At 39.7% G+C, this 144179-nt stretch overlaps 1 protein-coding gene and 1 long non-coding RNA gene across 5 annotated transcripts; one reads left to right on the top strand and one right to left on the bottom strand.

The window, feature by feature from the left end:
• Positions 1-12771: 12771 nt before the first annotated feature.
• Positions 12772-21291, top strand: LOC128101813 (uncharacterized). The gene is made up of 4 exons (XR_008215195.1): positions 12772-13248; positions 17301-17362; positions 19072-19169; positions 19285-21291. It is a non-coding gene; the product is annotated as an uncharacterized LOC128101813 (long non-coding RNA).
• A 7448-nt stretch (positions 21292-28739) lies between these two features.
• On the bottom strand, positions 28740-97496 carry Tank (TRAF family member associated NFKB activator). Of its 4 annotated transcripts, XM_052723914.1 has the most exons (9): positions 97363-97495; positions 96386-96601; positions 73694-73841; positions 57719-57827; positions 55938-56050; positions 39069-39139; positions 38386-38501; positions 32635-33185; positions 28740-29595 (listed from the first exon to the last, which is right to left on the bottom strand). In XM_052723914.1, exons 3-9 carry the CDS (start codon positions 73790-73792, stop codon positions 29419-29421), a joined length of 1236 nt encoding a protein of 411 aa, XP_052579874.1. In that variant the 5' UTR covers positions 73793-73841; positions 96386-96601; positions 97363-97495; the 3' UTR covers positions 28740-29418. The 4 variants fall into 4 exon arrangements, with proteins under 4 accessions (XP_052579874.1, XP_052579872.1, XP_052579875.1 ...); XM_052723912.1 differs by lacking the exon at positions 96386-96601 and having other exon boundaries at positions 97363-97496; XM_052723915.1 differs by lacking the exon at positions 96386-96601 and having other exon boundaries at positions 55968-56050; positions 97363-97496.
• Between the last annotated feature and the right edge of the window lie 46683 nt (positions 97497-144179).

Here is a 144179-nt window from a genome sequence, read left to right as displayed (position 1 = left end):
CTCCAGCCCCAAGAAATTCGATGCTTGCTTCTGCTTACACACACACACACACACACACACACACACACACACACACACACACACACGAGAGAGAGAGCGAGAGAGAGAGAGAGAGAGAGAGAGAGAGAGAGAAATTTAAAAACATCTTTAAAAAAAAAGAATATTTGAGCCTGGTGTGGTGGTGTGTACCTTTAATCCCAGCACTTGGGAGGCAGATGAGGCCAGCCTGGTCTACATAGTGAGTTGCAGGACAGCCAGGGCTGTGTAGAGAGACCCTTTGAGATCAGAGAGAGGAAAGGAGAGGGAAGGGGAGGAGAGGGAAGGGGAGGGAAGGGGAGGGGAGAGGAGAAGAGAGGAGAGGAGAGCAGGTGCTTGTGAAGACCAGATGGGGGTGCACGAGCTACAGGCAGTTGTGAGCCACCTGATGCGGGTGGTGGGACATGAACTAGGGTCCTCTGCATTATCAAGAAGTACTCTCAACCACTGGACCATTTCTCCATCCCCACAGATGGGGACAATGAATGGCTATTTCCAAATTTGAATTATTAGAGCTGTCATTAGGTCCACATTACTGGCTACACTTTTTAATTTAGAACATAGAAATTTGCATTATGAATTGATTAATTGCACTTCTGTTGAGAACATCAGATTGGGTGGCAGCTATACGGTAGAGGCGGTGCCTCGCTCCTCTTCTTTGTGGTCTTCATTAGAAGTCAGCTAAGGGAGTTGGAGATTGAGCTCAGTGGAAGGGCGGAGCTCAGTGCCCTGGGTTCCGTCCTCAGATCTCCCCCCGAAACAAAACAAAAAAGTAGGAGTCAGCATAAAATGGTCTTTAGAACATATACTAAATTTATTACATATCTATGTGTATGTGTGTGTGTGTGTGTATATATATATATATATATATATATATATATATATATATATATATATATATATATATATATATATATATGGAGGGTTGTGCCACATGCGCATGCCCATGCATGCAAGAGTCAGGGCACAAGTATGGTTATCTGAGGATGACTTGCCAGTTCTTTCCTTCCCCAATGTGGCTTCCACAGGTCCTCATGTTTGGTAGCAATCACTTTTACTCTCAGCCACTTTGCTGGCCTCAAAAAGTGTACATTATTTGTACAGAAGATACATTACTTTGTACAAGTGCACAGTATACTCCAATCACACTCAACCACCCATGGATCACTCTAGTTCCCCAACTAGTGATCCCCCAAGGGCCAAATTGTCTTCCCCCCACCCCTGTTTTCAAATCTTTTAAAACAGCCTTAAATAAAGGCCCTCACTCAGTCATATAAAATACTTACCAAGAACAGAATATCCCTCTTTTCAAGGAAGAGCTCTGTGAAGAGTAAGTTGAACTGAAGAGAAAACCATAGTGGACTTTGTCTTAGGCCTTCAGAATGGCTGTAATGGAGACCAAAACCGTCCCTGAAATCCAGTGAGGGTTTACAAGGAACAAGCAAGTTTAAGGCTGTACAACAGTTTTCTTTGTTTGGAAGGCAATTTCTCTTGACATACTGTTATTTCTTCTTCATAATTTAAAGTATTTCTCATGATAAAATACAGGTAAGAAATAATATAGCTAAGTTGTATTTTGTAGACAAGTACACATGAAAGAAGAGCGTGGGAAGAGGTAAGCGATGCCACTTGTAGTTCTCATACTTGAATTAAAAGTATGAACGCGATATAGTCTCAGTAATAAATATCTTCTGTGAAGTAAGCAGATAACAAATGAGAACTAGGGCCAGATATGGTGGTGCATCCTCTGATTTCGGCAATCAGGAGGCAGAAGTAGGTGGATCTCCGTGAGTTCAAGGCCAGTCTGGTTTATATACTGAGCTTCAGTTCAGCTGGATCTACATGGTGAGAATCTGGAGGGGGTGTGATAGGGCTGAGTGTGTAGTTTAATGATAGAGTGCTCACCCAGCATGCACGAGGCCCTGGTTATGATCCCCAATATTGAGTGGGGAAGAAAAGGAGGAGGAAGGAAAAGGAGACTAGGAGGAGTCTGAACCTACATTTATTAATATCTCCTGAGATTTGTATGTACATAAAGAAAAATATTAATTCAGTCGAATATTTTTCAATATGAAACAATTAGACAAAATACTAACATGAGATGCAGCTATTAGTTCAAAAGCATTCAAGAACTACTTTTTTGTTATTGTGTTGTTGTTTTGAGACAAGATGTCTCTGTGTAGCCCTAGCTGTCCTAGAACTATTTCTGTAAATCATGCTGGCCTCAAACTCAAGAGATCCGCCTGCCTCTGCCTCCTGAGTGCTGGGACTAAAGGCATACGCTACCACTGCCTGGCTGAGAACTACTCCAGCTTATCTTTTTGGCAGACCTGATCAGGAAGCTTAGTAATTATAATATTCTTGTGATAATGAAATTTCCAGTAGTTACAATAACACAATAAAAATTCAAATGTGGAACCCACTGAAGTCTTTAAAGCCATGAAGGCCACTTAGTCAGGTAGAGATGGGTAGAGCAGAGGAAAGCCACAGCTGGCTTTCTCTTGAGCAGATATGGAACCAGAGCAAATAGCATGTGGGGCTTAGGAAAGTTACTTTAAAAAAATCCTGACAGGATTAATTGATCTGTTACTAATCTACAAATACACCACTTTCTTACACAGACGTTAGCTGGTAGACTAGGGGTTGGGGAAAGGCTAATTTTGGTGAGCTAGACACATATATACATACATTTTACTGAACCAGAGGCGGGTGAATAAATAAAAACAAAGCTGCATTACATCATTCTTTGTTTCTACCAAAACAGTACAAAGTAGTCAATTTTATTGACACCTTACATCTTTGAAAATAGACATTATATCTTAACCCAACCACCCCCCAACACACCTTAGTTTTTAAAATTGAATAATGCCAAATTTGATTAACTTGCTGCAGGGGTCTAAATTAGATATTTTTAGTGACTTTTTTTTTTTTATTCTTTGAACTATCACCAATTTTCCCCATCCTTTAAAAGTGTAAACAAGAAATAATTTTCAAATGATATGTAAATGAAACACAGAAAAAGAAGAAACCACTCTTTGCCTACTTAAGGTTACTCACAAAATAATAAAAATTATTTGTTTTAAGAATACATTGACTGCTTGATAGACCCTCAAGTGCCCCTGCCCCCAGTTCCTCTCCTCCTCCTTCTAGGTCTTTCTGGACTTGAACTCATATTCCTGCTCCGTCACTGAGAAGACAGGCACTTGCCATTCTGCCTACCTTCCTCAAGCCATCTGCTGTTGGGTTTGGTTTGTTTTTGTTTTTCAAGACAGGGTTTTCCGTGTGTAGCCCAGGCTGTCCTGCCTCAAACTCACAGAGCTCCACCCGCATCTGCCTCCCGAGTGAGTGCTGGGGTTAAAGGCCACTATGCCCGCCCGCGCCCGCTGCCCGCCGGACTGCCCGCCGGACTGCCCGCCGGACTGCCCACCGGACTGCCCGCCCCGCCTCAAGGCGTTTTCTTTTGTTCGTTTGACTTCCCCGTTCTCTTGCGACCCACCCAGATGTTCCCTAGGTTACAATGGGGTTATGTCTCAGTTCACCCACTGCGAGATGATGATACAGTGAGCTGGAAGTACATTAATGCATCTGGCCTTCCAGACACAGCACACAGGAATGTCAGTTCTCTCTCTTCGTGATCATGTGACTGACAGGCACTGCCCCTTGCCGCTGCTGGCCAACACTGTAAGCAGCAATTATGCTATATATTGTTAGCCAGAAAAAGCATTAAAATTCAAAATTCAAAGTAGTTTCTACTGAATGTGTAAATCAAAAATGCAGGTGAAGCCACTATGAACTGGGGGTCATCGTATTTCATTGGGTAACTTCACATGCAACTTCCACTCTGGCAAACGTTGTTTTTATGTAATATTAGTATATTTCTAGGACATTAACCATGGCAACTAAGTTTATACAATTTGAAAATTAATATACTATAGCTTTAACTGTTGTGAATTCTCAGAATACACGTTGATTGTTTATTACGGTTTCTAAGATCCACTCTTCAGCCTTCCAACAGAAGGCTGTGGACCAAGTTACTCACCAGTCTGAAAGTATGACTAGATGGTATTTTCCTCAGTAAATAAAGAGGTGTACATGTGTTATATAATAAAACCAGATTTATTACATATTCAAAAGTCATCTAGAGAGAAATGGTAGCTAATACTTAGGGAAGTTGTTTATACAGGAATGGGGCAGGAGTAAATCTGCCTTTTCACATAGCAATATCTCGAAAAGTATAGTATTGTGGCTTTGTTAGGAAGCAGAAATACACTTTTCAACTACTAAAGGCCAAGTGCAATGCATTTGACATTTGTTATCTGTAGTACTGAAATTCCACAGTCATCTCATTTTGAGACATAGGATGCTGAGGTTTGGAAAACAAGTAGCTCGGTGTGGTAGGTAGGCATCTGTTTAGTTCTGTGTTCTAATTCCTTGACATGTCTTCTGTGGTGTGTGTGTGTGTGTGTGTGTGTGTGTGTGTGTGTGTGTGTGTGTGTGTGTGTGTTAGGGTTTCGATTGCTGCAATGAAACACCATGACCAAAAATGAAGTTGGGAGGAAGGGTTTATTTGGCTCACACTTCCAGATCATAGTCCATTATTGGAGGGAGTCAGGACAGGAACTCAAGCATGGCTGCAACCTGGAGGCAGGAGCTAATGCAGAGGCATGGAGGGGTGATTGGCTTCCCATGGCTTGCTCAGCCTGCTTTCTTATAGAACCCAAGACTACCAGCCCAGGGGTGGCCCAATTCACAATGGGCTGGGCCCTCCCCCCACCAACACCTAATTAAGAAAATGCCTTACAGCTGGATCTTATGGAGGCATTTTCTCAATTAAGGTTCCTGCTTTTCAGATAACTCTAGCTTATGTCAAGTTGACACAAAACCCAGCCAGCATAGGGGGAAATAAATTTTCCATTCTCATTCATTTAGGGTTGGTCACTTGATTTTCTCAGACCAATAATGGAAGCAGGGAGTATGTGTTCAGTTGAGGCTTAAGTGCACTTAAGGAAGGGAGGAAGGGTGATGAAGAATTTTGATGAAAATACTTTGGGGCAGTAGGAAGATTGCCATGAGTTCCTGACTAGTCTGGGCTACAGTGTGAGACCTTATGTCAAAAAACTAAAAGAAGAGAAAGAGGGAGGGAAAAAAGGAGGAGGGGGAGAGGGAGGGGAGGAGAGGGGAAGGGTATAGAAAGATTCATCAAGTCTCTCCCATCCTTCTAGTCTACGGACATCCAACAGAAGATATTGGGAGTGGCTGTCAGCCTAAGAGGCGCAGTAGTCCTAAGACTGACTGGAGCTGAGAGGGAAGTTGAGTTTTTCTACCAGAACACTGCCATCTCCCCGATGACCCGGAAATGCATACCACAGGAATACATGTTTGCTGCTTCGGGCTGATGCAATCTTGGGAGTCTCTGTTTAGCAGTATCATTGCAGTGAGACTTGAGCAAAGCACCAGTCACGTGACTGAAAAAAGATACGAGACAGGAGCTAAAAACCAGGAACTCGAGTGTAATACAGCCAAGAACTTAGTAGAAAAATAGAGTGTTCAGAAATGGTGGGGGAATATTAACCAGCAAATTGGAGGAGGGGGTAATATGGTTGAATCTCTAACTTACACTTTAAAAGAGAAATCTAAATAGATTAAAGGTATGATGAAAACGTGACAGCATAAATATACTTAGAATAAAAGAAAGGATTTTTTTCTGACTAATCTCCCTTTAGAAATGCCTTTCTGGCCGGGCAGTGGTGGCGCACGCCTTTAATCCCAGCACTCGGGAGGCAGAGGCAGGCGATCTTTGTGAGTTCGAGGCCAGCCTGGTCTACAGAGGGAGATCCAGGAAAGGCGCAAAGCTACACAGAGAAACCTTGTCTCGAGAAAAAAAATAAAAATTAAAAAAAAGCCTTTCTGAAGATGGTATAAAGGGCATTAAACATAGATATCTCTTATAAATTTGATTACATTAAAAACTTTGTTTGACCAAACGGGCATACCAAGGCATAAAGGCTAAAGACATACTGAAAGGTGCACTCACAAACAAAACTGACTTTTTTCCCCTTTTAAGGAGCACTTGTAGGCTAATAAAAAATATATATACTCCAAAGGAATCAGTAGAGTAGGAAAGAATAGCTACTTCCCAAATGTAGAAAGCCATGGTGGGTCTCAATATGAAGACTTTGTAAACTTTACTAGTCATCAACTTCTAGAAATTAAAAGAGTAATGAAATATCATGTCTCACTTAGAATGTAGAAGACTTTTAAAATATGTTACCAACTATAGGAAACAATTGAGAGTAAAATTACTACATCTTCAAAAATCCTATTACATTTACTTGTTTTAGGGTGTGTGTTGACGGGTGGGGGCAGTGGGTACATGTGTGCCATGGCATGTGTGAGGAGAGTGAAGACAACTGTGGTGACTGGTTCTCTTCTTCCCCCAAACTCAGGTCTCAAGGCTTGGTGGCAGGGACCTTTAACTCACCTGCTGAGTCATTTCACTGGTCCTGTGATCTTTTTTGATAAAAGTTTGGAAATAATACATATTTTAATTTTATTAAGACAGAAGGAGCACTTCTAATTCTTATTCCTCCATTCTCTTCCTTCCTACCTTTCTTTTTCTTTACTATACTTTTTTTTGGGGGTATACGGGGGTATTATAAAACAGTTTGGCTGTGTAGTCCAGGACAGTCTTGAATTCCGGATCCTCCTGCTTTAGCCTTCTGAATGCTAGAATTACAGATGTGCACCATCCTAGCCCACGATTGAGATTATAGACATCCTCTACCACACTACATAACAATTCAATTTATTAAAGAAGTAATAATGTACCAGATATAAAAATATTCATTGTAAATATAATATTCATTGTAAAAACTGGAAATAACCTAAGTGTTAGTCAGCAGGAGATTGATCAGTTGGTGTGGTGGCATTCACTTGAAATTCCAGTATTTGGGAGGCTGACGAAGAATTTGAGAGCAGCCTTGACTACACAGTGACCAGTTTGGGCTATAGCAAGATCTTGTTTCAAAACAAGACAATGGCAACAACAAAGGAAAAAAAAAAAAAAACAACAAAAATCAAACCAGAAGATTAATTAATAAATTATAGAACATCCATAAAACAAAACAAAAATCACATCCTAGTGCTAGCCATAAAGAATTATGAAGATTATGGGCTGTTAAGTAAAAACCCTAATGGATTCTCAGGAAATAGAGTAGGCTACCTTCCCACAAGTAGTTGGTTAGGGGGAAGCCACTTAGTTAGGGTTTCTATTGTTGTGATCAGATGCCATGACCAAGGCAATTTATAAAAGAAGGCATTTAATTTGAAGCTTACAGTTCCTGAGGGTTAGAGTCCACGACCCATCACGGCAGGGAGTACAGCAGCAGGCAGGCAGACAGGGTGTTGAAGCAGTAGCTGAGCACTTACATCTTGATCTACCAGCGTGAGCGGACTGGAAAGGCTGTGGCTTTTTGAAACGTCAAAGCCTGTTTCCATGGACACACCTCTTCCAACAAGGCCACACTTCCTAATCCTTCCCAAACAGTTTCACCAAATGGGGATGAAGAATTCAAATATATGATCCTATGGGGGCCATTCTCATTCAAGCCACACCCCTCTAATCAAGAAGGTATTTGCGAGGACTGGTCCCCACAAGAACTAAATGATGAGACTCTTGCTGAAGACACACATGCTATGGTAACTAGACTTAGTGACGTCAAGCTGGAACTGAGACAGAACCCCCTCCCTACTTGCTGGCTAGCTCTTGCAGTGCCAGAGGACACTATGCAGACTGCAGAGAGAGAACTGTGGTCCAGCCTCACTCAGCTGTGTACCCTGCATGCTATTCTACCTGGTGGCCAGTGAAGAAGGGCCCCTTGGCCCGTCAGCAATGGGGGTAACCAACTACTCTGTTCAGATTCGAGACCCACTCCACAGGAGGTAATCCATGTCTGATACTGTATATCTGGCCAAAAGCCTGTGGCTGGGACACTCCTAGTCCCTTGTAGGAAAGCTACCATGATTGTCTTGCTAAGTTGACATGATATGCCCATCAAATTTCCATTTAAATAATTATGCTTCTACCCATAGAGTAATGCTACGATCAGTTTTGGTCGGAAAAAGCTGCTTGGGCAGTGGACAGCAGGAACTGCAGAGACCCATAACTGCTTAAAGTGCTGAAAACAAGGAGCTGTTGAATGTTCAGCCATAAATGGAACTTCTCTATCACTCTCTCAAAGGCTCAAGGAATAGTGGAGAAGACAGATGGCGAGAATGTAAGAGCTGAAGGAAGGGAGGAGTGAGGTTGAAACTTTGTCTTTGAGACACACCATTGTTGCTGCATTCTAAATCTCACAGTTGTGATTGCCGGCACAAGACCTGTGCAAAAGTGGGCCTGTCAATATCTCACAGGAGACAAGATACATCCACCCTCCACCAAGGATTACAGGCAGATAATGGCATCTAGGTAGAAGAAGCTCATGAGCCTTTGCCTCTCCATGATAATCTCTAGGCAACTAATGGTCATTGAAGGGAGGGAGAGACATTGTTTCAGGGTTGTAAGGTTAAGGTTTTTATTTCTGTGAAGAGACACCAGGACCACAGCAACTCTTATAAAGGAAAACATTTCATTGCGGCTGACGTTGAGTTCAGAGGTTCAGTCCATTATCATCATGGTGGGGAGCATGGCAGCATGCAGGCAGACACAGTGCTGGCAAAGTCGCTGCAAGTCCTGCATCCTGCAGGCGACAGGAAACCATCTCAGTGTTACACTGAGGGAAGCTCGAGCAGAAGAGACCTCAAAACCTGCCCCAACCCCACCCCCACCCCTGCCAAATGACATACTTCCTCCAACAAGGCTGACAAAGCCTCTCCTCCCAATAGTGCCACTCTCTTTGGGGGCCATTTTCTTTCAAACCACATAACCACTGGTAAAGAGGGAGCCAATGCTGCTGTAAATAATTCCTCACCCAGGAGCCTGCAATCAATCTTCATGAAATCCACAGGGTCATCAAAAATGAAAGACAAGAAAGGGGAAAGAAAGGTAGGAAGGGAAGGAGGGAGGGAGGGAGGGAAGAGTAGAAGAGGGATTAGAGGTAAGAAGAAGAGGATCAGTGGGAGTAGGAGAGGAATATGATCAAAATGTATTTCATACACCTATGAAAATACCATAATGAAATCCACTGCTAGAAAAAAGGAATTATGAAGGTCCATATTCACAGATGCTGAAAGATTAAGAGTAATTATATGTCAAGAGATAAAGGAATCTACAAAACTGTGTATTGTGTAGTTTCATTTTTACAAGTATGTGAAACATGTATTAAGAGTTTTGTTCATTTATTTTGTGTGTATGGGTGCTTTGCCTCTATATATGTCTGTGTACCACTTGTGTGCCGGTGCCTGCTGATCCCCTGGGACTGCTATATGGATGCTGGGAATTGAACATAGGTCCTCTGGTGGAGGAACCAGTGTATTTACCCTCTGAACCATTTCTCCAGCCCCTATAATTAATTCTTGAAGAACAGGCCACATGTCACCTGTAGTTGTTTGTTGCTATTTATAGTAAAAAGGAAAACTTACATGATCGATCTTCATATAAGAACATGTAGTGGAGTTATCTAGAATGTGGGAGGCTGAGGAAGAGTAGTGAGAATTTCTAGGCCAGCCCAGACCACATAGTGAGGCATTTCCTTAAGAAAAGAAAAGAGCTGGGTAGTGGTGGCACACGCCTTTAATCCCAGCACTGGGAGGCAGAGCCAGGCAGATCTCTGCGAGTTCGAGGCCAGCCTGGGCTACCAAGTGAGTTCCAGAAAAGGCACAAGCTACACAGAGAAACCCTGTCTCGAAAAACCAAAAAAAAAAAAAAAAGAAAGAAAGAAAAAGTTATTTGATTGGCTGGAAAGACAGTTAGGAGCACTGGCGGTTGTTCTTCCAGAAGACCCAGGTTTGATTCCCAGTACCCACATAGAAGCTCATAACTATCTGTAACTCCAGTCCCCCGGGCTCTGATACCCTCTTCTACCCTCCACAGGGACTGAACACATGTGGTCATAGATGTCCATGCAGCAAAATACCCTTACACATAAGATAAAGGTTAAAAAAAATATTTGAATGTTTTTTGTGGTTAGGACACATTTATAGTTAGAGATAATAGCAATAAAATACTTGCTTTTGAAAATAAAAATAATTATATAAAAGAAATATCATACATAAATATGAGAAAAGTCTGCATGCTTCAAAATAGGTCATATCTGTTATTTTCTTTTCTAGGTTCTCATAAATTATTCATGGGAACCACATATATACTAATATTTTTTGTTCATTTCTCCTTTTAGAAAATAACAGGTATTATTTCTTCACCCAGAATATTCCTTATAATAACTATTTTCTCCAGCCATGTTTCCATGAGTAAAAGTTTACCTCTAGAGGAAAAGTTATATTGACTAAACTTAGAATATTTCTATAATAAATTATTTTACCCTAAACTTGAACTGAATGATTACTTTCAGATTAGTTTTAAAATTCAAATTCAAAACATTTAAACATAAACAGTTTACTTAAAGTATTTAAAGATTAAGAAATGAGAAAATTGTTTTTCATTAAGCAAGTTAAGTCACAAAGGATTATATATTATATGTCTTCTAGTTCTATACATCAAACTGTAGCTGCAGATACAGAGCTCAGATAAACTAATAAACTACAGAGCTTGTAGAGGACCGACACAAAGAAAGATTCATGACTTCACAAGACCATAATTTTTTAAAAAATAAATCTTTTTCAAAACAATTTTGCTTGTTTATGTGTGTGGATGTTTTATCTGCACGTAAATCTGTACACCACCTCTGTACGGCACCGTACACCGTGCATTGAAACCCAGGGACTGGAGTTCCAGATGGCTGTGAGCTGTCTGTGGTGCTGGGAATTGAATCCAGATCCTCTGGAAGAGCAGCCAGTGTCTTTAACTGCTGAGCCCTCTCTCCAGCCCCCAAGACCATGTGTGTGTATGTGTGTGTGTGTGTGTGTGTGTGTGTGTGTGTGTGTGTGTGTGTGTGTGTAGTGGTTGTGCTGTGTGATACTTGCATTTAAGTACTCAAATGTACATGCAGAGACCAGAGGAGGACATATGAAATATCCATCTACTGTTCTTTGCATTACTGCCTTAAGGCAAGGTCTCTTGCTGAAATGGAAGCTCTCTGGGTGATGCTGGTGGCTGGGGAGTTCTCAGGATCCACCTGTCCCTTCCCTACTAGTGCTGGGTGTACAGGCATGCATAGCCATGTTCAGATTTTACATGGGTGATGGAGATCAAATTTCAGGTCCTCATGACTGCTCTGTAAGCTTTCTCACCCACCGAGCCATTCTCCTATCCCCAAGACAATAATGAAGATAATACAGACTTTTTCTTATGAAAAATCCAGGCCACAAAGAAATGAAATGAGAAACATAATCCGAACCTATATCCTTCCTCTTCAGTCCAACTCCTCCCCAGAGAGAAATGTAATTAATTGTGGTAAAATTATGTAGACTTTACTGCTTTCACCATTTTAGTTATACAGTTCAGTGGTGTTCCCACTGTGCATTTCCAGAACTTTTTCGTTTTGTACAACTGAGACTTGGCATCTACTGGACAAAGTCGTGAATTCTCCTCTCGCCCCACTCCCCATCCCTAGACACTGGCTTATTCTAGATTACTCGTATGAGTCAGAGTGTGCAGTGTTTATCCTTTTGTGTATATTGGCTTTTTAACTTTTTTCTGAGACAGTGTCTCACGTGACCCAGGCTGGCTTCAAGCTCTCTGTGTGGTAAAGGACAAACTTAAATGTCAGATCCTTCTGCCTCTGTGTGCAGAGCGCTGGGATTCCTTGTGTGAGCCTCTGTGCTGTTTTTACGGGGTTCTGGGGATCGAGCCCAAGGCTTTCTGTACGAGAGGGAAGCATTTTACCAACAAAGCTACATTCTCAACCAGGGATTTATTCATTTATTTATTTGTTTCTGGGGCGGAGTCTCACTATGCAGCCCCAACTGTCCTGGAACTGGTTATGTAGACCAGGGTGACCTCAAACAGAAAGCCATGCTCCTGCCTCTGCCTCTGCTGGGATTAAAGGCTTGCTCCACCATGCCTGACCTTCAGCTCCAGCTAATTTTCTTTTTGATTTTTAGAGATAGGGTTTCTCTGTGTAGCCTTGGCTGTCCTGGAACTCTCTAGGTAGGCCAGGCTGGCCTCGAACTCAGAGATCTGGCCTGCTTTCTCCAGTGCTGGCACTAAAGGCATATACGACAATGCCCAGCAAGCTCCAGCTTTTAAAAGACCTGTTAAAACTTGTAAAACAAATGCTTTATCATGGCAGAAAACTTAAAGTGTGTAAAGAGACTTTATAGTCAAAAGCAAAAGTTCCTCTTCTCTGTATAATATTCATTCCCACTGACTATTGCTAATGGTAAACATTGCTAATGATATTTTTGGTCATTTCCCAAAAACTTCTGTAGGCATCCATAAGGCACACACTCACATAACGTCCGAAAGGCACATACTCACATGCACAGGGACATGAACGCTCTCTCCTTTTTCTGCCTCTTTCACATTATGAGAAATGATGTTATACATACTGTTCTTCACTTAATATATCTTGGGCATTTTTCCATACCCAAACATATGTTCTCAAGTGAATCTTTTTAACTTAGTAAAGTCATTCTGCAGTGCATGAGAGAAGAGTCAAGAGTGACACATTTTGGAAAGTGCTTGAGGAGGACCGTCAACATTCGATGGAAAGTGGGTAATTCAGACTGTGGCCGAGGCAGGAGGAGAGAGAACGTGGGGGAACAGAAATTCATCTCAGGAGCAGACCCTGAACCATAAAAGCTTTCGGTTGGATTGTGATGTCTTTTTAAATCAGTTGGAGAGAAATGTGCCATTCAAAAACCACGCAGAAACGATCAACTAACAACTGAAAAGATAATCAAACTCTCACTTCATGTAATAAACCAAAATTTGCGTCGGATTTGTTAAAACATCACTATTACCAAATGACTATATAGCACTGTTTGTTTTTTTTTCACATAAAGCAACAAAATGCAAAAGAACATCCTTTTTCTCAGCTGTCAGTTTGCAGAAGGCTAACCTGATGACACTTAGTGCCGATGAAGATGTGAATACAGGGGCATTCACATACACTTCTGTTTTTGGAAGACTCTTCAGTTTATGTACTGAAACAGGTAAAATAGACAATTTAATCTTTGAAATTCTAATTTTAGAAAAATTATATAAAAGAGATACATTACAGATGTATCTAAATATTTGTTTACAAAACAGCTTGTCACAGCACTGTTTACAGCACAGGAAAATTAGGTGGGCTGTGTGTATATGGTACCGATGGCAGGCCACTTGCCTAGCTTGTTTGGGTCCTCGGTCCATCCTCAAAACACACACACAAGCACACCTTGGAAAGAAAGATAATGTGCAACATGGATGAACTTTATTAACCATAGTTAAAAAAAGATAATGTGATTATTATTTTATTTCTGTATTTTTAAATTTTTAACTTACATGTAAATATTGTACATATTTATGAGGTATCAAGTAATGTTTTGGTATATTTTATAACTTTCATTATTTCTATAATTTCCACAATGAATATGTATTACTTTTATAATAAAAATGTTAAAAATTAAAAAATTTAAACCATGTGGCATAGACATTGAGATGTATGTTTTTTCCTCAAGTGACTGGTTGCTTTGCCGCATGTTGGCAAAGTACCAGCCAAGCATCTAGGCACTTTATTTTAAAAAATGAAACAAAATAAAACATCAGATTAAAAACTGTATGTTGATTTTACAAAAAATTAGCAATCTTTGGTTTGGAAAAAGCTACAAATACAAAATAAATGCTATTTTCATTTAAGAAATTATACAAATGGCTGTTATAATGAAAACAATTCAGTTATCACTATATGTCTTTAAGTAAAGGTTAAATTAATTATCCCATACCTACCAGATTGTAGTAATAATCTAGCTTCATTTTTAAAGAAAACCTATAAGTAAGTATAATTTTATAATTTAACCCCGAACAACAGATTATTTACCTATCTATTTAATCTTTGAGGCAGTGACTCATGTAGCCCAGGTTGGGCTTGAACATGCTATGTAGAAAGGATGACCCTGAACTCCTGATCCTCCTGCTTCCACTTCCCAAGTGCTGGGATTACAGATATGTGCTAAAGTGCCGGATTTTTTTTTCTTTAAAAAAAAAAATCCAAATATTTCCCTACATTATGATGCTAGGGATAGGAAGCAAAGTGCATGATAAAGAATGAGGAATATCTTCGAGGAAATTTCTCATGATGTTATTTCTAGAAAATGCTGACTTAATAGTTTAAAGCATATATACATGTTAAATATAATACAAGGATTGATTCTGTAAACTTAATGAAATATTGAAGTTGTCAAATGCCAAGCCTCTAGCAAACATTACTCACTCTTGGTTAGACATCTTCTTTCATGTCCCACTTAAATTAACAAAATCAGTTTTACACAGTGCTCAGATGATTAATTAATAGCTTTAGAAGTCTCTTAAATAGTAACTATTGTACAGGATCTTCTATTGGAGTCTGGTCTTAGACACAAGTGGTTTGGCTGGCGGTGTCGTATCAGCAATAACTTCCATGACATGTAAACAGGAGTGGTAAACCCCAAACAGTCTAAGTGACAAGGGCCCACTCATCTATCTCTTTTGAGCTGGCCCAAAGACCAGGTGCTGTTCCCAGAGGAGAAAATACTGCCCTCCAGTGGCCTCCAGCGGGGAGATGGAGCGCGTCAGGTACTGGGATGGCAGCGTCTGTGTGAAATGTGGTGTATTTATCTAGTCTCACTTCTGGCTATATATCTTGTCTACAACCAAGCATAAGGACAGACTCTCCAAAGTGAATTATAATATGCATGTAGCTTCTCCAGTCGGGTAGATGTATTAACTACTGTTACGGAGAAGCCTTGTCGGCTCTTTGACCCCCAGAGCTGACCACATATCTATCACAATTAGATTGTCTAGCCCCCTATAGTTTCTCACTTTCCAGCTAAGTAAGAAGAGATTTCATCTCGATGTTTCCCTTGTTGGCCAATTTTTTAACTAAAAGACATTTAAAATTGTACAGCAGGCAGAACCCCAGGGGACTGAACAGTGTTCCAACATCCTTAAAGGCTTCCCATCACTTGAAAAACCAAATTCTCCCTCCTGTTTCTGAAACTAACCAAAGTAGGCAAAAGCAATCGTCAAAGTCTTTGTGTCTAGCATTGGAGCTTTCTCATATTTCACACCATTATATAAATGTCACTCTAACCTATATGTATCACAAATGCTACGCTAAATTAGGGCCAAATTTGCAACCTAGTTTAACTGGGTTTCCTCTTTTTGCAAATGCAGTTTTTGTGTCTGCATTTAGCAATGCATACAAAACTGTCCGCATAGCTAACTGCTTCGAATTGCTAAATTTGAGGATGGATGTGTAGATCGCTCGTCTTCATGCATGTGCCAAAGCAGTGCTGTCTCTAGTCGTGGGAATATTTCCTAATCAAATGGACCTCGACTGTGCTGTAAAATTTGTGGAGTAGGAAAAGAGTTTTCAAACCTCCTCCAATCTCTGTACTTTAGTGACCACAGGGGAGCTGCAGCACGTGATAAGGCTGTCCATGGTCCCTGGAGGCACAGGGACTCATTCCTGGCTAGCCTTGTGATTTAAACCTAAGGTGGCTATTAAAATGGAATTAGGAAATGTAGTGAAGTGTCTACCACAGCAAAAGGGTTTAACTAAGACATTATTTTTTTCTTCTACTGTTGCCTCTTAGTCTAATAGTCCACTATTAAGTTTCCTAAGGGTGTGATTTTCTAAGCTAATCCTCTTTCATATTAAGTAACGGATCTTCATTTCCTTTACTGTCTAGCTGTGTCATGAATCCTGCAGATATATTCTTTAAAACAAATGCCTTGTGCAGAAGAAAATATTTTTAACACCATATTGTTCAACTGTAGCACCTTTAAATAGGAATCAGGATTTTTTTCTCCCTTTCACTCACACAGAAGGTCGTATCCATGATATATTCACCTGCATTCACAGAGCCCGTCAGAAGCTTTGAAATGACAAACAGAAGAATTGTAACTATTGTGAAGGTAGTGTAATAATTAGACATATTTGGTACAGTGTAGTGGGTTATATAGTTTCTGCATAAGAGTACAGAATGCCAACACCACACCTGTTCTGGTTAATTCTACTTGCAGAATATATAGTTCAGAAGGGAAACCGGCTTGTTGCAGGAGATTAACTCACTATCTTTTGAGATGATGAAGAACTTGTACATCTTCTTTTCATGAGCTGTGTCAATGGCTGTTTACTAAGCCATGGTCCCTCACTATACCTCCTCCCTCTTCATCATCAGAAAGTGACGGTATCTCTCTTTCTTGAGAAATTCACTGAGTGTTGTCTTCACCAGTTGTGACATCTCACCAATAATGTCATTATGATGCTTGAGAGTAAACAACATAGACTCTTTGACTACTCAAAATGACCTACTTTTTGAGGCAGGGCCTCACTATATAGCCCAGGCTGGCCTGGAACTTTGGTTCCTCTTGCCTTTGTCTCTCCAGTACAGACATCATGGATGTGTGCTACCATATCCATCCCCAAAGAGGTCTTTATAACTTGGAGTCAATTTTTTTTAAATCATTTACAACACCAAGATATACTGGCAGATTGAGAATGCAATAGTAATCTGAATGATTTCAGTTGAAACATTTTAAGTATTATTTGAGAACAAAGCAATGGAAATACAAGTAGATATTGCTGCACTATGTATGTAAAAGTATTTTCTATATATCTGTGAATGTGAAGGACACTGGGGAGGGATATAGCTCAATGGCAGGCACACAGCATGTGTGAAGCCATGAGTTCAATCCCCAGCACCCAGAAAAGGACAGGAGGGAATAACTTTGCTATGGCTAATCTAAATTACTGCCAAAGTCTGATAATTAAACCTATGAATTTATGATACACACTCTGAATTTTAAAAAGTATATGATAATTGCAACAGCATCAAAACAATCTAAAGTCAGACACTTTTTCTGTATATAATTATATTATTATAATTCTCTACCTTGACAGATGACAATTTTAGAACATTCTAAATACAACTTCTAGTATATGCACTAAAATAAAATGTAACAGATAGACAACTCACCATAATATAAGTAACACATTCAAATTTAGTAATTTATTTTCCAGGTGGAAACCAGGCTTCTTGGAAGACTTCACACTATGCCAAATGGTCTGATTTCACCATGGAGGTAGGCACAAGGGGACTAAATTTACCTCTGTGTAATTTTTGTTAACTACATTTTACATGCAAATGTATATACTGCCATGCTAATGAAGTTATAGAGAAAGTTGGCAATCCCATTTTTCTGTTTTATTCAAAAGCAACTTTTCAATGACTTTCTCGCTTTTTAAACCTTTCTTCATTTAATCATAAGAAAACTGAAAAGCCTAACAATGCCTTCAAATTGGATCACAAGTTAAGAAAAACAATACTTATGCATAGAAGTTAAGCTCGGTAAGATCATTTTCTTCCTATACATTTTAGTCTTCTGGGCATAGAATACTTCTGCTGAGATCAGAGAAACTTAATCATATCTAAAACACTGCATTGGACTGGTTCAGAGATGGTTTCTTCAGAGGGGGAAAAAGGTCTATGTCCCACATTGCCTTCAGTGCTTAATATCTCATCATCCCAAATATTTTTCTAGAAAATGGAAACAGATACATTGAAATTTACGTGAGTATTTCCTATAAAAAAAAACGTTAGCATCTAAGCTCAAAGCCTATCTTAGCAATGAAAGTGTGCGGTATCCTTTTGACTGGAACATCAGGAACCCAAAATTCGTCTCAGATGAGAAGTCTTCATAGAATGTAAGAAGAGAGGTATTTGTAAAGCAGAGACACCGATCATTTGCGACAAAATGGCGTGCAGAAGCACAGGTGCTCAACAGAGAAAGGGAGAGGATGGGTTCAAGTCTGCTCTGCATGTCACAGTCGGGGGAGGACACACCCTCACCTCTTAAGAGCCAGAAAAATAAAAGAGATAAAACTTGCTCTCCTTTCAATACTAAGGGCAATCAGGATTTTGATCCGAGTTCTGAACTCCAAGAACTTGGAAATGCCAAGGACCCAGAATGTCCCAGAAACAAGGAGACCTTCAGCCACAGAAGTGTTAGAATCCACAAGATGTGGGGGATGTGGTTCTGGGGTACAGTACTTAACTCACATGACTGAAACCCTGGGTTCAACTGCTAGTAGTGGGGGGAAATTCATAGATACCTTGGTTAGCCACTCCACTCTCACCCTAGTAGAGAGACTCAGAATGAAGAAAGGAGCATGGAGTGAAGACTCTAGGCGTTCAAGGGGAAAGCCTGCTGGGAGGAATGGCAGGCCCTTTCAAGGGGCTTAGGTTGCAGACCTCGTTCTAGTCACGACTACAGTATCATTTTTTTCAGGGAAAACAATGTAGTGTGTGTGTGTGTGTGTGTGTGTGTGTGTGTGTATGTGTGTATGTGTGCGTGTGTGAGAGAGAGAGAGATAGAGAGAGAGGCATTGGGGTGGGGAAACAGGGGTGATACAAAATTTAACAAATTGGCTTTTTAAGAAACATTGAGTGTTGTGTTTATACATGCTGGGCAACATAACCCATAAACCTTGCTGGATTGCTGCAAACTGCTGTGTGAAGCATAGGAATGGCACTGCTGTCAGTGGGGGGAAGAGACAGACAGAAATCAAGGGAGGCAAGCAGCACCCCGGGATGTGAAGTGTGTCCCCACTGCAAGCTGTAGTGGAAGGAGCTAACACCAGGAACAAAATGTCACTTCACAAGGATGCGAAAGCCCTTGCTTTTGTGATCGCTGCGCATGGAAAGAACGGTCAACGGGACCGACTTCCTGTCTTTCCTGGAATTGAACACATAAGGTCTTTTTTAAAGTTATTTTTAAACTTCTTGTTTCAGAGCCCATTGTGTTCCACGAAGCAGGCAAAACTCGGAGAGACAACAAAGACTTGATCTACAAGAAGAGAAGGCAATAAAGAGCCAGCCCTCTCCAGAGGGTAATTAATCCTTAGTCATTCATCTTAGAAGTCCCAGTTACAGGGAAGGTTAATGTGCAGGTAGCTCTTTCTATTTTCTTTAAAATTTTTTTAAACATTTTTTTTTTTTTTGCAGAATGTTATACTATTAATTGCCAATTTGCATATGTGTGCAGCTGCTGTTTTGGCTCTGAACTCAATCCGATAAGCTAGCTGGAGGTATCGCGGAGCACTTGGCAGCTTTCCTATTTGAAAAGAAAGCCTCTCCCACCACAGAACAGCTGATCGTCTATCAGCGATAGACCCTGATGGCGTGAATTACAATTACACTACTTTTCACACTAAATCTGGGTGATAGCTACTTGGAAAGAAGTTTCATCATTTTTTACCACAAACTGGAAAAAGAATTACATGGTCATGCTGTGCTTTTAAAGGCAGTTTGGTTCACTTTTGTCTGTTTAACACCTAATTCCAAGAAGTCCATAGGCATCCAGAGAGCTGAATGGCGCGTAATGAATTCACTGTTTAGATGGAAGATTTTTAAAATCTACCTCAAATTACATTTATTAACAAGGCGACCAGGAAGTGTTAAAGTTGTTAGACGCTTCATTTATTAAATAATTTGTGGGTATTTTCAGTTGTCATATCTAGAGTCATGGGGTTTGCTTATTTTTTTTTTTAATTAGCAATCCAAAACAATGCTTCTGTGATTTAACAATTCGTCACATAATCTTGGGCTCATCCGTTCGGCTGTTAATATTAGATAATTCAGATAGTTATTTTGGTCTGTTTATAAATGATTTGGGTTGCACTGTGCTGTGAGGATCACGGTGGCGGCCCAGGCAGATTCTGAGCTTTCCTGTCTTGCCAAGGACAGCGGAGCACCTCCCAGAAAATGATTTGGTGTGCTCAGTTTGGTGAACCAGGGTGAGGGGCAGGGACACTTGACTTCTCATTGTTTAGTTGAGTTCATTATCCATGTACATTTCCTTTCTCTTTGGAAACCTGCGACGGGGCTCTCGCTGGAGGAGTGTATTTCATTAGACCTCGACATCTCTCTCATTTTCTGTGACTTTAGAAAGAACGGACTTTTCCTCCGGCAAGAACCCACCAACCTCAGAATCCCTGATGGTCCTGAGGCCCTCTTTCCTTCGTCCCGCTCGGCTCTCCTCCCTCCCACCTCGACATTTAAATCCATTAAAAGTTTAACCCACCTCAAGCAGCGGAAGTGGAGCGCACTAATCCTGACGTAGTCAACCTAAGAGAAAAATAGATCTGGTTTTTCCTTTTTTAGTCGCTAGCTTTATTAGATTTCTCACTCTCACAGATTATCCGAAGACTACCCATTGATTGATCGCCCGTAGAGATGCATTTGGTGTAAAGAAAAAACTCACAGCTTTATTGGCTCCCAGGAGACAAAACAAACAGAACAAGATATTCATATTAATGCAAACAATGCAACAAATGAAGGGAAGAACCGCCGTGCACAAGCCTGGCAGCGGCCAGGCTGCAAGGGCCCCTGGGCACCTACGCTCCAGCCCAGGTCCTTAGCCTCTGAGCTTGACCCAAAGAAGGGCAGCCGGCCTAAAGAAGGCCTCCAGCTCAGGCCTCAGGAAGGCCTACCGGGCGGGCGGGCGCTCAAGCCTGCACTCACAAACTGGATAGGACCTTGGGGCCTTCTCCTTGGCTTTCTGTTCTTCACAGACCCAGCTCCTCGGCCTCAGCTTTGCTTTCCAGTTGGGTCAGAAGAGAGAGTCAAGAAGGCTCAGGTGTGTCCCTCCCAGCCACCTGAGGCAGCAGGAAAGAGACAAGAAAGATGCTCAGAACTCTGAAGGGAAGCACTGCGGTAGGCCCTTCTCAAAGCTCACCTTCCTGGGAAGGAGGTGGTTTAAACTCTTATGGAAACAACACAGAGCTTTGTTTAAGCACATCAGTATCGGAGAGGTCCGGGCTGTCTGGTGAACGGGAGGCAACATCAAAATTTCAGATTGCACACCTATTTCCCCAGACCCTAGGGGAAGACTCTCTTTAAGAGTGGAATGGTTGGATGTCTTTATAGTCCATGTGATGTTAAAAATAGAGTTGTCAATTAGTGTGGGGCACACTCATCCTAAAATAAATAAATAAATAAATTCAAATTTCATTGAGCTTCCTGTATTTTTATTGGTTAAATCTGCACAACTCCCTTATTGAAGAAGCTATACTGGTAGGCATCAAGGATTATTCTCTGATGCAATCCTGACACTGTGTATGCTTTTACCAGCTTTCCTTTGAAAATTAGTTGCCTCTATGAGATAGTTTTCCAAGTACACTGTGTGGTAGAGAAGACGATGGGCAGCTCTGATGGACAGCTTGGAGAAAGCGGAGTCATCGTTGCCTCTTTATAAAGAAAGGGACTAGGACTAGGATTCCTTCCTTGGGGTTGTTGGTTCACTGGTTCTTGCCACATCTCTGGCCATCACAACAGAACCCTTGTTAGCATTGTAGGTAATGTTCTAACCCTTTGTATAGAGAAGTATTGCCTCTTAGTGTTTATTGTGAAAGAAAACAAAGTTGGGGCCTGGAAACTTTAAAGATCAAGGGCAGAGGAAAACCTGCTTTGAAAGTTATCAAAGGTTCTAATCCAGAAATAAATCTCATTTACTGTCTTCTAGATGCTCAAGGAAAGGCTTTCAAAATGCCTGTAGTAAATCCTCATGGAAAAAAAAAATACCAAACAGCAGTGAGGCTGTGTGTGTGTGTGTGTGTGTGTGTGTGTGTGTGTGTGTGTGTGTGTGTTGCTTTAGGCAGGAAGGGGAAGCCCGCTGCTACTTACATTTCTTTCCCAGCCCCTGGTTAGGGAGAGCTTTCTCAAGCAAGCTTTGTCATCCTTCTGGCTTCTTTGGATTCCCAGTGAGCTAGCCTGCCTTTTAAGCCAATTGCTGGAAATTGTATGAATACACCCACACAGGATGCCCCTTTCTCACTGACACTTAGTGCTATTTAACAACTGCAAATGGAGAAACTATTTGTCTAATGAGATCTGTTTTCAGAGTTGATTCGCCAACACCGAGGGAAGATAATGTAAGGCTGAGACCTCCCCCTGAGCTGCAGGGCCATCACAGACAGGGAAGACCAACTGGAGCCAAGTGCAACCTTTAGCAGGACAGCACATGTGGCCTCAGAATGTGCCTCCTTCCTGCACGAGCTCATACTGCTTTGCTTTCTTCTTCTTCCTTAAGGGGACTCCAACCCCTGGTTCAGAATTCAGATTAGCAGAAGTTAGCATCGTGGTTTGGGAGTTATGGTGTGGGTTAATTGAGCATTTTAGAGGCACAAATCCTTTGTATGGTCTGTCCTTCCTGAAACATTTCAAATGATAAAAGTTCATTCCGATACTATATCCTCACCCAAGCCAACCTGAGAAACGCTGACCACTCAGCAATGACGGCGCCTCTTCTTCCAACAGAGAGATACGGAGGCCCTTGCGTGTGTGTGTGTGTGTGTGTGTGTGTGTGTGTGTGTGTGTGTGTGTGCAGGGTGGTGGCTAACCAGCAAACCTCACTCTATTGCCAGGCTCCCCACCCTGCTCACTACACCTGGCTTAATTGTTAGTGTCTTTGAACCAGAAGTCTTTGGGATGGATTTAACTTCTTTATGAAGCTCAGTGTAAAGTCAGGGGAAGTATACTTTGTGTATGTTTGTGTATGCACACGTGAGAGGGACTTTATGGAAAAAAGATCATAGCTTGACGGTCTAAGAGAGACTTGGTTGGAGTTCTAGCTCATTTAAGTGCTTTGAGAGACTCATTTATGCTCTTTGGGTATAGTTTCCCCCATCTCTGACACCAAGAAAATTGAATTGGGCCATCTTTTAGGCATTGTTAATGTGAAAACAACTTTGAATTAAGTGACAACATCATTTATATACTCTTTTCAAACAAATAATATCAGTAAGTTAGTTTTTCAGTGTATTCATTATAGAGCCTTTAATAAGAAAGGACACACACTCCAGATTATCTAGGCTTTCTAGATGGCAAGGGGACATATTCAAATGGAAGTGTGTGTGTGTGTGTGTGTGTGTGTGTGTGTGTGCGCGCGCGCGCGCGCGCGCGCATGTGGCACTGGTTACCTATGAAGGGATTCCATAGTAAGGTGCCGAGTCTCTGAAGAGGTGTGAATGACTTAAAGACTTGCACCTTTCACAGATATAGACATGCCCTAGATCTTACCTTCCTCCTAGTTTTGATCCAAGGCCAGTGGAAGAAGACTGTAATGAACCAAGAGCTAAAGCTAGGTAGTAAAAAGACATGGCGCCGTCATTCTGAATATTTGGGCATTTGGTGCACTTTGAAGTGTATGAATTCATCAAAGGGGCATTCTGAGGCTGGAGGAAGTAGGCAGTACTGTTTGTATCAGTGGTGTTAGGTGATGTCTCTTTTCATTTGAGGCCTTTCTTGAACCACAATCTCCAATAGTCTTTCCCTAAGCAGACTTCATTCACATTCTGAATCTGGTTTTTGTCTCACACATACTAAATTTTACAAAACAGAAAGAAACAATAGAGCTTATTAGGAAAAACTTGTCTTGAATAGTAAATTAAGCATAATGGAAATAGGCACATGTTTTAGCACGGTCCCCCCCTTTCCTACCAATCGAACATTTACATCTTTTTCAGTGCCGTGATTTTCCCCTGAAGTCTTAAGCTGGCACCACACACTTGCAGCGAAGGAGACTTACATCATTTGTATCTACAGAGAAAAATCTTTGTAAGCCTGTATCCCAAGTGCAGGGCCTTCCAAAAGGAGTTTTCTGCACTCACCCCTACCCTGCATTAATCATCCTAGTTGTGGCTTTCTAAGAACCTACAGAACTAACTCAATGTGAAGACTGTAAATCAGCTGTCAGTGATAACTGGATTTCAAGTATGCCTTGCTCACCACGACCTGTAAATTCCGAGGTACACCTGACTACATGCTTTGTTATTAAAAGATATGCCCCAGGTGGATGCATCTTCGAAACCAATATATTTTCCTTACAACTGGTGTCAAATTGATGTATATATTAAAAAAATCTTGGAAAATGATCTCAAAAAGGAAGTAACAGCCCAATGAGCCATATGTTCAGGGAAGCTATCAGGTTTCCATTGGGACCAAATTTCACTTCACCTTTCTGTCCTTCTGTGCAAATAAAAACTTATCTGTAAATATGCCATTCAAACAGCCATGCAAATTTGTGAGGTCTAGGGGCTGAGAGGAAACTATCCTCGGTCCATAAAACCCAAGCCGATGGAAGGTAAATAATTTTGTTAGCTATTTGATATGCATAAGGCAACAGGGAATTGAACTACATAAATTCACACTTTCTGATGCAATGCTTCTATAGAGCTAGTTAACGAAGAAAAGACTGATAAATAGTTAATAAATAAATTTTGATGTCGATGGAACCGCTGAGCCCAGGTTTACATTAATGAATGTAATTTTTCCCCTTGCTGTTAGATGGATTGCTATTTTAACAGATTCACGGATTTTTTCCAAACGCAGGCTAACAGTTCAGCACTGCAAAGTCTGTGATGGGCTAAGGGTAGAGGTCTGTTCCATAGTTTTCTAGAGGAGAAACCAAAAGTATTTCTACTTACTAACACAGAATACTTTATATAACTCTTTGTAAGAATTTTCAGTTTTCTACTTTTCAGCATTTTAGTTGATCCTAATAATTTTGTACTCATTAATTTATTGGTATGCCCGGGAGTACTCTAAAGGGTAAATGACTTATATTGAGCTCTTGCGTAGCTTTCCACATGATTAGAATCAATGAGAATTGAAAAACACCAAGATTCACTGAAGCCATTTGATTTTATATTTATGTACTTTTATTATGAGACATTCCAATTGAAGGGGAAAGGCAATAATATAAAGGGAATCTTGTGTATGCAATAAGCCTACGCGCAATTGTTTGTGTCAAGTTATGCCAGGGTAAAAGTTAGTAGAAAAATAAAGTTATACTGCGTGGGTTATCTTTCAGAGGCTTTACTTTCACTTACCACCTATGGTTAGAGGAAAGTTTTATCATGTTAATTTAGGCACCTGGTTAGCAAACTAGCACGGCGCTTTAGGAGAAACTGCCTTCTCATTCAGCTCTTTGTTTCTGGGTTCCGGCTAAGCCACTTCAGCCAGAGGGACATCAACGGGTTTAATCCTAAGAATAGTTGATGAAATGGTAGTTTAAGTGTTTTTCTGCTCAACCATCAACTCTGCGGGTCAAAGGAACCGCTCTGAAACCTCTGCTGGCTTCCCAGCGGGCCTCAACAGGTATGGCTTACTTCAGCCCGGTCTCAGTTTATGGTGGATTCTTAGGAGCTGCTGTTTATGCCCAGATTCTCACAGGCCAGAATACTGGACCAACCGACCAAGGAGGGACTCAGTGCACCAGCTTTGTCCAGGCCCCAGTCATCGGGTGCCCGGGGTCGGGTGGCCGCCTTTGAAAGGCTTGCGTCGTAAGCACTACGGTCCTAGGTGGTTCTTCCGGGGGGATTTGGTGCAGAAGCCCCTTTAGCCTAGTCTTGGGGTCAGGAGGTCAGGCCTTGAAAGTACAACTCATTGTAAGGCCCTCTCCGCCTTATGAAAGCGCACGTTCACAGTCGTGCGCAGGGCCGGGTGCTGGGGTGCGAGGGTCACAGTCCGCAGCCTTTTGTTGGGGGGGGGGGGGGCTTGACCTCTGCAACAGCTCAGTCGAGCGGGGCGTGGCAGCTCGCACCAGGGCTGGAAAGTCTGTAGGGTGAAGGTTCAGCTCCGGCGGGGGAACTGGGGCGGGGCGGGGGGTGGGGTGGGGGGCTGGGGCTGGCTTTGCTTGGCTGGCTCTTCCTTCCACCCGGGGTGTCCCTGGGCCACGGACTTTGCTCCGGCCCCCTCGCGGCCCGGCGTGTCCGCTCCCCTGCTCCCGCAGGCAGGCCCGGCAGGCGTGCTCGGCGAACCTGGGTCCCCGGCGCCCCGTGCGGGCTGCGCCGGGCCGGCCAACCCGGGTGAGGCTCGCCAGCGGCGGGGAGGACGCGCGGGAAAGCCAGGGAGCGGGAAGCGGGCGGCGGCGGCGGCGGCGGCGGCGGCGGGCCCGCTGGAAAGGAGGGAGCGCCGCAGGCGGGAGGACGACGCGCGGAGGAGGGAGCGGGAGGAAGGAGGGAGCGCGGCAGGCAGGCGGAGGGAGGGCTGATTAGCATGCAGCAGCGCTCGCGCGCCCGGCTCCATTGTTTTAACACCTCCCCTCTCCTCCGCGCCAATCTGTCACCGTTCAGCAGGCGAACGCTGCTGCCTCAAATGCTGCTCTTCTCAAATGAGACGGATAATTAGTTGCCCCGCACGAATGCCGCACTCTTCTCACCCCTGATTGCTATCACCTTCTTGCTCCTGGCAGTTTTGACACCTCGTAATCAGCCTGCTGCTTTTCTCTTTTCTTCCCGACTTCTGCTTCCCTCCCCCCTTCCTTCCTAGTTGATTTATTTATTTATTATTATCATTTTAAATGCAATCTCGGTGCCTATTTGGACGAGTGCTCCGCCGAGTTAACCTTGCGTATACGTGTGTGCCTATATATGCATATGTAAACTAGGGTGTGTGTGTGCGTGAGCAGGGGGCGGGCTGGCAGTTTTGCGGGGAAACACTGCTTCCACGCGGAGAGAATTTTCTCCTAAAGATATTTTTGGGACGCGAGGAGTTGGGGAGAGGGACGGGAGGGAAGAGTTGGGGAGACCTCAATTAATGCTTTAAAGATCTCTTAGAAATTAACAAACTGGGGAGTCTCGGAATCTGCTGTCAGAAGCGTGTTTTCCCCTCTCCTCTAACAAGCACTGACAGTCTAATTACTGTAGCTACAAGCAGCTGTCGAGGCAGCAGCCCGGGAGCGGAGGCGCCACGGGATGAGCGCTCACCGCCGGCCCCAGCGCCCGGCCGAACCCGCCGGACCTTCGCGCGGCCGGGCTCCGGAGGATGGAGAGAAGCGCGAGGCCGGCCCCCGGCAGCCCAGCCAGTCCTGCCAGCCCACGGCGGGCCTGCGAGCCAGCAGCCTCCCTTATTGTTTCATATTTATAAAGTCTTTACCTTGAAGGTTAAAAGATGTGAAGAAGAAAGGAGGGGACTCGAGGGGGAGTGGGAAGAAAATCTTTTAAGCTTCCATCCATCCCTTTTCTACCTCCAGCTCTCCCTCCCCCGGTGTTGGTAAAATAACCACGCAACCCGGGGCTGAGGGGGCGGGGTGAGCCAGGCTGGAGTGTAAGAAAGCAGATGTCCCCGCTGGCAGCAGCCTCAGCCTCCGGGGAAAGCTGCACCGGGGGGGGGGGGGGGGGGGGGGGGCATCCCGAGGACATTCACCTCCCACTTCTCAGGCTTCCCGCTCACAACTGCCTCGCCTCGGCAGGGGTGGGTTTTTTTTTCTTCTTCTTCAGACTCATCGTTTTGAGCACGTAGCTTTCTTACCTGGGAGCTGTTCTTACCCGGCCTCACTTAGTGGAAGCCTTGAGGCAGCCCTGGCACCAGCTCAGGGAGAAGACAGAGAGAGGGACAGACCTGGCGGGTGTCCACTCTACCTCTCGAGCTGCGGCTCCTGTCAACCTCTGCAGAGCAGACAGAAGCCCCCTCTCTGGCGGCCCAATAGGGACTCTGCCCTAAGAAGTTGCAGCTTGGGGTACTGCGGGAATCTTAAACTCTCATCTCTTACTGAAGTGGTGAGGACAGGCTGGCCGGAGAAGGGGGTTAGTGGTCCACTCTGAGTCACTTTCTGGGATACAGAGGTTCTTAGCAAAGCCAGTAAGATGTCAACAGTGTGAGGGGAGAGGGAAAAAAAAATCCTTTCTGATAGGTAGTGGGGTGTGTATATCCTGACAGGTACATACAGGGAAGTTTTGAGTTTTAATTGTGTGAGTGTAGTGAGGAGAGGCTAGGAGGATTGAGGGTAGGGGAAGAGAAGAGTCTTGGAATAATTGTCTAGGCATTTCCATTCAGCCTAGTGGCAAAAGAAAAGATGTACATGCCTCAGAACCCTTCACAGTGAATACCTAATAACCGCTATGTCACCTTGGTGAGGAAGATGTCAATGTGATGTGCTTGGCACCTTGAAAAGTCGAGGTACCACTCTCATTCTTCCACTGGGCACAGAGGCATGCTCAAATTCCCCCGCTAAACCTTCCAGTATGAGACACTGCTCAAGGACAGTTACATTTCTGTTGAAAGCTACAAGTCAATGCTTACTTCATAAAATGGAAACCGTGTCTCAACCATTTTTAAAAATTGGGGATGCAGTGGGGGAGGGGAGAGAAGCCCAAACGGCAAGAATCATGAAGAATGAAAGGGAAGTCTCATTTTGAACAGTTTTCCAGCACTGCAGACTTGGTACCCTCTCTCAGACGTCTTGAGACCAGTGGCCATCAATCAGGCTGCTAACAATGAATAGCAAATCTCTCAACATGAATTTGAACATTTCTAATCTAAATTAATAAATATGGATTCTCCTTACAGGCTTTTGCATTTGTTCTCAATAAAAGGAAAAAAAAATTAGAATGCTTAGCTTGAAAGATCGTTTTAAAATTTAAAGTGACCTATTAATGTGTAATAAATGCTATGAGACATGAATTTTATGAACGTTCCCCAAATGTCATTTATTTATTTACCTCAGAAAAACAGAACACTTTTAATTATCACAACATATGTAAATTTTAATATTTAACTCATTTAATCATGCATCTATACACATAGTAAAATTAAAACCATGTGTATTATTTAAAAATGATCTAAAATGTTTAAATAATTTTCACTGGGTATCTAATGTCTGATTCGCTATTTAGATGATTATATTGTCTGCTATTCTCTATAAATTATATTATGTATTTTAAAAGAACATTAGATGCAGCATAAATAATTTAAAAATTCACGTGAAATCCTATACACAATACCCTATAAACATTTGGTATTACCAAATTTAATAGATGTCATGAGTCAAACAATAAGCGTAGGGATTTGAGACATAAATTATGATTATGTAACTCTAAGTCACATGCATAATTTTGAATTATTATAATAGTGTAAACATGAATATAATGAATTAGTTTTATACAAAATGATCTCTTAAAAGATAAAATAACAAGTTTAGAAAAAATTCAAATAACTGTGACACTGAATTTCTTTTTTTTTTTTTTTTTGAATTTCTTTTATAAACCATCTTAAATTTAGCTTACAAGCAAGCATTCTCTAGCATTACGAATTCAGAATCATCACAGAGAACGTGATAGGTCTGTTTTCAAATGTGACTTAAGTCTCCCCATTAAAGTGTGAATTAAGATGCCGTAGGAAATCCCCCCTGGATGTAATGGACGGTGGGAAAAGCTCTTGACAGAATTCACACACTTGAGGTTTAAGGCGTTCCGAGTCTGTACCAGTTAGTACCACTAAGTCAGTGTCTTGGTTAAGAAAGGGCTTCCAAAAGGGCTGCAGGAAACAAACAAAAACATCTTTTGTTACTTGTATTTAAAATTAACTTGCATCAAATTTCAAATGCAAAAATTTGAACGACTTTTGTATGAGCTTACATCTGAAATTCTCTAATGTGAAAGCAGATTTATTTTTCAGAGTGGGCATGACTTAACCACATACTCTTGAATTATATTTTTACATGTTTAAAAATACTGCAGCATAACACCAGTAGCCATTAATATTCAGTTATCTCAATGGCAATAGTTTTGAAACACTGGCCAATATTTTAGACTTTATTAAGTTCTTTGTTTTGTACTTTATAATAGGAACCTTAAATTGTAATAATACATGTACAAGCACACTTTTATTAAAGGCAATTCAAAATACAAATAAACAAATTACATATAATCAGCATTTTGGTTTCTTCAAAAAGTTTGTTTTAAACTACTATACAAATCCCATTTGTCAGTTTAAAAAATTCAAATGTTAAATTACTCAACAAACTTGAACCTGAGACACAGTCTCTTGATTTCTTACTTTGCTTGTTTTATTGTTTGGCCTCACTCTTTCTTGCAAGTAAAGAACTATGGAAAATTGTAAATAAAAAGAATCACCTCCATTGTACTTATTAGCAAATAAAAACTTGTAAATACCTTTTTAAGAACCCTAGAATAATAGTATGTAGGAATTAGTTTAATAGTAGGTACTTAATAAAATGATATTGACAAAAATATCTTACTTTCCTGAACTGTGTAAGCCAGATTATTAAAAACTGATTCTTACCTTGACACAGCTAAATTAAGAGTCACTTCATAAAACCATTTAAAGAGACTCCTTTGTGCTCCAATTACTAATACGTTTTCAATGAAACACAGGTTGGTTCGCGCCTGACAGTTTTTATGCCTTTAACTTCATTCATCTAGTTGGCTAAGTATTTATATAAACAGTCCTGTTAACTGAAGTCTCTGGGTTTCAAGGCATCACTATCTAACAGTGAGTACTGCAGGACAGCTGTGTACAGCTGTTTTACTATATAAGCTCTGCTTAGGTAGGAAGATACATTCAAGAGTTAGAACAAACATCATGGGAAGTTATTGTTGACACAAAACTAACAATATTTAAAATAAATGTCATAAAATTTGGGGCCAAGTAATTTTTTGTTGAAAAATTTCCCTGATGAGAGAAAAGCAGTAATAATTATAAATGGAAATTAGTTAAGAGTTAATTAGATTCAAATGTTACTGGTTGTAGTTTAATGAAAAAGTAAAAAAATACTCTAATGCAAAACTGTTGTGGCTAGTAATGGACTTATTCCTTTAAATATATTTTTATTAAGAATTATAAAATAGCAAGAAATTAGCTTAAAAGTGAGCCAGTTCCTAAATTTGGTAAGCCAATCTTCCAGTGACAATTTACTTTTGAAATCTGACAGTAGCTTTTGGTTCAGACTGGATCTGTTCTTGGAATTTAATTGGAACCCCAATTACTGACTCAGCAAAAGTAAAAAAAGAAAATCACACAGAACAAAAATAAGCTGATACATATTTTAGTCTTTGCTATGAAAGCTGAAGTGAAAAATACTTACTTGGTAGTAATGATTTATATTAAAGTAAAAACAAAGTATGTAACCAAAACTTCCTTTCTTACTATCTGTGGACCACTCAAGAATTGTACCCATGAGCTTCATTAATACAAGAGAGTAATGTTTAAAAAGACTCATTTAAATAAACATTTTTGCAAACTAAAACTGTAACGTGGCCTTTAAATCAAACCAATTTCTTTGCTTTTTTGCTTTTTCTGCCAAAATATCAATTATCTAACCTTATGCCCCATGTCTTGTGACAGCTCAACACCAATTCCCTTGCATTTTTAAAGCTGAATACTTTTCCACCAAGTTGTAATCACATACCAGCTGTTTCCCTTGCTGCACTATAGAAAGTAAATGTACAATGCAGGGTGCCATCTACTGAACATGAATGCACAGACTGACTAGGAAAAGAACAAGCAAGAGGGAATGGAGGGAGAATAACAAGCATTAGAATTGATGCAGTTCACAGCTCCACAGGAATTCTACTCGCAATAAATGAAATTGTTTAATTGTTTCATTTGGCGGCAACTATAGCTGAGACCATGATGTGAAATAAGTACAGGGCAGAACACAGAGAGTTAATAATTAAGACTTGTCAGACCCCTAGGTTTTACCTAGTACTGAAGCATACTCCAGTCTGATTATTGCTTCCTACACGCTGTTTAAAGGTCTGGAACTAAGAATTCTTAAAGCCAAAGGAATTTTTTCTATGAAAGAAAATCAAATGTTTGAAAGTTCTAATGGGGATTTTTTTCCACAAGCTTCTGTGTATTTTAACACTTATATACTTTTCATTTGCCTTCAGGAATTAAACAAAACTTATTTTTCTCCCTAACAAAAAGAATCTTTCTGTGAAAGAACCTCAATCTGAGAAACAGGGTGGTAGGATTAGACTCATGGGCTACATAGTATTCCTGCTTCACAAACAGGAAATAGACATTTGATTAACTCAGTCAGGAGTCATTTCAAAGAACTCATTACTCAAAGTGTACACGGCTATCTGTTTCTGTCAGGTCAGCAACCACACTACACCTCACGGCCCTACGCACTATCGTAACTGAGAGTGTAACAAGTAGGCCGAATGACAGTTTATTCTGAATATTTGGTGCAAGTATCTACTTATGGAAAACTACACATTATTATGTGTACATGTACAAGTTTTTAATATTTGTTTCACATTATCAAGTTTAATAAAGCATCCACTAGAATACTGATATAAATAAGTTGTGATTGAAGGACCAAGCATGTAAAGCCATGCCATAAATCTCGACAGAGCTTTATCATATTCATATTTAAAATTCATGTCCTTTATTACAGAACTTACATATTTTACTGAAAGCCTCAACTATGGATAGTCATTAATTTAAAATGGATGTCTGATAACTTAAAAGAGATCCGTATCTGTGCATGTATGACAAAATGTGTGTTCACACATAATAAAATATTTGTTAATGCAAAACAGTTACCTGCTGTGGTCCTCGGACAGCTTGTCCTGGGGAATCCAGGGAGGGAAAAGGTGCATCAGGCGGGTCCTGAAGTGGGAATGTATTTACATAGAACACATTATGGTCTCCAGCTGGCAAACACGGAGCTCTAAGATTTGAGGATTTTGTTTTGTCAGTTGTTTTAAGGTTTTGTATAGCTGAAGTTATGGGGTCAATTCCCCGAATTTCAAATAAAGTTTCTTCTGTTTTACCAAAGTTTCCTGGGTTGTCTCTGACTTCCATACTAAATTTGTCCTGGCACACTGCCTCAGAGATGGCAGGAGTAAGGATGCTCGGTGTCTCTGGAGTGCTGTGTAAGAAAGTAGAGTCACTGTCCATAGGTGGAAACTTGACATTGAACTTAGAAAGTGATTCCAAAGAGGTGTCTTCCTCTTCTCGGCCCAGTCCTCTTGGCGTAACAGATGCGATACACGGCATACCTCTGTTTATATCATCTTTAGCCTGGGGCTTAAACAGTGCTTCTTGTTGATCTGTTTTATCAGTGCACTGGATAGGCACAGAGCACTGTGTGTCTGTAGGAAGGAGGACACAGAGGGAAATAGTCACACTCAAATTTCTGCAGAGGACTATTGTTTTTCTCTTGGTTTATATACCAACTGAAGACACCCGGTATTTTTATGTTTGCTCCCATCTTCCACGAGGATAACAGCGGTCCCCTGCAGGTGAACTGAACACAGCACACAGGCTGCAACTGGACTGCTTTGTCTTCTCCTACGTCTTCTGTTATAAGCTTTGCATCCTGTTCGCAGCTACACTGCTTCACACTTACAAAAATGCTTGTAGTGTATATACTTACTTTGTAACAGAAGCTACAACTGTAAGCTTAAATATACATGTATACATATACACATACATACATACATGTGTCTATATAAATTAGGGCACTTATTATTTACTACATGAATTAGTTAATGCATTTCCCCTCATATCAGTGTGTTATTAAGTATAACTAATTAGTTTAGTCACTGTCTACACTCAGTGGTGTCAGGGTCAGGAATAAAGAAGACAGTGGAGGCAGAAGAGGTTGACATCTTGGGATGCACTTTAAGGAATTACAGGTGAATATGGCTGGGTGTGGTGATGCACACCTTCAGTCTCAGCAGTTAGAAGGCAGAGGTAAGTGGATCTCTGTGAATTCCAGGCCAGCCTGATCTACATAGCAAGTTCAAGGACAGACAGGGCTATATGGAAAGACCCTGCCTTGAAAAGAGAAAACAAAACTGTGTGTATATGTCATTTTCTCGGGGTTAGAAAGGCCTCTTTAACTAACAAGCAGATGTGAGGTAGGCAGCAGAGCTGCTTTAGTCCATCCATCTAGAAGCTATTTCTCCAACAAGATCTCTAGGCTACAGTCGGATGCTGGCAAGGAGAACTGAGGAACCAGTTAGAGTGACAGCGATCACAGCAAATTAAATGGAGGTATGAGCTGCTAAGGGAAGAAGGAAGTCAGCAAATGCTGGCAGTATGGGAGGAGGCAAGCAAAACAGAAATGCAGACTTATGAATTCAGAAAACACCAAAGAACTGAGCTGAAAAGATGGCTCAGTGGTAAGAGTACACATGTCCTTCCAGAGGACTGGAGTTCAGTTCCCAGAATGCACACTGGTGGCTCACAACCACCTGTAACTCCAGTTCCAGGGGACCCTAGTTCTCTGGCCTTTACAGGCACCCACATTCATGCACATACCCGCATACACATGATTAAAATTAAATCTTAAAAAACAAACCAACAAAGGCCACAGTGTAACAAAGGACCAGCAAGAGCTGTACTTCATAGTACCAAAGCAAACCAAAACACACCCAACAACTATCAAAGCACAGTCCATGTTTATGATCCTGACATACTGGAAAAAACAAAATAGCTCCACAATGCCACTTCAAGAAGCCAATGCGCTTTGCAGTGTATTTGGTTGTTTGTTTTTGTCTTTCAGACAGGGTCTCCTGAAGCTTGGGCTGGCCTGGAATTTCCGATGTAGCTGAGGTGAGCTCTGGATTCCTGACCCTCCTGACTCCACCACCCGAGGGTTGGAATTACAAGTGTGCAGTACTATGTGTGCAGCCATGTATTTTATACAATGGATGAGTAGTCATTAGTGAAGTCATACATTCCCAAATGCAGACTTTACCAATGAAGCAGGCAGAAGGGTACAGAGCAGACAAAGCATCTTCCACTCTGTTTATGTTAGTAGGCATTCAATGCCAATTTCTTTCTATTTCTTTGATCTTTGGGGTATTACGACACTTAACTGTTGCCGTAGCACATTCCAACACAAAAGCCTTCTGTTTGGATAAGGTGGGCAGTACAATGCCTCCACCTTCTTTAGCTCATTCTGCAGCATTACCACACACCTACATATCTCCCCCTTCCTCTCCCTCAGACTGCCTCATTATGGCACCCAGGGTTACCCCAAACTCTCAGTCCTCCAGCCCCAGCCTTGCCAGTACTATGGCTATAGGCATTACCATGCGTAGCTCTTTGCCTAACTCTTACTTGTCCTTCCCAGCTTGACCTCGACACTGATTCTCTGGATGGCTCTCCCATGATGCTTAGGTGCTCTCAGGACTGAACACTCTTAGGTTTGCAGGTAGACTTCCCTTCCCCCATTAAAGCAGGTTTCTATGACATCTGAAAGCATGTTCTGCTCCCTATTTACTCAGGTGTCACCTACTGCCCAGCACACATATGATACTGCATTCTTTTCCTCACAGGACCTAGATTATAACTCACATTTACTAGATATTCTGGCTGTGACTAATTGAAACCAAACTCAATTGTTTTGCTGTATTTCTTTGACCTTTGAGGTTGATAAAGTCCATTCACTCTCAAGTAGTCACTTTTCCTGGTAGTAGACTTGAGGGTGGCAGGAAATGCTAGGAAATAGGAATAAAATTCTGCAATACCTGAGGAGGACTATCTTCTCCAGTGATTTTCAGGAGAACAAGGTAAATGCTTTAGACTCTGCAGCTGCTGCTAATGGCAACGACTATTAACACTGCCAGCACTTCCATGTGCCATGCACTAACTGTGGTGTGCACATTAATTCACTTAATACTCAAAGCAACGCCAACTCAGGCACTATTATTATCTCTAATTTACATGTGAAGGAATGGATATGGAGAGGTTAATTCTATGGCTACCTTCAAGGTTGTGCAGCCAGTGAGTGCTAAATCTGGCACTAGGACCCAGGTAGTTAACTCCAGAGTGTTCTCAGAACCATTATGTTAAACTGAACATGCTGGTTTCTACACAGAGAGGATCAAGCTGACAAAGCTGTGCTTGGTCTGCCTTTCTTAATGGCTGACCTAATGCCCCTTCAAAGAAAACAGGGAAACAACAATCAGCTGTAATAAGTAGGCAGATATTTTCTTTTGGAATAGCTAGCTGGTATATGAGCTTAGCCACTTTAAAGTAATTTGAGTTGATCTGTACACGTGGTAAGAGGAAGATTCTAAGATTCCTATGACTATTAGAACTCTGAGCTTAGATAAAAATCAAAGTCCATGAAAACACCTGTCACCTAATACCACACTGAGAGACACAAGCCAGTGAGCATGTAGCATTTACAATTTGTTTCAATAACACTTTTGCAAGGAAAACGAGTAAAATGAAAAAGTTTAGATTTCCAAATTTACATATAGGCTGTTTAGACTGCCTTTGCAAATTATCATGAATATTGACAAAAGAGCCGGTGATTGTCTATATCCCTAATCCTGTATTCTTCTTATCTAATAGCCAATGAAATAAGACCCTGCTTTTAGATTAGTAACTCTCCCCTAGAAAATATTTCCTTAAACATACAGTTCTGCCTTTATCTTTTCTCAAGGTTACTGCCCTGAGTGAATGACCAAAAGAGACACGGTAATGGCACACGTGTCGGACCCCTGCACAGGTGTGCGCGGTAATGACACACGAGTCGGAAACCCTGCACAGGTGTGCGTGGTAATGGCGCACGAGTCGGAAACCCTGCACAGGTGTGCGCGGTAATGGCGCACGTGTCGGAACCCTGCACAGGTGTGCGTTTCTGAACTGTGTCTGCACTCTCTCCTCCCTAATACGCAGTAGTAGACAGTAGAGAACGAGCTATAGCGCAGGGCATAATATTTAACATTTTGTGGTGTTTTTGGACCAAACAAGCAAGGCTTTACTCAATTTAATACAGATATAAAACATTTCAAGAGTAATGTTTTACATATTATTTGTGACACAGTTAATATAAAGCATAAGAATAATGTTAAGCAGCTTTCATGAGAAAGAAATGGAAGTTAAACACTCAGTGTTCAGGCTGACAGATACATACTAAGAGTTAGACTTATGCAATTTAAAAATGGTCAAAGTATTAAATAATTGATAATGGGTTATGTTCTCTGCATAACAAAGAATATATCACTATTACAATGTTTTGATAAGATGTTGATGTTCAAAGAGCATACTTATGAATTCTAGATACAGCTTGCCTATTTTAAGTGAAACTGTTTACTTCTAGTGTCTTTAGTCTGTGTAAAAGAAACATTTCTCCTGAACATTACAGAATTAAGATGGAGAAATGAAGAGTTCTTTTTGGGAAGACAGAAGACAGACGTGGGGACACACAGATATCTCTATACACAAAGGTTGCTTCCCCCCTCCCCATTTACTGGAAGTCAAGGCTGCTGTGGCAAAAGAGAACTTACACTCCCAGTGACTTCAAGTGCTGTGACGTGAGAGCCACAGAACAACGGGACCTTCAACTAAGGACATGCTCGTCATCACTGTTGCAGCATCTCTGAGTGAAAACTGCAATCACAGTGCTAGGGGATTGCCTATAGAATACCCCAATTACAAGGGTAAAAAGAGAATCTATCATTCTCAATGATCATTTCACTTTCCTTTGTTTACTGAAGTGTCTGGATGCTAGACTTAATTTCTGTTATTTTGTTATTAGTTTAACTACGGAAGCAACTACCAAAATGCCAGTCTAGAGCTTTAAAAAAAAGAAAAGAAACAACTTAAAAATCCAAAACACACACACACACACACACACACACACACACAGGCGTGTGGCTCATGCCTACAATTCCAACACTTGGGGACTGCCAGGTGGATTCCTGCAAGTTTGAGGCCAGCCCAGTAGACATGGCGAGCTCCATGCCAGCCAGGTGGCAAGCTGAGACCACACCTCAATAAAAACAAAAAACCAACACGTGTGCAAAACAGATGTTCCTAAGCGGCATTTTATACTCAATTTTTATTTTGTGCTGCCAAAAGAACTGGTTCTAAGGAAATGTACACTGCACATTTTTATTCTTGAACTAGATTATCAGAAACTCTAAGTAGTGTTTAATGACATCTGAAGCAGAATTTAGTTATAAAATGTGATGTTATAATTTTTAGCTAGTTAAGTAGTTACTAGTGTTGTTTTGAGGTCACTTACTGATGAGTTAATGTTTAATATGAACCCAAATTAAAAATATAGAGATGTATCTTATATTTTCAAGATGGTACTTCTCATTAAGCAGATTCAATTCAATTAAACCTATACAGCACCATATACAATGAATACAGTGAAAAAGCAAGAATTCTATAATGTACAGCATAGAATTTTATTTGTTCAACCATAAGAGGCAAGATGCACATTATTAGCCTTTCATAAACATTTGGAAGTATTTTTACATTAAAAGTGAAATCAATTTCAACCAGTACAGTTAAAATCACTATAAGATAATTGAATCTTACCAGTTGCAATGTCTGGTATGTGAAGTTTGCTTAAGTGGTCTTTCTGGGCTTTCGCCAGCAAGCAAATCCTATGAAATTCTTCCTTAAGGTCCCAGAAAGTCTTCTCTATATTATCCCTAAAAACAAATCAATATTTTGAAATGTAAGTTATAACTTCAAGTGATTTTTTTCATTGTAATTAAATATATACAACATAGTTTTTAATGGGCTACAGAATTATGGAAAAGTTAAATATTAAAAATAGAATTTAAATTTGTAGAAAATATCCTAAAAACAATTCTAGTATTTGAAAAGCTAGACACAAAGCAAATGAAAAAAGTGCTAGTTCATAAACGCACTGCACAGTAGTTTATCTATTTATTCATATGTCACACTCATGTTCTCTGTAAACATTATAAATAGAGTATTAATTATTCTTCACTCTGGTTCCTATCAGGATTCATCTATGTCAAACAATAAGGACACAATACAGGGCTTGTTGAAACAGGGTCCTGGTAGAGAATTCAGCTGTTTAGTTCCATTTGTAACTATGTGATGTGGTTAGGTCAGCTCACAGGTGGGTCCACTCCAGTGGTTAACAGTCAACTGTTTTTCTTTCACAATTGTTAAACATTTTAAGAATATACAAAATGCTGTTTTAACATTCATAAGTCTGGAGTTGGCAAAGAAGGCTCTAGAACCACCTTTCCTGATGTGAAGGGCTGCTGAGGTCCTTTGAGGGGTCTTTTCCAGAAGAACCTTCTTGTCTTCTTACCTGAGATTAAAAAAAAAAAAGTTCACACTTTACACGCTTCCACACTCAATAGACAAAACACAATACAACATTTACCTAATGAAAACCAATCACAGTAATGCATGTTTGCTCTCTCCCACACAATACAAGAGGCTTTATGTATACATAAAAAATACAATAGGTCTTTTTTTTTTCTTTAAATGAGATCAAGGAAAATGAAAATAAAAGCATGAAGTATTTTCAGTGATTTCTTTGATTACTGTATATACTAATGGTAACTAAAGGAATTTTTCATATTCAGTTAATCAAAATTGCTACTCTGATCACCAAGCACCTCTATGCCCAGAAATTTAGGGGCAAAATATTTCTGACACTTTGTCCTTTGAGATTCACTAATAATGGCCTATATGTGTAAATCAATGTCCCTGTCTTTTGTTAGGTTGTTTTAAAATAAGAAATGCAACTGTGACACAAGAATAACCAAACTACAGCTCCTGCTTATTTAATAAGCATTTAAAAGGTTTATAAAAGATGTTGCATTATGTATTTGGGCTGTTTGGATACAAGTCCTTGCCTTCCACTCCCACCTTGTGGCCTATACTGGTATTACACATATTCTGACACTGAAAACTGATAGCCTCAGAACATATTGTAGTCTTGTATTCTATGGCTCAGAGTTAAAAATACACAAAACCTCATATCTGGTAGGTTCTTTGTGCTTTCTGAAGCCATAAGCCAACAAATTCCTAAATCTGAAGAAGTCTTAATATTATATACTCATAAATTATACTGTAGCCCAAACTGTATAATTAATTCCTAAATTCAAATTCAAGCCATTTTTACATTTATTTATTTTATGTGTGCATGCAGGAACAACTGGCAGGGGTCTGTTCTCTCCCTGCCATCTGGGTCCTGGGAAATGAATTCAGGTCTGCATACTTAGCAGCAAGTGCGTGTACTCACTGGGCCATATTGTCAGTCCAATCTCGAGTAACTTTTGGTTTTATTCAATTAATGTCACTGCTAGCTATTACTGAAATAAAGATTCATTTTCATTCTATTTAATTATGTGTAGGTGAGTGTGTGTATCTGTGCACATAAGTGCAGGTGCCCAGGGAGGCCGGATGCCTCAGATCTCCTGAAGAAGAGCAAGTGCTCTTAACTGTTGAGTCATCTCTTCAGCCCTCTCTACCAAAACTTGCACGAGATTATCAAATGTGATAGCAAGTCAAAGGAGAGGTACATTATGATAACAAAAATACTTGATTATTTAATATTAAATTATAAAAAGGGATTATAATTAATGGAACAATTTCCTTTTAAAAATTGCCACTAGAAATCTGCAGTAACTATTTTACTAGGACGTAGAAAGAACCAAGAACTGAAGGTAAATTACAGAAAGTGGTAATGACGACACTGTACTTTCCAAACTCCGATTTTTACATAACTAAGAGCGACTGTTTCTGAAGTTAGAAGAGTATTAAAAACCAACTGTGACTGACTGGGCAAGAGGGCAAGAAAAGGTAATAAAACAATGATAAATTTTTGTTTGGCTTAGAAAATTATTGGTGCCAACCTTCTGTGATGTCTAGATTTGATAAAGTGAAAAAAATCACTGGGTGTACTGGCAGGGGCAAAAGGGGTACTCTGGTAACTCAGGGATTTCTATTAAACGCCTAAAAATGAAAATCTTTTAGTTTAGGATAAAAAAAACACAGCTTTTCATAGTTTTGTTTTTAACTACTATTTAAAAAAAAGCATTACTACATCAAGCAGTACACTGCAGTTTCTACCATTCATACTACATCTGTTACTATGTGGCAAGTGAACATTTTTCTCTTTGAGAAAAGTCTGTGTACTTTTGTGAACTCACTGTGTAGTCTATGAGATCATCCTGTGTTAGCCTCCAGAGTGCTGGGGTCACAGTTGTGTACTCTCACCTCCAGCCATCATCTGAAAACTTTAGGATCCCTAGCACTGGATGAAGAATTTTAAAAACGTACCCTTAACATACTAGCTGGAAAATAAAAATGCACGTGGGTTGCTGAAGATGTTCTGCGGTAGGGTTTAGTTAGAACGGGTTTAACACACTAATGCCATTTTCCACTGTAACAATACGACACAACTTCCTCAAGACAATCGTTATTTCTGAAAGGCTTTAGGACTAATGCAGCCGATGGCAACTTCAACACTTTCCTCAACACAGACTTTTCAATGTTCTCTCCCTCCTGCCAGCTCCCTCTCTATCTGGCAGGGTTGTCTTATGTACCTTAGTTTGTCTCAGCCTCTCAACTACAGGATTGTATGTATGTATGTACCAGCACATCTTGCCTTCATGTTATCTTTCTTCATATTGACTATTGTTTGCTGTATATGCTAGAGAGGAAGTTAACACCAGAAAGACAGAACATTTTTCCTTTGATTCTCAAATATTACTAAGTGGGTTTTACACTGTAGGAAGCTGAAATGATCTAAATTTCAAGTAAGAAAGCAGGAGAAATATGAACATTTTAAGAGATTTTTATGTGTCAAGTCATTCAACAAATGGATTTATTTGAGACACAAAATACACAACAGCATGAACTATTGCAAGCTCTATGTGACTAGTGTGTGTAACTAGTGAAGTGGGTGCTGAAGTGAGGTTTACACTCTTACTCACTCTCCATGGGGATAAGCCCTCCTACTGAATCCATTACAACAAAGCCACCTGAAAGCTGAAGACGTGAAGTGTTCTGAAAACTTCCTGCGTGTGAACTTGGATAATCTTAGTGTTAGCCAATTAGTTTTTCATAGGTAAGTATCAAATAAAAGCATACATGTCAGAGCCAGAGTATTTGGTGATCCTTAAAGTGGAAAAAAAAAAAAAACCAGCAGCTACTATTCCATTAGTCCAAGACCCAGTTTACTCTTCATATAGAGATAACGGAAAGTTGGCTAGGCATGTGGCTCAAAGACAGAGCAATTGCCTGGCATGCCCAAGACCCGAGGTGTGTTCCTAACACTGTCAAAAAGACAAAGAGAATTGAAAATGGTTTTGTGTAGCCTTTCAGAAAGTACTAGCTATCAACCCCTCTAAGAAAGAAATGCAAACTGAGCCATGCCTATAATTCTAGCACTTGGGAAGCTGAGGCAGGAGGATCTGGATTCAAAGCTAAACTAGGCCATGTACAGAGAGACCCCAGAGTAACATGACAGGCATTGCTAAGTACGCCACTGAAAACTTATCAAGATCCTCCAGCCTCGGCTTCCCAAGTGCTAGGATTTAGGCATGTCTCAGTTTACATTTTTAGAGAAGTCGTATCTTTGTTATCGCTGGTATAAAAAAGTAGAAGTATTTGTATATTCTCTTATATTTAAGTAACCTAAACCTTAACAGGCTAATTTTATCTTTACTAATTTATTGTTGGGTATTGAGCCTATGACTCAAAACATTCTAGGCAAGTACTTTACCACCAGTGAGCTACATCTCCAGCCCTAGAAAACTAATTTTAAATAAAGAATATAAGTTCTCAGTGGCATACATAGCAATACCTGCCATGTTACGCCAGTTTTGCACGAAGTATTCCCTCTAAACTTTAGTTGGGATCCTCGCATGTGAAAATAATGTTTACTGTTAGGTGCTTGGGCAACTCAGTGGAATCAATACTAATTCATATAATTTCTGGATTATGTTCAAGAAGATTGTTCTTTTAAAACAGAAAAAAGAGCCGGGCGGTGGTGGCGCACGCCTTTAATCCCAGCACTTGGGAGGCAGAGGCAGGTGGATCTCTGTGAGTTCGAGGCCAGCCTGGACTACCAAGTGAGTTCCAGGAAAGGCGCAAAGCTACACAGAGAAACCCTGTCTCAAAAAACCGAAAAAAAAAAAAAAAAAAAAAGAAAAAAGAGAACTACACTTCTTTTTTTTTTTTTTTGGTGGTTTTTCTTTTTTTTTTTTTTTGGTTTTTCGAGACAGGGTTTCTCTGTGTAGCTTTGCGCCTGTCCTGGATCTCGCGCTGTAGACCAGGCTGGCCTCGAACTCACAGAGATCCGCCTGGCTCTGCCTCCCGAGTGCTGGGATTAAAGGCGTGCGCCACCACCGCCCGGCCTTTGGTGGTTTTTCAAGACAGGGTTTCTCTGCATAGCCCTGACTGTCTTGAACTTGCTCTATAGACCAGGCTGACCTTTTAACTTGCAGAGATCTCTACCTGCCTCCACCTTCTGAGTGCTGAGATTAAAGGCATGAGCTACCATGCCCATGCCCAACTTTTTTTTTGTTTTTAAGAGAAAGGCCAACTAGGAGTTGGCTGTATAGACCAGGCTGGTCTTCAATTCTCAGGGTCCCTTCTGCCTTAGCCTCCTGAGTACAGGTCCATGCTTGAGAATTACTTTCACTTTGAGTAATGTAAATCAAGAAACATGCCAAAAGGGGAGAGGACAAGTTGATAAAGGGTAAAAAACTGTGAAGCTATAAATGTGAGCTGGGTAAAACTCAACACAGAAAAAGGAAACATGAGTAGTGGAAAAAGAAACAGAAAACAAGAGATTCCCTTTCATGTAGATTTCTTAGAATTTAAAGAATTAAATATGAAAAAACCAACTGAGGCTCGATATTTCCATATGAGCTTCAGATATAGTAAAATAAAATTCATGGAGACGACAAGTATCAGATTTAACTGAACTAAGGAGAAAGCAAAAACAAGAGAATTAAGACTCACAAAATAGGATCAGAAAAAAAAAACACAGAAATGAGATAATGTAAGTATAGAAATAGGGGAATTGTAATTGATCTGCACAAATCTATGTACATGTAAAATCTACAGTTCTTTCACCCTCATTAAAATTCCTGGAAATACAGCACATAAGAGGAGCAAACCACTAGGAGCTTGGTCTGCTGTACACGAGACAGTGTGCGAGGCAAACCCACTGCCAGGGTGGGAACAACTCCAGGGCAAAACGGGATTCATCCCGGTGTTCTGAAGGAAGTGGCAAGAAATAAACAATATAAAAATAAAATTAAATTACTTCCAAGTTCTTTACAGGGTTCTGGTTTAATATAAATCCACCAAAAATATCTATCAATTCAATGCTACAATAAAAAATGCTTTAAAAAGTTGAAAAATGCTTCATCTATATATAACTATTATGATTTCAAATCACTAACATCACTTTGAAAATTAATACTTTTCTATGACCTCATCTTTTAAGTCCTTCACTCATTACATTCTATATACATCTTTCTGAATTACTTTGTTTAGAAATATTTTATTATTTTATGTGTATGGGTGTTTGGCCTGTGTGTGTCTGTGCACTAAATCCATGCCTGGTACATGTGGAGACCGGAGGAGAACACTGGATCTCCTGGAACTAGAATTACAAATGAGTTGTGAGCTGCCATGTGGGTGCTGGGGATCAAACCCAGTTCCTCTGGCAGGTCAGGAAGTGCTCTCAGGTGCACAGCCACCTCCCCAGCACCTTAATATACTTCTTAAGGAGTATAAATATTTATTCCTGGGGGTGAATTCTCATGTAAAATAGAAACCACATAACTTAAGTAACCATTTAACATAAGATTTCTCATACCCCTCTCCCAAGTGCTCCCTTTATATTAAACTGATCTGGAAAAACCCTTTACCTGTAATTTAATGTACACAGTACTGTGATGATCAATCTTCATTGTCAACTTGATTGGATTTAGAATCACCATGGAAACACAACTCTGGGTGTGTCAATGAGGTGCTTCCAGAAAAGTAAGGAAAGACTCACCTTAAATGTGCCCTCCCATCCCATGGGCTGAGACCAGAGACTGAATATAAAGGAAGGAGAAAGCACCAGCATTCATCCTCCTTGCTTCCTGAGTGCAGATGCAGTGTGACCAGCACCAGGTATGCATGTGGTACACACACATACATGCAGGCAAAACATCCATACACATAATAAAAAACTTGTTTCATAAGTGTCAAAGACCTGATTCTATTATTTTGTGAATTAAGTTTTAAAAAATGTGAAATGATCTTAATTATGTAGATGCAGAAGAAATAAAAAAACCCAGATTTGATGCTTTATTCTACTGCCAATGGAAAATGTAGATTAGATGCTAATATTCCCCATATTCTTATATTTCTTTTTTCATTTGGACAATTAAAAACTTTGACATAGTAATAAAAGATGCCAACTCTTGTGGTAGCAACAGTATTCATATTTGTATTTTACATTTAATAAAACCATACTAAAAATACATAATAAAAACATCTTTAAAAAATTTAAAAAAAATATGGAAATATGACTAATGGCAAAGAAAAAAATCTTTCAGTGTGAGTCTCCTGTCCTAACATAGGGAGTCTGCCTAGTGAGCAGGAGAATTTGGAGTGTAATGTATTAGGTGCAAATGAAAACTTAGGTGAGCCACCCCCTCCTCAACCTCCAAATTTTAGCAATGTCACTGAAGGGATTACTAAGCCCATTTAAAAAATGTCAAAATACCACATTAGGAAAATGCTGGAGAGCCTGTGGTTAAACAAAACTAAGTGGCTTTTTAGTATTCATTTCTAATCCACATACATTCTCTCTTTTAAAAAATTTATTACATTAGTTTATACATTGTGTGTGGTGAGACTTGTGCATGCATGCCAGGGCAATCCTCTCCTTTCACCAAGTGGGTCCCCAGGATCAAACTCAGGTCATCAGATTTGGTGGAAGTATCTTTATTCACCGAGCTACCTTGCTGTCCCATTACATATATTCTTAAATCCAGGATGCATATGATAAGCATGTACTCTACCTCTGAGCTACATACCCCTCTACTCCACACTTCTACTAGATTACAGTTTAAAAAAAAATCAGCATTTGCTATGTGCTTACTACAATAGATACAGATAAGTAACTGGAGATAATTTATAAGTATCACTTAATATATAAAAATTATCCAATAAATGTGAAGAGGAACAATGAGAAAACATTGTAATCTTCAAGCATTCTTAAAGCTGATGAAATGCTAGAATATTCTTAGTATTTCTCTTACTGAGAAAAAGGTAAAAATCATTTCTAACAGGAAATTACAATCTATCTTCACCAGTGAGTCTCAACAAGAATTCAGGACCCTGTGACTGCCAAGAGTCTTTCAAGATATCTGTAACTGGAGAGAGAGATCTGTCATAGGCCTTGGGGTCCTTGCACATGTCAAGAACTCAAGGCTCTGACTATTCTTTATCTGGGCATTTTTCTGGACTGTGTTTACACACAGCCAACTTGAAAGAGCACATAGTTTCCCAAAGATCCAGCTGAACTGGTGCTTGTTATAAAGGGCAAGACTCCCTAAGCTAAACGCTCCTTTCCACTAACATAATCACAGGCATCCATCTGGGTTCTCCTATGTAAACCTCCTCCTGCCAGGTGGGAACAAGGCAAATCTATTCTTGCTGCTTGCTATTTTACAGCTAATAAAGACATTTTTTTTCTCTGACATGGTCTGTTTTCTTCTGGCATCTGCAAAGACGTTAATGATTAAACTTACATAATGCTATCTATTAGCTAAACTATTTTCACAATAGCATTAAAATGGTGTTTGCAAGGCTTACTGTATTGGCTTTACACTGATGGTACAAAAAGCAACTGTGAGTGAAACTCCTGACGTTATGTTCAAGTGCCAGGGTCGTCTTAGGGAAACAACTTGTGTAATGTTTGAGGCGCAAGCTGAACTAGTCACTTTTTTAATAGAACGCTATTTTCACTTCACAGAATGAATGACATGCAGGCTATGGTTAGTCAGACATTTTCTCAAAAGCAAATGAAGCTAGCCTGTCACTTTAAGAAAACAACTGACAAGACTTGTTGCCAATAATAAAATTTGAGCTTTCAAGTGAGAACTACAATTTGGAAAAGTTGTACCTGCTATAGCAAGCTTGACAGCTGCCCAATAGTTAAAGGCTTTTGTGGTGAGCTTGATGATTCTATTAAATCTGATTTTTAAATATTATCTAATAAGTTAACACTTGGAAGATCTATAATCTCTACAATCCAGTAAACCAATAACCTCCAAATGGCTAGCTCATTATGTTATAAACCTATCTGAGTAAAAAGACAGTCCAAATGTAAGACAGACCACTGGCTCTTAAAGAGGTGAGAAGTTCACTGATGTGGCCAGGGAGATGACTCAGCAGCGGGTAAAGGCACCTGCCACCAAGCCTGACTACTGGAGTTTGATCCGGACTCCTCCTGCATGTTATTCTCTGACCTCCACATGTGCACCATGGGGCACGTGCACACACATGCCAACAAAACTGTAAAAAGAGGACCTGCCTCTTACCAAGCCGCTAAGAGCTTTCCTTTTTACAGCCGTGTTTTGTACACCAGGCTGGATTCTTAGTACACAATGTAAGGAAGAAAACATAAAACAAAATCCAAATACAACAAATTGAATGTAGGTGCATTCTATAACACTGAAAAATCATACCTTCAAACTAGATGTGAGAGCTTTTAGGATGACAGATTTTAACACAACAGTAAGAGAAACTAGATTGCTTTGTGTGTGGTGGGGGGTGGGGTGGGGGGGCTGTTCCTTATCTACTGAGGCTGTGAGAGAAAACAGCCTTTTCATGCTTTAGCATGAGAAACCAAGGCCGGAAAGAATATGCCAACTCCATTTTACAGGCTTTACAATTAAAAAGGGGGGAGGGGTGATGTGAAAAAAGGGACATAAGGGGAGAAAAGACAGCCACACTGAACATACTCAAATTTGCTTAAATGTTAGGGAAGATGTCATTTCTCATTTTCTTTTTCTAAAAATTATTATATATGTGTATGTGTGTATATATATACTTGCATATATATTATACTAATTTAAATTCAAGGAACTTATAGAACTGGTTCTACCCTCAGAATGAGACATTTGCTTACACTGAAAAGGCAAGGATTCTCTAACATGGTACACATAAGAACACATTTTTCTTCAGTTTTCTGTAAGCTCCAGGTTGGCATGTACCACTGTTGACCAACTACAGCTTCGTTTCTGTGTAATAAGAGGGAAAGACAAAGGTGAGCTTTAACAGGACACAGGGACAATATATTTATTTATTTATTCTGAGACAGGGTTTCTCTGTGTAGCCTTGCCTGTCCCAGAACTCACTCTGTAGACTAGGCTGGTCTCAAACTCATAGAAATCTGTCTGCCTTTGTCTTCCAAATGCTGGGATTAAAAGCGTGCACATACCACTGCCTAGCTGACAATATTTTTAATGTCTGAGTAACTGTCAACTTTATTGCAATCTCTTCTCTTAGAAAACTTACGATAGTACTATGCTTAGACAAAATAAATCAGATCTAACTGTCTGAAGGAAATCACTTGGTGATTAATGTCTTGTTGAAAAGTCTAAATTTTAAGTTTTGTTTAAATGATAAATAGTATGTCTGCCATCTATCTGTATGTTATACTCTATAGATACAAAGCCTGGACTACAATATTATAGTGTGTGTGTGTGTGTGTGTGTGTGTGTGTGTGTGTGTGTGTGTGTGTGTGTATGCATGCAGTTTAAGACACTTGCAACAGAAAATGATTTCTAAAGTACTGAAGGAAGGTATGGGGCCCAACACTTAGACAGATATCCCTAAGCTGGAAATCAATCATAAGTCCAGAATATGTAAATGCACACAATGCAAGCATGAAGATGTCACCCAAAACCAAGATCTGTCAATCTAAGATTCTCTAAACTACAGAAGGCTAGAAAGCTTAACGGTGTTCAACTTCACACCACCTGCCCAAACTGCCCAACATAAAAACTGAAGGAGTATGTGCTGGTTGGTTTCTGTCAACTTGATACAAACTTGAGTCCCTGAGAGGAGGGAATCCAGATTGAGGAATTGCTTCCATCAGACTGGCCTGTAGGCAAGCCTGTGGAGACATTTTCGTAGTGATTGATGCTGGAGGACCCAGCCTACTGAGGGTGGTGCCATTCCTGGGCAGGGGATCCTGGCTTGTATAAAAAAGCATACTGAGCAAGCCACAGAGAGCAAGCCAATAAGCAGTATTCCTCCAAGATCTCTGCTTTAGTTCCTTCCTCCAGGTACCTGCCTGGAGTTCCTGCCCTGACTTCCCTTCATGATGAACTACAACTATAAGATGAAATAAACCCTTCTCTCCCCAAGTTGCTTTTGGTTGTGGTGCTTATCACAGCAAAAGGAAGCAAACTAATAGAGAAATTGGTACCAGGACCACAGTGCTGTGACAGACCTGACCATGTTATTTTTGGAAGAACTGAGGTAGCATTTGGAACTCTGAGCTGCAATACCACTGAGTATTCAAAGCTTAAAAGGACCTCAAGTGCAATGTATGTGCACACATTGGGGATGGGGGAAGAGAGGAGGAAGGTGCAGTTTCACAGAATTGGATTTCTTATTTATAAATATTTTCAATTTTCAAAATTGCTTACAAAAAGTAGTAACAAAAAAGTCTATATTTATGTTATAAAATTTTTCAAATTCTGAAGATCATAGACCATGGTATTTCTTCCTTCTGAGCATAATCACAGGACTCAGGAAACTGAATTCTTTGTCATCATTTGATGGGGGAGACTAACCCTTTCCCTACCCCTTACCATTGTCATTTTCCTCTATTGACTGTGACCTACAATGCTTATGGATACTTAAAAAATATATAACACATTATTGCTTTATTCTTTAAGATACAGATTTACTTCTTTTTTCCTGGAGCAACTGACAACTTCTAATGAACAGAAAGAACACTGTGGAAGTGAAGGTATGTGACTCTATTGACTAGGTCATAGAAAGCACTTTGCTCTCTACTCTTGGATCCCTTACTTTGAGCAAAGTTAGCTGCCAGGCTATGAGTAGACATCCATATGGCAAAGCCTCCTGCCAAAAGTTATGTGAGTGAGCCATCTTGTAAGTGCATCCTCCAACAAGTGAAGCCTTCAGCCGCCAATCCTTGCCTACTTTTGATTTCAACAACATGAGAAATCGTGAGCCACAACCATCCAGCTAAGTCACTCCTGAGTTTCTGATACACAGAAATTGAGAAAATAATTTGTTGTTTTTATGCTGTTAAGTTTTTTAGTAAGTTTAGGGTAACTAATTATATGACAGACATTGCAAAAGATATGTAACTGCCATGGTGAACAAGAGGTAAAAACCCAGTTATTCAAGTTAAATTAGGCACATTCTTTCAACTCTGAGTACTGAGCATTATCTAATAATAGAGCCTTGCTGTCTTGACCTTTTAATGATCTTTTTAGAAGAAAAAGGACTCCTGCAAACTCCCTTTATAGGAATAGCACAAACACAGGCTGAATTACAAACACTTTTTAATTGATTAGTTGAGTGATTGCCGTACTGGAGACTGAACCTAGGATGCATGCACGCTAGGCAAGCACTCAACCACAGAGCTAAACCCCTAATTTTAAGTTTCTTAACTTAAAATTTTAAGCTAACCCAATTTTAAGTTTCTTAAGTCAAATTTTCTAAAAAGGTCTCCCCGCCCCCCGCCCGCCCAATGTATCTCTAATTCCTTCGCTTCATGTTTCATTTTTTGAGGTTGGCTACACAAGTGTAATCTGCCAAAGTGCCCAACAGCCTCCCCCCTTGCACATCTAACAGAAATAGTTTACAGACAACAACTCTTCAAGCCATCCACCAGACACAAGGACAAAAGGACTCTGAGTGGCTGGAAGTAAACCCTTCTCTTACTGGTTCAAGTGATTTCTGTGAACTCACAAGGCCGACTGACCAGGAGTGTGACTTCTGGAAGTAGATTAGCTTTATTCAAATATTATCAAGATATTATAGTATATCTTATCCATTCCGCTATGCTTTCCTAGTCTCATCATGCAGATGTGTACTTTTACAAAATAGCAACTGTGGACTGCTTTCATTTTTTGGGGGAAAAAAAGCTAATATAACAAAATATTAGGAAATAATTTTTCATCTGTATTATCTAAAATACCTGAATTTAATGATAACTTATTAAGCACAGATCAATACATATGCAAATGCAGAAGATTTTAATTTCAATTGTTTAATTAGCCAATATTTTCTCTAAGTTAGGACTAATTATTTTACAATGAATATATAGCCAGCTCTCAAATATGTAATAAATCTAAGTTATCCTTAAAAACACAATATAGAGGGAGGGGCTGGAGAGATGGCTCAGAGGTTAAGAGCACTGGCTGCTCTTCCAGAGGTCCTGAGTTCAATTCCCAGCAACCACATGGTGGCTCACAACCATCTATAATGGGATCTGATGCCCTCTTCTGGTGTGTGTATACATAATAAATAAAGAAAATTTAAAAACCCCCACAATATAGAGCTATAGTAATAAAAGCAATATGATACTGGCACATAAACAGACATGGAAACCAGCAGAATAAACAGAGACCCAAACATGAGTACTCATAACTACAGCCATCTGCTATTGGACAAAAAGTGAGAAACATTCAAGAAAAGTCAGTATCTTTAACAAGTGGTGCTGGGAAAAACTGATGTCCACATGCAGAAGAACAATGAAATTAGACCTCTATCTATCAAACTGGAAAAAAAAATCCAAGTAGATCAAAGACCTCAAATTTGACAGCTGAAACACTAAAACTGCTAGAAGAAAGCATAGGTGGTGTAGGAAAGGACTTCCTGAATAGGATTCCACTTGCCCAGGAATTAAGGCCAACAAATGACAACTGGGACCTCATAAAATTCAAAAGCTTCTGCACAGCTAAGAAAACAATCAAGCATGAGAAGAAATCTACAGAATAGGAGAAAATCCTTGCCAGTACACATCTGCCAGAGGATTAAATCAAGGATATACAAAGAACGGAAAAAAAGTCATGGGAACAAATGGCCCAATGAGAAATGGACTAGTGATCTAAACAGTTTCCACTAGAAGAAATAATAATGGCTAAGAAATACCTCAAAAGGAATTTGTGATCCTTGGTAATTAGGGAAATGCAAATTAAAATTACTTTGAGATTTTATCTTTCCCAGTCAGAATAGCTAAGATCAATAAAACAACTGACTGGTGAATGCTGGTGAAGTTGTAGAGAAAGAAGAACTCCTATTCACTGTTGGCAGGAACACAAATTGGTGCAGCCATTCTGGAAACTAGTATGGAGGATCCTCAAAGAACTAAAAATAAATCTACCATATGATCTGCTATACCACTCCTTGGCACATATCCAAAGGACCTGACAGATACTTGCTCAGGTATGTTCATGGCCATCCTATTCACAAAAGCCAGAAAATGGAAACAACCTAAATAATCTTCGGCAAAAACATGGGTAATGAAAACATGGTACATATATACAATGGAATACTGTTCATATTAAGAAAAATGAAATCATGAAATTTTCAGGTAAATGTAAAGACCTAGAAAAGATTATGCTGAGTGAGATAACTCAGACCAGAAGGACAAACACCACATGTTCTCCCTCATCTGTGGTTCCTAGTTCCAAATCCTCAGAAGGGAGTATACAGCATGGAGTAACCACAGAAACCAAAAAGTACAAAGGAATCATTGTGTGTTGGGGGAGGGGCAGCAGGTAGAGAATACAGGTAATATGAAATGGGAAAAGGAGTAACAGGGAGGGGGATCCAACCAAAAAAAGAAAAAAAGAAACCCTCCTTTTGAAAGGTTGGTCAAGATAGTCCAAGTGACTCCCCAAACAATCTAGATGAAGCCCTTGGTTCTCTCTCAGGAGTTGAAGGTGGGCTGAAGACACCTCACACTTAGGACACAGGACCTGGATGACTAGAGCTGGATCTGACCTGAAAGCCTATCTCCTGTGGTCTCACTTCTATGGTTCCAGAACATACTGTCCAAGATGCCAAGGGTGGGAAGCAACTGAACAGCTGTAATACCTCTGAACCACAACAATTACCAGCATGGCAAGACACACAGAAAGGTGCAGTAAGTGGCACTCACTCACACGTCAGCGGCAATCAACAGCTGTATAACAGGACTTAGGGCCCACTCAATAGGAGGGAAATCATGCCTGGTATTGGGAATCCAGCCAGCTTCCTGGGACTAGTGAGGTCATGGACCTTAGATATAATAATATATAAAATAATCTACTATTGCTACTTATACCCACAGACAAGTGTAGGTACCACCCCAAATCAAAGAAGCTTCTCTCTACAGCAGATGGAAGCCATCACAGAAAATCACAACTGGATACAGTGCAGAGATCAACAGATAGTGGGGAGCCCAGCCCTGATGGATTCCTCTACACTATTGTTCCTGCATCTCTGGGGAACGTAATGGAAGAGGGGGCAGAAAAACTGTATCATCTGGAGAACATCTCTCCTAGAAATGGCTGCATAAACAAGGCCAGAACAACGGCAGTATCAATGGACATGTTAACTTGTGAAGGAAAATTCTGTGGGGTCCCACCCCTAGACAAAGAACTATAGGCAACTAATGACTGATGAAAGAGGGATCAGTAGCCTCTCCCAGGGATGAGCCCTGTTATTGGTTGTCCAACTCAGAATGGTCAGCCCTAAAACTGTATACACACAGAAAATGGAAATGGGTCAGCAAGTTGTGTATGTATGTATACACACACATATATACATGCATGCATATGTATAAAATCAAGGAATATATATATATACATATACACTATATATACATGCACTATATCTCTACATATTATAATAGTAATCAAGGAAAAAGAAGCTATCACCCTGAGAAAGGGGCTGAGACAGGGGCGTGAGAGTGGTTCAAGGGAGGGTAGCGAGGAGGGGCTTGAGGGGGGAACAGGAGGGGGGAGTGATGTAATTCATTTCAGTTAGAAACATTTTGAAAAGAAAAATAAATATAAATATGAATATAAAGAATAGATTTCTTGTTTATATATTAAGTATTCACTAGCCCTTTGCATTGAGATACATAAAAGGAGAAATTTAAAATACAGTCTAATTTTATTTCTATCAAATGGTAATAGTAGAAGAAAATGAAATTCATGAGCTATTCAAAGAATTAAAATATGGCTATCAGATACATCTCTCTTGTATTAACAAGGATCACGATGGCAAATCACTGAATTTATATTTACTCCTTACCCAGAGCTTATTTCTTTAGGTCTTTTCCATGGTCTGGAATACAGTATAATTTTGGCGCAGTATTATTAATCCTTTAGAAATAGGCTAGCCAAGCAAGGGAAGTTGAAGGGAAAAACAGAAAACGATTTAAATCTAGGATCATTTGTCTTACCATCTACCTCAGTTTAAAGTTGTATTCCTTTGTTAGAATTTCACTTCATTGAACACTTCTGACACGAGGGGATGGGGAACCTTTAGAGAGCCTGGAGAGATGGCTCAGTGGAGGGCTGGGTGCAGTCATGAGGACTGGAGTCCTGATCCTAGTTCTCAAGGATCCCCCGCAGCCCCAGCTCCAAGGGACGGGAGGTAGGACTGCTGAGTCTTTCTGGCTTCCAGACTAGCAGAAAACGCAAGCCCCAGATTCAGGGAAAGACCCCCAGCTATGGGGCTGGGGAGATGCTTCAGTGGTGAAGATCATTTGGTGCTCTTTCAGAGGACCCCGGTTTGACTCTGAGGACCCATGCAGTGGTTCACCACCATCCTTAACTCCAGTTCAGGGGATCTGATGGTCTCTTCTGACTTCCACGGGTACCAAGCACACATGTGGTGTATATGAAGGCATGCAGGCAAAACACTCACACACATAAAACACACAAACAGACCTTACTAGCAGCAGAGAGTAATACTGGAGGATACTTGGTATTCTCTTCTAGCTCTTGTGAGTGTGTAACAGGCACATGCACCCATACACACAAAGAGCATACTAACATGCAGACATACACGAACAAACAAATCTTTAAAAAACACTAGGAAATATGAAGCTTAAGCTTTATTTTAAATATAAGTAATTATATTGAGATGGATATGTCATGTTTGTGGATACACAACTTTGTTTAAAATTCTAGTGGCAAGGGACTGGAGAGAATTGGCTCATCAGTAAATACTATGTACTTTTTTTTTTTTTTTTTTTTTTGGTTTTTCAAGACAGGGTTTCTCAGAGTAGTTTTGGTGGTGCATGTCCTGGATCTCACACTCTGTAGACCAGGCTGGCCTTGAACTCACAGAGATCCGCCTGGTTCTGCCTCCCGAGTGCTGGGATTAAAGGTGTGTGTCACCGTCACCTGGCCCCTATGTACTACTCTTGCAGAGGACCTGAGTTTGGTTCCTAGACCTTCTTCATATAGCTCACAAGCAACCATAACTCCAGATGAAGGAGATTTAACGCATCTGGCCTCCATGGGTACCTGAATACATGTGCATACATCCACATATAGATACCCACATACACATTATTTTTTTTGGTTGTGAGCCTAGCCTTTAACGGCTGAGCCATCTCTCCAGCCCCACATACACATTATTAAAAATAATAAAATGGGGGCTAGAGAGAGATAGCTCAGTGGTTAAGAGCACAACTGTTTTTACAGTGAACCTGGGTTTGGTTCCCAGCACCCACATGGTAGCTCGCAACTGTCTATAATTAGTTCCAGGAGATCTGATACTTCTGACCTCTGAAGGCACTGCATGCATATGGTGCACATATGCATACATGTAAAGTGAATTTAAAAATTTTTCTTAAAAAAAAAGATTTCAGTGGCAGGTCATTGCCTAAGAAAGATGAGATGAGGAAGATATATTGTATATCAGCATTTAAGTGCTGGTTTCTGCAGAAGCAATGTTAGGGGCAAAAAAATATCTACTTTCTTCCCATGCTTTACCCACTCAAACTGTGAGAGCATACAGACTAAATAATTTGTAAGTCTGTGAAGCCTAACTCTCTTAAGAATGAGTCTGACAATACTTCCTACCTTTGACTGCTTATCCCTCAGTATTCTTACTTTATCTTGTGGTTCATCAAGAGTCAAATGATTCTTCCTTCTCTCACTGTCTTCAAGCAAAGGAACATAGCCGTAACTGTTATCTGCAAGACAAAACACTGTACATCAGTAGAAAGCTCTGGGAAAATATAATAAAAATGAAGCCAGGCATGGTGGCACACGCCTTTAATCCCTGTACTAGGAAGGCAGAGAGGCAGGCAGATCTCTGTGAGTTTGAGGCCAGCCTGGTCGACACAATGAGTTTCAGGACAGCCAGGACTACACTGAGAAACCTTGTCTCAAAAAACCCACAACCAAACAACAACAAAAAACCAACAAACCAACCAACCAACCAAATAAGCAAAACAATCAAACAAAACCAAATCTAAATAATTTCAAAAGAATAAATTATAAGCTCTACAATATTCAATATTTATATAATATTTACCTTGGCAAACTTCCCATTTAGAATTTTTCCTTCCCACTAAGCATTTCTTTTCCCATGAGTTAATGGTAAAATGTACAGAATTCAGAAGACTAGAATTAATTATGCTTTTCACATTTTACTTTATCAACAGTTAAACTCTTAGGGCTATTTTTCTGGAGGAAGGGAATAGTGCTTGGGATGGACTAGCTAAGTGTTCCACCCTAGCTACACTCCCAGGCCAATTAAACTTTTATACATCACTTTTTAGGTAAGCATTTCTTGTTTAAGATAATTATACTTGAAAAAAACTCCTGCTTATAGACAATTAGGAGATGTAGTTATGACAACAAGGAGCTGGAGGCTGGAGAGATGGCTCAGTGGTTGAGAGTATTGCTGCTATTCTAGAGGACATGGGTGTGATTACTAGAACCCCACGGTGGCTCATGACCATCTATTAACTCCAGCTCCAGGAGATCCAACACCCTCTTCTGGTTTGGTGGGTACCAGGCACACACATGGTATAGACACATAAGCAGGCAAAACACCCATAAGTAAATACAAATTTTAAAAAATTATTTAAAAAACAAAAAAGCTATCAATTTTCATCACTTGTGAACTGTTCTTATTAACACTGTAATTTATATTTTATGTTTTTCTTTTCTACATATAAACTCAAACAACTCAAACGATGTTTTTCTGTACACATGAAATACAGTATATTTACTTTGTACCTTACTATCTTTACTTTGCTGCATATCATGAACATATTTCCTGTTGGTAAGTTAACTATTATCACTGCTTTTCTTGGCTACAGAGTTGTTCACTGTAACTTAACTTTTGGACACTGTACCTTTTTGGATTATTTACTGGTTTATTGAAAGGACATTTAAAGGGAGACACACACAGGGCAAGGACTATGGAAGGGCCCAGAGCTTCTCACCCTTTTATCTGGAAGCTAGACACTTCCTCTGACTTTTCATCTCTAGATGTCTACTGTGATGTACAATGTATGTGCACCCTCCAGCACTGACACAAATTGTCTTACAACAGACTCTTAGAGCTTCTAGTTTTATCTCAAAGGCACAGACTTTTTAGAAAGCTCTTTCCTATTCATTGGAAAAGTGCCTTCAAGGAAGTTTCAGCAATCTAGGGTTTCTGTCTGTAGAATACATGAGGGTCCACTTCCCCATATCCTACAAGTTTCAATTAAATAAACATAATGTATAGCTATACTATGCTTCTTGTATCAGAATAAAAAAAAAGGAAAAAATAGAAAAACTCAAATTTTACCTTTTTTTAAAGTGTTTCCAGAAACACATTAAAAAAGGAAGAAAGAAAGAAATACCTCGACCAGAATCCACAAGAAGTAGCTGTGATTTTAGCTTGTCAATAAGAGTTTGTTGAAATGACAGCTGTTCTTGTTGCTCACGTATTCTTTGTTCATAGTTCTCAGTCTGAAGACAAGAAGAAACAAAACAAAATCCCAGTTAGCCTGATGCTCACTGACAGATGCATTTACTGTCTATTAATAAGCACAGGAGCTGCCTGAAGCCCAGGTAACTGAAAAGTCTGTTCTTGAGTCACAGACTGGCTCCAGGGATTCGCTTGTGGTCATGATTGTATCAGTGACTTAAAACAACCAGAACACTAAACAACTTTTAAAAATTATCTTAGTTACAGATTTCAGTCAAGAGGTTGGCACTATGTTTTCTTGGTCTTTCAGTAAAGACAAACATATTGTAATTTGAAATTTAATACTTGTAAATAAAAAAAGCATGAATGGTTAAGTAGATGCTGCATTAAAGTTACGTTTTAACAAACATACCAGTCTTAAAACAAAATTTTATGTCTTTTCAATAAACACTGCTATTAATTTTTAGAGTACAAAACTACAAAAGTAGCTAGAAGTAAAGATTATGAAAACCAAATATAAATTCTAAAAGTATAGTGGCCAGAAATAAGCACATGAGGGTTGATTTTTATTATATAAAATATTATTTATAGATTTTAAGTGGCATAATCTCCTTATATTTTGTTCCACCCATCTTGCTATTTTATTATATTGGCTGTGAAAACAACAATGAAAATGACATATGTATTAGGAATATAGATATATAGATGTGCCAACCTTCAAGAAAAATCTGAAAATGTTGTATCACAATTACCTAATTAGTATATTCTTAAAAGCTATATTAAGAAAGCATAATATGAAAGACTTTGCCGATTTCTACCACTGGAGGAGCAAATGACTAAATATAAATTTCTTAAAATATGAAAAGGGTTCTAATAATTATAGCAACCTTTGGTATACACTAGATGCTTGATTTTTTTTAAATGACTAAATCAAAAGTTCACAATTAATGAACTTGTATTTTTTAAGATCCCAAAGAAGCTTAAAGTTCTTTATAAATAAAGATCTGTTCCTTAAGTCTCAAATACAAATTTAAGAAATTAAAGAAAAATAACACACCCAAATAAAAGGTGGACTTTTATACATAGGACACTGAAAACATGAATAACCAACAGCAGGTAAGTAACCCCACTGGCATGTTAGCTTTGTATGTAGTGTGTGGGCAGTCTTACATAACTTGACATTCCCCCACCCAACCCCACAAATGAAGTTAAACATATGCTGATTATCATAAGCAGAAGAAAGAATCGATGATGAGTCTCAGCCTTAGAGAATTCAAACTCTAGACACTGAACCCTAGATATTCAAGTCAAACACCGAGCCACGCTTCCCAGACTAAGATATCTTAGTCTTACACACATTGGCATCCAAGCTGCTGGAATGAGTGTGGTAAACTGACTACAGAAAGGATGCCAACATTATAGTTAATCCATAATACCTTAAAATTATTTGGGCTACATACACTTCCTGAGGTGAAAGAATCAGCAATATATTAAGTTCTTCCCTATGCACTTTATGCATTTAGAACATTTTTATTTCAAAGAACTCTAATTCTTCATAAGTATCAATAAATAATTTCAATAATTACCTATTTTTCACTATATCTTGATAGGTATATATATCCTACTGCTGTTCAGTGAACAAGTGACAAGATAAAAAAAAAACCTAGCAAATTAGAGATAGGCTGAGAATAAATGTCTAAATTATTCAAGTCTCAGCCCATTCTTCATCCATTATGCTCCCCCACCCCCAATTTTAGGGAAGAAACCAAAAGACCATATATGTTCATTTGGAACCAACTCAGAACACTTCTGCCAATTAATTTTCATCTTCTCCTCTCCAGCTTAAAGACACACTTCAGCACATCTGTTTATAACATATTATAACAAATAATGTATTCAATAGTTGGGAAGGTTAATATATCAATGGCTATTCACATAGAAATCTTGAACTATTTCTTAAATCAGATGATATTTATGCTGAAAGTGTAGCTGGACAAACAGTAGAGCATGTCCTGGACTTTCATGTAGTTATGGTAGTTAGAGTATTCTAGTCCGTCTACATGTCTGATGGGCAGAGACTATTTGTTACTGTAATCTCTAGTACCACACAGTGTCTGGTATATACTGAGGTGCTCAGTATATATTAATTGAATAACAGGCTAATTAAATCGTTAATGAAATATCTGAGAAATAGATATGCCTTTAAGAATGACATGAAGGAACAGTGGGATAATGACCTTGCTTTTGATGCTTGAAAACTAAGTAAAGCAAGTTTACTTATATATATTTTTTTAAAAAACCAAATGACTGTGAATAAACAAATAGCATGAAATCTTTTTAAAGGATCAGAAAATCGATGCACAGTCACAGTATTTTAAAATATACAATTACAAAGCAAGTGCATTCCAGTACTATCAAAGACCCTGCAAACAGAAAACTCACTAACAACCACATTGAAAATGTACAACAGTAATGTCTTGTCAACACTTCTGTACAGAGCACAGACATGACAGCTAAAACAGACAGAAGAGAAGATGCTTTTGACAGCCAGTGTGTGTGAATGATTCTTTGAGTCAGATGGCAGCAACAAGTTACCAACTAGGAGATCTGCATGACAACTAACCATCCATCTGTATCAAACACCATCTGGCTAAGATGACTCTGGCTTCTGTGTACTTGACACTCCTTCTAATTCCAAAGACTAGCAAAACAAGTGGTCTATCATAATCTAAGAAGTAAACAGGTATATAGGTACTTGTGTCATAAAGGGTTGCGTATTCTTTCTTAGTGTTCCACAGCAAAACAGCATGATGGAGATCAAATGTATAATACTATATATGTCAATTTATCAAAAAGGGTTATTCAAGCATACTCCAGAGTATCATTAATAAAGCAAAAACCCCATCTTAAGAATTATGCTGACTAGCTGGCTCAGCAGTGCATAGCATATGCTGCTCTCGCAGAGGGCTTGGGTTAGGTTCCCAGTATTCACATGGCAGTTCACAACATCTGTATCACTAGTTCTGGGGATCCAGTGCCCTCTTCTGGTCTCCGCAGGCATCAGGCATGAGTGTGATGCATGGGCATATATGTGGGCAAAGCATTAATATGCATAAAAAAATCTTAAAAATACATGTTCTTTTATTAAGGAAAAATTTCAGCCTGTCCTCTTCAAAACTAAGATACCATATTTTCAATAATTTTGGACATACAGCTGTTCAAGTTTTCATAAGTTTCATAAATATTAAGATAGAGTTCTGTTAATTGAATTTTTTTCTATTGCAGACATTAGATGCTTTAATTTTTCTATTTCTCAAGACAGTTACTTCCTATATTAAGCCATCTGTAATATTCTACACTGGTCAAATATTATTTCTTCTCATGTTCAAGAATTAATCTCAATATTCTGAAAAAAATACTATAGATTTCTTCCAATGATTTTTACTATGGAATGCTGAGTGGGTAAAACATAGTCTCAATTTAAAAACATTTTAAATTGCTCCAAGATTAATGGATATGAAAGCTTTATTGAAGACTCTGCTTGCATAAAAACGCTCTCACAGGGAGTGCCACAGTTCATGAAGGAAAATAAATATTAATACTGCAGTTTAGACAAAAGCTAATAATTTATACACAATCTATGTTTAAAATCTGTCATACAACTTTAGCAAACTGAGCATCAATTTTACTTTTTTTAGCATACAAGATCATATATTTTGGCTAGCATGTAGCTTTTTCTTCAACCATTCTTTGTGTACTATTTTAATAAACTCCCCATTCCACCATCCACTAGAGACCAGGACTTATCTAGGATATAACGAGTAAGACAGATCAGATTATCATTTGGCTATCCCCTGATAGCACTGTCATCCATTTCTCAGTATGGTAAGTGGCAAACTATGAAAAACTAGTTTTAAAGTTTTGGTTCCAGAGTGGGGAGTGCTCCTGCCAGGAGCCAAACATTCCACTGAACAGGAAGCTCAGACTTCACCGGGACCACTTTCGGCTTCTGACACTCTTAAGCCAACAGGCTAGGGAAGGAAACAGTGTTAGGTAGGTGGCTGATCCAGATTATCAAGGGGAAATTGGATTGCTTCTCCACGATGGAGGTAATAGAGATTATGTGGAGTACAGAGATCTGTTAGGGTGTCTCTTGGTACTACCATATCCTGTGATTAAAGTCAGTGGGAAACTACAACAGTGGGAATGAAGATATGGGTCATTCCTCCAGGAAAAGAGCTAAGACCTGATGAAGTTCTTGCCAAGGGTGGAGGAAATACAGAATGAGTAGTAGAGGAATGTAACTATAAATACCAGCTAAGGCCATGTGACCAGTTGTAGAAATGAGGATTATAATAAAAATGAGTGGTTCTGTTATATTTTATAATGAATGCATTTGTACAGATATTAATGTTTGTTACTCAGTTTTTCTAATTATGATATATAACATCAATTACGAAAATACCTGGCCGGGCGGTGGTGGCGCACGCCTTTAATCCCAGCACTCGGGAGGCAGAGCCAGGTGGATCTCTGTGAGTTCGAGGCCAGCCTGGTCTCCAAAGCGAGTACCAGGAAAGGCGCAAAGCTACACAGAGAAACCCTGTCTCGAAAAACCAAAAAAAAAAAAAAAAAAAAAAGAAAATACCAATGGCTATCATATTTAAGTTTGAGATGCTAAGATGTCCTCCCTTGAGGGACAGTGCCACCTATTCTAAACTTTTAATGTATTTGTGGTTGTATGAAGAACAGTTATATTAGGTGGAATTATGACCTGATTATTGTTTTCAGTTGGAAATTAAGCATGACATAAGGAGATACCATTGTGCATCAAGTTGACAAGTAGACTTTTGATGGTTATTCTGGGTTGTCAACTTGACTACATCTGTAAGTAACTAAACACAAAAATGTAAGGGCACATCTGTGAATGATTTTTGCTTAAATCGAAGTGGGAAGATCCATTTCTAATCTGGATCTTTGAGGTAGGAAGACACACTTTTAACTAACCAGATCTTTTGAGGTGGGAAGCTCCATTTCTAAATTTGGCCCACACCTTTGCTGGAAGCCTACATAAGGACAGGAAAGAAGGAAGCTTTTGCTCTTTGCCTGCTTGCTCTCACCTCACTATCAAGTCCACTCCTTCACTGGCATTAGAGCCTTCTTCTCTGGGATTCTGGCATATACCGAAGATCAGCTGAGACATTCACCCTTGTAGATTGAACAACTACTGGATTCTTCCACCTTCTGTTCATAGGCTGCCATTGTTGGATTAGTCAGACCAAGGCCTGTAAGTCATTCTATGTATTTATTCTATAAGTTCTGTTACTCTAGAGAACACTGACTAATGCATGTTACAATCCAATTTGCCCTCCCCCCACACACTTTAAGACCTGAGGTTCTATCACAAATAAAAATAAGCCAGATACGGTGGTTCAGACTTTAACCCCAGCACTGGGGAGGCAGAGGCAGGCAGATCTCTGAGTTCAAGGTCAGTCTGGTCTACATAATGAATTCCAGGACAGTCAGGGCTACATAGTGAGATTCCCCCCATCTCAAAAATAAATAAACAAAAACTATCTTTACTGGAATGATGGAAAGAAATGGCAAATATAAAACACTGTTATATATTAACCTCTTTGTAAATGTTAGATCTCCTCTTAAATAACAAGTCAAGTCTCTACATATTATTTAGAATTGTGGGAGCTGTACTACTGGAGTCTCCACTAAGGTAATGGGGTTTGGATCACCTTAGAGTGCTCTGCAGGGGCAATGTTTTGTGGAGTTGTCAGGGTAGATCCATCCAGACCCCAGACTGGTAAAGTGACTAGTGTGTAACTTTAGCTTGGGAGAATCAAAGGCATGTCATCCAAACCAGGAAATCTGTAGACAGAAAAATGGTGCAGGATTGCCTAAAGCCTTGAGGGTCCAACTTCCACCTTAGGGTGTATAGAAGATGAGACGCGGACTCAAAGAAGATTCTCATGCATCGTGATTTAGTCTTTGCCCGGCTGGGTTTTAGATTTGGTCAGAACCTGTTATCCCTTTTTTCTTTCCCATTGTTCCCTTTATAATGGGAATGTCTATTCTACATTCGTTTTATCATTGAATATTTTTAAAATTATTTTATGTGTAAAGCTGTTTTCCTTGCCATGTATTTCTGTGTACCACATGCATGCAGTGTCCATGAGGGCCAGAAGAAATCAATGGATCCTCTGGAACTGGAGAAACAGAAGATGAGTTGCTGTGTGGGTGCTGGGAGGCTAACTCTGGTCCTCTGGAAGAACAGTAAGTGCTCTTAACTACTAACCTACCTCTCCAGCTCCCTATCATAATATTTTTTAAGCATATAACTTGTTTGATTTTATAGTCTTAGGACTGGTAAGTAATGTGTTACAGGATGAACTATACCTTGAGTCTCATCTATATCTGGTTTAGATGTTTAAGCAAGACTTTGAACTTAAGATTTTAAAAGCTGTTATTAATGCATCAAGCCTTTGGGGAATGAAGGTATGTTACATACATGAATTTGGGAGTGGGGATAGCAGGGGAAGAATGGCATGTTTTGAATGTGTCCCTGCAAAATTCATGTTGAGGAGGTAAATGGGCTACAAAGGGTTCTCTCAATAATGGGAGTAAGGCCTTCAAAAGGGCTTTAAAAATAGTTCATCTCTTGTGCCCTTCAGTAACTTCAGCCAAGTGAGGACTTGTGTTTATCCCTCATGGAGGATGCAGTTAATAAGAGCTACCTTCAAAATGGACATTGGTCCCTCACAAGACATTTAGAGATGTCTAAAAGTTTTGACAAGACATTTCTGAGGATTAAAATCTGGGAGAAAAAGTCAGATATTTTAGATAATAAGGAACAGAAAATTATTTTATAGCTCAGAAATGACAATGTCTGTAGAAGAAGTAAAACTTAAAGCAGAAACCACCAGCAATCATTTTAATACCAGTAGCTTCAACAGAAAAAAAAATAGAATGCAATGTTTTATCTACTCTACATAGAGAATACATTGATGTCTAAAGGAAAAAAAAGTAGAGTGTTAAAGAGGTTATTTACAGCTTAAGTGAAAGTAATTTTTTGTTATAAAGTTTTTAGTGCTCTTATTCACATATATACTTAACATTTAACAACAGTACTTTAAAATTTATTTTTATTTTTATTTATATTTGTGAATATTTTGCCTGCATGTATGTATGTGTACCACAAGCATGCCTGGAAACTGCAGAGGCCAGAGAGGGTGTCAAATCCCCTGAAACTGGAGCTACAAAAGTTCTAAACTGCTATGTGGGTTCTGGGACTGAACCTAGGCTCCCTGCAAGAGCAATAAATGCTCTTAACTCCTGAGATGTCTCTTCAGTCCCTGTGATAGTACTTTTTATATTTATATTTTGAAACAGGGTCTCTAGCCTAGGTTGCTGCAAACCATCAAGGATAACCTAGAACTGATCCCCTGGTCTCTACTTGCTAAGAGCTGAGATCATAGGCATGCACCACCACACCTTGTTTGTAAACTACTAGGGACTGAACCCAGTGCCTTGTGTATGATAGAAAAACGATTCTACCACCTAAGCTACATCTCCAGCCCACAGATGTATTTTGTAAAAAGCAGTACCCGTAATAAACTGCTTCAGATGAGTTAGTACTAGCCATTATAAAATATTACTTATTATATATTAATTATCAGAAAGCATTGCAGAGTACCTATGATAAAAAAGAGAAAATAGCCAAATTTAGTCTTATTTGTGATCTTTAAGCTCCCTGGGTGGTGGCGCACGCCTTTAATCCCAGCACTCGGGAGGCAGAGCCAGGCGGATCTCTGTGAGTTCGAGGCCAGCCTGGGCTACCAAGTGAGTTCCAGGAAAGGCGTAAAGCTACACAGAGAAACCCTGTCTCGAAAAACCAAAAAACAAAACAAAACAAAACAAAAAAATTGGATGACTTTTAAATATCACACATCAGTTACCTTTCTTATCAGTATAAAGAAAAACCAAGTTATAAAATAAGCCTGTTAATTTTCTTCTTTAGTCAACACTAAGCAAGAATAGACCAATTTTATTTATATATTTCTTTTCAACAAAGAGACTATTATTATCTTCTGATCATATAATGAAAGACTCTTGGGACAAGGAGTAGAGGTCCATTAGAGGACGTTTTCTATAACCCAGTATTTATGATTTATAAATGGCAATCAGCTTACAAAACTCAAACGTTTTGTTTTATCACTAATTCTTCTGGAAAGATGGTCAAGAGAATTTACTTAAATCTTTAAAAAATATATTTAGTTTCTCATAGAACAACAGCAGAAATCAGTGGCAGGCAACTTGGTATGAGTAATAAAACGATTTCACATTCTATGGAATAGCATAGTGTTTGAAACTCTGCATGTAACCTCATCATAGCCAAAAGATGTGTTTATTATTCCCCCTATCTCCTCTCATTCTTCCTTTTTGAAATGCAGTGTTTTGGCTGGCTATATGGCCACTATGCTAGAGAACATACTAGCAGCTTTCTTTACTATTAGGTGTGACCATATTACCAAAATCGAGCTCTGCTATGTTCCTTCTTCATTAGGGGGAGAGAATCAAAAGTTGGTCTCTTTCTTCCAAACACACCATGCTAGGATGGTAGTAGCACTAAGGCAAAAAAAAAAAAAAAACGCCACAAAGCGCCCTGCCATTCTGAATATGACTTTTCTTTAGGAGGCATAAACTTGGTTGCTGTAGATCACTGGTTTTTCCAGCTCATACGATTTATTTTGGGTTAATCTTTATATATTTGATGCTTTCATGTGGGAATGTAGGCCTGAAACTTTGTAGCCTCTCATTATGAATGTCTCTCAACAGGTCAAATCTCGAAGTGCAACATTAAAAAGAGCAGTTGTGTTCATTCACTTCTCTGTCATCATTGGTTCTGTTTTTTCTCTTACTCTGTAATCATTACTTACCACCATCTTTTATCACATCAAAAGTCATCTCTTTGCAGATGAGCCCCTATTTGCATTTCTAAGTCTAACTTTACTTCAAAGACCCATTTTCAGCTGCTTGCTGAGAATCTTCCCTAGCTGGTCTGCTACTCCTTAATCTCACTATCTAAACAAATAAAACAACAATCCCCTTTACCAGTATCAACAAAAATAAAGTATTTTGTATTTCTAAGGACACATTTCAATCTTCAAACTACCAAGACTGAAAATCTTGGAAGCCGTAGACCATTTTTAAAACCTCAGGTTTGACTTCAAAGCTTTTGCTCTTATTATTGAAGTTAGAAAACATGTCATTTTGTTACTATAGATTCTAAATGAGCTTGTTTTACCTGAAAAATTCAGTATTACATCTCAAAGTATATAGAAGACAGAAAATTAGTGAGTTAGATTTGGTAATTTATAGAACAAATGACCACATAAGAAAATCTCCAAAACGCTAAAACATATGTAGGCAAAAGCCTTGTCTGAGAAACACAGTTTGCATCTAAGAGCACACTGACCCTTGGCACACTAAGAGGGAAATGAACTGCACAACAGATGTTTCCACCTCAAGGGTCTGGGAATGTGCTGTTTCTTAAGATGTAAGACTTGTTCTGTTCCCATATAGTTTTCTAGCAATACTTCCTTGTCTTTGTTCCCTCTGGTGATCTATTTACAAAATATTGTATTTCCTTATAAACATGGTTTAATGATTGTACAGTATCTTTGCACACAATTGCTGCTAATAAAATCTCAGTACCGGGGACACCACATCCTTCGAGCTTTTCTTTGGGTTCCCTTGCCTTGAACTACTGAAAATTCACTTTGTGGACTCTATGTCCTATTTCATGGACTGAGCTCTGCTATCCACGGTACATAGCATTTTCCCTAAAAAGATGTTACAGGAAAAGTTAAGTTTAAAAAGATAATAAGCAAGGTCAAATATGAAACCCAATCCAGAATGGCTATTTTATTACACTACAGATTATGTAATGGCTAATAAATTTCAATTTTAGCAGCTGACGTATCACTTCAAACTAAGGACAATTATATTGTTTTCCAAGGATACAAATACCTCAAATGAACCTGTGTGATATTGCATAGATCCACCAAGACTGGACAATGAAGCAGGATGTGGGACAACAGAAGGACAAACACCACCCCAGACTATCATTTAGTTCTGGACCATCCACTACACGAAACACAGGGCATGTCTCTCTCTCAAAACTGTTACTATCTGACATTTTGGTCATTCTCTCCTGTTCCTCAGCTTTGGTTCTTTCACACAGCTTCTCTAAATCCCATCAGTCCTACCACCACTTTAGGAAGTGTTCTACTTCCTCAACCCATTCCAGCTACCTACTTCTATGACTTGAGCAGACAGGATTCTAATTGTGCTCAACTGGTTAACACAGTCTTTTCACTCTTACAAATGACCTCAGACATCAAACACCTTTTCATTCTTAGTAGCTTCTTTGTAGTTTCAGCTCATGTCTCAGGGTACGTAATTTACATCACTTCTGTTTGTGCTTATAATTCTTTTACTCTCAATACTGAATTAGCATCTTAATGTGTAAGCACACCACTTAACTCCAGATCTTATCTACAGCTGCTGAAAAATAACCAGCAAACATATACACTGTTATTACTAAAAACTCGAAATAATTTGAGTAACATTTTTTTTCTTATTTCTTACTCTCAAATCACTTTATCTAGTAGCTGACACTATATTTCAGAGGAAAAAATTTTTATGACAATCCCTCTTTTTTTCTATCACTTCCTCCAACATCCACATGTTTATTTTCGCATGCATGAGGGAAGAGTGTGTGAGTGTGTGTGTGTGTGTGTGTGTGTGTGTGTGTGTGTGTGTGTGTGTGTGTGTCTGTGTTGGTCTTGTTCCCTCCAGTCCTGAGAGAACATTTGTTTTCTATTCCTGGTTGGTTTCTAACCTAAACTGTTTTTATTTTCAAAAACAACCCAGTGGCTGCCTTCCTTTTACCTTCTTTCTTGTACTTTAAATACCTGATGCCCCGTATGCTAGACAAAGCCTCATGCCTCTTATACCTCATAGGGACTTTGCTTTGTTAGTAGACAAGTAAGTAAAAATAACAAGAACAATAAAAAATTCGCACAAAAATACCTTGATATAATGTGAAAGTTATAAAAAAAAACACATGCACATGTTTCCCGAAAAAATAAGCAAGTAGAGCTCGAAGAGCAGCAGAGGCTACTTTTAAATTTAAGACATCAAGAAATCCCTTGAGGAGGTGGCATCTGAAGAGAGAGCTGCAATCAGTATGGAAGAAAACCAAGGCACTAAGGAAGAACCACCTTAGTAACAGCAACTGGAAAGGCCTAAGGAAAGAGGAGGATCTGAAATTTTTCAGAAAACATGTGTGGTAGGAAGACTGTTAGGGAGGAGAATGGCAAAAGAAAAAGGATCTATTAGGGGCTAAATGTGTCTCTGTACTGACAGGCAACAGTGCGGGCTTTTGAATTTATAGAAATCATTGCAAATTTTTGAAGTGGAGTATAATATAAATACAATTTAAGCAATCTTTTTCAAAGGATCATGTAGACTGTTGTGCAAGGAACTGAACACAGGACAGCAATTATTCTTTCTACCTCCCTCCAGCTCTCTGTCTCTCTTCAGGTCACTCATCCTAAAAACAGAAAACACTTCTCTAGCCTCCACAAGCTTGTGCATCATGTAGTTCGATGTCTTTTTGCTTCATTCCCCAGTTTTCAGTGTACTGTGTTCCCCTCTCCACTAACAACCCTGTAACTTCAACATAGCCAAACACAAGCCACCACCAGCACTCCTCTTACCTGATCTCTGGGCTACCTCACTGTGCTAACTACTCTACCCTTCCTGAGACCCTTCCCAGTGGCTCTTTTACTTTTCTTCTCTAATTTGTTCCTTGCTTTGTAGACTATTTTTGTTGTTGTTAAGTCTCTTTAATGGCCCCCTTTTATGTTTCTTTAAAATCCTGATGTTTGCTGGGTCCTTTGTGTCTCTGAAATGCTTAAACTACATTCAAAATCTGTCTTCTCTTCCTTTCACCCTAACCTAATCCTGTTCTTTAAATATTCCTTCAAGCTAAACATGCTCACTGAGAAACACCAGTGAAAACCACGCAATCTTATTCTAGTTATAGTCTCTGTCTTAGTCACTGTTCTATTACTTTGAAGAGGCACCATGACCATGGCAACTATCAAAGAGAAAGCATTTAACTGGGGGCTTGCTTACAGTTTTAGAGGTTTAGTCTATTCTGATCCACAGGTAGGGGGCGGGGGCAAAGGGCAGGGAAGAGAGAGAGAGAGACTGAGACTGACTGACTCTGGGCTTGAGACCTCAAAGTTCCCCCACATACACACACTTCCTCCAACAAGGCCTTCCCCCTTAATCCTTCTAATCCTTTCAAATAGGGCCACTCCCTGGTGACTAAGCATTCAAATATATGAGCCTGTGGAGACCATTCTTATTCAAACCACCACAGTCTCCAACATAGAACTCCTTGTAGGCCTACAGAACTGTAGTCATATCTATCCATCAGATGGTTCATCCATATGTTCCACAGGTCTAAACCTAAGAATCGGAACTGAATTATATATCTTATTTCCCCGTAACCACTCTAAGTTCTTCATCACTCTTGATTTCAGTCATCAGCATTAAACTAGTCATTCTAGACTCCACTGCCATCACCTTCATAAGTGACCTATATTCAGGTGCCACCTGCTTTCTATTTTATCTCCTTAAGAAATTTTAGGTCACCAGGTGGTGTTGGTGCATGCCTTTAATCCCAGCACTTGGGAGGCAGAGTCAGGAAGATCTTTGTGAGTTTGAGGCCAGCCTGGTCTACAGAGTGAGTTCCAGGACAGCCAAGGCTGTTTCGGGGGGTGGGGGGGTGGGGTGGGGAAAAGAAATTTTAGGTCTTTTCTTCAATTCACCCATAACTGCTAATTCAGTCCCTTGTTTTGAATTCTTAAAATAATTGCTATTCATTTTTTCTTTTTCTAAACCAAAGTGCAATAAATGTATATAAACTTACTATCCAACATATGTTAGCAAAAGTTTAATACATTACACAGTTATTAATACATGAATTTTACATTAATGTAAATACTGGAATTTATAAAGTATGACTAGATGATTGCCATATTTTTATATAACTTGCACTTAGAACATATGTAACAAGTCCTCAGTATGTTTACTGGGCTCTGTCAGTGTCAAGACTTTTCTAAAGCATATAGTTCTTTAGTAACTTTTCACTGAATAAAGATACAATGCATACTACTTAGTCATAGTCCTCATGATGGGCTGTTATCTTTGCAGCTTCTTTTCCTGTAATACCTCATCATTCTTGATGGAGTCATAGGACCATCCTGTAGGACACGCAGGGTACCAAACACTCCCTTACTTCTTGTTTTATGCAGACACTCAGACATAGACACAAGTACACACGTGTGTGTGATCCCTATCTCCTAGCTTACTATGCTCTTTCTAATCTTAGTCCAACTGAGACTCACAAAGAAAGAATTAGATGCCTTTTCTCTGGGCCACACACTAAATGCCTGATAATAGTCAGATGATAGCCAGCGACCCTCTTTTCTGTTTTTTAAATTATACATGAATAACCATTTTATTTATTACCTATTTGAACTTTTTTTTTTTTTTTTTTTTTGGTTTTTCGAGACAGGGTTTCTCTGTGTAGCTTTGCACCTTTCCTGGAACTCACTCTGCAGCCCAGGCTGGCCTCGAACTCACAGAGATCCGCCTGGCTCTGCCTCCCGAGTGCTGGGATTAAAGGCGTGCGCCACCACCGCCGCCCAGCCCTATTTGAACTTTTAAAAGTTCCTAAAGGTATAAATAATGTTTTACTTATTTTAGTATTCTCAAAACTTTATCATCTTCTTCTCTAGTTTTTAGCTACCCTAGAACACAAATAGAACTGTTGTCTCTTAACAAACCTAACTGTAAAGTAGGAAGAATAAAATGTGGGTGGTTTTTGTTTATTTTTTTGCTAATTTAAATCATTTTTTAAGTCCCTGTCATATCATGCTCCTCTTCATCCTAGCCACTTAAAATGAGAAGATTTAGAATCTTTAGTTCACTCAATAACAGTATTCTTTTGCAAACAATGAGAAGATTCACAAAGAATAAAGATGGCTTTTGTAGGATTCAGGAAGGTATATATAGAAATGTTTAACAGCAGCTGGATCACCTAGAAAGGACGAAATTGTGTAGGTGACATACTATATTTACTGAAAGAACAAAGGATTTCATGGATAGCATATTTCTTTTGACTTCAAAATTTCATGGAATATTTTTTCATATGTATCTGCATGTATGGTATGTATGCTTGTATGTTCATGTTGGTGGGCACATGTGCAAGTGTGTGCATATGAAGGTCTGAGTAGATGCTGAGTTTCTTCAATTACTTTCTACCTTATTCATCCAGGCAGGGACTCTCAATTGAACCTGAGAGCTTGCCAGGGTGTCCAGTATGATTATCTGGCTTTCAAGAGTTAGAATTACAGCCAGATCACTATGCCCACCCAACATCTACACAGGTTCTGGGAATCAAATCTGGCCCTCATGCTCTCATGGCAAGTACTTTAAACCAGTGAGCCATCTGTCTGGCTCCTCAAGGAAATTTTTTTTTTCAAGACAGGATTTCTCTGTATAGTTTTGGTGCCTGTCCTGGATCTCGCTTTGTAGACCAGGCTGGCTTCGAACTCACAGAGATCTGCCTGCCTCTGCCTCCTGAGTGCTGGGATTAAAGGCGTGTGTCACCACTGCCACCTGGCTCCTCAAGGAAATTTTTAACCAGAAGAATCAGTGTAAGATCCGCGACCTCTAACTGCCAATGGAGGAATAAGCTAACATTCCTCCTAGTAGATCTTCTGGCTGTTATTTTCATAAAGGCCTACTTGCAAAATTGGTTCTTTTATATCTGGGAAACTGGCTTTTAAAAACATTCCTATGTGGTAAGACTAACTGCTGAGTCAGCTTATTTAGACAGCATAATAACATTTATGGTGGATCTACTTTCCCTGAGTTTGGACTTCTGATGACACAGTGTATCTATGAAGCCAGCTCTGAATTCAAAATAACAACAAAACCCAAATAACTGTGAATCTTACGTGGAATTTCTTATGCTTTGCACACATGTGACAGAAGTTGGAAGCTGGAGGGAAAGTGTACAGAAGACTGAACAGATTCCTCTAGACCCTTTCACCTATCTTTCCCCATGACTCCTCTGGTTATGAACTCATGCCACATCACTGTAATCATTTATCATCTTCCGTTCTATTTTTAACTGTCATAAAGAATGGAAGACAGTAAATTAATAACAAACTTAGTTCAGTACATGTTAAGACTTTAGTCTTCCTGTTACCCAAATGACAACATAAAGAAACAATGCAAAACTGAGAAGCAGTGATAAAAGTCTTTCAGCCATAAAATGACTTTTATAGTTATTTCTTTCTTATATAAAATAGTGACATTTAAAAGTTACATATGGAGAAACAATGTTCTATCTTTCTTTTTTTTTTTTTTTTTGGTTTTTCGAGACAGGGTTTCTCTGTGTAGCTTTGCGCCTTTCCTGGAACTCACTTGGTAGTCCAGGCTGGCCTCGAACTCACAGAGATCCGCCTGGCTCTGCCTCCCGAGTGCTGGGATTAAAGGCGTGCGCCACCACCGCCCGGCTAATGTTCTATCTTTCTTAATCATAATCACTTTAAAATCAAATCAACCTTTCCCATAGGACACAAAATGTTTTTAAAAGGTAACAAATAAAAATCTCAATGTTCACTTATTACTACACTTTTGTGTTTTAGGAATTCTAGTTCTCCAAATAGTTTCCAACAATCTAACATTCTCAGTTCTCAACCTCAATTTGCCAGAGGAACAATCAATTTTCAAATCCCAAAGCACACACCTTTTGCTGTAGCTCTCTTAGTGCTGAATCTCTATCCATGCATGCTTGTCGGAAGGCTTCATATGCTCTATTGAGTTGCTCACCAATGTTTTTATCCATTCCTCTTTGTCCTGTAGCATCACTATAAAGGATGGTAAGAATGCCAACTCTGGAAAATATCAGAACAACTTAGATAGTTATTAAAGTTATACACATTTTTAAAATGCTTCCTAAAAAGAGCCCTATAAACATAGTGCTAGGTGATATCATGGTTTACAAAAACATAAAAGTTTTACCTGAAATCATGACATAAAGTACAAAATCTACAGTATTAAGCAAAATATTCTTTACTAATATTCCAGTTCTTAAGTCATGGTCTAGTTCATGAAAATGCTGCTTTGGGAATAAGAACCTGTAAATATCATCTAAAAACAGAGAAATATAAATGAGCATTTAATTATTAATACTTTAGTATAGAAATGTACAACATGATTAGTAATGTGGGAAGGGACTTTTTTGTACTAAATGGATCGTTACTTCTACTTATAAGGTGAATTCTTGCTACACTGAATTAGAGCAAAACTAAATAGATAATAAATGTTTGTGGATGGAGTTCACACTGTTGTTATCACAGAGCAATTAAAATGTGTGAAAATGTTCTTATTTTAGAACAAAATCTAGGGAGAGCTGCTGTTGGATTGTACATTAAAAAAAGAAAGCTCACATCCCCTCAGTCTCAACTCCACTCCCTATTAGTTTCCTAACTTCCCTGCTGCTTCTCAACTACAGAGGATTTTCTTGGAGGAGGTAATTTGGTTTTATCATCTCAGTTTGCCTAACATCTCTAATACATTCCTTGGCACCGGGCTGAGAGCTCCTTAATGATTCTGACTCTTCCTGTGTAGAAAAAAAAAATTCCAGAACCTTTCTTTTAGGATTTTCTAAAAGCCACAGGAGACACACAATTCTCTATTGGTTTTCAAGGATAACAAACTATTTTTTGAGGGGGGGGGATCTTTTAATATTGAAATTTTAAAACATTTATTTTATGAATATCTGTGTGCATGTATTCACACATGGGTATCACAGCACATATGTATAGGTTAGAGGACAATCTGCAGAAGTCTGTTCTCTTTTTCCACTATGTGGGCTCTGGGGATCGAACATTTAAATCATTATATTTAAATATAATTCACATAAAACAAAATCTAACATTTTCAAGTATATACTAGGGCATTTTGCTATGTGGTACAACTGGTACAATTTTGTGAATTTTTATCCCTGACAAAAATACAGAACCTATTAAAAGCTAACATCAGCCGGGTGGCAGTGGTGCATGCCTTTAATCCCAGCACTTGGGAGGCAGAGGCAGGCGGATCTCTATAAGTTCGAGGCCAGCCTGGTCTACAGAGCGAGATCCAGGACAGGCACCAAAACTACACAGAGAAACCCTGTCTCGAAAAACAGGAAAAAAAAAAAAAAGGTAACATCAATTCCCCATCTTTCTTAGCAAATAATTGGTGTTTGAATGGATTTGCCTCTTTGGAACATTTTATATAGATGAAGTGATGACAGCTAGGGCCAGTGGTAGAGAGATAATCTAATACATTCAAGACCCTAGTTTAACCCATAATCATCATAAAAATAAATAATGTAATCATACAACACAGGGCCTTAATGTGCAGTTTCTTTCACATATTTTTTTCTGAGGTTCATCCATGTTGTAGAATATAACAATAATTTGTTCTTTTATACAGCTGAACATATTCCAAATACTGCATATTCATTGAATGGATATGTAACATTTTATTTATCCATGCCTCAGTTGCTCGATATTCAGTTTTTTTCTACTTTTAGGCTACTATGAATAAAGCTACTATGAACATTTGTGTATACATTAAAAATTTTAAAAATATTCTGTTATGTATAAAGGTGTGTTTGTTTGTTTTTTGCATGTATATCTGTATACCACATGTATGCTCAGTACCCAGAGGCCAGAAGAGGCCATCAAATCCCCTGGAACTGGAATTACAGATGGTTGTGAGCCAGCATGTGGGTGTTGGGAATAGAACTTGGGTCCTAATGAGCAGCCATTATGCTCCAGTCCCATGTGAAGGTGAAATTCTAGATCAAATGATAATTCTATGCTTAACTTTTGGAGACCATCAAATTGCTTCCATAATGGCTGTGCAATTTTACATTTCCACTAGCAACACACAAAGGTTCCTGTTGTATGGTATTTTGCTTGTGTTCTGACAAATAAAGCTTGCCTGGAGATCAGAGGGCAGAGCTAGCCACTAGTTAACCATAGAGGCCAGGCAGTGGTGGTACACACCTTTAATCTCAGCACTTGGGAGGAGGAAGCAGGAAAATCAGGAAGATCAGGCCACCCTGGGCTACAGGAACCTGAACCAGTCTAAAAGAGAAACAAAGCCATGGTGGTGCATGCCTTTAATGCCAGCACTAGGGAGATGGAGACAGGAATATAAGGTGGGTGGAGACAGGATTTCAGGGTCCATTCAGTCTGAGGATTCGTAGAGACAGGATTGCCCCCATTTGGTCTGAGATTTTGTAGAGGTAAGAAGTCTCTGGTGGCTGGCTGCTCTGCTTCTCTGATCTTTCAGCTTTCACCCTCCATATTTGACGCCAGGTTTTTATTATTAAGACTAATTAGGATCACTCTCCAGGTTCCAATTTTTCTCCATCCTCATAACACTTCTTACAGTCCATTTTTTAAAAATGTAGTTCGTCATGACATCTATGAATCACAACAATGCCCAGCATGGCAATAATGGCACTCCTATGTTGGAACTAACCAACAGTTGTCTAATTGGACTTAAGGCCCACTTAACAGAAGAGAAATCATTCCTGGTATTAGAAACCTAACCAGCTTCCCCAGGTTAGTGAGGTCACCAGTCTTAGCAGAGAACCTACTACCACCTCCTTACTGGACCAGCATAATTCCTAACTACATTCTAAATATTATCCTTATATTCACAGCTAAGTGTAGATCACAACCTCATCAGAGAAGATTTGGCAAGTGAAAACCATCACAGAAAACCACAAGTGGACACAATACAGAGATTAATAGATGGTTGGGAATCCCTGGTGGATATATGTACAACACAAATCCTGCCCTTAAGGCTCAAAGAACATCTTAAAAGATGGGGCAGAAAGAATGTAAGAGCCAGACGACTAGCAAGTCCACTGTGAGACTGTCTCCTAGAAATGGCTGCCTAGCCGGGCGCTGGTGGCGCACACCTTTAATCCCAGCACTCGGGAGGCAGAGGCAGGTGGATCTCTGTGAGTTCGAAGCCAGCCTGGTCTACAGAGCGAGATCCAGGAAAGACACAAAGCTACACAGAGAAACCCTGTCTCAGGAAAAAAAAAAAAATAAAGAAAGAAATGGCTGCCTAAACTAAATAACAGCATCAACAGACATGCTAATGAAGAAGGGGCAAAATCTCCCGGGGTGGGGCGGGGGGTGTAGAACTCCTAGGCAAAGAACTACAAGCAACTAATGACTGCTGAGCAGGAGAATAGGCCTCTCCAAGGATGAGTTCCCTAACTGGTTGTTGTTGTGTGACAGATTTTTCCTGGGGAAGAGTCAATACACACATCTATTCACCCCAAATAGGAAGCCTGTGACCGACCAGAGTATGGATCCCATCAAAGTTCAGCTTGGTAAAATCAATGAGTTTTACTGTGATTACTTACAGGAATATGGATGAGGGGTTATTTAAAGGACCAGAAATGACATGGTGACACCAAAGCCTACCCCAGCAAGGGTGATAGCTCACAAAAGCTGGAAACTTGAAGCATACTACACAGCCTACAGGCAGCTCAACAGGTTGGAAGGTGTTCCTTCCAGGTGGCTCAGCAGATTCCTTCTTCCAGATTGCTTGGCTGGTCCCTGCTTCTTCTAGGCTTTTGGGCTGGTCAGAGTCTTCTTTGTTTTTGTTTTTTGTTTTTTGTTTTTTTTTTCCGAGACAGGGTTTCTCTGTGTAGCTTTGCGCCTTTCCTGGGACTCATTTGGTAGCCCAGGCTGGCCTCAAACTCACAGAGATCCGCCTGGCTCTGCCTCCCGAGTGCTGGGATTAAAGGCATGCGCCACCACCGCCCGGCTCCAGAGTCTTCTTTGAAGCTTGGCTAGTCTGAACGTGACTCTTGAGTAGTCTACTGTTTATGTACTCTTGGAAAGAGTAGACTAGAGAATCTGGTCAGTTTCAGGGACTTCCTGAAACTACTTTGAGTTGTTTACTTCCTATCATAATGGAGCTTCTTTGTAGGATGGAGTGTTTGACCCCCCCACCCCCTTAGAAATCCTGTTGTTTCAGCTCCTTGTAAATAATCTGTCCTAAATAACCTGTTGCTTTACTTTCTTTTATAGCCTATGTCTTAACAAGCTGTCTTATAAGATTAACCTCAGAGGCAACAGCTACATAATACTTATCCAATACTAAGTGGTCAGCCTTGAAATCATAAACACATAAACAACAAAAATGGACTTAGTAGGTTGTATATTTGTGCACACACTCATGTAACAATAATAATCAAAGAAAAAGAGGCCATCAATTTAAGAGAAAATGTGGGGAGGAACATGGGGAGGGAGGTCATGGGAGGTATTGGCGGGAAGGTAAGGGGTTAGTGATATTTTAATTAAAAATATTTTTTTAAAAAATGGATGGAACATTAGTCTGATTAAAAAATTATAGTTGTCCCACTGGGTATGAAGCAGTATCAAATTGTAGTTTTGGTTTTCCTTTCCCTTACGTTTAATGATAACAAACATTCTTCCACGCGCTTTTTGGCCATTTATCTTTGGAAAGAAGTTCCATTCAAATCCTCTGCCCATGTTCTAGAAGCCTTATTTTCCTTTAAAAAGTAACACAGAACAGTGGAATAGTCAACAAACAAAAGATCACTGTGGACAGTTTATGACCCTGGTGATTTTAAGGCATTCTGGGTTTTTCACATGTGTGAGGCAGAAACACTGGGGCTCTGCTCTGTATCTGGGGTTTCTCTTTGTGTTTCCTCTTCTCTTCTGGAGATGAACGTCTGCTTATGAGAGGAATCATCTCAAGCAGAAACCATCACTGATGAAAACAGCTCCGTTCTCTTTCTTAACGGTGTTCTTTGGCACATGGCATTTTAAACCTGAATGAATTTTAATTTACATAATAGTTTTCTTTTGCTGCTTGCAATTTCTTTTAGTGCCATATCTAAGAACTGTTGCCTAATCCAAGAACACACACATTTTCACCTGTTTCCTTAGAAATGTTTTATAATTTTAGTGTTTACATTTGTTCTTTGATACATATAAGCTAATTTTATATATGATATGAGATAGTGTCTAGATTCAATTTTTAGTGTGAGGATATCTAGGTGTCCTGAAACATTATTTATTGAACAGGTTATTCTTGTTGGGCAGTGGTGGCACAAGCCTTTGATCCCAGCACTTGGAGGGCAACGGCAGAGGCAGGTGGATCTCTGTGTTCAAAGCCAATCTGGTCTACAGAGTGAGTTCCAGGACAGTCAGGGTTATACAGGAAACTCTTGTCTTGAAAAACCAAAACCCAAACCAAACCAAAACAAAACAAAAAACAAGAACCAAAACAACAAAAACCAAAAACCAAACAAAACCCAAAAGATAAAGAAAAAAGAAGGTTATTTATTCTTTTCCTCCTGAATAGCTTTAGCTACCTTGTTGGAAATCAATTGCCTATGTGTCAGTATTTGGTTTGTGGTGATGCTGGAGGTTGAACCCAGGAGTTCCATGGTAAGCAATGAGCTCAGCTATAATCCTAATTCCACAATGCTGTGTAGCAGGAATCTTAAAAGTTCTTATTAATAAAATCAAACCTGAGGCCAGTTATTGGGGTGAACACTGGAAGATCAGAGAGACAGAATGGGCCACAGCTAACCTTACCTGGCCAACTTCTCAGCTGGTCTTGTTTCCTCACACTGGAAGCTTCTGTGTCCTCATCCCAATGGCTCTCAGCTGAATTGCTGCTTGAAAGCCTGAAGCTTAACCAGCTAAAAGCTTCTAGTTTCTGGTCCTCACGCCTTATATACCTTTCCGCTTTCTACCACCACTCCCTAAGATTAAAGGCTCGCTTTCTGGGATTAAAGGCGTGAGTCACCATGCTTGGCTGTATCTTGAACACATGGATTTCTGCCTCTTGAATGCTAAGATTAAAGGCGTGTGCTACCACTGCCTATCCTAAGTATCTAGTGGCTTTTCTGTTCTCTGACCCCAGATAAGTTTATTAGGGTATACAATATTTTGGGGAACATAATACCACCACAATGCTGTTTTAAATACAGAGGCAAAACAATACTTCAATACTAGCAACCAAATCCTATCATTTAAAGATACTAAATACATTCCTAAGTAACTTGTCAGGTCTAACAACAATTGCTAGGTTTGAATTGCAAGGATCATAATGGTAATTACTTTCTGAAGAACTGAAGGAATTGTGATTCTCCACTTGTTTTACTTAGGAATTTAATTCCCAATGATACCTCTGGTAGATGAAAAAGATGATCCTGTTAGAATACTTAATGTGGCTAGGATGTTTCTTACCCATAGATATTAAAGAAACATATGCAATTAGCATTAATATAAAGTGCCATTTTGAGTACTTTATTTAAGTACTTTCTCATTCAAGAAGTATTTAAGGATATGCACTTGGGGCCCTTACCACTCCTGGGAGTTCTTTCTCACTTCTCCCATGTTTGTTCTGTTTTAAAAAAGTATTTAAGACTGTTTACAAAAAAAAAAAGTTAAATAAGGAGGAAAGAAAAGCACAGGTAGTCACAAAGACTATAATATACTCAAATACAGTAATACACAAGTGCAGAGATTAGAAGTTAGAAGTTACGTACATACAGCAATTTGCCAATGTAAACCACACCTCTATTTTAAAATCTGGGACACGAGAGCCTTGAACTGGGATTCTATCAGGTTTAATACTCTGTTCTGTTATTGGCTAACCCTTAATTATTCATCACTAAATTTTTGGTGACCCAAGTTTCTTTCTCATCAGTACAAAAATGATGTTTGGATGAGATTTCTTTTTTTTTTTTTTTTTTTCTTTTTTTGAGACAGGGTTTCTCTGCGTAGCTTTGCACCTTTCCTGGAACTCACTTGGTAGCCCAGGCTGGCCTCGAACTCACAGAGATCCACCTGGCTCTGCCTCCCGAGTGCTGGGATTAAAGGCGTGCGCCACCACCGCCCGGCTTGGATGAGATTTCTAAGTAACTCCCTTACTCTATAGTTCTTTACTCTGAATGAAAAATGTATGTCTATTCCATCAAAAAAGCATATTCCAACTTTTTAAAATCTAAATGCTATATTAAAAATGCTCTCATATTTTCTTCATATCTAAGTAAATCATGGGGCATTTTCAACACTCTAGGTTCTTGAATGATAGCATATGAATGTCATTAAGAGGAGTTGCTAAGTAAATTACACATGGGCACATACTACTTACTGAACTAAAAATATAAGCTGAGGAATTAAGTTTTGGTTGATACAAATAAGTAAATGTTACATTTTATTCAACCAAGAAGGGAAATGTGTGTTAGATTAATGACAATGACCAGAGGAAAAGGAAGGTCTCTGGGAGTAGTTACATGTAAATTACATTTTGGTGTGCTTTTTGAAAAAATTGTCACTCTTCAGGAAAATACTTTTCATTTGAAGTAAACATGCTCAAATCCAAACCTCATAATCAATCACCTCCTCCTCTTAAATTATGTTTTTCTAATTTTTAGCAGGTACTGATGAGGGGACTATATTCTGGACATTCACAAATGGCTATAACTATCAGAAAGCTGTCTTTTTCATTTATTTCAATTTTCAGCTGGATGGACTCTAGTGGTAGTAAGGCTCCCAGAAAAGGTAAAACAAGAATTAAGGAGCTCAGCTCCTTGACACCGAAGTTGCTAGATTAGGTCTGCACATCTCATACTTCAATTGTTTTATGAAGAAGAAACCATTTGTCTTGGTTAACTACTGTTCTGTAGGTTTCTAAAAGAGAAGAGATAAGCTATATCCAATTCAGTATAGTACTCAAGACAGGTTCAGTGCTGAACACATAGAATATGATGCTTTTCTCCTAGGAGACAAATAGTCATGGGGTTTTTGCCTTAAACCTCATAATTTAGTGAGGTGGACACATAAGAAAATAACCAACTTAAGAAGTTAGTTAAATGTCAGATAAAAGGTATGATCATACTTTGATAGGGATTTGTCTAGCAAAAGAAGTATTTGCAAGACTTCATCTAATGGAGTTTTGTGCATTTTTGTGTTAGAAAAGAAGAATGAGCTGCTAAAGAACTAAAAAGATAAAGGTTCAAGTAAAAGGAAATTTTAAATCAGAAGAATTGTGAAAACTTCATAAAAGATATGACAAAAGTGGGTCCTAAAGACTTCAGAAGTACAGAATTAATAGCATTCACTCTGAAATAGCAAAGGCACAAAGAGGCTGTATTTGGTGACTGGCGTATTCTATTTAGGAAAGTCTAGTGCAGAGAGTATGAGAAAGGGAGATTCTAGATATGGTATTAAGTCATCATGTATGATTGTGGTGCACTGCAAAAACCCTAGGGTATATTACTCATTCATAAAGCCCATGATTACAGTGACATTAGCTGGAGAAACTTCAAACATACTCAGGTAAGAGCAGACTGTAGTAAGCACTAAATGTCACTAAAAACCTCAGGCTTTAACCTGTTGAACTAAGGGTTTAATGAGGGTTTTCAAGCAGGGCAAGGTAGACTTAATTTCTCATGTCCTTGATTTCAAGAGGACAAAGGGAACTGGCCATGTACAGCCTATTCACTGCATCAACTATACCCAACAAGTACCCAGGACAAGGCCATTGCTGTCATTTGAAAGGGGCTGATGCTTTTCAAAGCTTAGTCCTTAGCAACTGCTGCTCTTTTGGAAGGAATGAACTTTCAGGAGATAGAACCCAGGTGGGTGTGGGCCTTGGAGTTTGGAAGTCTGGCCCCACTTTTTTGTCCTCTCTGCTTTCTCACCAGATGAGTGTGTCCAGGTATCTCACACTTGTGCCACCAGCCCTTACCATACAGCTGTATCCATCTGAAACTATAAGCCAGAATAAGCCCTCTTTGATTGCCCTCTTAAGATGCCGCCTGTCAAGCATCTTGGTATGATGGTACATCTCTAATTCCAGCTTAGGAGGATGAGGCAGAGGGACTGTCACATGTGTGAAGCCAGCCTGGGCTATATAGTAATACCCTATATCCAAAAAACAAGCAAGCAAGCAAAGAAACTGAATAAACAAAAAGTCTGTCATATGAAACATAACAGAGAACGCAGTCACCTGGGACATTTCTGAAGTATCTTCAGCAGCACCTTTGTGCCCAGACTACACATGAAGCTTCATTTACTGTTAGTTTTGCCATTCATTGTAAGATGGCTAAAGAATTGATTTCATAAAGCATGGAAATACTCCTGCACTCTGATTTAGAGTTACCACCAAAGCTCATGTAAAGTACTTAGTCTTCAGACTAAAGAAAATTTATCATCTATAAAAATAAAACAAAACAAAATCCCAATTATATAAGAAAGTCAGAAAGAAAGAAAGAAAGAAAGAAAGAAAGAAAGAAAGAAAGAAAGAAAGAAAGAAAGAAAGAAAAAGGCAGAAAGACAGACAGACTGGGTGCCAGCCAGTACAGATTAGCAAAGGAAACAATGTGGGGATAGTCTTTAGAAACTACAGCTATATTCTAGATGAATGGGAATAGAATCAGAGATAAGTGGACTTGAAATATTTCAAAGGTGAAATTAACAGGATTTTTGATGGCCAACTTGATATGCATTAACAGATAAGGCGGCAGTACCTGGTCAGTAGTGATTCTAAAATAGTCAGACAAGAAATGGGTGTCAGGATGTGCATTCTACTCAACAAAGTACATAAGATGATTCTGTTGCAGATGGTCCATCAGTAATTGCAGAATATTAAAAAATAGTAGTGAAAGACACAGGGGAGAGGAAGAACACTTGGTGGGGGTGGATGGGGAAGTTGAGAATATAGTGAATTAAATTTTGAACAAGAATGCTAGAAAAGATAATTAATGAGGAAGAAAGAGCCAATTGCTAACTTAATTAGAACTAAAGGTTAAATGTTTTTCCCACTGTTTATATTCCTTGTGTCTGTTTTGAATGTCCTGACACTGGTATACCTTTAAACAGTCATATTCAAATATTCTCACCAAGAAAATGCAGGAAAAATTCAATTTTAAAAAGGAAATAGCAAAGAGAGAGAAGCAGAATTTATTATTATATCACTTTGTATCACTAACAGTTATACTTTTTTTCCCCTCTTCCACATATAAACCAAAAAAGACAGGCCTACTTACTTATCTATAAGATGCTAGAGGGAAATCTTGGAAATGCATAAGACTTGCACTGTAACATAATTTATGATTTTCTAAAAAGAGATTATTAACAAAATAGGTAGTAATGCAAGTCTGTTAACCTTTACATAGTTAAACAACATGAAAAATAAACCTCTGGCAGAGTGCTTGACCACATGACTTATTTTATTTTTTATGTGTGTGTATGTGCATGTGCAGGTGGCCATGGACAGACTGGAGGTAAATGTTGGATGTCCCTTGACACTGAACTAGATACTACTTCAGCTAGTAAGCGCTAACAATGCTCCTAAAAGGAAGTATGCTCGGCCAGGCTGGGCCTTCTTGCATGAGTGCTGGAGACCTAGCGCAGGTCCTTGTCCTTGCTCAACAAGTACTCTTAACCATTGAGCCATCTCCTTAGCCCTTGAATGAACGTCTTTTAAAAATATCTTTTCTATTCTATCAAATTTATGACCATAAATTACAACCAGTCAGAGTTTTTTTCAAAAGTAGTAGTTTGCATCTATCTTATGATCTTAATATGCTGGGCATGGTGGCACACACCTTTAATCCAAGCACTAGGGAAGCAGAAGCAGACAGATGCAGATCTCTGTGAGTTCGAGGACAGCCTGGTCTGCAGAGTGAGTTACAGGACAGCCAGGACTATACAGAGAAATCCTGTCTCAAAACACCTAAAAAAAAATTAACATGAAAATTTTGAAAAATATTTTTAGTAATCTTTTAAAAGATCCTCCAAACATAGGAGAACAATACAAGAAATGTCATAGGCTGTACAAGATTAATTATGGAAAACTGTTTCTAAACTAGTACCTAAAATCTTAGGAGTTAGCAGATTAGCCTCCCTTTCCAGCATCCTGAGTCACTTACTGCATCAGAACAAACGGAAGGGAGAATATGGAGGGAGGGAAGGAGGGAGGGAGGGAGGGAGGGAGGGAGAGAGAGAGAGCGAGCGAGCAAGCGAGCGTGAGCGCTCTTCTATAGGAAGACAGTGAAATTTCAGGGGATATAGCTTTTCTCAAAAAGGCCTATTTTCCCTTTAAATCACAAGTTTAAAACTGCTGAGCAGCATTTAGCCTTGAGAATATTACATCGATAAATAGGAAGAGGCAAAAGCCTTGTAATTATAAAGCCGTAACCTGCATGCTCTTAACCACTGGCATAGTTCTTCATACCTCAGTGTTTAATTTCCCTGAGGACACCAAGAGGCTGTTGGGCAAATGGCTGCAAGTCATAACTTGTTTTATTAGAAGCAATTGTGAGAACTCCAATGAGAAAGTAACTACGGCTTCAGAGCTCTCCAGATCTCTATTTCCAGTCATTCCCAAGATGTTTAGGGTGTGACTTTAAATGTATAACGTACATTTAAATCTAGACTCAATATTTTTATGCTGTGTAACATACTTTTATTATAACTGCTGAATATTCCTGATAAGCCCCATCTGCCCCAAATCGTGGGGTAGCCTAACAATTTTTCAGATCTCCATCTATACCACAATTACCTAACTTTTTACCCTTTCTTCAGGGCCATACCAGTTTTTCTTAAATATGAAGATTCAGATCTAATAAATTTTAGCATTTTTTGTGCAATCCTACTGTGGGGAAGCAAAGTTGACTATCTTCTATATTGATCCCATTTATATCTGAAAAAAAGTTAAATGATATAAAACTGATTACAGACAAGGTTAGATTACAATGTGCTTAAAACACAATGTCTCCAAGACAACTTGTATGTTTAGATATCTCTCTATGGACCTTTCCTAGGACCTCATTCATCTGCCCATTTAAAAATGTTTGGGATATGGTTATGGTATAGGCTATTTCTCGTTAATACATTAGAATCATCAAGCAACAGAGATCAGCAAATTGTATATAAGACTTCTTAGATGATAATTCTCTGTGAGGGGAAAATGTGACACATTTTAAATCACTGTCATGAGTCATGTCATAGCTGGAATAATACTGTAAAACACTATATAAACATGCACCAGTGGAGGAAAATAGATTTCATAAAGTGCATCTCTATATATGATCTGCTTTCTGAACTGTTCCTGAATAATACAGAATATGAAAACTAAAACAGAAGCTGCTAAGGTAGAAGACTTTCTGATTAAAAAACAAGTATTTTGATGCTTTGGCTAATGGCTCAGAACAACAGCACTTTATTGATCTTGATTCTTTGAAATTTCCATTGCCTTTCAGGGTATAAACAAATGTTTCATTATAATGGCATTTTTGTGGAGAAAGTGGAATGTGACATCATTCCTTCTTTGACCAAGCAACAATGATCCTCTTTACTTGATGCTTCCCTTATCAATACATAATCACTGCAAATCCAATTAAAATTTCAAACTGTCTGTAGATAATTGAGGGCACCAATGGCATGTCTTTAAAATCTAAGCATGGAGCAGGGCAACTTCCACCCTTTGTTTGACTTGCATCCTAACAATGAAAAAGTAGTTCTCTAAACATAAGACGATGGCACAAGAAATGTCAGGCTATTCCTCATGGGACAATACAAGGACTAGAGTGCACATATATTTGCCAGATGCTTCATATAAACCACTTGCTTTACAAGCGTTCTGCTGCAGGAACACATGTATTCTGGTACTTTGGGGATAAGAAAACAGAATTTCAAAAGGGTACATAAGTTATCTAAGGTCACAGAATTAGAAAATGGAAGAACTGAATAAACCCAGGGTTATGATGTGAAAACACAATCTTTAGTTCTTTGATCTTAACTTAGATTTGGCTGTCCTGGAACTCATCTATAAACCAGGCTGGCCTTGAACTCAGAGATCCACCTGCCTCTGTCTCCTGAGTCCTGGGACTAAAGGTGTGAGCCACCACTGACTGGCCTAATTTAGTCTTTATTTTATCAAAGCAATACATATTTATAACCTATTGAGTCAAATAGCTCTACAAGGTTTAAATGGACAATAGTTCTCTGCATCTCTTCTGAATTTCCTACTTCATCTTGGCAACAACTCTTTTTGTCTGATTATCATTTTCTATCTCTGTTTTTTGTAAGATTAGCATTCAGCACTTACTATAGTTTATTATAACACTATTTACTGCTGAACTATATGAAATCCTATGGTTGCTTTCATTTCCTGAAAAACGTTTCCTTAAAAAACTTTCATTTTACTTCCTATTACTGTATCAAAATTCCTCAATTTTTTTTTTTTTTTTTTGTTCTCTGTTTTCTGGAACTTATATCCATCACAAATTGAGACTTGGTAACTTCATTCAATCCAGCAATCCATCCTCCAGTTCTTGAATTCTCTTGACTTTGTTTTCGATTTTCTTATTTTTGTCTTCTCTTCTGAGACTTCTATTGTATGGATGATGGAGCTTCTGAACTGGTCTCTAATGTCCTTCATCACTACGATTCTTCTTCTCTCTGGTTTATGGTTTTGGTTGGTTTGTTTTGAGACTGGATCTCACTATGTAGTTCTTGCTGGTCCAACAACTTCTCATGTAGACAAGCTGGTCTCAAATTCAAAGATCCGCCTGCCTTGCCCTCCTGAGTGCTGAGATTAATGGCATATGCTACAATGCCTGGCCTACCCCCACCCCCCCTTTTTTCTTCTGTTTTATTTTGTTTTCCTAGAAGACAGGGTTTTGTTAAATAGCTCAGGCTAGCCCAAGGCCCTCAGATTTGCCATCACCTTTCTTTAGCTTCCCAGGCTCCTAGCCTTTGAAAATAAACGTCTTATTTTCAGGAACAATCATACAGTCTGCTTTCTCTAGAACCAGTGCTATGCTGCTAAAAGAGTCAGCCAATCCTGGAAAAGACAGTAAAAACCAAGAGTAAGTAGTGGTGCTTTAGAAGCTTGCTAAGACTTTGGAATATAGATGCTAAAGTTTCCTACCTCCAAAATCCCAGTTCAACCAGACCAGCTGAAAAATCATGGGCTTAATGGTAAAAACTCTAGCATTATCTACCCTAAAGTGATACATAACACTTTAAAGTCTACTTTGTGTGTTTGTGGGGTGAGAGACAAGTGTGGGAGAGTTAGAGGTAGGGAAAGCCCCCGGCTGGGTTTCCCCAACTGCTGAGACTATTGAACTTCAGGGTAAATGTTCTGTTAGGGTTCACACTTGTGGTGAGAGGCCAATTCAAACCTAATGCAGTTTCAGGATGGGGAAAGGAAATCACCTTAAAAACATCAATCTCTTCTACTTTGCCCTAGAGGAGAAGGGCACCTGTCTTCCCCAATTCCTTCTGGGTATGAATACTAAAAATTCACATTCTATTTCAGAAAAGTTGCCACCTGAGCTGGGTAAAAGGTCAATACATGAAAGAAACATTTTATCCTTTCTGTATCTCAACCACAGTTCCTCTGATTTTAGCATTAGGAGCAAAACCTAGAAAAATCTGTCAATAACAGTACATATACGTAAGTGAGACAGTCTCTATTCTTAGTCTTGGATGGGTTAGGCAGACCTTTCAAGACACGTTTTCCTTACTCAAAAGAAAATGGTAGGCAGAGCTAATTCCAGGACGAGAGCTACACAGAGAAACCCTGTTCAAAAAGAAAAGAAAAAAAAAAGAAAGAAAATAAAATAGTAGAGAACTGTCATTCCTAATATTAATGATCATTTACCACTTCCAAAACTATATTAAGAGGCAATCAGGCAATTTCTCAAATGACAGTTTGCATTTCTAGTCTTACTTTTCATGCTGTAAACTTTGGCTATGGATATACTCATACCATGCCACACTAAACAATTTCTAAATTCCAATTAGGCAGCTAATACAAAAGAAATTTTATTGTAGTTCCAACAGTGTTAGAAATTTTTGTTCTGCATTTTTTTCTATAATCTGATTAGCTAAAATTATCAGGATAAACCAAATGGAACAACTAGTAAGTTGAATCAAAGAACCCCTGAGTAACACTGCTAAATGTTAGAACCTGGTGAAAATGTATCTTCCAAGAAGGAAATATTTTATAGGACCACACCCATGAGTTTCAGCTTTGCTTCACTTCCTTGTTTTCTCCAAATTACATGGGAAGATATTCTAAAAAATGTGCTGGGGATTTTTGTCACCATGTAAACACCATGATGTGTACTTAGACAAACCTAAATAGTATAGCCTACTACACATCCAGGCTGTATGGTACAGCTATCATCAGATAAAAGGTCCCTCTGACCATCAGAAGTATGACTGTACTGTCTTCTCCCAGACTCCTTATCAAATGCCAGGGGCTCAGGTGTATAGTTAGAGAATAGAACATCAGAAGAAAACCTGACCATGTGATTTTCTGTCTCTGAACTAAATATAAATATGGCACTACTCAGCAGGCTGTGCTCAGGCACATGAGTGATTATTCTTTTGTGGGTTTTGTGGGAGTAGGGGGAAAGTGAGAAAGAGAAGGGGAGTGGGGAATGAAGGGAAGAGAGAGACAGAGACAGAAACACTCGCCATGTGGTCTAAGGTTTTGAATTTGTCATTCTCCTGTCTCAGCCTGCCAAGTGGTGGGATTACAGGCAATGTGCCACCATGACATACTTCACAAGTAATGTTCAAGGGTCTCAGTAGAGGCCAAGTTAGAATCTAGAGAGAGAGGAGTGAGAACATGAAATTTTATATGGTTCATTCTAGTCTGTTCTCACAAGTCAAATAAATCAGGGACATTCATAGATGAGAAAACTACAGAGAATGTTTATATTCAGTATGTATGTGTAGAGGATAAGTTAAAACTATGTGGGGAAGAACAGCATAAATAATTACCTACAATTTGTGAGATTTTATAAAAAATAACTTTTTCTTTTATTTTTTAATTAATTATTTTCCAGCTTGATCACAGTTTCCCCTCCCTCCTTTTCCCCCATTCCCTCCATCAATCCCCATCCCCATCCACTCCTCCTCTTTACTCTTCAGAAAAGGGCAGGCCTCCCATGTGTATCAGCTAGCCATGGCATATCAAGTTGCAGTAAGATTAGACACCTTGCCGGGTGGTGGTGGCACACACCTTTAATCCCAGCACTTGGGAGGCAGAGGCAGGTGGATCTCTGTGAGTTCGAGGCCAGCCTGGTCTACAGAGCAAGTTCCAGGACAGCCATGGTTGTTACACAGAGAAACCTTGTCTCAAAAAAACCAAAAAAAAAAAAGAAGAAGAAGAAGGAGGAGGAGGAGGAGGAGGAGGTTAGATACATCCTCTCCTATTAAGGCTGGACAATGCAACCCAGTAGGAGGAAAGGGTCCTCACAGCAGGTAACAGAGTTGGAGACAGCTCCTGCTCCCACTGTTAGGAGTCTCACAAGAAGACCAGCTACCCAATTATAACATATGTGCAGAGGGCCATGCAAGCTCTCTGGTTGGCAGTTCAATCTCTGTGAGCTCCTATGAGCCCAGGTAAGTCGCTTCTGTGGATTGAAAGAAATAACTTTAAAATGCTGAGAAATGTCATTATCAAGAACTATAAACATTTCTAGTTTACGGACAGCAAATATATGAGGCCATGAAATTATGATATAGAAAATGCTATGTAGTAAACAGTCATTAAGAGTAAACTGTTTAGCCTAGTGAGTGGTGCATGACTTTAATCTCAGCACTTGGGAGGCAGATACAGGTAGATCTCTGAGTTTGAGGCCAGTCTGGTCTACAGAGTGAGTTCCAGGACAGCCAAGGCTACACAGAGAAACTCTGTCTCAAACCCCTCCCCCGACAAAAAAAGTGTTGTAAACTATTTAGCCATCCTGGAGTAATAGCTGATTTGCTTACAGACTCAAATAACTTTTCTTCAAGCAATTTAAAGTAATAGGTCCTTCATACTGAAAAGATAGAAGTCTTTGATTTCCACTTTATAGCAATAAGTCTACAGCAAAATTAGTTAACTGTATGAGGTCCACTACTCAATAAACAATATCCCATATTTCATTCTACTGCAAATATTTCAAGGACTCCTACTTTTAACTTGCTAAGTAACCAATAAAATGTAATTCTTATTGGTTTTCTTAGTCTAATCAATTTCAAATAATTCCCTACTTCAATGATTAAAAGTTAAGACTTTATTTTCACCGTTAACACACTTTAGTGTGTATGTGAAGGAAAAATATTGGCGGTAAGTAAAAGTTATTATAGACTATTGACACTTGAAACTATTTACATTCATCACATATTATCTATCATTATCATTATAGAGATTTTATCTTTGAAAGAAGAAAAGTCAAGTTATGGTCCAGGATATTTTTCTGTGAGAAAATTAGCATTATTTATTCCCCCAATTTCTTTTCCTCAAAAGTAAGAAACAGCCGGGCGGTGGTGGCGCACGCCTTTAATCCCAGCACTCGGGAGACAGAGCCAGGCGGATCTCTGTGAGTTCGAGGCCAGCCTGGGCTACCAAGTGAGTTCCAGGAAAGGCGCAAAGCTACACAGAGAAACCCTGTCTCGAAAAACCAAAAAAAAAAAAAAAAAGTAAGAAACAAAAATCCACAAAGTCTCTTTAAAACTACTGTCATTCTGAGCCCTGTGGTACAAGTTTGTAATCCCAGCTGGCAGGAAGGTTGAGGTAGGAGGGTCTTAAATTCAAGACCTGCCTGGCCTACAGTGTGAGAGCAGGGCCAGAACTTAAAACAAAAACTCCTAGAATAGCCGGGCGGTGGTGGCGCACGCCTTTAATCCCAGCACTCGGGAGGCAGAGCCAGGCGGATCTCTGTGAGTTCGAGGCCAGCCTGGTCTACAGCGCGAGATCCAGGACAGGCGCAAAGCTACACAGAGAAACCCTGTCTCGAAAAACAAAAAAAAAAAAAAAAAAACTCCTGGAATAATCCCAAAGAAATGGGGACATCAATCAGAACAAGAGCAAAGAACTGACTTACTAATCTTGCTCAAACAACACTGCACACAAAACAAAAAATGAAGTAGGTAGAAGAATGTTATTGAGCAAAATACATTGCTTTTTTATCTCTTTTTTACAATTCTGCTATAAAAAGAAAAGGTGTTGCTTTTGCACAGGCAAGTTCTATACCCCGAAGGAAACTATCAGCTTCACTATATCGTCTTTAGCTTCCCCGTTTTGCTGGGAACCTTCTTATTTTAATGGTAATAACAAGCTGTCATTGTGCTGTAGCCCAATCTCACAGGCAGTTCCAAAGAAAATAGGTGAGAAAATATATACTATTTAATATGATGTGAAAAGCACCAGGACAGTTCAGGGTAAAGGTGGTGTGTTGCTTATGCATGGAGCAGAGCTTTAATGATTGATTACAAGCCAACCATCATTACAAAAGCTGTCCTAGTTAGGATTTCTATTGCTGTGATAAAACACCATGACCAGAAACAACTTGAGGAGGAATGGGGTTGATTCCACATCAATGCCTATCATTAAAGGAAGTCAGGACAGGAACCCAAACAGGGCAGGAACCTGAAGGCAGGAGCTGATATAGAGGCCATGGAAGAGTGCTGCTTACTGGCTTGCTCCTCATGGCTTCCTCGGTCTACTTTCATATAGCACCAACCCAGGTGGTACCACCCACATGGACTGTGCCTTCCTACATTAATCACTAATTTAAAAATGCACCACAAGCTTGCCCACAGGCCATCATGGTGGCATTTTCTCATTGATGTTTCCTCTTCCCAAATGACTCCAGCTTGTGTCAAACTGACATAAAACTAGCCAGCACAAAAAGCCCACTTTTTAACTACTAGTTTATTGTTAATACATAAATAACATTGTTAACTTTTGTAGAACTATTCAATCAAAGAATTATTACTGCTACATGTATGTACATGACGGATGAGGACTCTGTGGAGTCAGTTCTCTCCTTCTACCTTATTTACGTGGATACCAGGGTTCAAACTCAGGCTGCCAGGTTTGCAGAGCAAGGATTTGTACTTGCTGAGCCATTTAGCTAGCCTTAGAATAATTAACTTGAATTAAAACAACAACAACAAAAATCTATACTTATTTATATAGAGGTTGTGGGTATGTGTGTGTGTGGAGGTGGGGGGAGGTGTATGTCCCAGCACATGTGTGAAAGTCAGAGAACAACTTGTGGGAGTTGGTTTTCTCTTTCTGCCATATGGGTCCGAGACCAAACTCAGGTCATCAGACTTGGTGGCAAGCTCCTTTACTCCCTGAGCCATGTAGTTGGCCCTAGAATTATTAACTTTTAAAATTGGCCATTTCAGACAATTTTTTTTTGGTTACTTTCAAGAATCTCCCTTGGCAGGTAATGGAACTTAGCAATATATATTTGTAAACTATAGAGGTTATGTCATGACATCCATGAATACTACTTTCATGAGAATGCAGGCATTATGTGAATGGCTATTTGGTTATTTTCATTTATGACTAAGTTTTCTATGGTAAAAAGAATTATAGGCTGGTGAGATGGCTCACTATGTAAGCCACATAGAAATCCAAGTTAAGTAGAAGGCTCTTATAGCCTAGCATTCCTATGGTGAAATGGGAGGCAGACAGGAGAAATGATCTGAGGCTGGGCCAGCTAGCCTGGAGTACACACAGCTCAGCAGAAACAAGAGACCCTATCTTAACAAGGTAGAAGGTGAAAACAGAAAATCCTGAAGGCAGTCACTCCTGACTTCCAAACATGTACCACGGCATACACACATTTGTTCGTGCCCCGCATCTCTCTCTCTCTCTCTCTCTCTCTCTCTCTCTCTCTCTCTCTCTCTCTCTCTCTCTCTCTCTCACACACACACAAATGCAAACACAAATAAAAATGAAATCTTAAAAAAATTGACATGTTTGAGGTTTTATCATATAACAAATTTTTTTTTAAAAAAATCATACTCATACACAAAGGTAAACTGCAAATAAAAATTACCTGCTGATACAAAGCTACTATTCTCATGATTATAGTTATTTATCTTTTGTTTCTAACATCTTGTTTTTTTGTTTTCGAGACAGGGTTTCTCTGTGTAGCTGTGAAGCCTGTCCTGGAACTCACTCTGTAGACCATGCTGCCTCTGCCTCTCGAGTGCTGGGATTAAAGGCATGTACTACCACTACCCGGCTGTTTCTAACATCTTAAAGGCATAAATATTATTGGGTGATTTTAACTCATTTGTGTTCATTTATGTCAAAAGAGGTTTGTGCTTCTATCTTCTGTCTTAGTTATTGTTCTATTGCTGTGAAGAGACATCATGATCAATGCAACTTACTAAAAAAAAAAAAAGGCATTTAATTGGGGCTTGCTTACAGGTTCAGAGGGTCAGTCCATGACCATCATGGAGTTTGGAAGCAGTAGCTGAGAACTTTAAATTCTGAGCCTTTTGAAACCTCAAAGCCCACCCCCTACAGACACACCTCCTCCTCCAAGGCCACACCTCCTAATTCTGCCTAAACAGTTGTTCACCAAACTGGGGATGAAGCAGGCAAATACATGAGCCTATGGAGGCTTTTCTCATTTAATCCACATTTCCTTTAGAATTTATACTGCCATTTCTCCTCTGCTTGCTACAGTGAACTTCAATAAGTAAAGGAAAAGAGGAAGCTATTAGAATAGGTAAGAAAAGTGTCTTTTAAAATCAAAATTATGAACTATATTCAGAAAAGGGTAACACAGGACTACCTTTAGGGTGGATGGCTCATGAAGTCTTTTGAACTAGGTGCAGTATTTAACAGATGTTCCAATAACCTGAGGGGTGTTAGAAAAGGCAAGAGCACCTGGTTCTAAACAACTGAAAAATATGCCTTTCAGACCTCTGTAGTCTATGTGTCACATTTTTCAATCCCTAATCTTTAAAAAGATTAAAAAAAAAAACCCTCATAAACCTGTGATAGAATATACAGACCTGACTGGCCTGGAACTGGCTATGGAGACCAGACTGGCCTTGAACTCAACAGAGCTCCTGCCTCTGCCTCCCAGTACTGGAATTAAAAGCATGTGCCACCATGCCTGGCTTTTCTTTTTTCTTTTCAGACAAGTCTCATGTGTCCCAATCCCCCTACTTTAAAAAATAAAAGAAATTTTCAGTCAGTTGGGAAAAAACTGATTTTTTTTTTACATTTATTACTCTGTGTGTGTGTGTGTGTGTGTGTGTGTGTGTGTGTGTAAGTCAGAGGACAGCTTCGGGAACTGGGTCTCTCCTGCCACCATGCTGGTCCTGAGGACAGAACCCAGATGTCAGGCTTTGTTGCAGGCATCTTTACTTGCTAAGCATCTCATCCACTTAAAAACTGATGGTAAGAAATTATTTTGGGGAAAAAAATGGCTACCCACTTGTAGTTTGGTTTCTGTTGCTATGATAAATACTATGACCAAAAGCAACTTGAGGACGCCGAAGGGGTTTACTTAGGGGAGTTAGGGCAGGACTTCAAGCAGGAAGTTGGGGGCGAAGATTCTGGAGGGGCACTGCGTTCTAGCTTGTTTCCCCTGGTTTGCTCAGCTTGCTTTCCTATAAAGTCTTATAAAGCCCACCTGCCCAGGGATGACAGAGCTTCCCACATCAACCAGCGATCAGTCTAGAAAATGCCACACAGACATGTCCACAGGCCAATCTGATGGAGGCAGCATCTCAAATGAGAATTTCTCTTCTCAGGTGTGTCTAGGTTTTTAGCATGTTGACAAAAACTATGACATCACTCACGAGAAAAATTATCTTCAGCATACAAAAATAATTTTAGATGTTTAAATGAGTAAATTATTAAAAAGAGATAACATAGGAAACGATTCCAATAATTTGTGAGAGGACAGCAATCTTGGATTTTACAAACATAGGTGCTTAAAGCCAAATGACAATAGTTTAAGTACCTGGCATCTATCATGAAGGGTTACTATATCTGTTTCTTCCTGAGTGCTAGGACTAAAAACATGGGCCCCATGTTGGGCAACAACTGTATCTCTTTTTAAAAAGGGCCCCCAAACCAACCAAACAAACAAACAAAAACCAAGACAAAACAAAACAAAACAAAAGACAAAACAACAACAACAACAAAAAACAACCAAAAAACAAAACAAACTTGGAAAAAATGAACAAAGTAAACAATGGTATAACTAGAGGAATGTCATTGTGACAATAATACACCTAAATATTTTACCTATTATACATTTTTTAAAAATAACTCTGCTGGGCGGTGGTGGCATGTCTTTGAACCCAGCACTCCGAGGTAGAGGCAGGCGGATCTCTGTAGGCCAGCCTGATCTACAGAGTGAGTACCAAGATAGCCAAGATTGTTTCACAGAGAAACCCTGTCTCAAAGAAACAAAAAACAAAAACAAAACTAAAACAGCAGATCACAGAACAGTATGCATGGTCTCATTTTCATAGGGGAGTAAAATAACATGATTATGCGCCTTTAAGAGATGTGGAAGGCTTTGTCTTACATGATCGGAAATGATTTAGTGGGGTTTCACATTCTACTGTATTATTTGAGAGTTTACGGTCCCTCTCAAAGAGAATAAAATGATTTTTCGCAAGAAAGTGGTGCTTGTTTTCCTGCTCCAAGTCGCCAACAGCAGGGCATTATCTTTCCTTCAACTCTGCATCACTTCACTTTCTATACCATCATTTCTTCTTTTATGATAACTTCTCCAAAGCGTCTGTGAGAGAAAAGACACCCAGGAAGGCTACTCAGTGCAGCCTGCCTAACAGTGAGAGAGCCCCAGTCCTCTGGGGTACAGCATCTCCCCCCTTGTTTGGATTTCTTGACAATCACCGCTTTTCTGGTGGATAACTCGTTGTCACCCGGCTTACACCGCGGTGGGGACAGTCTGGATGACTAGTGCCCATGGGTGGCTACTTCTGCTCTTTGCATCTCAAGCCTCCCATTCTCTCCGGGACCCGTGGGGGAAGTTACTCAACTTCTCATTGACAAGACTCTGATGACACTCCACAGGAAAGCAGAAAAAGGGATTGTGCAACTCCCGGGATACACAGAAAGAACCTAGTAAGTGTTCGAGAGCATAACCGCCAGGGCAGCCGCTTCTGCAAGCCAGCCTCTGCCCCGCGGGGAAGTCGAGGACCCCCGGGGGTCCCCCCCACCCCAACACCGCGGGCCGTGTCGCGCTCATTTCCCGCCCCTGGAAGCAGCGCTGAGGGCGGCGGTCACCCAGCCGCGGCTGGGGGGGACCGTCGTGGCGAAGCCGACCGAGGTCACGGGCCGGGAAAGCCCCACAGGGTCAGCTCGGGGGCAGGGACCTGTGCTTTCCATCGCTCAAAATCACCCGGTAAACTCGCTGTGGCCGCAGCTCCGCTTCTCCGGGGCGACCTCGCTGCAGCGCGTCCCTCCCGCTCACACACCCGGGTCCTGCGTCCTCCGGCTCGGCCGACCCAGACACCCGAACTCTCAGTTTTTACTCACAGTGAAGGGTTTCCGCGGCGCTCTCCCACGCCACAGGTCGCCGGTGCCCGGCCGAATGACTACAGCCGGAAGTTGCTTTCCGTTCCAGTTCAGAGGGCAGCAGCGGCTGCGCGCCGAGTCATTAACGCTTCACCTTTCATCCGCAGGGCCAGGCCCCGCCCCACGCCCCGCCTCTTGCCGGGATCCCGCCCACAAAGCCCCGCCCTCGCCAAGCTCCACCCCAGCCAGGCCACATAGGAAAGACATCTGTTAGCGAGGGAATTCTTTATTATATTTAAAGGTCATTTCAGTGTCTTAGCTAGAATTTTGAGCAAACCACAAAATAACTAGTAATATCACCCTATATGTAGGTTAGAGAACCACTCAGAAAAACTTGAGATATTGTGAAATTCCTGTTTAGAGGAGGTAGGGAAAGGGCCAGGAATCTGCATTTTTCACCGGAGCCTTATGTAAATGTAATTAAGTGAATCACTTAATTATGTGTATTGAGAAATACTACACATACACATCAATTTGGTGTTTCCCCCATTAGTAATACTTTGCAAAGAACGTACTTGCTAAACAAAATTCAATTGTTGGTAAATGGGAGTAGAAATTTATTTTAAAATTTCCCATGGATTAAAAGTTTCTCATTATTCCATTTCCAGACATGCTTGAATGGTCTAAGAGAGCCGTCTCAGATGGACACAGCGAGGAAAACATCTTTTCTCTGTTAGAACAAGAGGATCGGGTTCTAGCTGCCCCTGTTTTTTCTCTACCTCTGGCTCTTACAGGTGTTTTGTTTATTTAGGTCAGTAAGTCCAAGGATTCAAGCACTTGTCAAGTGCCAGCTGTGAGCCTGATTATTTGGAGCAACTTTTAAAAGTCAAAGCGTAGTTTAAAAGAATTTTAAAACTCAGCATCAGCTGTGGTGGCCTGCACAGAACCTGCGCAAAATCAAGCCAATCAACTCTCTGGCACTGAAGCAGCGGGTCTCACAGACCTGTATCACTAATTGAGGCACTCTGGACAGTGGATCGAGGGGAGGAGGGGCCAGTTTTCTTTAAGGTGTTACCCATTCTCCTTTGGATGACCCATTATGGGTGAATACACACAGACAACACAAAGTGGACTTGGCAGTCACTTGAAAAAAAGGACACGAAGTTGGGGGAGGGGGTGGATCTAGGAGAAGTTGAGGGGGATATGATCAAAGTACGTTATACGGAATTCTATAAAAATATTAAAATTTTTAGCAAGCGGAAACTTCTCAAGTATAACGTTTGGATCAAGTGATTTCTTTTTGTAATAGGTAATATGTTAAATGTGATACAGCACTGCTTACATTAAATGTTTTGCTTTTTCTAGAGCAGGCTTAGGCACAAAACAAAATTGAGAAGAAGGGCTAGAAATTTCCAATATGCCCTTCATCTCCACATATATAAGCTTGTACAATGTCAGTATCCTCAGCATTGAAGTTGAAAAAACTGCTATAAACAACAATGTGCTGGTCTTTATTAGGAGAAAATAAATTATCAGCTACTTAAGGTAAATGCAAGGAATGTGAGGGATGGTAAGTACATACGCATTTTGTTAGGAAACTGCCAAACTACTTGTACTCCAAAGAGGGAAGTTTCTGTCCCTGCCAGCCCTTGCCAGCATTTAGTGTTCTCAGTGTTCTAGATTTTGGCCATTCTAACAGGCAATGGTGTCTGATTGTTTTAAGCGGGGGCTTCTGGGGGAGGAGAGTGGCTGGCCATGTGGACTTTCTTCAAATATGCTTACTTATCATCTGTTTTTTTTTTTTTTTTTTTTTTTCCCGTTTTTCGAGACAGGGTTTCTCTGTGTAGCTTTGCGCCTTTCCTGGGACTCGCTTGGTAGCCCAGGCTGGCCTCGAACTCACAGAGATCCGCCTGGCTCTGCCTCCCAAGTGCTAGGATTAAAGGCGTGCGCCACCACCGCCCGGCCCATCTGTTGTTTTTTAAACGTGGTCTTACCCTGTATTTCTGGATGGCCAGGAAAACTCTATGTAACCAGGCTGACCTTGAACTCACAGACATCGGCTTGTTTCTGTTTCCTGGGTACTGGGGTTAAAGGCATCTAGTAGTGCCTCCCCTACATTTTTCTCTGACAGTTTTAGAATTCCAGGTCTTACATTGATAATGTAAGGGCCACCTGATCATGTCTTTTGAAGAGCAGAAATTTCAAGTTTTAATGAAGTCTAACTCATTCAGCATTATTTCGAGTATATTTGAAGCTGCTTTGGGAAATTCTTATTGAAATTATAGGATTAATAACACACACAGAACACAAGGCTGAAGGCATAGGCAGTTTGAAATACAAATGGGCTACAAACTTTGAATAAGGAAAAATAAGCATGTCTGAAATACATATTTTCCTTTTTCCATTCCCATGAAGAGAAGTGACTGTACATGGGAAACAAGCTTGGATAGGCATAGAATAATTTAAAATAGATGATTTTTAAAATAAAAACAGTGACATATATTTTCTTCTTCCTGTAATGATAATGATTTTCATCAGAAACTAAATTAGTATATTTAATGAAGATTAAACATACAGTGTTGTGGACATCCCTAGGTAGAAGAATGAAACTAGATCCGTATCTCTCACTTGCACCAAAAAATCAATTCCCAAAGAACCAAAGACTTTAATGTAAGACCTGGAACTGTAAAACTGTTAGAGAAAAATGTGGGGAGACACTACTAGATCTAAACACAGGCAAGAACTTTCAACAGGACTCAAGCTGCTCAGGAAATAAGGCTAGCAATTGACAAATGGGACCTTTTGTTAAGTAAGTAAAGAGATAGCCTACAGAATGGGAAAAAGTCTTTGTTAGTTGTACATTAAAAAGTGGATTCATATTTAGAATATACAAAGAACTCAATAAATTAAACAGGGAAACAATCCAGTCAATAAATATGCCAATGAAATGGATGGTGCTCCAAAGATGAACTACAAATGGCGAACAAACATATAAAAATGTTAAATGTCACCAACTGTCAGAGAAATAAAAATTGTAACTATATATACATTCCATCTTACCCTAGTCAGCATGGCAGCTCTTCAGAAAACAAAAACAGAATGCTTGCTGGTAAGAATTGGACAAAAGGGAATCACTATACACTGTTGGTAGGAATGTAAATTAGTTCAGTTGCTACAGAAGTCAATATGGAGGTTTCTCAGAAAACCAAAAGTACATGTGACCCAGCTACAACATTCCTGGGTATTTACCTGAAGAACTCCAAGTTGATATATCACAGAGAAATGTGCTGCCAATATTTACTGTAGCACTATTATTCACAATATCTGTTATGGAACCAAACAAGGTATCCAACAACAGAGAAATGGATAAAGAAAGTGGATTTTTTTTAGTTTTAGGTTTGATGTGTAGTTCCTAGGTTTAAAATAAATACATAAAATCATGTATATGCACACACACACACACACACACACACACACACACACACACGTTTTATGACACGAAAGTAGAAGTGAAACTATGGAGGAGAACAAAAGGGGCGATGGGGAGGGAGAGGGCTGAGGAAGGGAGGATGGGAGAGTGGGGGCGGGGAAATAGACTCAATGTACAATCCATGCCTTATGAAAACTAAAAACTGTATTGAACTAACATCGGTAGAATTATTTTTTGTGTGTATGTGTATACAGTGTACATGTGTTTCTAAGATGTGTGTGTGTGCGTGCATTGTTGAACACTCTATATCCAAGTGTGTGAAACCAATAATGAGAGGAAATGAGTAGACAGAGCTGGAAGTTTGAGCCTCGGTTGGAGCTTACTTTTTAATATCTGATTTCTATTTTAAAGGACCAACAATAAGTTTTACTTAGCCAGGTATTCTTTTCATAATGAAAAGTGACAGTCTGTGTAAAGGGTCTGTCTCACTTCAGCCCAACCCATAGTACCGAAGTTGATGAATACCAGTTTCAAGCTGCAGAGGTAGCTGTGGTCTATACACGTCTATATGGTCTCCCAGTTCAAGATCTGTGCTGAAGAACTAGTAACAGCCAGATAGAAAGTGAGAACCAAGGGGAATCCACACAGTCAACCAGAAAGGGCTACACTAGGCTTCAAATGAGTAAAGGCAAGCCGAGTGGCGTGGCACACACAGTTAATCCCGGTGTTCAGGAGGCAGAGGCAGGCAGACCTCTGTGAATTCAAGGCCAGGCTGGTCTCTATAGTGGATTCTAGGATAGCCAGAGCTATATAGTGAGATCCTATCTCCAAAAAACAAAACAAAAGCCAGGCGGTGGTGGTGCATGCCTTTAATTCCAGCACTTTAATCCCAGAGGCAGAGCCAGGCGGATCTCTGTGAGTTCGAGGCCAGCCTGGTCTACAGAGTGAGATCCAGGACAGGCACCAAAACTACACAGAGAAACCCTGTCTTGAAAAAAAAAAAAAAAAAAAGAAAAAGAAAAAGAAAAAAGAAAAAAAAACCCAAAGCAAAATGCAAAATAAGTAAGCACAAAACAAAGGATGCCTTTGAGAAGATTATGCTGCATAAAGAAAACACAAAACAGTGAACATTTTGGAATGTGATTTATAGGCATGGCAAATAATAAGAATTTTTTGCATATATATATATATATATATATATATATATATATATATATATATATATATATACTCTCTGTCCTCAATGTCACAGTCTGTCACCACTGCCATCCTTTGTTCAAACCACTGTCAATTCATAATTATCTTAATGACCTTATAACTATTCTCACATTATCTCTTGCCAAATTTTAATGTTAGCATGTTCCTGGACTTTTTAATCACCTAGAGTCACTCTGTCATCTCATCACATTAATGTAAAATACAAACTATAACCCTGGAATAAGTATTACTTCCACGTCTCTAGACAGTATCCCAGCACTCAGGAGGTGGAGGCAGAAGGATCAGGAATTCAAAATCAACCTTGGCACATGGAGAGTTTGAACCAACCTGAGCTACATGAAACTTTATCTCAGAAGAAAAAGAAAAAATCCTTATTTGGGGCTGAGTATGTAGGCTGTTGGTAGAGTGCTGGCCTCACATGCGTGAGACCTTGTGATTTACTGCACCACGGCATGAGCCATGTGTGGCAGTGCACACCTGTAATCCCAGCACTTGGGAGCTAGAGGCAGGAGGATGAAAGGTTCAAGGTCATCTTCAGATACAAGTTCTTCAGATACTAGTTCAGCCTGGGCTACAGGACACCCTACCTCTCAAGGAAAAACAGAAAGAGCCCAAGACAAAATGAGACTCTTGGAAGTATGAAGACAGTAAGAAGAGGATCCAGGTTGTGGTGATACACAACTGTAATCTCTGGTGGAGGCAGAGGCCAGATAGAAACAGCAAGTGTGGGCTTAGTCTGGTTTGTCTGGCTACACAAGTCTATCTATCATCTATCTATGTGGTGGTATTGTGTTCCCCAAAATATTGTGCACTCTAATAAACTTATCTGGGGTCAGAGACAGAACAGCCACAATATTAAACATAGAGGTTAGGCAGTGGTAGCACACACCTTTAATTCTAGCTCAGGAGGTAGACACAGGCCAATCTCTGTGAATTCAAGGCCAACATTGGAAACAGCCAGGCATGGTGACACATGCCTTTAATCCCAGAAAGTGAGCCTTTAATCCCAGGGAGTGATGGTAGAAAACAGAAAGGTATATAAGGCATGAAGACCAGAAACTAGAAGCATTTGGCTGGTTAAGCTTTTAGGCTTCTGCTGTGGATATCGCTCTGTATAAATAAACACTGACTGGCCGGTAGCCAGACAGGAAGTATAGGCGGGACTAACAGAGAGGAGAATTGAGGGAACAGGAAGGCAGAGCAAGAGACGGGCTGGAGCCTCAGCCAGGATAAGCAAGATGTAAGGTACCAGTAAGCCACAAGCCACGTGGCAAAGTATAGATTAATAAAAATGGGCTAAATATAAGAGTAAGAGCTAGACAATGATAGGCCTGAGCTAATGGCCAAGCAGTTTAAATAATGTAAGAGTCTGTGTGTTTATTTTATAAGTGGGCTCTGGGACTGGCAGGACTTGGTGGGAGCTGGAGAGAAATTCTCTAGCTACAGGCTTCTAGCAGCAGTTCAGCTGAGAGCCATTTGGATGAGGACACAGAGGCTTCCAGTCTGAGGAAATAGGATCAGCTGAGGAATTGGTGGGGTGAGGTGGCTGTGACTTGTTCTGCTTCTCTGATCTTCCACCATTCACCCCAATAACTGGCCTCAGGTTTGATTTCATTAATAAGACCATTTAAGATTCCTGCTACATATCTATCTATCTATCTATCTATCTATCTATCTATCTATCATCTATCAATCTATCATCTATCTATTATGTATTTCTATCTATATATCTCTATTATAAATATATATAAATATATCAAAAGAGAAGTGTCCTACTATCTGCAAGCAATTGTTAAGATTAATGGCAGTTTGGTGGCTGGACAGATGGCCCAGTGGTTCAGATCACTGGTTGGCTTCCCACAGTAACACATGGTGGCACAAAACAGTGTGTCAGGTGATTTCCAGGAGTCTGTAACTCCAGTTTCAGGGGATCTGGTGTCATTTTCTGGCCTCCAAGGACACCAGGCACACACATGGTGCATAGACATACATGCAGTCAAGCAATGATACACATAAAACAAACAATTTTTTTTAGAAAAGACAGTAACAGCAGTTTTGCTTTGACAACAAAGCGAAAATGCAGGAGAAAAAGTGTCAACTAAGAATTCTATATCCCAGCACTTGGGAGGCAGAGGCAGGTAATCTCTGTGAGTTTGAGGCTATCCTGATGTACAAAGCAAGTTCCAGGACAGCCAGGGCTATAACACTGAGAAACCCTGTCTTGAAAAACAAAACAAAAACAGCAACAAAAAGAATTCTATATCCAGCAAAACTATCCTTCAAAAACTAAGAAGAATAAAGACACTTTGACGTTAAATAAAAGCTGAAAGAATTTGTTGTTAGTAGACTTGCTATAAAGAGCAAGAAAGGAAGGAATGGAGGATGGGATTTTTAAAATCCCACTAGAATTGAAACCATATAAAGAAACAACATTTTTCAGTACAATCAGTCAACTATATAAGTACAAATTCCAGCATGATTCAGTTTTTGTTTATAATTTCTCTTTTTTTATTTTCTACATGGGCATATGATATATACAGATAACTTGCAAGAAGACGTAAAGGAGGGAGTAAACTACCAGAATAGTTTATGGATGTTCCTAAAACTAAGTCTATATTAATTTAAATTATTTTAATCTCCATGTGACCCCTAAGAAAACATCTCTTAAAAATACATAAGAGAAAAATCAGAAGGGGCTCAAACAGTGCAAAGAGTCAGAAGGCAGAAGTGACAGAGGAAGGAAGGAACGGGACAATGGTTTATGAGGGCACGCAGAAGCACTTGCTAGTTGAGGGGATGGTGTCTGTGAACCAAACTTACAAGGATGATTCAAGCAGTACGGGAAGGGGCTCCTCTTGAGGAGATGGACTCCTCCAGTCAGGCGGTGCCCATCAATGACATCAATGACAATGCTTACCAAGCCGTTGTCAGCTGCTGGGTCAGGCAGCAGATGACAACAAACATTCCAGAAAGTTGCCCGCTTGCATTCACAGAATAGTTTAAGGAAGGTGACAATGATGTCAGGACATCTCCAATGCAAACAAGAAGCGACTGAGAAGGATGCTGACCAGTCGATGAGTTGAATCACTCTTTGAAACAGAATGGCATCTGAGAACGTAAAAGCAATCCTTTGACACCGAGGAGGAAATATCTTACATCACTGTGCTGTGAGTTTGATTTTGCATTTTTACTTCTGAAGTTAAGTTAGAATAATTAGTACTAACGTATGATTTCTCCTGAAAAGAAGCTCAGTGGTTGAATTCTGGAAATACTTCTTAAAACAGACTAGCTGCATTTTTATTGAATTTTAAAGTTGCTTTATTTAATTTGACATTAAAGCAAAATTAAAAGATGGCTTAGTTTTTCTCTTGAACTTTTAATGTCACCTTGTCTAAACTGATCCTCAACCAAATACTTAGTAATATTTAAAATTCATAAATAGACCTTCTATTATGAATGCATGGAAATGACTGATGTTCCTTTAAAGATTTTTTTCTTTCACTAAGGAGATATTTAAATTTCATGATAAGACTGCTGATAGGTAATACCTAATTTTTTCTTTTCCAGTAATTCAGAGGTATTATTTTTATTTATTGTAGCAAATTCCTCAGTGAAAACTAGCAAATAGTATCAGATCTGAGCAGATTGAGCTTCTTGCCTTGCCCTGGGCTGGTAGGGTTTCTTTATTGTCTGCCCTCCTTTTTTTTTTTTTTTTTTTTGGTTTTTCGAGACAGGGTTTCTCTGTGTAGCTTTGCGCCTTTCCTGGATCTTGCTCTGTAGACCAGGCTGGCCTCGAACTCACAGAGATCCACCTGCCTCTGCCTCCCGAGTGCTGGGATTAAAGGCGTGCGCCACCACCGCCTGGCTTTGTCTGTCCTCTTGATTAAGAACCACTGGTGCATTTTTTTTTAACTTGGCTAGTCATTAACAAATTCACTTGCATGGTGGACTTTATTTTCAAATACAATGTCACTTGAATTATTGTGATTATAGAGTAAGGTAGTGCCATGGTAAAAAAAATATATAATGTTTGAGGACATTTACTTATATGTTCATTGGACTGTTTTTTCCCAAGTGACATAATCATTCACCTACTGTTCAGCCTGGGTATTTTTACTTTGCTTGGATTTTTAAAAAAGAAGTATGGTATAAGAAATACATACATCAAGTAGTAAACTGCAGAAGTCTTTTCTTATTAGTGATCACTTTAAAAGTAGATGGAGAGCAGAGCTTGGCCAAATATACACAATCCAGCATAATCAAATAATCAAACTACATGCTGTCTAGAAGAGACTTATTTTAGATGAAAAGACACAGATGAGAGTGAAGGATGTGGTCTCCAGAGCTGTCTCAGTGGGTGAAGAATTTGCCAGGCAAGCATGAAATTCCAAGTTTGAATCCCCAGAACTATGTAAAGTTCTATGTTATTCCAGCACCTTTGTGGGGAGATGGGAGATGCAGACAGAGTCCCTGCATGCTCAGCAGGCAAGCAGCCTGGTGTACAGTGGTAAAGAAAATGAAACCAAACCAAGGGCTCCTTTCTCAAAGGTGGAAGGTGAGAACCACTAGCATTCGAGGGTGTCCTCTGACCTCCACAGGTGTGCCATGATGTACATGCACATGAATTCACGAATAGAAATACTCACACCCCCACACACCCCCACACACAAACACACATATTGTACACAAACACACAAAGACAAAATAATAATAATAAAAGATGAAAAATATTTTTGCATGCAATAATCAAAAGAGAGATGGGTAACTGTACTAATATTAGTCAGAATATGCTTTAAGTAAAAAAAAAACTCGTATAGGAGACATACCATAAGATTGTATCACCAAAAAGAATCATTCACCAAGAAGATATAACAATTATACACATAAATAGCAAAGAGGGCCCTACAGGAAATGAAGAGAACACTTCCAGAGTTGGAAAGAGAAATAGACTACAATAATCATTGGAGATTCTGTTATGCCACATTTGATGATGAATAGAAAAACAGACCAGAGAGGGAAAAGACCACTTGGAATACTACTATATGCCAACTAAGCCAAACCAACGTGAACAGAGCACTGTGCCAACAGGAAGCAGAACACACACTCTCAGCAAATGGACAAGGACACTTCCCCAGGACAGAGCAAAAGCTGCCCCCTCCAAAGTCTCAATGTATTTCAGAAGACTGAAGTCATTGAAATATCTCCTCCAACAAAGATGGCATGAAGAAGTCAGTAATCCAAGGAAAACTGGAAAAGACATAAATCTGTGAAAACCGACACATTCTTAAGCTACTAATGAGTCAAAAAGGAAATCACAAAAGAAAGTAGATTTTGTTAGAGATGACTGAAAGCAAAAATTGCAGCACATGAAAGCTCATATAGTAAAAAATCGTGCTCAGTGAGACCTTAATTCCAGTTTATGTTGGTATTAAGAAAGAAGACCGGGGCCTGGAGCGATAGCTCGGGGCATAAAGTCACTCACCCACAGGCTGACCACCTGCGCTCCATCCTAAGCACAAACAAGGTGGAAGGAAAAACCCATACTCCCTCAAGTCGTCTCTGATCTCACACACAGCAAATAAGATTTGTGATCAAAAAAGAAAAGACAAGCAAGCAAGCAAACTAGGTGTGGGGATCTAGGAGAGAGCACTTCCTTACAAGCATAGGAACCTGAACTTGATCTCCAGAACCCAGGTAAACAAATAAGTAGGGCATGGTGGTGGGGCTCCTGTAATTCCACTGACTGAGAGAGTCAGAGGGCATGGTGGTGGGGCTCCTGTAATTCCACTGACAGAGAGTCAGAGGGCATGGTGGTGGGGCTCCTGTAATTCCATTGACTGAGAGTCAGAGGTAGGTGGGATAAAGTAAGACCCTGTATTCTTCAAAGAACTAGAAAAAGAGAAACAAATTATCAGGGAAAGGGATGAACAGAGATTAGAAGAGAGATAAGTAAAATAAATAATAAAAAATTTTAAAGACTCAATAAAATAAAAAGATCTGGATTAGTTATAACCGCTCTAATACAGATATCACTAACAGGACACCGACTTGAAGGGAGGAAGTAGGATGATATACAGGAGTTTATAGTTCCTGCTTAACTTTTTCTTTCTTCCTTTCTTCCTTTCTTCCTTTCTTCCTTTCTTCCTTTCTTCCTTCCTTCCTTCCTTCCTTTCTTTCTTTCTTTCTTTCTTTCTTTTTTTTTTTCAGAGCTGAGGACTGAACCCAGGGCCTTGGGCTTGCTAGGCAAGCGCTCTACCACTGAGCTAAATCCCCAAGCCCCTTAATTTTTTTTTTCTAAATCTAAAATTGTTCTAAAATAATTCGACTGACTTAAATCACTTTATGATTAAAAAGAAAATACAACTGAAATTAAAAACTGTAAGGTAAAGTACTTACTGAGCTTGTGTAAGGTCAATCCTCAGTGTACCCCACGTCCACCCAATGCAGACCTCCAAAGCCAAACCAAAATAGCCCTCTTGATACTGTGAAATTAGGCTAACGTGAAAGTGACATATAAACAGTTATTAGATATAGTTAAAAGATCCCTAGCCTTAAATTATTAGAAAACAATAAAGGCTTAAAAATAAATAACTAAACATACTCAATCAGGAACTGAGGAGAGTAAAATAATCTTTAAGATATCAAGAAAATATTATCAAAGATAAAACCAAAAGATGTTTTTTATAACGGTAAGTATAAAATGTCACAGAAATTAGTTCTGTGATATGACCAATCAATAAAAAAGAGGGGCTCGAGAAATGGCTCAGAGGTTAAGAGCACCGGCTGCTCTTCCAGAGGACCCGGGTTCAATTCCCAGCATCCACATGGCAGCTCACAACTGCCTGTAACTCCAGTTCCAGGGGATCTGACACTCTCACACCAATGCACATAAAATAAAGTTAAATAAATATAAAAAAGAAAGAAAGAAAAAGAAAAAAGAGAGAGAAAATATAAACAAAATGAACACTAAGAACGGTTACAGAAATGGAAAAAAATATGTAGGATAATATCATGTTTGTCAATACATTTGAAAAAATTGATCAGAAGAATTGTTTTAAAAATAATTGTTTTCAAAAGCCTGCACAGGTTCAAGCCAGACAGACTCCCAGCTCTGAGAGGAGGAAGTGGACACCAGTTCCCACTCCTAACCAAGAAGCTATCTCTAACTGATACCCATTGCAAAAGAAAAATCAGTTTTCTCCAATGAGGTCTCACTGGGTTTAGTAACAAAACAAACTCAATAGTATTTTTGTAGACTTTTTGTATCCTTTTGCTTTGTTTGGACATTCTTTTGTTTTATCGGTCTTTTTATTGTTTGTTTTGATTTCCATTTGTGTATGTGTGTGTGTGTGTGTGTGTGTGTGTGGGGAGGGTTGTGTGTGTGTTTCTTGGGTTTTTGTTTTTGTTTGTTTTAGAGAGAGGTAGAGAAAAGAACACAAGGTTAGGTGAATAGAGAAGTGGAGAGGATCTGGGAAGACTTGGGGGAGGGGAACCATGATCCAAATACATTGTATCCCAGCACTCGGGAGGCAGAGGCAGGCAGATCTCTGTGAGTTCAAGGCCAGCCTGGGCTACAGAGTGAGCTCCAGGAACCAAACCCTGTCTCGAAAAACGAAAAAAAAAAAAAAATTCAATTAAAGATTACTTTTCAAAAGAATTGTCTTCAAACAAAACCTAAACAGTGTAAAAACACAGCAAGATCAAAAACAATAGAAGACACTAGAAAAGGTTGTAAAGGTCCAGGTTGTGGATTGATTCCTTAGACATTTCAAGGAACAGATCACGTGCATGAAACTTGTTAGAATATGGAGCATTTGGGCATTTTTTTTCTCGTTTTACTTTCTGAAAGTAAACTTTAGTATAGAAACTCATCACTGATAGGTTCCATAAAATGAAAATATAGATAAATTTAATGTCTTATGAATATGAATGTGAGAATTCTCAGTAATTCACAAACATGTGCTTTCCAGTACATATTTTCTTAATGTAAACTAGACATGAGATAATCAATTTGGACACACATTTTGCATCCCCTCTTTGGATGTGACTTTCGAAAGCTGTTTGCAGGAACCATATGAACAGCTGCTTTGTTTACAGATCCGGTTGCTCTGCCTGGATAGGGCTCCTTGGCTTAGAACCACATTGTTTTCATTCTTTTCTGTTAGTTTGAGCTGTGAACTGAATTGTGAAGCCAAAATGATAGAAGAGAGGCGTCTAAGCATGTGGATTGAAGAGAAAAAGGAAATGTGTAGGCTTGGTTTGGTTTGATCAACCAATTTATTATTTTAATCTGAGAAATAACAAAGCACAGTTTCTAATTATAATTCAGCTCTGTCACAGAAACATGCACAGCAGCAACCTGATTTCTGCTAAGTCTTTTAAAAAAGCAGATCCTTGCCTCATTAGAAATCCTAAAATCAGATAGTTGTCTCTGATGTTACCAAAGACATGGAATATTATTTAAAAATTATATTTTTTATTGAATGCACCCTTAATAAGCCAGGATATTGATAATTATTATTATTTTGATTATAAAAACATTTCCTTCAAACCAACAGCCACTAGGGAAATTCCTCTGAGATCAGAAATTTAACAGTCGACTGCTCTCTCCTCTGTTATGAAGCCCTAATCCAGAAATTCTAGCTGGTATGGTGAGAAAACAAGAAGGAGAAAGCATGTCCAAGCATCCTTTTTGATCTAGAAATCACATGTAAATTATGGAATTTAGAAAAAATAAGAGATGGATAAATTGACTAGATAGAATTATGAAATAAAGATGTTAGCAATAGTTAAAACATACCAGAAAGAATATTCTTATATGGATAATTCCCCTACTGTGCACATAAGAAGGAGACAAAGCAAACTGACTTGGAGCATATTCTACTATTTATATCTACAATGTATAATGCAAAAGACTCCCAATGTTTACCGAAGTCTCAGTACATAGAAAGATAGGATGTGCTGGGCCGTGGTGGCACACGTCTTTAATCCTAATACTCTGGAGGCAGAGCCAGTAGGATCTCTGTGAGTTTGAGGCCAGCCTGGGCTACAGATTGAGATCCAGGACAGCTCCAAAACTACACAGAGAAACCCCGTTTGCGGGGGTGGGCGGGGAAGACAGGATGTTCAAAGACAAGGTTTTATACTACATGCACAATCATTTCCCTTAAGTTAGTGCACACATTTTCTAAAATTCCAACCAGATTTTTTTCCCCAGGGGAATTTAACAGATTTGTTTTGAGTCATCCTGTTAGCCATAATAAGAAATGTTTAAGAGAAATAATTGGACATTGCTCTAGAACCCCCGTTGGCTTCTGGGCATACATTTTAGGCACAATGAGTTGACATACAGTTTCATATCCCAGAGTCAGACTAGTGTGTTAGCTATGTGCTTACACATGAAACTGTATTCCTTGGGGGGACCAAAGAGATGGCAGTGGATGAGTGAGAAAGGAGTTAGTTTCCAGGAATGACATAATTATTCTGTGACTCAGATGAAGTCATTTTCTTTTTTCCTCATCCTACTACAGCTTGAGTTAAGCATCCCAAACATAGTTTGAATATGGAAAGAAGACAGTGGTGATAAAAAGCCAGGGAAAATGAACTGATATCAATTTGTATTTAAACCTTGTCTCACTATGCTGCTGAACAAGTACCATTGAAAATACGCAATCATTTTCCTCTAGCAGACACTCTCACTGAGTGTCTAAAAACTATTCATATGACAATATTGATAATAGTTCTTGATATTTAATCTAGAGTTATCCTTAAGAAAATCATATTATATAATCTTCAATATTAATTGTGGTGATGAAAATGAAAGGGCTTTTTTTTTACAACAAAGTAAGACTTGATTACTATAATTAGAAATCCTTATAAGGCTAATAACTGATGTCATAAAATATTCATCATCATGTATTTCTTATGAGAATAAAGGTAAGTAAATTTAATATTTGAATAGACACATTTGATCATGTTGGAATTGATTTTTTAAAATATAAGCAAAAGGTATGGCTACACATACTTTTAATTTACTTTCAATTTAGTAAGCTAACTTAGGCCAAATATCTCTCAGTCTTTTGGTATAAAAAAAAATCACTTCTTGAGAAGGCTTACATATCAGATACAAACTTTTAAAATTCATTTCAATTGAAGTCATAAAAATATTCTATCTTAAAAGTTAGGGGAAAAGAAAAAGGGTCACAGTGTTTTCAATTTTCCTTCGGTCTTGACTTTTTTAAAGGCCAGATTTCTAACTGTAACAGTGATGACAGAGGCATCCCTGACTCGTGTCATGAACTGCTTAGCTGGCTGGTACAGAAGTGGAACTGATCTTGCCAGACGAAAGGCATCCCATCTACCTTGCTATGCTAGGAGTTAATAGGAATTAGTAAGATTCGATTACCTTGTCTCCAGGTTACAGGTCTCCCTTCATAGACTGCTCTTCTTTAAAGATGTAGGCAGGTACACATTCTGGAAGTTGTTTGCACAGTCTCTACAAATGCTGCCCGAACTGTCCTGAGCTCTCCCTTGTGTTGAACTGGGGACTTCCACTGAAAAATCCCCAGACTTGAAGACTTCCTTATTTGTAGCTATCAACAGCCAATCATGGCAAGATATTGAAATGAAGCAAAAACTACCAGAAAATGTTCTGAAACCACCCGTGACTATAACTTTGACTTCCTTTTGAAGAAATGATATTTTACCTGAATAGTTAAGGCATTAAAAAAAAAATTCTAGAAATTATAAACATGAGGTTTTTTTGGGCAAGAAGTATTTTTCATGTAAAAAGTTTTAAAAGTAAGCTTATTTGGAAAATGTCATTTTAGTTTTTGAGTCACATTTGACCCCAGGTCATTTCATTTATAAATAACAGGCAAAAACTAAATTTGAGTATGTTTTTCTTTGCTTTCTGACTTACAGAAGCCATTTGGATGAAGCCTAGTGAGTAAAATAGGGTGTATCTTAAGATTCCAGAGTGTGACCGTAGATACTGATAAGAAAGATGAAGCAAAGAAAATTCTTTAGACAGAATTTCTAGTTTGAGACATAGGTCACTGTTTACACAGATGAACACATGTTCCAGCACACCGGGAGGGCGTTTCTCTCAGGCCACGTGGAACTAAGCTGTGCATTTTACATGCAAATGGAAGGCAGCAACATTTGGACATTTTTCTTTGTTATAAAATTTTAGAGCTGGAAATGTAGACACCTTCTGTTCCATTTCCCTTTTATTACAGATGAGTAAACAGTGGATGATGAATGCTCAGGGTCACAACGTTAGAAAGCAACAGCCTCTCTGAGGGATCTGAATCCAAGCACAAGTTCATACTTCCTGCATTATGCTCTCCCACAGCAAGTCCAGGAGCTGGAACAAGACTGGATCCAGTAGGCAGTCTCCCCGCTGAGTTAAGAAGTCTGTGAAGACATCCCCCAGAATTCCAGTTAACAGAAGCTAAAATTTACACTTTCTGATTCATAGTCTAGTTTCTTTGCTGCTTTAAAGCACTATCATCTCCGAAATTACAAATTAAACATATTGGAGGGAATGCTGTATATGGTGAATAATTGCATATTCTCTAAAAATATTTTTTTAAGTTTCTAAAGTGCTGAATAAGCATGTAATTAAAACTGTTCTTCATAAAATACACAGTGAAGCGTTTTTTTTTTTTTTCAGCACTATGTACTTATAGCAATCTTACTGATGAAATATCGGCCATTAAACATGCTTTTGTGCAACGGGAAAACTAAAATCTAACAATGTAAGTACAACGAAATGAAATATCAAAAACTTAAGATAGTATTGGTGTGAGGGAATTTACTCCTTAAGAATTTACGGTAGTGAAGCAAGCTTTTAGAAGCACAGCTTTTTGGAAAAGTGGTGCTCCCATATTGACTGGGAAATAACCCCCATTTTTTTGTTCTCTCCATCCTGTGCCCTTCCCTCTATTATTTACTTTGGCCATTGAGTTTGGCTGAGACCCAAACTTCTGAAAAAACTGGCTATTCCTGGAATATTGGCCTCAACCAGGTGGGGCGTTGAGAGAGGCTTCTGAGACCGTGGTATAGGGGCTAAGTTAGAGATGCTTTTTAAAGAAGTTATGTGTAAGTGTGTGAAATTAAAAGCCTATGACACCATTGACTAGTTCAGACTCTCGGCAAGGTAACTGGGTATTTCACCTGTGGCCCTTATTGACTCCTCTGTCCTTTCCTGGCCCCCCTTCTACCCTTTTAACCACTCAGAGAAAGTCCAGTAGGAGAGGAAGGAACAGATGAGCATGGGTGGCGGGGAAAATGGGTGTCAACCCCAAGTTAGGGATGCGGGCAAAACTTAGGTTCCGACTCAGGCAGACAAATGGCCAAGATGTCGGCTAACCAAAGCAGTAGCTCCCGTGGGGTGGGAGGGCTCTCAGTGTAAGTCTGTGTGCAAGGTCTCCCCATGAAGAATCCTCTGTAGCTGATCTTTCCCTCTAGCTCTGAGAAAGCAAAAGGTAAGTTCTGTTTGTTAACTGCTAACTAAGATTCAGCTCGGTTAACTGCTGTGATTCAGGGAGACTCAGATACCTGTGAATCCAGCCGAGAAGTTAGTTAGGCAGCTATGTGGCACAGGAGTAGATGCTTAATTGAGATGTTTCACCTAGGTTAGCACACCGGGCGCCTGGAAGATCAATGCTCCTGGAATGGGGGTTTCTGGGAGTAGAAACATCTTTCTTGCCTCTGCTTGTTGATAGGCGAAAGCGCTAAGATTTTGTTGGTCTATGGCCACAGTAGGACTGACCCTGGAGTGTAAATTACCATCACAAAGCAAAAAGTTGGTGGTATCTGAAGAGATGAATGATACTCTTTTAGTAAGAAAAACCAAGAAAAAAAAAAACCTTCTCCAACTTCTATAAACTATGTACAGAGTTGCTGATCATGTGAGTTTACAACTTTCCATAAATTTATGCCAAATATTTATTTCTTAGTGGTGATACATATGTTTAATATCTGAAGGGACTCTAACCTGCCCAAGCATGGCAAACATGGCTCTGGCAGGCCTTGCCCATCTATTTCCCCATCCCCTCTGCCTTGCTAAAAACTGTTAGATTACGTTCCTAAAGCTAGCCACCAAGGTCTGTTCCCTTATTTGGCCACTTCCTCCTCCCGAGGCTGACTAACAAGGTCCAGCTGTCAAAGTATTGAAGTCCAGCCATTGTAAGTCCCCTTTGGCTCACCTAATTAACAAAAAACACCTCATCCTAACACGGGTTTTCCCTCTTGACCTTTATAAACCGCCATTTTCCACATCTGTCTCCACTCAATCCAGAGGCAGTCCTTTGTCTTTCCCCCCTCCATTCCGGCCCTCTCTGTCTCCTGTTTTTCTTTGTCTCTTAACTGCCTTTTGTCTCTCTAGGGCAAATGAATCTCCTTTGTGCTGAGAACTTGGACTTGGAGTGTCCCAAGCCGACAGCGATCCTTCCAGTATCCACATTTAGCAGAATTTGGGGCCAGTGTGAATGGATGGTGAATATGAGGAGGGTAGCTAGGTAGAGAACTAACTTTACTTGTTACAATTCTTCAAAAATGTATGTTTTTTTTTATTCTTGGACACTTTCATAGATGTATGTCCTTGTAACGAGTCATTAGCCTGTTTCATGGTCCCGGTCCTACTAAAACCCTCTTCCTCCTAAGAAGTTCATCTCCTACCTTCATGTCTTTGTTCTGTGTGTGTCTCACCAGGATCACCTGAATGAAAACGTGCGGGAAATTCTTTACTGAAGCACAGGCACCTTGTCACTGACTGCATCCCTAAAGAAAGTGATGTCTCTTCCTCCAGCCACCATGAGCTGTCAGTAGTCCCTCATGAAGGGACAGGGTCTCATTAACCCTCCCCTCCTTCATAATGAAATGTCAACAAGCCTAATCTCGTGTAAGCCTTGTGCAGGTAACCGCAGTGCTAGTGAGTTCATGAATGCCCCAGACGTACCACACCCAGAAGAACCGTTCTTAGCACTCTCCCCCAACCTCCTGCTCTTACATTCCTTCTGACTTCTTCTGAGATAGTCCCTGAGCTTTGGGTAATGGGAAAGAGTGTCACAATTCTTACATTTACGCTGTAATCCAGTGTAATGATTGGTCTTGTATCAGTGCTTATTAAATTGTTTAATAAACATTTTTACGTATTTCTTGAAATCGGGGTATCAGGCTTTGGAAACAAGTGCCTTTACACACAGAGCTATCTCACCAGCCTGAGTTCATGAGTTTAAGAATGCAAGCAAATGATGATGTCTGGACTCATTGAGAAAGATGAAAGCAGGATATGTTAGCCACTTCTATGTCATTGTGACCAAACGTGAGAAAATGGGTTAAGGGAGGAAGGATTTCTGTAGACTCAGGATTACAGAGGTTTCACTTTATGGGTGCTTGGTTCTGCGGCTTCCAGGTGCTTGTATGGTGAGGTAAAGTGCAATGTCATATAGGAGACAGAGTGATACCAACAAAAGCCAGTCAGGGACAAGGTACCTCTTTTAAAGACACACAGTGACTTACTTTTTCCGAGCAGGCTCCCCTCTTAATAATGCACCACTAAGGCACAAATTCATCAGTGGGTTAATCTCTTGAGGAAGATAGAATCCTTATAATCCAGTCACTTTTCAAATGCTCACCATCTGGCAATCAAGCTCTTAACATATAGGTCTTTTGTGTGGGAGCACGGAGGAGACTTCATAGCCAAATCACTGCAGAACAGAATAGCACTTTGTGGGCAAAGAGACAGTTCTTAGGCCAGGAACTGCTCATGAAGAGTAGGCATTGAAGAAGTAAAAGAATAAGGGTCAAAGTTTTATTTCATATTTTTCTATAATCTCAATGCAGTTACTGTTTCTTTTAGGTTAGATTTACGGCTTTTGCTTGTTCTTATTGCCTTTTAAGTAGGTTAAAAAAAATCTCCATTTGCTTTTTAATATTATAGAAGACTATTTACAGTTTTGATGACAGACATAATTTTAATATTCTTGGCATTTTTTAAAATAAAGTTTTTGATGTAAACAAACTGAGCAGCTAAGACAAACTTTAGGTTTATTATTTTGAGAACAGCAATAAAAGTAGGGTCTTAGGTTCCCTAACATTCTGCCATCCCCATGTATTTGACAGCTAGTATTATTGGCTAGCCAAAGAAAAAAAGCTGTTGTGATATGTAATGAACCAAAGACTGATAGAATCAAAATCTTGAAATAGTTGGACAAACTTTAGTAACTAGCTGGCTTCAACATGAAGTTTAATAGGAACAATTATAAAGTTTCTAGTTACTGTCTCTACTACCCTACAAATAGAAATAAAAGGGAAAAGTTGCTTGTGCCTAGGAAGGGTTGATGAGACTCAATTTAGGGACAGACATACAAAATTGACTTGAGTGTTATTCGAGGCAGTCAGGTGGAGGCACTAAGCAATATCCCAAGTTAATAAGGGCCTTGGAAAAAAGGAAGCATGATTCCTGCTTTCCAACTTATCTTTCTGATCTTTGAGACCAAAGACAAAGAGCTATTAAATACTCATCCATGTCATAAACACATGATTACAGGAAAGGGCAATGCTTTGTTGGAGAAAATGGACAGGAAACAAGTGTATTCAAACACCAATTAAATTCTTCAAGGTAGGCCTCAGGCTAGTGAACAGGGGCAATTAGAAAACAAATTTGGTTTATTATTTTAAAAAAACAATATTCTTGTATTTAGAAAATAAGTAGTTCACTTCAGGAAGCAATGAGTTCCTTCTTTCTGCACAAATACATCAAATGCATGACAAAGAGTGATTGTTTGGGAACATTGAAAGGGGATTAAAATCTCCATCGACAATGACTAAGAAGACATTTACTATGGTCCTGACACAATTCCAAGCCCTTTACAAATATCACTTCATTTAATTTTGTAAGTACTCTATGATGAAAGTACTATTTTACAGATAGAAAAATAGATACATAAAAAAACAAACTAACCCACTCAAGTACAAATAACTAGCATGTAGAAGCCCTCACATGTGTCTCCAAAGTCCATGGTTTTAGCAACTATCTATAGCACAGCTGGCGTCTACTTGTCCACTGTCATGCACTTGAGCACAGAGTCTATCATTCAATCATTCTACCACTCAATAACAGCATAAAATCCTGGGGGTCTGTGTGTGAAAAGGAATTCAGATGTTTTCTCTGACATTTTTGATTACTTCATGCCATTCTGGAAGGTTCCAGATGGACACAATAGTAACCAACGGAGAATATACCACTTTCAACCTCTACTCTGCTGTGGAATAGAATATTTGTTTAACTATGTAAAGATGTGTTGCATTTGTTAGTTGCAGGGACCAAACATGAACCATGGAAAAGTACTAGGTAGGCCAGAGAACAAGCCACAGGCCCTAAACCAGATGCCCCCAAAGATAAAGAACATTCCGAGGTCAGGTAGGTCAGGTGACATAGCAACAGAACAATGGGCCCTGACCAGTGACCTTACCACCTAGCACAACATCCTGCAGCTTCACGACCTGCATGTCCTGCATGTCCTGCACATTCTGCACCCCTTCCCTCCTTCCTGCCCCCTCCCCCTCCCATGCTATATAAACCTTGTTGAGGAGAATAAAATTTGCAGCTTGATCAGAACCCTGTCTTGCTGTCTTCCTTCATGTCTCCCCATCCCTTTCATTCTCTCCTGCAGGTGGGTTGCCCCCACAGGCCAGGGCAGTTAGTGTTGCAGAATAATTGTTTAACTATGGAAAGATGTGTTGCATTTGCTTATGCTGCATTTGTTTCATTATGTAAAGCTGTGTTGCTTTTGTTTATGCTGTATTTGTTTAACTACATAAAGATGTGTTGGGGCTGGAGAGATGGATCAGAGGTTAAGAGCACTGACTGCTTTTCCAGAGGTCCTGAGTTCAATTCCCAGCAACCACATGGTGGCTCACAACCATCTGTAATGAGATCTGATGCCCTCTTCTGGCCTGCAGTCATACATGCTGTATACATAATAAATAAATAAATCTTAAAAAAAAAAAGATGTGTTGCTGTTTCACCTTGCCTGCCTAAGGCACCTGATTGGCCTAATATAAAGCTGAACAGCCAATAACCAGGCAGAGGAGTGATAGGCCTGGCTGGTAGCAGAGAGTGAAAAGGGGAGCCAGCAGGGAGTTGGGGGTAGCAGCCAGACACAGAATAAGCAGGAAAGCAGGATGGACAGTACACAGATGAGGTAAACAAACCTCAGGGCAGCACATAGATTCATGGAAATGGGTTAATTTAAGTTAAAAAAAAAAAAGGCTAGCTAGAAACAAGCCTAAGCTAAGGCTGAGCATTCATAAATAATAATGTCTCCATGTCATGATTTGGGGCTGGCTGTCCAAGAAAGCCGGCTACACTACTCTATCTACAAGTTTGGTCTTGGGATGGGCATGTGACCATAGTACAATTGGATAAAGCAAGAGAATGGTGAGGGGGAAGGAGGGTGCTGCAGAAGGGGTGCTCTGGTTAGGAACAGGAGGAGCAAATTAGGCTCACAGCCTCTTCTCCAGTGCCAGTTTAGGCAAACTGAACTTCCTTGGACGATGCAATGCCGTTACTTCAGGAAAATGGGAATGTGCATTTTGATTTCTCTGTTCAACTTTTTTTTCCCATTTCTAATCTGTGACAGACAGCTTAGCCAGTCTTCAGAGTACAAGATGAGTACAAATGCTTATGTTTTCATTAAAAATCTGTAAGTTGACAGACTCTCACCAGAAAATGAGGCATTTTGTTCTAGAAGGGTCTGTTTCAAGCATTAGATGGCCTGCTTTCTCTTTCAGTACCTAAGGCATCAATTAATTTAGTTTATAGCCAAATAGTGCTCTTATTTTGACCTGTGCGCTGGAATTCCTGTTTGATGATAGTGAGAACAACCAACCAAATGTGCCTCAGAGGTACTTTCTTTCTAAACCAAGAACCTAGAAAAAGGCTTAAGTAATCAGGATGAAATAGAAATTACTGGGTCCTGTTAATGAGGTTCAAAATTTATAAATGACAGAAAATGTATCCTGAAGTATGTTTCTCTTGGATTGATAAATTGATGAAATTGAAATTGCGGTGAGGTACCTAAAGTCATTGATATTTTTCCATGTGAGTACACGCAGCATGGTAATTTAGTACTTATCCAGCATCTAATATTAGCAAGATTCGTAGTTCATACTTGTAATTCTCTGTAAATGAGGAGCTAGAAAACTGTGTTAGCATGTCGGTAACCTCTCAGGCACAACAACAGTGAGAGAGAAATCAGATGCAGAGAAAGCTGCCGAGACAGGAAAATCCATGGCTCTGGGTTTTCAATGACTTTACTGAAACAAGTCAGACTCCCGAGGAGAGCTGACCTTTGAAAACTGTTCAGCTTCCTGACACCGTGATGCTGGCAGGATTCACTGGCTGAAGCTTGCAGAGTGATTTCAAGGTTCTTCAGTGTATCAGTTAAGTTCCTTTTAAATTTGATTATATCTAGGAGGATGCCCGATCCAGAATAGAAGATTCAATAAACATAGGTTCTGAGGAAAATCACAAGTTACTGTTACTCGGGAAAGGTCCAGGAAGAGGTAAACGTATAGAGCAATTGCATGTGGGGCAAGCTACTTCTCCGGGTAACCTGGCTGAACTCATTTACTTCAAAGAAAAGAAAACCAGACAGGAAAGGACAAATTGATTTGCCCAATATCAAACAGCTCACTGATGGTGCTGACAGGTTTGTAGAGGCATTAAAGATCTAAGTTCCCAAGTGCCTGACCATTTGTGACTTCGTAATCTAAAGACAGTGGGAGCTGCACATACGTGTGAAACACACACACTATACAAATATAATAGTAATACTACTAATAATAGAATTTAAAGGAAGATGCTGTTACAGTTTGGAGACAGGAAGATCCCTAGACCTTGTTAGCCAGCCAGCCAGCCAAATAGTGAGTTCAGGAAGATATTTAGGTATAGCAATACTGACACCTGATAACTGATTTAGGCCCTCAGATGTGAAGTTTGCTTTTGAGTTTTGTTTTACTTTGAAGATTTAATACGATGATCTTTCTAAAATTTGAATTACAACTCATTTTTGTTTCATTTATTGTAATCAAGATGATAGGCTCATTTCAAATAGGTAACTGGCAGAGCATCCAAGTGTCTCTGGTTCTTTAAATATTTGAGGGTTTAAGTAAACATTTAAACCTTTGTCCACCCACAGTAAAGGTCAACTCCACCCCTGACATCAGTCAGTGTCCAACTAGGAGACAGAAACCAATTGGTAATTTGAATGGGAAATTTTAATATGGCACATTATGCCAGGTGGCAATAACTCCTAATATTCCAAGTCTCTGAGAGAGTATCCAGACAAAGAACAAATGTCCCTAGACTGTGGTCCATGCTACACTGAAGAATGTATATTTCTAGATCACTAGGACGCAGGAAGTTTGCTTGACTGGTCACAGCAGGAATGCTCTACATGTGCCAGGTAAACAGTGATCACTTCCCAAGGGCAGATGGGCTGAGCCTGGCAAGTCGACTTTAGGGATACCTGTGAGGTTCATTGGGAAGTTGTCAATGGAAAATCGCGCTGACATTTCACAAGAAGCCTCCACATTCAGACATTACAACTTGGGGTAAGTGGCACTAGGTAAACCCCACATGTCCGGGTGCCAGCCTTGACAGGAAAAAGAAGCGAATGGAAAATAGGAGAAAAAGAAAGAAAAGCTTTGCTCCATTTCTAGGGTCCTTGCAGCTCCCATACTGAAAGGGATTAAACTTGTGTTCATTGCAAAGAAGACTTCCAATGTTTCAGCGCCACCCACACTGCATTTGAAGAGCAAACAGTAAAGATGGACTTGGAGCAAGAGGACTGTTGGGAGGTCTTTGCTGACTGGTAGAGGCTGCAGTCTCCCCATGGCCTGGGAGTTTGACAACATGGGGCTCCGTCCCTCCAGCAGAACTTCCTGCCTCTACCTGCCCTTATCTGGAGAATGTCCCTGGGCCTCGAGAACTGACCTTATCTGAAAGCTCTCCGTAAACCAGATGCCTAACTTATCTTTAGCTTGACCCTCGATACAGATTTCTGTTAAAAAGACTTGTGCTAGGAGTCTTATGATAGGAGTGTGCCATTTAATGCAAATTAGGGTTTGTCCCCAGGCTTCCCAATTCTATATATTGCTTATACTCTGGAATAAAGTTGAGCTAATTCATGGAAGTCTGTCTCCTGGAGGGCTGTCTCTGTTCTTGCTCATAGGCCGAGTACAAAGCTTTCTGTTGCTGCTTCTGCCTCTTTGCCCTTTCAGACCGATGGCCGACAGGCCGAGAGGGAAAGAGGACCCCCACAGAGGACAATACATATTTAGCTGGCACACTTTTGTATGTAGGGGGATTAGTCCTCACTATACCCTGTTACGTCAGCATTCAACAATAGCACTTATTTAAGTATATTGGCTATATTAGTTGAAGTTGGAGAAACAAACAGTAACTATATTTTTTTCAGGTATAGCTCCACAAAAGTCTTATTACTTCCCAAATCATCATGATCTGATGTTTGAAATAGGCTAGCTCTTATTTGTAATGTAAGAAAAATCCTGCTTGTATCGCTTTCCCCATCAGTAATCTATGCAGAGTCTAGTTATGTATGTAGAGAGAACAAGATAGTTTGGTGCATGGACATGTTTTCTTCAGGAATTACTGCAGATCATGTGGTCAGACCAGTTTGATGTGTAGGCTTTGAGACTTGTAATTCTTGCAGGGTGGTTCCAACAAGGCTGGGAAACAGATAGGGTGGGTAAATGAAGATGCTTTTGTAGGCCAGGGTGGACAGAGAAGATATAAAAGATATATTTAAGGTCTCTTATGGTTTCTTTTCAGAGAAAGTCTGACTGACACAAGGCGTTTTGCTGAGTGCGTTCATTTGCTTCTGGCCTTTTGCGTTCTTCATTTTGAAATAATGACCTAATTCTGATCTATGGTGTGGCACAGTTGCCACCCTTTCACAGCCTGTGTTTCTGAACTACTGCTGCTTTACTCTTGAATTCAGTGCATGTTCTCAACTCCGAATGCACAACCTGAGCCTGATTTCTGCTCCTCCCTGGCTTGAATTCTGTTGTCTATGGCCGTGCCTTTACTTAACTGTGTGATTTCACTGCCTTGGCTTTTACAGCTTGCCTACCTGTAAACAGCCCAGAAGTCAAGGTTTTATATTTAAAAGCCTTTGTTTTGTTTTCTTTACTGTCATTGATGCCAATTTTAGTTTTTTTTTTTTTTTTTTTTTTTTTTTGGTTTTTCGAGACAGGGTTTCTCTGTGTAGCTTTGCGCCTCTCCTGGAACTCACTTGGTAGCCCAGGCTGGCCTCGAACTCACAGAGATCCGCCTGCCTCTGCCTCCCGAGTGCTGGGATTAAAGGCGTGCGCCACCACCGCCCGGCTGATGCCAATTTTAAAGCATAGTTAAAACATAATTTTGCTTCCTTTATCAAGCTATTTCCTTCCATTTTTAGATTTCATGTTTATTTATTTGTGTGTGTGTGGAGGGGTGTGCCACATGGATGTGGGTGCCTTTGGAACCCTTGCAGTTGAAGTCACACGTGATTGTGAACCACCCGTCTGACACGGGTGCTGGGAACGAAACTCTGGTCTTGCAGAAGAGCAGCAAGTCGTCTTAACAACTAAGCTGCCTCTCCATCCCACTCAACGCTAACTCTTAAAAGATGGCAGAATTGACAGGCGGTGGTGGTGCACGCCTTTAATCCCAGCACTTGGGAGGCAGAGCCAGGCGCCTCTCTGTGAGTTCAAGGCCAGCCTGGTCTACAGATCGAGCTCTAGGACAGGCACTAAAACTACATGGAGAAACCCTGTCTTGAAAAACAAAACAAAACAGAAAGATGGCAGAATTAGGCTGGGCAGTGGTGGTATATGCCTTTAATCCCAGCACTTGGGAGGCAGACTCAGGCAGATTTCTGAGTTCAAGGCCAGCCTGGTCTCCAAAGTGAATTCCAGGACAGCAAGAACTAAACAGAGAAACCCTGTCTTGAAAAACCAAAAACAGAAGAAATGAAAAAGAAAAGGAAAGAAAAAAGAAAAGATGGCAGAATCAAATCCTGACGGAGATTGAGGATCGCGTTCCTTCTTTAGGTACTCACACTGTGTTGGCTGCTCATATATGCAGCCCACACTGTATAAAACTGTCTGTGGCAACTTGATAGAAATGAGAGGTTTACATTCCAGAAGAACTGAAAAAATATGCGGCTTTTTCTTTTTTTTTGGCTTAGAGTCTGACATTTCTTCAGTTGATAGGAGAGAGGATTGCCATAACTTGGAAATACAAGAATCTATGGATGTGGACCCTCAGGTAGCAAAAGGAAGAGGGGGTGGGGAAAGAGACAGGGCAAGTGGACTCCTGGGACACCTGGCTGTCTACTGTACAGAGTGTTCACAATATGGTTGAGGTTGGTACTGATTTTCAAGCTTGATGCTGTGGCTTGGATCTTGAATAATGTGCGTTATGTCTGCTCACTCCACCCTGCCTAAGCCCACACATTAAAAACTGCTTAGTTTCCAGGTTGGAAAAAAAAAAGGGGGGGTAATGATTTTGAGAGGTGTGGCCAATGGGAAGTACTTAGGTCAGTGTGGGAGACTGGAAGACTTTGGCCTCTTCCTCTTCTTCTCTGCTTACTGGATGTGTGAGGTGGCAGTTTTGCTTTGCATCGTGATCCAGACAGATGTGCTGCCCCAGCTTTCTGCATTTAAAGTATTACCCCAGTTGGTTGTTATATGCAGTCAGCATTTCAAACTCTATGACATCCTGTGTCTTTAAAGACCTAAACGGCGGTCCAGGAAAGTGGCAGAACCAGTTCCACAAGGCTGTCCTCTTACCTGTACATGGGCTCTCTGGAATGCGTGTGTTACCCATATACACACAATACAAATAAGTAAAATAAAAAAATTAAAGACTTGAAACAGAAAAGTAAGTATTTATAGCTCACAAAAAGCCACTCTAATGCAGCACAAATAAATGTTGCATAAATGAATATGAAAATTATACCAAATATTTAATTGTAAATATTTTATGTATATTGAAGTATTTCTAGATATTCTATTTATATTAGAAATTAGGATGAGGGAAGCATAAATTCAAAGCATCTACCTATCTATTTTTAGAACCACAAATAAAATACTGTGTTGTCATCATATTTAAATTTCCTGTAGCAAACACACTCAGAGCTATAAATTGGGAGTAAGACTCAGGAGGCCTGGATACGCCCTGTGACCTCCCGCTAGTGATTAACTGCTGTCGGAGCTGATGGCTGTGTGGGTGAAGGTGAAGATGGGTGTTAATTAGATTGCCTTGAAATGGAGCAGCTCCACAAAAGGCTAATCTTGGAAACGTGGAGATTCTTTTTATTACCTTAACACCTAGTTTGCAAATTTCAATGAAAGAAAGGGGCAGGAAGTTAACTTGTATTGTGTACCTCTTCCAGGCTGGGCTATTTTCCTTTTATTTTCACAGTTATCCTGTAAATTTGATATTTTTTCAGGTGACAAGGCAGGCCCAGAGATGAGTAACTTGGTCACAGTAAATAGTAGATGTCAGGTGTGTATTTGGGGTTCTTTCGGGGAACAGAACAGATAGCATGAATCTATCTTACAAAGGAGACTTATTAGATACACTTACAGGACAGTGACCATCTGCATGACGCCAGCTTTCTACTGCTGGAGAGGCTGAGAACCCACAACCTGCTCATCCACAAGACTAGATGCTTCAAGAGTTTCAATTTGGTGCTGAAGGTGTGAAGCTCCTTTGGTTTGCAGTCCACATTGGAAGGCTGAAATCTGGGTTCTAGTATCAGTGAAGGATGGTCAGAGTAGCAGCCACAGAGCAGATGCGTTCACCAGGAAGGATGAAGACGGCAGGCGAACACAGCTCTTCTTTTTCCTCAGTCCTTTTTGTTCATATGGCAGCGCCATATGAAGGTGCTGCCTGCTCTGGGGTAGGGTTCTTCCCCCTCAGTTAAGATTCTCAGGAAATTCCCTTACAGACTGCCCCAGAGGCTTGTCCCTTGGTCGATTCCAGATTCAATCAGGTTGACAAAAGTTAACTACCATCTCAGGTATATCTGGCAGAGGGGGTGTGGTGGGGGGGTGTTATGGACTTCATATGCATGCTGTGTTTCTCAGAGGGCAGATGGGACTTTACATCCACAAAGATACATTCTACACAAAAAGATGGATGACAATTATTTAAGAATGGACAAATGAATATTTTTAAAACACACACACACACACACACACACACACACACACACACACACCAAAACCAAACCAAAACAGAAACCCCACAAATGAACAAATGAGTTACATATGAAATGCATTTTAGGTAGATATTTATCTTCCATCATGGCAGTAGACCATGCTCCCTGTTTCCCTGCATTTCTCACTATCCTCTGTCTGTGTATTCTTTGGCTATTTACATTTTGCAGCATAATGCTTCTTTCCCTGTGTAGCTGAGGAGCCAAGTGCTGGCCCTGCTGCCAGATACCCCACAAGCCTTTTAGCTGCAGCTCCTGGCCTGGCGGTCTTAGTTTAGGCAGAGGGTCAGATTAATTGAATTCCGAAGATGGCCAACAGAGCTCAGGGAGACACGTTGTGTTTGAACCTGTTTAAGTCCAGTTAGGTAGGACTGGAATAAAACTGTAAGTTCTGTTGAGGCTAGAAAAAAAATAACTTAAAATCCGGCATCTGGGAGAATGTGAACACTGCAGAGGTAGGGAGCTTACTTTCTGCTCCAGACAAGCAGTATCAATAGAAGACAGGTCTAATTAGAAGAGAGGATTTACTAGATTGGTTTACATGATTGGCATGGTTTAGATGAGACTGGCCTCCATGGCCTTATGTTTGAATATTTGGTCCCCAGTTGGTGTAATTGTTTGGGAATGGTTAGCTGGTGTGGCCTTGGAGGAGGTCTGTCACTGAGGGTGGGCTTCGAGATTTCAAAAGACTTGGACAATTTCCAGTGTTCTCTCTGTGCATGGTTGTGGATCAAGAAGTGAGCCCTTGCTATTCCTTTGCTCTGCCATCATGGACTCTGACCTTTAAACTGGAAGCCAAATCAAATGCTTTCTTTTATAAGTTGCCTTGGTCATGGTGCTTTATCACAATAGAAAAGTCACTAAGACAGCGAACAAAGGCTGAACAGTCCCACAATGGTTGTTGTAGGCCTGAGAGCTAGAGAAACCAATAGCTTCTCAGTATTAGAACTAGCAGTCTTAGAATAAAAAAGAACCAAAGACGCATAGTTGGTGCAAATTAGCCTTCAGAGGCCTTTTGATTTTTTATTCCATTCTGGAACCCCCAATCTACTGAAGGGTGTTGTTCTCATTTAGACAAACATTCTCCACTTTGTTTCCCGACCCACATGCCAATCATCTCTGGAAACGCACTCACAGATATACCTAGAACTTGATTATGAGTTTCTAGTTATCTTTCAATATAGCCAGGCTGGCAAGTAGTATTCAACTTCACAGCCACCTTCTGCCTTTCTCCTCAGAGATTTGGCCATAAGAGCCTTTTCTGCTCCGTCTTCCTTGATGGTGGGTCGTAAGTCACTGCACAGGTGTTCTGCTTTATACACAAAAGGAAAAGAAGCTTGGAAAGGGAGGCCAAGGAAAATCTGAACGAGGAGGTTTTTCTGAGCACCCTGTACCCTGGTTATTTCCTTTACATCAGACCTTTTATTCATAACTGCACAAAAAAGAAATTTTTTTTTCCTGCTCTTCCTTTCTGAAGCTCATGTCACACAAAACTTATTAAATGAATTTGCATAATTTTCCCTTGTTAATCTGCCTTCTGTTGCAGAGCTGTCGGCCATGGTCTTGTGACGGATGAGAAGCATAATCACTCTATCTCTCTAGTTCTCACATCTCAGTCAGATTCGCTCTGGCTACACTCTCAGAGTTAACGCCATAGGTTCCCAAGACTGTATTTCTGAATTTTCAAAGGGATTGAGTGCCACAGATCATTTCCAAACGTTTATTCTGGGGAGTCTTACCCCATAATGCGCTTAAGACTAATCGAATCATTTAAGTAGCTCTTAGAGGGAAATTTGGCAGAAATTCTACAAAATGGACGTTTGAATATCAATCTCTAAAATGAAAGCTGTAGGTTTGGTTAGTCTGAACTACAAAAAGTGCCCAAACAAGCAATTTTATAAACTGTCACTGGTTGAAGAACTGATGAGTTGAAGATGGGACAGTGACAAGGACAATGTTTGATGGGGTAGAAAAGCGGAATGGGTGTATGTTACTCATAGGTTGTGTTCTCATTACTGAACGTGGTGGGAATCGTGATTGTTTTCAGTAAGAGCTAGCTAAATGGAAAATAGAACTTTCTTATTAATATTGAAATTAACTCACATATTACTTTGGGAACTTCCCCTTCTAATTTATCCTTGATTGACTTTCTCTTTCTTTAGACTTTATATGAAAGAAATAATAATGATGGTGATGATAGTCATGATTTATTAGACACACGTGTTCTATGTATTGCATTAGATACTACTTGTATAAATTAACTCAGGCTCAAAGCTTTATCAGCAGAACCTATTGTGTCTAGATGGTACCGACTTTCATATTTTTCTCTGTGTACTGAAGGTACTATGCTGTTGCCAGAGACACTGACATCATTATCACTGAATTTCCCTGGAGCTGTAGTGTGCACAGCAGATTCTCGAGTTACGTTTAAGCAGGGAAACACAAGCCATGCTCTGTTCGCAGACTGTGCACTAGAGAAATAAAATGCTAGGGGCAGTCTTGGCAGGGCCTGAGCTAGCGTCTTTGTTTGCAAGTACAGTCAAGAAAAGCACCAAGAAAGCGACTGGTTTAGTATTCAGAGAGCCTTGGTTAGACTGAACGCTCGGGCAGGCATTTTTGATGGGGTGAAAAAAATCAATCAAGGAGCTTTAATGACAGACACATTGCAGATTTTTTTTTTCTCCCAATAAGGGAATGTGTACTTCCTTCCAGGTGTTGCATCAACAAAAGAACAGATCTGGTGAGCACAGTTCTGGCTGGTTATTAGCTGCCACTCAACCTTTTGCCGCAGCTTTTATGTTGTGTACATCGTGAGCAGCATTTTATGGCACTCCTGATATGAGGTATAGCACTTCCTATTAAATGAAAGATGGAAAGAATTTCATCTTGAGATTTTCTATTTTGTATGTTTACAGCTAATAAATAGTAGAGGGGGGGAAATCTCTTTTCCTAACTAGAAACTAGTCTAAAAAGAATAGCAACATCCAATTTTGATAGGTCAGTCAGTGACCTTTGCACTGCAGAACAACATTTACTATGAATTCCGAGGTTGGGCCACAAGATCTGTGGGTTTTCAGAGAAAGAAAGTAAAGATATTTTCTGGAAAGTAGATTACTGAGATTTCACTTGAGAATCAGTGAATGACTGGCAGGTGCAAACACTTGAGGCCTCAAGAGGCAAGAGGAGAGCATGTGATTCCTAGACTGACATGTGTCTTTAGGTCTTGGTAGTAAGTGGCTGGATATTAGTGGGAAGAAAATGGGACATGCGAATATTTTAAAATATTAATATATTAATATATGCGCAATCAGAAGTCAATGTAAACAGATCCAGTCACCATCATCCATTGTTTCATAGTACCAAGACTTGTCAGGCCAGGCTGCAGCTAGAATTTCTGAACTTAGTCACATTCTATTTCTTCAGCTTAAATTATACAAGCAAGTGTGTGTGTGTATTTTCAAGATAGGGTTTCTCTGTGTAGCCCTGGCTGTCCTGGAACTAGCTCTGTAGGCCAGGTTGGCCTCCAACTTGAGAGAGACTTGTCTTCCTCTGTCTCTTGAGTGCTGGGATTAAAGGTGTGTGTGAGCCTCAGTAGTACCATCTATCAAAGGGGTTCATGATTGGACTTGGAATGTAGACCTGTTGGTAGAGTGCTTGCTTAGTATGCAGGAAGACCTGGGTTTGACTCTGCAGCACTGAATAAAACTGGGTGTGGTAGTACGTACCTGTAGTCCTAGCACTCAAGAGGTAGAGGCAGGAAGATGAGAAGTTCAAGGTCACGACCGCCCTGTGAGGGTGACCGGAGGGTGGAATGAGAGGTGAAGCATAAGGCGGCTTGGCAAATATTAGCTGCTGTGGTCCTTGGCCCATCCAAAGTACAGAAAGGACCCATGGCTCCCAGTCTGTGCAGAACAGTCCCGGGAGCATGGCTGTGCCAATCTGCTGCCACCACCCGGCTTGCAAATCTATTCTTTGAAAACAAAAATAAGGGAGGAGGATTAGTTTATAATCTTACAACTCTGATCTATTCTCTTTCAGCTTTTTCCAAAGAAATGAAGTATTTAGTTTCAATCATGCAATTTTGTGTTCTATATTTTTGTTCGTGTCCCATAATAATCATTTATAATAACTGAAAAATAGTCATTAGTAGATATACCACACTTTAAGAGCCTTCCCAATATTGATTTATTTTTAGCCCGTTGTCCTTTTAAAAGAAGACTACCTAAGTGCATCATCAAGATATATTTGGTCTTTTTTTATTTCATTAAAAACAGTTTCTTTCTGTCTCATTTTTCCCTTTTAACGAGTAGCCTATGCTTGTAGCTTACATTCTAAAATCTTAAGGTTAACGTAATTATAGGAATTGTATTAGTTATTATTTTAATGAGCAGTACTCAAACTCTCAAGACTTTCAGAATCACCTAGGTTGTTTATCTCTTGGCTCCATCCTCAGATATTCTAATTAGGTTGATCTGGGTGAGGGAGAGGCATTCTCACATTGAAGATTAGAGACTCCATGTAGGTAAACACTTTCTAGGGAAATGTAGCCTATCTCTACTGTTAGCAGGGTTAACCATAGGATGCTGGAGGCCTGCATTCAGATAAAAATAAAAGCACAGCTGGTATAGTCCTATGACTCTTGTAGCTTAAGTTTACAGTCTAGTTTGGCTTTATTCCCACTCACCAGACAGTGCAGAGAATGGTAAGATGGAAAGAATGAAGTTAACATCTAGTTCTGAGCTGGAAGACAGAAGGGAGGGGAGGCCTGCCTCCATGTGTGTATGATGAAGGGCACAAGGAAGAAGCTGTAGAGAGGACTTGGAGATCATGAGGATCACGTGATCTCGGGATCACTTGGTGGTTTCAATAATAACGGAGTAATCAGTATATATCTGGTTGACTTTATAGTTTGATGAATCTAAAGGCTTAAACTTATGCTCAACAGTCATCCCCCCTACAAAGAAAACCAGCTTTCCACCTTATCAGAATAAAACATCTGTGTGCTTATCACACTTCCCCCAAAAGCACCAGAGAATAAAAGTGTGATAAGAACTCAGTATATTTGTGTATACTGTTCTCCTATTTGAGAGCGTCCATCATGAAACACAAAGTATTTGTCAAACTGTTCTTTTCCCTTTATTTCTCAAAATAAGCAACGAGTGGGCAGATATTCCTATTTTATAATCACAGAGAAAGGAACACTGGAAAGTGAAGTTCCTTGCTTGTAGTCTCACATCAGCTAATTGAGCTCTTTTTTGGAATTCTTGAAGGGCTGAGGTCATGCATTTTTTTAGCCTTTGTAAATGTTACAGTGGGATTAGCACACTGCTGGGAGACAATTTCCTGTGGGTCTCTGACATTTCTGCATGCCTTAGGAACAGAGGGATAGTCTGGTATTGCTGGAAGCATTTTGAAAATGGCTTGAAGAGCAAACAGGGTTTGGAGACAGAGTTAAGAGTCTCAAGAGCCTAAAACAAGCATGCTTGCTGTACAGTACAAAGGATCAGAGCTCCTGAAGTTCAGCATTGCTTTCTTGAAATGCAGACCCTGCATGTGTAACCATATAGGGGGATGTGTTGGAGTGGCTCCATAGGACTCAAGGGCAGGGAAGAACTGAACAAACAAACATATACCCACACAAACCATGCTACCCAGGCAGCTTCCTGACCCATCAGTCATAAAATTTGTCATCTTCGACCCAGGACGACATCAGTCAGAAACTATGAAACTGTGACAGGCTAACTGATTAATCAGCACAATTAAATACTAGAGCCAGTTATTTGGATTAAAAAATGGAGTTCAAGCCAGGCGGTGGTGGTACACGCCTTTAATCCCAGCACTCGGGAGGCAGAGCCAGGCGGATCTCTGTGAGTTCGAGGCCAGCCTGGGCTACCAAGTGAGTTTCAGGAAAGGCGCAAAGCTACACAGAGAAACCCTGTCTCAAAAAACCAAAAAAAAAAAAAAAAAAAAAAAAAAAAATGGAGTTCAGCCGGGCGGCGGTGGTGGCGCACGCCTTTAATCCCAGCACTCGGGAGGCAGAGCCAGGTGGATCTCTATGAGTTCGAGGCCAGCCTGGGCTACCAAGTGAATTCCAGAAAAAGGTGCAAAGCTACACAGAGAAACCCTGTCTCGAAAAACCAAAAAAAAAAAAAAAAAAAAAAAAAAAAGAGGAGTTCAATTGAAATTTGTGGAATAGAAGTGTAATCAAATAATAGACTTTAGGTCCTCATACTCCAAATTTTATGGCATGTGGAAGAAATAAGAGAAGCCAAATATTCTCTTGGATAGAAAAAGAAACTTTTTTTTTTGGAGTAGAATAATTGTTAACAAAGATGATGAATCTTTCTTGGTATTTCAAATTGTTGAGTTTGGAATTACAAGCTCATGTCAACAAGAATTATTATATTGTAGTAAAATACTGGGCTGGTAGGAAATCAAATCATTGTCCATATTACTTCTTTTTTATTTCTCTACAGAGGTTTAAATTTTACCTAGGAAATGGGGACAGAGTCAGTCTGGCCCGTTATGTTCACCTCTGACATGTCTTTGGTTCACCCTAGCTGCTTCTGTGAGGCTCTGCCCAGGGAGGGAGGTACAAGTCTTAGGCATCCCACTTTGTGTTTCAGGTTAGAAAGAGTCTTTCAGTTCTGCTAGGCCAGTTTTTTTCCTCAATCATCACTATAGAACAGTATCTTTGAAAAGTTCGTAATTTTTAGAAAACCAAGTCAGGAATGAAACACTCTGAAGCAAGAGAGTCCAAAGTATTTTAATTTTCATTTTTTAAATGGTGTCTCGTGTAGCCCAGGCTGGCCTCGAACTTTCTACGTAGCCAAGGATGACCTTCAGCCTCTGATCTTCCCACCCTCATCCCCCAGTGGATGACAGGAGTGCACCACCATGCTGTACGTGCCTCTTATTCTGGAAAGGGACTAAAGAGAAAAAAATAATAATGAAAGAAGAAAGCACCGTTTATTATTTCAACAATGACTATGACCGCATTGTGTTTTGTACCTTGTTCTTTATAGTCTCTTTGAGTCTTTTCCACTAATAAAAATAGGTGGCCGTGTTCAGAGTGTTGCACAAAACATTTTAAGGCCACATGTTCCAGGGCAGTAGCTTGATACGGAGTTTAAGGAAAGAGGTAGTAAGAAGAAAAAAAAAAAATTAAATGATCTGCAGAGTTAGCAAAACAAAAGGCTACCTGGAGGCTTTATGCTTATGCCTCCTTTGTTTCCTTCCCAGCAGCCTTCCCCTTCCCTGTATCAAGCTCTCAAGGTAAAATCAACCAGCAAATGCTTGCTTGTGAAAGCACCACTTTCACATTCCAAGACTATGTAAATGACAATAAAACACAGGCAGTATGTGCAGATTCTCTTGCATACTAGATTCAGAAAAGAAAATATGGTCTGTCTTGACTCTCACTGCTGTCAAGTGTTTAAATTGTCCTTCCAGCATATATTTAAAACACATTGTCATTGCAATGTTACCAAACAGTGAGCAAGTCAATGTATCTGAGACCACACAATGATTGACATTTTATAAGTCAAACAGAGAGATATGGAACCTCATTCTGTGACTGCTGTTTCCAGCTCTGAGGACTGCTGATACAGTTTTTGACAGTGTGGAGAGATGTGTAATGTTGGTTCGTAACCACAAGCTGTGGAGTCAGAAGGTAGCCTTAACTTGGTGGCTTGCCACACGTTGCTTTCTGAGATGGGAGCGCAGCGAGGCTAAGAACAACAATGTCACCAACACATTTTCATGCAGTTGTTCTTTGCTGTGAATGTGTGTATGGTGTGTGCGAGGGGGGTGTTCTGATTTTATCATTCCCTGGTTTTTAAATCTTATTTGGAAAAGCTAGGCATATCTTAGAAACATACTTACGGGGTGGGGGGGGGGGACACTTACAGGTTAGCTAACAATGCTGGGGGAAGTCAGAGACCTGTGGGCTCACACTGTCACACACGTGTGAGCAAGGTTCTTGCCCTTAACTAAAATCCTTTACCAAGGTTTGTTTGTTTGTTTACAAATCATTAACTTCACCTAAGATTCAAATTAAAAAATTAAATTTGCACCCGCTAAAAGGACAAACTGATCTTAGAGTTAGGTTCTATCCCAAGAAGTGCTCCATTAATGTCTCATATGAATTAGGGTAGAATATTTTCCTCATTCCTAGATTGGGAGCCACTATAGAAAGCAAACACTGTATTTCTCATCCTATGTTTCATAAATATAGTTCGGTGCCCCTAAAAACACGTGTTGATATCTTTTTATCAAGCGAGAAGAATGAATGAATGCCAATAGTTTAATAACACGGACTATTAAAGAGCTTTTTCAGGTTTCCTGGGTCTTGTTTTCAGAGGTTATTCTTTCTATTGACATATTTTTCAGCTCTAATGATTATATCTCATTTTATAAGTCTTTTCCCCCCCTAATTAATCTTACCACAGTTCACAAATCCTCATAAAATAGTAAGGTTATTCACCAAAGAGTGTTTTCTGACCCTCATTCCCTTAATAAGCATCTCTGGCAATGATTTTAGCTTCCCCCAAGAGTTGTTATATAGATTTCCTATTTTTTAGATGGAGAAAGAAGAGAACAAGATGATCAATGAAATGAAAGCTTTTGCATAATTAGGGGAAAAGCACCTTTTGCCTGGCACAACTTCAATCTTCTTTCCCACCAGCTGCTAAGTCATTTTCATATCCCTAGCTGCTTTCTCCAAGCACAAACACACCTGTTCTCCCAGCTCAGTATCCATTTTATGCTGGCGCCTTGTGAGCAGGAGTTGGGAGTGGGTTTGACTTGCATCAGAGAGCTGAATAATCATCTTGATTCTGAGATGGCAGTAGTCCACTTTGGCAGAGGTAGGCAGCTGAGTCCTGGCCAACTTCAGAATTTGTCTCCTGAGACTTAGAGCAGGACAGGCCACTTAGCTAACCCTTTGTAGGATCATTACACATTTGGATTTTTTCCTCTGGTCCACGTATGGCTCTATTAATCTGTAAAACTGCCTCTGGCCTACTTGTACCCTATGCAATGGCCAGAGATTAGGGTCAGGTGGCTAGATCACAACCAACCAGTCATGTGCTTTTAAGTTGATTGCAGATGAAATTGTCAGCAGATTGGGCGACTGGTAGCCAACATGACAACTCTTGCCCTGGCACTTTAGTAAGAAACTTGATCTAATGCATAAAGTCTGCACAATGTACACAGAAATGTGAGAAAAATAAAGGCAAGTGGCAGAGCTTAGGATGAAGGGAGGCCAATGTCAGAGGAACTGGCATGCTGACTGGCAGGATTTGGCAAAAGTAAGGGCTATTCACTCTCCTGCTGGGCTTTTAGGCTTCCATTAGGTAGAAATGAACATTCAATTCAAGGGCTCTAGTGTGGACTCTCCTTAATATGCCTCCCCACAGGATGCTCAGGAGTGACTGACTCATTTTTTTTTTTAAATGGAAGTTGCTTGTAGTCTCTACCCCAAGCTGATTTACAATAGTTTCCAAAATAATGGTGTCATTCTGAGGATTTCTTTCCATTGTTCTAATCTGTATTCCTTCCATCTGGCTAGTACATCACTCATCTTAATTAGTAAAATGCCATGCTGTCTGGTTCGCCTTCGCCAGCAAGTCATTCAGTTCTGAAATAACTTCTTCACCTCCATCATGTAGTTTAGTATTTGCAACAGGAAAACAGTAACCTGGCACATTCTTCCCTTAACAGGGAAAAATGAAATCATCTACAGCAATGCTAATTAAGTGGAGTTTAACATTAGCTTTAATTTAAATCACCTCTCCTGAGACTTCTAGCATATACCCGGGGTGTCATAAAATATGAAGCCACACTCCCTCTCAATTAGCATCCATTTATTTGGGAACAACACCAAGCAGCAATAAACAGGCACAACCTGTTCTTTTCTCTCCTAGTCTGCCCAGCAGCAGCCTGCTCATTGGATGGCTTCAGAGGCAGAGGCTTCCTCTCTGACTGCGTTAATCCAAATTGGGCAAGGTGAAGTTTCTTCCTAGGCATTTCCCCTGTCAAATCTAAGGTGCGTTTTCCAGTGTGGTGCTATATCACGGCAGTGAGTTGGCTGCAAAAACAACTGCAGTGAAAAGGAAGAGTAAGTCACCCTTGAAGTAAAATGGCTTTGACCAGAGGTGATTGTACCCCAAAAGCAAGCTGGGAGTGGACGATGCGAGCGAGGCATGACCTGATTCTGTTAGGTTCTCGGATCAGGCCTTGAGAGAAAATCCATTTTTATCTCTGCTGTAACACTTCCACCTACCAGTTCTAAGCCCTCCCCGTGTCTATGGTTGATTGGCCAATGCTGCCATTCCTGAGCCTCTCTGACCTCCCTCCTTATTGCTTTGAATTGCTGGTACAAAATCGATAATCGAACTCTATCCATGGTGTTCACTTAGCCATGCCAGGGAAACACTTAAGTCATAGGTGGGACTTTAATATTGTGTTTCCCTATTTTCATTTCACAAACATTAAGCACCATTAGAGAACAATTTTTTGTTTTTAAATTGATAGTTTAAAACTATATGTTTCTGGTATACAATACGATATCTTGGAGCATATGCACACGGAGTAGTTAAATCTAGGTAATTAACAAATGTGTCACCTCGCACAGTTATTTTTGCAATAGGAATACTTAACACCCCTTATATTTGCATTTTTGAGAATCTATAATAACATAGAATCATTGGCTATAGCTACTGTATTTTCGATGATCCTCCCAACTCTGCTTTCATAACTTTCCATCAATTCCTTACCCTCCTCCCATGACTCCAGTCTCAGCTACCATTCTCCACTCTCTATTTCTGTAGAATCAACTTCTTTAGATTTCATAAATGAGATCCCTGGGTGTTTTTTAAATCTGTGTTTATCTTAATTTTTTCATCATTAATGTTGTCTAGGTGTACTCAGATTATCACAAATGGCAGGATTTCATTCATTGTGGCTGAAGAGTGTGGCGTGTATACATTACATCTTCTTTATCCATTCTTTCCATAATAGACAATGGAGTTGACTTCTTTATCTTGGCTATTGTGAACCATGTTGTGAAGAACATGGGAGTGCAGGTGTCTCATCCATATACTGATTGCATTTGCTTTAATTAGATCCAGCAGTGGGACTCTGGATCACATGATAGTTCTATTTTAAATATTTTGAGGACTTGCCATAGTGTTTCCCATAAAGACTGTACTAATTTACATTCCCACCAACAGTGTGTAAGTCTTTGCTTTCTCTTTATATTCTTTGTCAACTATAAAGAGCAGTGTTTCTTACAAAGAAAATAACTTATAATCCATCTACTTATGTGCATCACGTCCTAGCGGGCCAGCAATCCAACTGTGCAGATCATTTCCAGTGATAGAGCAACATACTTCATACTGTCTGGATAAGGTCATCTTGGCAAATTCAGCTCAAATACAGAAACCCCCTGTTTTTTCTTATTATGCACATCAGAGCTAGACTTTTAATAAATAATAAATGAGAGAGATGGGAAGAAGAAAATATTCAAAGGAAATATCAACAACACTAAGCATCTTCCAGGTCCCATCTGTTGCACTGCAGAAAGCCCTAATAAGAGCACTTAAAAATTTAAATAGCACCTTTCAAACAAAGAACTTAGTCATTGCTAATCTTAACTCTCTTCTCAGCATTCTTTTAGGATGAACGCTTAAGGTAGGTATTATTATCTATGTATTACAAACAAAAACACCTTGGCAAGGAATTTAGTGATGAAACAAACTCAGATTCAGCCAGGGCAGGGACAGGAATGTACACCATATACTGTAGCTATGCAATGCTCTAGTTATGCCGTAAACTAAAGATCTCAGGGAATCTAGAAATTAATGATTATCTTAGTTAAGGTTTCTATTGCTGGGAAGAGACACCATGATCATGACAACTGTTATAAAAGAAGACATTTAATTGAGGTGCTGGCTTACAGTTTCAGAGGTTCAGTCTACTATCATCATGGTGGGGAGCATGGTGGCATGCAGGCAGACATGGTGCTGGTGAGGAGCTGAGAATTCTACATCTTTGATCCTCAGGCAACAGGAAGTGGTCTGAGACACTGGGTAGGATCTTAACCATAGGAGACCTCAAAGCCTGCCCCCACAGTGACACACTTCCTTCAACAAGGCCACACCTACTTCAACAAGGCCACATCTCCTAATAGTGCCACTCCCTTTGGGGGCCATTTTCTTTCAAACCACCACAATGATCTAGTAAGTGCTGACCATAATCTTGTGGGAAATGATCAGAACCTCTCTCCTAGGGTATGCTGGCTATAGGTATAGTAGTATGTGTTCTTTGTAACTGTCTTAGTAAATACCTTTTGTTTTGGTGAAAGCATTGTACAGATAGATTTTCCTCTAGCACACACTGACCCCTTTGATGGAAATGTGCTCATCATAGCCAGCCCATTCTCATATATATGTGTGTGTGTATGTGTGTACACATATACATGCACAAGTGTGTTTGCTCACAGGTGTATATGTGTGTGTCCATTTAGGTGTGGAACTTTTTGATCAGCTGGTTAAATCAGAAGCTAAATTAGTCATTAGAACAAAGTTGGGGGAGGGAACAGGAGGAGAGGAGGGAGGGGAAACTGTGGTTGGTATGTAAAATAAATAAAAAATTAATAAGAAAAAGAACAAGCTTGGACAAAATGCAGTAGTAAAATCCGACCAGAGACAAATGTGTGGTCAAATTCCGTCAGCCCTTGATACTCTCCCTGAAGTCTGTGTCATTTTCTGCTAGTGGGAACTACTTCCAGTGGAGTGTTTTTGAGAGGGCGACATTGAAGAGGAGGTTTAAAGCCACTGTAGTATTGTATCTGTGCTGTTTATGTGTCTTAGTCTCCGTTGGTCCCCGTGTTACAGTGTCTTTTACATACAGCAAACATTAGCTTCTTAGGCATGGTGGCTTTTAAACTTTCTGACCTCAGGGCACCTTTAAATTTTGTGTCATTTTTAAATCTACAAACTGCTTGGCTGTGTATCCCAGGTTAGCCTTGAGCTCACAATCCACAAGGATTGACAATACTGCCTCAGTTCTCCAAATTGCTGGGATTACAGGCATGGATCATCATCTTTTGTACCCCAATGTTCTTGACAATTGCTGAGGAGCCCTCCAAGTCTATGATTTATGTTTTATGTTAATATTTACCACAGTACAAATTACAGAAACTTAAGCAGATTTATTAATTTATTGAAAGATAACATGAAGTAGGTTTATTGACATAGTGATGTAGCAACCATATATATATATATATATATATATATATTTATTTTAAAAAAAATTAATGTGGAGAATGGCATTGTTTTACAGCTTTGTAAAGTTCTTTAATGTCTGGCTCAGTAGAAGACAGCTGGATTCTTGTGTCTGTTCCTGCATTCAATCTGTTGTGAAATGTTGTTTTGGTTGAAGTGTATATTTTTAAAATCCAGCCTCACACAGCTATGCAGTTGGAAAAGGGAGGGCCTCACATTCCTTCTGAGAACCCTCTGTCATAGAGCTGCTTCTGGCTTAATGTGCATATGTTGTAATTCCAGGAAAAGTGAAAGATATTCACAAGATGGTCTTGATCATCTCCACATATATTACTTTCAAGCGGTTTTCTTCGCTGGTTGTTATGGACATGCATTGGGTTAAACTCAGCACCAAAACTTAAAACATGACTTCCAGAAGCCTGTCCTTACCTGTGCAATTTGCAATGACTTTTACATCTCAGAACACAGAAAATGTAGCAGGTGGCAGAAATTTACACACCAAGACTCATGTTTTCACTTGATTTTCTACAACTGAGTCCCAGGGACTCAGGAGACCTTGCTGATGGCAGAATACACTGGCTATGCCAATAACATACACCTTTATATCTGCAGGTCCAAAGCAGTCTCCTCAGCAATTACTCAACCTTTTCTATGCAGTCCTCAGATGAAGAAGTCAAATGGATAAATCTCTCAAGAGCTTGACAACCAAAACTATGAATGATCTTCTATGTTCTAGTCACAGGTTGGCCATGGGGAACAGAGTGCAGGCCAGCGTCTCTTTTTGTAGGTGATTTTATTTTCCTTCTAAGACTTTGTAACTCTGGCTGGCCTGGAACTCACAGAGAACTTCCCATGTGCTGGGCTTTGTCGGTGAATTGTTGAGAAGATTGTGCATCTATGTATTTCATGAAAAGGTAATCATAGTCTTTTTTTGGTGTTTCATTTGACATGATGCTCTTAAGTTTCATCCATATTTTGGCATATGACGCTTTTCTTCCTTTCAAGACTGAGGGGTATGCCATTGTGTACATTCTATATTCTGGTTATCCATTCCTTTTGCTGGCCTATGGGTACATGTTTGTTTCCATCCCTTGGGTGTTATGAATGCCACTATGAACACAATCTGCAAATTTCTCCTTAAAGCTACTTTTAATTCTTCTGGATATCCATCTTGAGAACTGGGGATTCTTGGTTCTATTTTTAATTGTAGTTGGTTTTTTTACTCTTTACTCTTTGGGGAGCCTGCCACCCAGCTCCCAAATAATCATACAGAGACTTACTCTTTCTTATAAATGCCTGGCCCTAGCTTAGCTTATTTCTAGCCAGATTTTCCTTAACTTAAATTATTGCATCTACCTTAAGCCTCTGAGTTGTTTTATCTTTTTCTATTTATGTATATCTTTTTTTCCCTTCTTATTCCATGTCTGGCTGTGTGGCTGGGTGGCTGGCCCCTGGCATCCTCTTCTCCTCTTTTTCTACTCTTCTTCTCTTCCTATTTATTCTCTCGGGCTGCCAGCCCTGCCTATCTTTTCTCCTGCCTAGCTATTGGCCGTTCAGCTCTTTATTAGACCAATCAGCTGTTTTAGGCAGGTAAAGTAACACAGCTTCACAGAGTTAAACAAATGCAACAGAAAAAAATGCAGCACATCTTTGCATCATTAAACAAATATTCCACAGCATAAAAGAATATAACACATCTTTAACTAATATTCCACAACATTTAATTTTTAAAGGAACCGCTATAGAAGTGGCACCATTTTACAATCCCACCATCCCACCAGAGTGCAAAAAGCTTTCCATGTCTTCACTAATATGTTATCTTACCCTATTGCTCTAATGGATGAGGCAATGGCTCATGGTGGTTTTGATTTGCATTTCACTGAAGATTTGTGATATTGAGCATCATTTTTAGATTCCTAATGGCCATTTGTATATCTCTTTTGGAGGAAATCTATCCAAATCCCTTGCCTGGTACCCTCTTTTTCCTTTGATGGCATTTATTCCCACCTTGTGGGAGATCTCCTTATGTTGGGTCAGAACATTTCTATAGTTGTAGTCTTAATTGCCCTGTACTATGGGATTTTGTAAGACACCCCCCTCTTTTTTTTTTTTTTTTTTTTGAGACAGGGTTTCTCTGTGTAGCTTTGGAACCTTTCCTGGAACTCACTCTGTACCCCAGGCTGGCCTCAAACTCACAGAGATTACCTGCTTCTGCCTCCCAAGTGCTGGGTTTAAAGTCGTGCGTCACCACTGCCCAGCTGTAAAACCTTTTATGACTTTTTGGTAGTTGAGTTTCATAAAGGAATCCTAGAATATGAAAAAGCAATAACTTACTTTAAACTATTATCTTCCTATTTACTGACTTAAAAAGTAAAGGATTTTCTAGTTTAAGATTCTTTGCACAGGGAGATTCTCTCAAAGCAATATATGATTCCAACAAATGGATGCCTTAGTTACACCCATTTCCACTCTACTTTGCCCCAGTTAATTTCCATTTTCCTTTCTATATTTCTATTTTAAGACCTGGCCATTAGCTGGGTGGTGGTGGCACATGCCTTTAATCCCAGCACTCGAGAGGCAGAGCCAGGCAGATCTCTGTGAGTTCAAGGCCAGCCGTGTCTACAGAGTGAGATCCAGGACAGGCACCAAAACTGCATAGAGAAATCCTGTCTTGAAAAGCCAAAACAACAACAACAACAACAACAACAAAAAAACCCTGGGGGGCGGGGGATTACATGCCCAGCCCCATCACGTGAGCTCTATTAATAGACTTGATATTTGGTTTCCTTGTGTCTGGTTATAATCCTTTCAAGCCATTTTGTTGTCTGTTACTGAAACACTATTTTTAAAATATGCTTTTAAGAATCATTTAAACTTCTCAGTGGTTCTTGCCTACAATAAAAAGTCTGCTTTCCTTGGTGCAGTATATAAAGTTATTTATCATCAGAACCTCGACAGCTGTCTTGTGCCTTTACTCTCCTCTGAATACCGTTATATTTTCATTAATTTATTCATTTTTAAACCCCGTAACAGTTTCCTTTTCCTTCCATGGTAAATCTCTTAAGTGCTCTTTACTATATATAGTCTTCTGGAGCTTTTTACTGAAGCTTAATCAATAAAGCTTATATGAATGTTCTGAAAATCCAAAAAGTCTTTGAAAACCTGAAGGGTTTCTGGTGACAAGCATTTCAGATATGGGTTATAAAACCTGTGTTCCAATTTGCAGCTTTGTAATTCACACAGTTTATAGCATAAAACAGGCTTGATAAACATTTATTTGAGAAAGGTGAATAATCACTTTGAATTGATTTTAATATTTTTAATTTTCTTATGTTGGCTTTTCCTTAGGCTGGAATATATATTTGGTATTTAAATTTAGTTTTTCTAAAACAGGGCTGTATTTATATGTATACATACACATATATACATATAGAACTTACTAAGAATTATCAGTACAGGGATACATGACAATTAGATCAAGTTCATCTATCCTTAAATCAACACTAGAAACTAGTAAAATTTAAAAACTGAGAGAAATGAAATCATGTGGTTCAAACCTCAAGGAGATTTGTAATCTGTTTACAATTCTATAACAGATGTTTAATAACAAGTCCTGAACATTGAGGAATTAGACTGAAGTCCATAGCTAATCTCATGCCTGTGCACTTGAGTGGCACAGGACTGCTATTTTTACTGTCAAGTTGTAAAACATTTTAAAAGTGGTTGTTGTTGTTGTTTGTTTGTTTTGTTTTGTTTGAGACAAGGTCTCATTATGTAGCTTTGGCTAGCCTGGGGTTCCCTATCATCCCAGGCATGTCTTGAACTCACAGAGACCCAGCTGCTTCTGCCTCCTGAGCACTGGGGTTGGAGCTGTGTGCCACCAGGCCTGGCCCCACTGTTTCAAACTGATAATCCCAGGATTTAATCTCTAGGAGGCTATAACATCTGGGCGTAGAAGAGGCTGTCTCCTCTCATTTTATCATGACTTTGCATGCTGAACAAAATGCGGCAGAGTCTAATAACTATGCATTGTTCTTTTCAAAGTTATTTCTTTAAAACAGAGTATCTGCTTTGGACCTCACTCCCACCCTGATGGTAACTGACCACCAGGAAACATTCTGGTTGCCAAGGTTCAGAAATCCTTTACAGCTACCTCCCCTAGATGTTCCAGAGCTCAATTCCTCAGTTAGGATCAGTTTAGCAAGAAAAAGCATCACTTTTCTTCTTTATAACTGTGCCAGGGCTGCTCAGCCGGCCTTCTTTTCCTGTTTGCTGTCCTGCATCTGTGTCTTTGACAGCCAGTTCCTGATGGGTCTGGGAATTGTTTGCAGATGTTTACGTCCCAGCATTACCTTAACACTCCGTTCTCACATTTATTTTCTCTCCTGCTTTTCTTCTTGTCTGGGGATGTGTTTCCTACAATCACAGTTTCGCTTTTGCTGGATACGTTTTTTTTTCCTCTTTCCAGCTTTCTCTTAGACACTATAAATCAGAAAATGGAAGATCTTCAGGGCTTGAGTATGGGCACCAGATTTGGGGATTTGGTCATCTGAGTACGTGCTGATTCTACATGAGTAAATCATGTGATAGCAGCCT

The sequence above is a fragment of the Peromyscus californicus genome, unplaced genomic scaffold (assembly GCF_007827085.1).
Source record: "Peromyscus californicus insignis strain IS unplaced genomic scaffold, ASM782708v3 Scaffold_7__1_contigs__length_154581171, whole genome shotgun sequence".
Classification (NCBI taxonomy): Eukaryota; Metazoa; Chordata; class Mammalia; order Rodentia; family Cricetidae; genus Peromyscus; species Peromyscus californicus.
The sequence above is the reverse complement of the archived record's forward strand: the minus strand, read 5'-3'. Positions and strand labels throughout refer to the sequence as shown.

Excerpts from the sequence above, each read along its gene's own strand:
- Tank (XM_052723912.1), bottom strand. The coding sequence starts at position 73,792 with ATGGATAAAAACATTGGTGAGCAACTCAATAGAGCATATGAAGCCTTC. Across the intron at positions 33,186-38,385 it reads CATACCAGACATTGCAACTG|ACACACAGTGCTCTGTGCCT; the intron begins GTAAGATTCAAT and ends TCCTTCCTACAG. Across the intron at positions 29,596-32,634 it reads CTGTCCGAGGACCACAGCAG|CCCTTTTGGAAGCCCTTTCT; the intron begins GTAACTGTTTTG and ends TGTTTCCTGCAG.